The 144,179-nt window shown below is 38.7% G+C and overlaps 5 protein-coding genes, 3 long non-coding RNA genes and 1 pseudogene across 11 annotated transcripts; 4 read left to right on the forward strand and 5 right to left on the reverse strand.

The window, feature by feature from the left end:
• Positions 1-32,261: 32,261 nt before the first annotated feature.
• LOC110895376 lies at positions 32,262-33,164 on the reverse strand. The gene is made up of 2 exons (XR_002567092.1): positions 32,909-33,164; positions 32,262-32,576 (listed from the first exon to the last, which is right to left on the reverse strand). It is a non-coding gene; the product is annotated as an uncharacterized LOC110895376 (long non-coding RNA).
• Positions 33,165-34,705: 1,541 nt separating this feature from the next.
• Positions 34,706-35,200, reverse strand: LOC118485083 (secreted RxLR effector protein 161-like). Its single transcript, XM_035981328.1, has 2 exons — positions 35,067-35,200; positions 34,706-34,976 (listed from the first exon to the last, which is right to left on the reverse strand). Exons 1-2 carry the CDS (start codon positions 35,198-35,200, stop codon positions 34,706-34,708), a joined length of 405 nt encoding a protein of 134 aa, XP_035837221.1.
• A 17,391-nt stretch (positions 35,201-52,591) lies between these two features.
• On the reverse strand, positions 52,592-58,452 carry LOC118485084 (annotated as a pseudogene).
• Positions 58,453-77,983: 19,531 nt separating this feature from the next.
• LOC110895374 (probable cytosolic oligopeptidase A) lies at positions 77,984-82,957 on the forward strand. The gene is made up of 17 exons (XM_022142688.2): positions 77,984-78,374; positions 78,603-78,770; positions 78,958-79,081; positions 79,170-79,246; positions 79,357-79,500; positions 79,595-79,825; positions 79,929-80,019; positions 80,558-80,679; positions 80,757-80,864; positions 80,944-81,189; positions 81,268-81,413; positions 81,517-81,634; positions 81,739-81,898; positions 82,009-82,040; positions 82,124-82,189; positions 82,396-82,467; positions 82,555-82,957. Exons 1-17 carry the CDS (start codon positions 78,072-78,074, stop codon positions 82,633-82,635), a joined length of 2,289 nt encoding a protein of 762 aa, XP_021998380.1. The 5' UTR covers positions 77,984-78,071; the 3' UTR covers positions 82,636-82,957.
• Positions 82,958-83,070: 113 nt separating this feature from the next.
• LOC110895375 (transcription factor GTE7) lies at positions 83,071-85,624 on the reverse strand. Its single transcript, XM_022142690.2, has 2 exons — positions 84,031-85,624; positions 83,071-83,944 (listed from the first exon to the last, which is right to left on the reverse strand). Exons 1-2 carry the CDS (start codon positions 85,394-85,396, stop codon positions 83,880-83,882), a joined length of 1,431 nt encoding a protein of 476 aa, XP_021998382.1. The 5' UTR covers positions 85,397-85,624; the 3' UTR covers positions 83,071-83,879.
• A 42,762-nt stretch (positions 85,625-128,386) lies between these two features.
• On the forward strand, positions 128,387-129,777 carry LOC110893128. Its single transcript, XM_022140247.1, has 5 exons — positions 128,387-128,800; positions 128,872-128,967; positions 129,143-129,300; positions 129,379-129,402; positions 129,510-129,777. The coding sequence occupies exons 1-5, from the start codon at positions 128,387-128,389 to the stop codon at positions 129,775-129,777; spliced, it is 960 nt and encodes a 319-aa protein (XP_021995939.1).
• A 795-nt stretch (positions 129,778-130,572) lies between these two features.
• Positions 130,573-134,031, forward strand: LOC110896871 (DNA replication complex GINS protein psf3). 4 transcript variants are annotated; one of them, XM_022143927.2, is made up of 5 exons: positions 130,573-131,098; positions 131,682-131,905; positions 132,008-132,076; positions 132,152-132,252; positions 132,507-132,685. In XM_022143927.2, exons 2-5 carry the CDS (start codon positions 131,861-131,863, stop codon positions 132,601-132,603), a joined length of 312 nt encoding a protein of 103 aa, XP_021999619.1. In that variant the 5' UTR covers positions 130,573-131,098; positions 131,682-131,860; the 3' UTR covers positions 132,604-132,685. The 4 variants fall into 4 exon arrangements, 2 of the variants coding, with proteins under 2 accessions (XP_021999619.1, XP_035836955.1); XM_035981062.1 differs by lacking the exon at positions 131,682-131,905 and having other exon boundaries at positions 130,584-131,098; positions 132,018-132,076; XR_004875098.1 differs by lacking the exons at positions 131,682-131,905; positions 132,507-132,685 and adding an exon at positions 133,859-134,031 and having other exon boundaries at positions 130,588-131,098.
• A 4,304-nt stretch (positions 134,032-138,335) lies between these two features.
• Positions 138,336-138,980, reverse strand: LOC110895373. Its single transcript, XR_002567091.2, has 3 exons — positions 138,841-138,980; positions 138,678-138,774; positions 138,336-138,546 (listed from the first exon to the last, which is right to left on the reverse strand). It is a non-coding gene; the product is annotated as an uncharacterized LOC110895373 (long non-coding RNA).
• Positions 138,981-141,685: 2,705 nt separating this feature from the next.
• On the forward strand, positions 141,686-142,733 carry LOC110896870. The gene is made up of 2 exons (XR_002568242.2): positions 141,686-142,273; positions 142,403-142,733. It is a non-coding gene; the product is annotated as an uncharacterized LOC110896870 (long non-coding RNA).
• Positions 142,734-144,179: the final 1,446 nt, after the last annotated feature.

The following is a 144,179-nucleotide window of genomic DNA, read 5'->3' on the forward strand; positions in this document are numbered from 1 at the left end:
AACCCAGGGGGCAGGAAATCTATTTGAATGGCGTTTTTCAAAGGGGTTTTAAACAAGATGGCCCATTGTTCTATTATTTTTTATAAACATTTTGGCGTTTGGGTTATCTTGGCGTTTTACAAATGTTGGATTATATTTCAGCCACAGTAAAAAAAAATACAAGCGAAGAAAAATAAATTAAAAATCCTAATCTGATCTCTCTTCACAATATTCACTGTCATCAGTCTCTCTGTTCTTTAATAGTAGAAGAACTGACACCAAAATATGCCATTTTATGTAAAACTTAACAAACCCATCGGTTTGATTATTTTCCCTGCTCGTCTGTTGAAGTGGTTTTTTTGTGGATGTTTGGGGACATAGATCTATGACGTGTGGGTGGGTTTTTCGCTTTTTCTTCATGTTGATCTTTATCTTTATCATCATCCCATTCTTCAGTGTCATTGATCTCTTCTCCTCATCTAAGCCTTCTTCAAGAACAAAAAATACAAAATGCTATATGACTGGCATTAGTATCTTTTTCTTAAATTTTTGTCCATCTCATGCAGCAAAATCTTACTGAGTTACTCGCCTCCCCTAACAATTCATTCAGTGAAACTTGACGAATAACAATACTTAATATCCAAGAAAGCATATTAGCCATCTTTGATTTTTTTGGCGTTTTACAGTGAGTGGTATTTAGTAGTATTGGCATTTGTTTTTTTGGTTTGATTAAATGGAAGTTGCTAAGATGTATCATTTTATAGGATGTCTTTTTGGCGCCTAAATTAGGTGGTGCGTTATTATAATAAAGTATTCGTCTTTTCAGTTACTGTTTGTAATTATTGTTTTTGACAAGCTTTATCTCTGAAGTCTGTAACACGTCCCATCTTTCAAGTTTGGCGTTTAATATTCTAATATAATAAATTTCCCCTATCTTCAGTTTTTCTGATTTGAAGTTACTGTTTCTAGTTACATTTTCATGTTTGTTTTTTTATTTTTTATTCTTTTTTTTTGGGTTTTTTATAATACTTTTTCAAACTAATTTTATTATAGTTTGGGAGTTTTTGGGGGCGTTTAACATGATGATATCGTTTAAACAAGCATTTTGGCTGTTTTGTCGTTTTTATTATATATGGCGTTTTTATTTATACAACAATCAACTGAAAAGGAAAATAAAAAAAAGAATTCATAAAAAAAGTTTTTTAATAATACTTGTCCAAAGTAATTTTATGATGGTTTGATAAACGCCAAAGGTGTAAGACATTTGCCTTTTTGGCGTTTTTATTAGATATGGCGTTGTTTATTAAATAACAATTAACTGAAAAGAAAAATTAAATAAAATAAATATTGATCTTCAAATATTCGCAGTCACCAGTCTCTTTCTTCTTTTGAAGCATCTTCACTGGCTTTTTCGACTTTCGTATGAAATCAGCCTCTTTTTCTATAAGTTTTGTCCATCTCATGCAGCAAAATGTTATTGAGTGTACACCCTTTCAGCCAAAATGTTATCTTTTTTGGCTTTTTACCGAGAAAAAGAACGCCACAAAATAAACCATCTTAAAACTATAAATCTGATCATGCTAAAATCAATAAAGTGTTGCTGTATGGTGTTGGATGTCACACCCCAACCAATGGCGGAAACATCGGGATGAGACGAAGTGTGAAGATTGCTCGAGACATCATAACACTATTAGTGACGATAATTAAATAATTCCCATTTCATTTCATAACTTCCAATTGTCAACATTACATAAACTCAAGTAACAACAATTTCAAAAGAAATATGTGACAACTCGACCTTTTGACTCGTATTTAATGCACGTTGACCTTGACCATTGACTTTGACTGTTTGACTTATAACTGTACATGTTATGTGTTAATAAAACGTACTGTGTTATGCATATATGTGATTACCATTGCAATGTGAGTATTAAGAAACAATTAGACATAGACTACTGATTAAACCACATAGTGCCCGACGAATCAGGGCTAGATTCGCCAACATCATCTCGACGAAACAGGAGGCCTGTCTCGTCAACCCTATCTCAACGAAACATCCTGTTTCGCCGGCCCAGTCTCGCCAAAGCCCACTACGGGCCCAAAACGCTAACTCGTGTATATTAATATGAAACGACTTCTAGTTCACACCTTTGGTAAAAGTTAGAACCCTAGAACGCTCATCTCTTTTGTGTGACGGCAATCTTGTGTCTCCGAAGCCCCGAATCAATCTGATTGTTATCTTGTTCATTGTGGTAAGTGTTTTAACTCTTGCGTGATTGTTAGTTCGTCTATCGATTAACTACTTTGCTAGAAGTATAGGCTGATACTAGATATTGATTATGCCATGATTGGTTGATATTTTGATAATACTAGAATCTATCGTATCTGTTACAAATCTGGGCACCGAAATCGGATTGGTTGTTACTGATAATCTGAATAGGGTATTTGTGATATTGTGATCTCATGATCTAGGGTTCATGCTAGAGGTTGATTGTTGTAATATGATTTTGATTAACGTAGCGATATACACGATAGTGGACGAATGATTACATTATGGTACAAATGATTTTCATGATGATTGTATGATTATGGTTTGATGATTGATGACGGCAGTTAGCATGATTAGGGTTTTCCGTATTTGACTGCATGATTTCCTGTAACTGATGTGTTAACGTAACTGCTGTTTAACGAATCTGAATGTTGGCGAATTAGGATGTTGACGTAACTGGCTTATTGACGAATGTGATTGTTTGACGAATTGGAAGTCTTGGCGAAACAGAATTAGTTTCGCCAAGGATGATTGACGAATTTGAAAATGTGTTTCGCCAATTGATGTGTTTCGCCAACTTGGATAACCTGCACAGTAACTAGTTTAATCCTGTTAAGTGTAACTAAGTTAACTAACTGATGTTAAACACTATGCATGACTTGAATGATTATGATTACGTACAACGTGCTACTTGGTGATCATTGATTATGCTTATACGTGAGCTGTATGAATTCAAACTGATTGTGTATACGTGCATACCATAGAACGTGACTGATTAATTGTGATCGCATACTTAGCATACCGAGCAAACCCAAGGTGAGTTCACACAGCCAAGGCATAGGTTCCCGGGTGGGGAATGGGATTTGATAGATTGTTATGCACACTCAGATGGTAGAACTTAACGAATACGAACCTACTAGACTAGTAACACTCATTGAACTGATCTTCGCACACCTGCCACGGGTTGGCCGCGATACTATGACATCTTCGCACACCTGCCTTTGGAAGGCCGCGAACTAAACTTACTAACCTTCGCACACCTGCCTGGGAGGCCGCGATACAAATAAATCTAGTCTAGAATACTTGGGAAGAACATCCCCTAATATCTTCGCACACCTGCCTGGGAGGCCGCGATGGAAATATGAAACATGTTATAAACGAACGAACTTACTATTACTCATACCATATTATTACTGAACTGTTAACTGTGAACTCGCTCAACTAGTTGTTGACTCTCTGCTGCATGCCTTGCAGGACCTTAGGTACTTATGGAGCTTGCACTGGAGAAGCGGGTCGTTGTGGGCAAGGATCGTGGTTTCTACGTTGAACTATTATGACATTTAAAACTGTTAACTAGTGTTGGATTATTTACTATGCTTCCGCTACACTTTGAAACTATGGTTATGTTTGAAACACCTATCGTATTGGATGTATGGTTTACATTTATTTTACTTGATATTAATTACATGTTCAATATGATTGGTGGCTTGATCCTGGTCAGTCACGCTCCCAAGCGGTGGTACTCCGCGTGTGGATTTTGGGGGTGTGACAGATTGGTATCAGAGCCATTGGTTATAGAGAACTTGGTTTTAATATGGGAAAACGTTTTTATTAAAACCAGACTATAACCAGAACAGTGCTCTCAACGATCCACAACGACGCTTCGCTCCACGTGCAAGACTCGACATCCTAGGTAATAAGGTTTATGTTTATTACCTGCTTGCTAGAACTGCTTAGAACTTTGCTCGTAGTATGCTTACCCTACTATTGCTCGCTATCTGTTACTGCTTGAGAACACATATGTGCTTACACTCTTCTGTCATCGCACTATTCGCGAACCTTTCTCACTTGTGTTGCCTTTGATGTGAAGATCAATGGCCGCACGAATTAACATGACTCAAGCCCAGCTAGAGGCTCTCGTTGCTGCGGCAGTTGCAGCCGCTCAAGCAGGTAGTATACCCTGCAGTATAGACTCATACTAGGGTCTTTAGATCCTACATTAACTCCCGTATTTAACTTCGTCCTATTCGTACAATAGGTCAACACGCGCAGCAGCCTGTCTGCACATTCAAGAACTTCATGGACTGTCGTCCAAATTCTTTCAGTGGCACCGAGGGGGCAGTGGGACTCCTCCATTGGTTTGAAAAGCTAGAGTGAGTATTCGAAATGTGCGAGTGCCCTGAGGCTCGCAAGGTCAAGTATGCAACTGGCACCTTGGAGGGAATAGCGCTAACCTGGTGGAACGCGCAGGTGCAAATTCTGGGGTTGGCAGCTGCTAACGCCACACCCTGGAACGATTTTAAGGAACTTATCAAGAGAGAGTATTGCACGCGTGAAGATATTCACAAACTGGAAGACGAGCTGTATAACCTGAAAATGGTTGGATCAGAGATTGAAGCGTATACTAAACGGTCAAATGAGCTGGCCGTGTTGTGCCCAACTATGGTAGACCCTCCATACAAGCGCATCGAGATGTATCTCAAGGGGTTGGCACCGAAAATCCAGAGCCACGTAACATCGGCTAATCTTGACAACATCCAGGCTGTTCAACGCCTCGCTCATCGCATCACCGACCAGGCAGTGGACCAGAATAAACTGCCTAAGCGTGTCAACGCTACTGCTACAGTTACTACTTCAGCCATTCCAGCTGCTACTACTTCTGCCACAACCAGCGAGAACAAAAGAAAGTGGGATGGGGATTCCAGCAAGGGATCAGTTTCGGTTCAGTCCCAAACTCAGCAGCGTCGCACCAACGACTATCAGAGCCCGAATCAGCAATCATCGGGCAACCAGGGGCAGAGTGGTTATAGGGGAACTCACCCGTGGTGTAACAGGTGCAACAAACACCACAGTGGAAGATGTCGCAGGGAACGTTGTCAAAGATGCCACAAGCCGGGCCATGAGGCTAAAGATTGTAGAAGCTCGCGACCAGCAAACCAAAACCAGCAACTCCCACCGCCAGCTCCACAGAACCAGCAGCAGCAGCCACAGCGTGGAAACCGGGGATGTTTCCAGTGTGGGGCTGAAGGCCACTACAAACGCGATTGCCCTCAGTTGAACCAGAATCGCAACAACAACAACAACCAGGGCAACGGGAATAACAACAACAACAACAACAACAACGGGGGAAACAACAACAATGGTAACGAAGCTCGTGGTCGTATGTTCGTGCTAGGTCGGGGTGACGCAGTGAATGATCCCAATGTGGTTATGGGTAAGTTTCTTCTCGACGATATTTATGTTACTGTCTTATTTGATTCGGGTGCTGATACAAGTTATATGTCATTGAAAATGAGTAAATTGTTAAAACGTACACCAACACCCCTAAACACTAAACACGTCGTAGAACTGGCAAATGGTAAAAGTGTAGAAGCGGCACATGTGATCAAGGGCTGTAACATCGTTCTAGCTGGTCAGACTTTCTCGATTGATCTTATACCCATAGTCTTGGGTAGTTTCGACGTCGTCATCGGTATGGATTGGTTATCCCAACATCGCGCAGAGATTTTATGCAAGGAGAAGGTTATTCGTATTCCTCGCTCTAGTCAGGAACCTCTCGAAGTTCAAGGTGACAAGAGTGGTGTTGTGGTTGGCATCATCTCTTTCTTAAAGGCGCAGAAATGTTTACGAAAGGGACACACTGCCATTCTGGCACTTGTCACTGACGCATCAGCAAAGGAAAAGAAGCTGGAGGATATCCCAGTTGTATGTGACTTTCCTCAGGTGTTTCTTGAAGATTTACCTGGTTTACCTCCTCATCGTCAAGTCGAGTTTCAGATTGAGTTAGCTCCTGGAGCAGCACCAATAGCCCGCGCACCGTATCGTTTAGCTCCAACTGAACTGGAAGAACTTTCAAAGCAACTACAAGAGCTCTTGGATAAGGGCTTCATTCGTCCAAGCTCATCGCCTTGGGGAGCTCCGGTACTTTTCGTGAAAAAGAAAGATGGTACCTTCAGGATGTGCATCGACTACCGTGAACTGAACAAGGTGACGGTGAAGAACCGTTATCCTCTTCCGCGTATAGACGACCTATTCGACCAGTTGCAAGGGTCGAGTTACTACTCCAAGATAGACTTGAGGTCGGGTTACCATCAGCTGAGAGTCCGGGATGAGGACGTCTCCAAAACCGCATTCAGAACTCGCTACGGTCACTACGAGTTTCTCGTCATGCCATTCGGGTTAACGAACGCGCCTGCCGTATTCATGGATCTTATGAACAGGGTGTGTAAACCCTATCTTGACAAGTTCGTCATTGTCTTCATCGACGACATTCTGATCTACTCCAAGAGTCAGGAGGAGCACGAGCAGCACTTACGTCTTATTTTGGAACTCCTTCGAAAGGAGCAATTGTACGCCAAGTTTTCTAAATGTGACTTCTGGCTTCGTGAAGTCCACTTCTTAGGCCATGTGGTGAACAGGGATGGGATCCATGTCGATCCATCCAAGGTGGATTCGATTAGGAACTGGCCTGCACCGCATACACCAACGGAAATACGCCAATTCTTGGGTTTGGCGGGTTACTATCGGCGATTCATCAAAGACTTTTCAAAGATCGCTCAACCGCTTACACTGCTGACACAGAAGGGTGTCACCTATCGCTGGGGAGAGTCCCAGGAAACCGCTTTTCAGTACTTAAAGGATAGGCTTTGCAGCGCGCCTATACTCTCATTGCCAGAGGGCACGGAAGATTTTGTGGTCTATTGTGACGCATCGATACAGGGGCTTGGTTGTGTATTGATGCAGCGGGATAAAGTGATTGCCTACGCCTCTCGTCAACTCAAGGTTCACGAACGGAACTACACGACGCACGATTTAGAGCTGGGAGCTGTTGTTTTCGCGCTTAAGATATGGCGACACTACCTGTACGGTACCAGGTGCACGATTTACACCGATCACAGGAGTCTCGAGCATATCCTTAAGCAGAAGGATTTGAACATGCGTCAACGAAGATGGGTGGAACTACTGAATGATTATGAATGCGCTATCAAGTACCATCCAGGCAAAGCCAATGTTGTGGCTGACGCCCTTAGTCGGAAAGACACACTACCTAGACGCGTACGAGCTTTGCAGCTCACTATTCAGTCTAGTCTTCCTGCACAGATACGAAATGCTCAAGTGGAAGCATTGAAACCAGAAAACGTAAAGGCTGAAGCTTTACGTGGTTCGAGGCAACAAATGGAACAAAAGGAAGACGGCGCCTACTATGTAACGGGGCGTATTTGGGTTCCACTTTATGGCGGTCTACGAGAGCTTGTAATGGATGAAGCTCACAAGTCCCGTTATTCGGTACATCCAGGGTCGGACAAAATGTACCACGACATCAGAACTACTTATTGGTGGCCAAGCATGAAGGCCCACATCGCCACCTACGTCGGCAAGTGTTTGACATGTGCAAGGGTCAAAGTGGAATATCAGAAACCAGCGGGTCTACTTCAGCAACCCAAGATACCGCAATGGAAATGGGAAGAAATTTCCATGGATTTCGTTACAGGCTTACCTAGATCCCAGCGCGGGAATGATACCATATGGGTGATCGTGGATCGACTCACCAAGTCTGCACACTTTCTGGCTATAAAGGAAACAGATAAGTTCTCCACTCTCGCAGACGTTTATCTCAAAGAAGTTGTTTCGAGGCACGGGGTGCCCATCTCCATCATTTCAGATCGCGACGCACGATTCACGTCAGAGCTATGGCAAGCAATGCACAAATCTTTCGGCTCAAAGTTAGACATGAGCACGGCATATCACCCTCAGACGGATGGGCAGTCTGAGCGAACGATCCAAACTCTTGAAGACATGCTCCGGGCATGTGTTATCGATTTCGGCAACGGCTGGGAAAAGCACCTCCCTTTGGTGGAGTTCTCATACAATAACAGTTATCACACCAGCATTCAAGCCGCTCCATTCGAGGCATTGTACGGGCGTAAATGCCGGTCACCTCTCTGTTGGGCAGAGGTGGGGGATAGTCAGATTACGGGTCCAGAGATTGTAGTGGACGCCACAGAAAAGATTGCACAGATACGACAACGTATGGCGGCAGCGCGCGACCGTCAGAAAGCCTACGCGGATAAGCGTAAAAGGCCTTTGGAATTTCAGGTCGGGGACCGAGTATTGTTAAAAGTTTCACCCTGGAAGGGTGTGGTACGTTTTGGCAAACGGGGTAAGTTAAATCCGCGATATGTTGGACCATTCGAGATCATTGAGAAAATCGGCAAGGTAGCCTATAGATTGAACTTACCAGCAGAACTCGGGGCAGTTCACAATGTCTTTCACGTGTCGAATCTGAAGAAGTGTCTGTCAGATGAGACCCTTATCATTCCTTTTAAGGAACTCACTATCGACGAGCGGTTGCAGTTCGTCGAGGAACCTGTTGAAATTACGGACCGGGATGTGAAGGTCCTCAAACACAAGAGAATCCCTCTTGTTCGAGTTCGTTGGAACTCCCGACGTGGCCCAGAGTACACCTGGGAACGCGAAGACCAAATGAAAGAAAAGTATCCCCAGTTATTCGAAATCAATACAACCACTGCTGAGGCTGAAGCTACTACCACGGAATTTCGGGACGAAATTCCAGATCAACGGGGGGAGGATGTGACACCCCAGGAAAACCAGTGAACGATGCAACCTATCTAGCTTCCTCAGTAGGTGCGTACCAAATTTCGGGACGAAATTTCTTTCAAGTTGGGGATAATGTGACAACTCGACCTTTTGACTCGTATTTAATGCACGTTAACCTTGACCATTGACTTTGACTGTTTGACTTGTAACTGTACATGTTATGTGTTAATAAAACGTACTGTGTTATGCATATATGTGATTACCATTGCAATGTGAGTATTAAGAAACAATTAGACATAGACTACTGATTAAACCACATAGTGCCCGACGAATCAGGGCTAGATTCGCCAACATCATCTCGACGAAACGGGAGGCCTGTCTCGTCAACCCTATCTCAACGAAACATCCTGTTTCGCCTGCCCAGTCTCGCCAAAGCCCACTACGGGCCCAAAACGCTAACTCGTGTATATTAACATGAAACGACTTCTAGTTCACACCTTTGGTAAAAGTTAGAACCCTAGAACGCTCATCTCTTTTGTGTGACGGCAATCTTGTGTCTCCGAAGCCCCGAATCAATCTGATTGTTATCTTGTTCATTGTGGTAAGTGTTTTAACTCTTGCGTGATTGTTAGTTCGTCTATCGATTAACTACTTTGCTAGAAGTATAGGCTGATACTAGATATTGATTATGCCATGATTGGTTGATATTTTGATAATACTAGAATCTATCGTATCTGTTACAAATCTGGGCACCGAAATCGGATTGGTTGTTACTAATAATCTGAATAGGGTATTTGTGATATTGTGATCTCATGATCTAGGGTTCATGCTAGAGGTTGATTGTTGTAATATGATTTTGATTAACGTAGCGATATACACGATAGTGGACGAATGATTACATTATGGTACAAATGATTTTCATGATGATTGTATGATTATGGTTTGATGATTGATGACGGCAGTTAGCATGATTAGGGTTTTCCGTATTTGACTGCATGATTTCCTGTAACTGATGTGATAACGTAACTGCTGTTTAACGAATCTGAATGTTGGCGAATTAGGATGTTGACGTAACTGGCTTATTGACGAATGTGATTGTTTGACGAATTGGAAGTCTTGGCGAAACAGAATTAGTTTCGCCAAGGATGATTGACGAATTTGAAAATGTGTTTCGCCAATTGATGTGTTTCGCCAACTTGGATAACCTGCACAGTAACTAGTTTAATCCTGTTAAGTGTAACTAAGTTAACTAACTGATGTTAAACACTATGCATGACTTGAATGATTATGATTACGTACAACATGCTACTTGGTGATCATTGATTATGCTTATACGTGAGCTGTATGAATTCAAACTGATTGTGTATACGTGCATACCATAGGACGTGACTGATTAATTGTGATCGCATACTTAGCATACCGAGCAAACCCAAGGTGAGTTCACACAGCCAAGGCATGGGTTCCCGGGTGGGGAATGGGATTTGATAGATTGTTATGCACACTCAGATGGTAGAACTTAACGAATACGAACCTACTAGACTAGTAACACTCATTGAACTGATCTTCGCACACCTGCCACGGGTTGGCCGCGATACTATGACATCTTCGCACACCTGCCTTTGGAAGGCCGCGAACTAAACTTACTAACCTTCGCACACCTGCCTGGGAGGCCGCGATACAAATAAATCTAGTCTAGAATACTTGGGAAGAACATCCCCTAATATCTTCGCACACCTGCCTGGGAGGCCGCGATGGAAATATGAAACATGTTATAAACAAACGAACTTACTATTACTCATACCATATTATTACTGAACTGTTAACTGTGAACTCGCTCAACTAGTTGTTGACTCTCTGCTGCATGCCTTGCAGGACCTTAGGTACTTATGGAGCTTGCACTGGAGAAGCGGGTCGTTGTGGGCAAGGATCGTGGTTTCTACGTTGAACTATTATGACATTTAAAACTGTTAACTAGTGTTGGATTATTTACTATGCTTCCGCTACACTTTGAAACTATGGTTATGTTTGAAACACCTATCGTATTGGATGTATGGTTTACATTTATTTTACTTGATATTAATTACATGTTCAATATGATTGGTGGCTTGATCCTGGTCAGTCACGCTCCCAAGCGGTGGTACTCCGCGTGTGGATTTTGGGGGTGTGACAAAATACATGATAACATAAGCAAAATTGATACGACATATTAAACCTAAACGTCTATATGTGTATCTAGGCATCAACGCTACTTCTTTTCATAGCATCGTCATAATCAACCTGTAACATGTTTAAAATACAATTCAATGCAAAAGCAAAGGCGAGTATACAAGTTTGGTACGTATATAACAAAAGATAAGTTTTAAACAATTCCTCATAGCAAGCATGTGATTCAAGATAAACATTTAAATATGGCATGTGTCTAACATATCAAACCAAAAGAGACGCAACATGCTCATGACATAACCTCAAATCTACGGGCGGGTCATCAATCCTATAGCGCTACATATGTCACGGTTAGGCTCGTACGAAGTTAATGATAAGTTCAACACATAAGATTCACCCAAGTTTAAAGTATCAAGCCATCACGTATACAAGCATGTTATAGGAATGTTCATGTGTTTAAGCAAAATGTTCATGTGTAAGTTTTTGATAAGTAAACATGTTACACCCCAAAAGTGGTAAAAGTAAAAAGGGGGAAATACGAGTATACTCACAAAGTTTGCATATGCTTTCCAATTATCCACTTATTGACGAGTTGATGAGGTTAGAAGATTGAATGTGTAGGGTTAAAGTTCAAGTATGCTTAGAGTCGAGATTCGGTATTTAAAACAACATAAAAGTAAGATATGAGAATAGCATGTGAAAATAATCATCTTCAACACTTCACACTTGTATGACACTTGGTAACCACAAGGGTTATGATAATGTTTTCATGAGTTGAACACCCATAAGAATCACAACAAGGTTTAGGTCTTAGGTGATGTTCTACTACTTTAACATATAAACACGAGTTCATCATCAAAGGTTCGAATGGGTGTATATATATATCTAGGTTAAGTACTACATATTATTTAGTCCAATAATTCAAGTAGGAGGTAGAAGATTAGGATCTTCATTTAGGTACCTCGTGTTATCATAGATGTCATGTATGGGATAGGAAGAACATGCTTCCATTTAGGAACCCCTTGAATGTTCACCACTTCACTTGATGTAAAAACAACCAAGGAGGGTCACGAACTAGGATTAGCACAATAACATAAACAACCTAACTATAGAGAAATCATCAAATCATGTGAGGATTGTATGTAAGACAACCCAAGTTGTTCCATAATCACTCATTCATCAAGATCTAAGCTTGACATGATTTGTGGGTTAAATACCCTAACAAAACAGAAAGCATTTGAGGATTATCCTCTGATTTTGTATGTCTCAACCTTGTTTTTAAGCCTAACTAACCATGGGAGTGGTTATAAGCATAAGGACATAGGTTTGAGTGAGTTAAACACATGTCTAAACAAAGATGAATGAAAACAAACTTAAACAGTGGACTTTGAAGCCTTTTTGCCGGAGTTCCAAGGACTTGTTTGCTGTGAAACACCCCTAGAATCGAAGCCAAGGTCAAGCCAAGCGTTCTGGAAAAAGAATCGACGAAAACGGACAAGAAATGAAGAAGTTATGCTTGTTTGAAGAACATGGTATGAATCTGCCCGAATTTCAGAATTTTGCAAGAACTTGAGAGTGATTTTGGAGAGATTAGAGAGTTGTGAAAGTGTAAATTGGCTTGGAGAAGGTGTGGTATTTATAGGGAATGATTAGGTTAGGTTGTGGTTGAGTATTTAATGTAAAAACAAGGTTTAAAACTCAAAACAAGTCAAAACTCGCGCCCAAAACGAGCTGAATAAGGTTCTGGTCGCTGATCAGGCCCTTTACTGAGTGTATAAATGAATTAACGGCCGGATTATGTCAGATGTGAAGAGGCAGCCCAGCTGGTTAGTGTGCGCGTGTGTGGAGATACAGACCCGGGTTCGAGTCCCGCAGTCTGCATCCTTTTTGTTTCTCTTTTTTTTTTTTTGTTTTATTATATTTTCAAAAATTTCACAAACAGCCCCTGTAACTTTACACTTTCAGAAATTGCATAACTCACCCCTAAACTATTAAAAAGGCAAGTTATATTAAAAGAAAAACTAACATTTTAGTTTTAAACTAACTAAGTTAGTTTACTAACTTTAATATCTAACGAGATTAACTAGTTTATTAATAAAAATAAACTTTTGAATAACGAAATTAATTAATTTAATTATTCAATAAGATAGGATCGATAAATAACCGTATTTATGAACGAATTTAAATTAGGATAAAAACCTTTAAACGATTATTCATTTTACGAAGCTTCCGAATCTCATTATTTTAAGAGTTTTGACTAGTTTAACGAGCATCGAGTTTCATTGTGTAATAACGAGCCAAGAGTCTTGGATAATATATCGATTGCAACGAAAGACGGCATACGAAGTTTCCAAAAAAGGATTTTAAGCAAGGGTTTCCAAATATAGAAAGTACGAAAACGCAGGGCGTTACATTGGATAACATTGTTAATCCTCAGTTAAGAAAGATAACTGACAATGTTGTCCACACCATACAGCTACACTTTATTGACAGCAATATATTTGATTTTTGGGTTTTCTGGCGTTTATCAGTCGAATGGTATATATTAAATATGGCGTTTGGGGTTTTTGTTTGTGTTTTTCAATTGAAGGTCTGAGTTGTTGTATATAGGATTTTTTTGGCGGTTTTTTTAGGCGGGATTTTACTATAATTAAGTTTGGCGTTTTATATCTAATGGCGTTTTTTAGCAGAATGCTTTGGGATTTTCGTTTTGGCGTTTTATTTTCATGAGATGGCGTTTTGTTTGGAGTAGTCAAAAGACGCTTTTACCCTTAATGAAGCGCGTCCACGTAATAAAATTGATGTTATTTACGAAAATGCCACCGCGCCAATCTAGTCCATAGATTGTTTTGATCGGACGATCGATAAGCGTTCTCACCATTCTCACACTTTCTACCGTTTTCTCTAAATCCCGATCATATATATATATATATATATATATATATATATATATATATATATATATATATATATATATATATATATATATAGGAAGGTTCTATGCAGAACACTAAATATCGCGAGAACACGCAGAACAAAATGAATCACTCATTTTTTCAATCCTAAAAACCTAAAAAGTAAATGAAAATATTATAAATGTAAGATTTATTGTTTCTCATACTAGAATTTAAAACAAAAAATGAAGAATCTTCAGTTTTTAAATAACCTACACACATGTAGGTTATGTGTAGGCTAAATTACCTACATGTATGTAGACTATGTGTAGGGAAAAAGATATAATTTTTTTATGTATATATAATAGACATATGAATGTGAGAAACATAAAATTTAAGAAATATGAACCTTAAATCCTAAAATTTAGTTATTTAGAGTTGTTCTTTTTGTTCTCGCAATAATTAGTGTTCTGTAATGATCCTTATCCTACATATATATATATATATATATATATATATATAGAGAGAGAGAGAGAGAGAGAGGAAGGTTAATGTATATTACGGCTTAATGTACATCACGTACGACAGGTAATTACGCACGTTCATTTTAAAATCACGCACGTTATAACTCAAAAATCCAAAATCACGCATGTTGAAACACAATAATCACGCATATTGAAAATATTAATCACGCATGTTATATAACAAATCACGCACGTTGTTGTACGTGAAGTACGTTAAGCCGTAATGTACGATATACTTTCTCCCTCTCTCTCTCTCTCTCTCTATATATATATATATAGTGGCCGGTTATTGTACAAAATGCCTTAACGTACGCTACGTACGAGATTCAGTATCAACATGCGAAATTTGGTTTATAACATGCGACTTTCATTTTTTTACATGCGATTTCCTTGTTTTTATGTACATGTGATTTTGAGTTTTTTTGGAACATGTGATTTCCTTTTTTTATGTAAATGCGATTTTTAGTTTTTTTAAAACATGCGATTTTCATTTTTTGGTAACATAAGGTGCGATTTTGTCATCGCGTACACAGCGTACGTTAAGGCATATTGTACGATACACTATATATATATGTGGGAAAGTGAATACGATGCTGTTACACATATAGACAAAAGATCAAATACAAATACCCTTATTATACAAAACATACGAATAGGGTGAAATGTAAAAAAACACAGTGACATTTTTGTAATTATTTACTCATAATAATTACTCTGCAAATGGTCTTGTAGGGTATTTTTTGATCTTGTAGAGTAATTTTGTAAATGTTCCTGTATGATAATTTTGATCTTGTAGAATAATTTTATAGAGTATCATAATTACTCTACAAATGATCTTGTATGGTAATTTTGATCTTGTAAGATAATTTTGTAGAGTGTTATATGTCGCAACCCCCGATCCCTAATCCCCGGGAACGGGCGGCCGTGAGCCAGTTTCGGTGGTATCACGTTATTGTCTAATTTGGCAGCGGAAATTTTCATCAGGACCGTAGTTAGGAAATATTTTATCAGAGTAAAATACCACATTTCCATATCATTAAACACATGGGTAAAACCCAAGTTTTCAGTACACACAATTTCATAGGGATACACCCTATTTTATTTAAGAAAAACATCTATTTATTTTAGGTAATTTTTTTGCCACGTTTTCAAGCCTTCGGTGCTGTCCAGCTGGCTTCTATTTGGCTTTCACATTTTGTTACCTGAAATGTGTTTTAAAAACATTTTGTCAGTGGGAAACACTGGTGAGTGAATCCCAGTTTAATCAAGTTTAAGTAAAAAGTCACAGTGTACAGTATTGAGGGCGCATACGCAATTACATTTGTTTCCAACATATAATAATTAACATCAGTGATACTGTCATACTCAACTTGTGGAAATGTGTCACACCCCGATTTCCACACGTTTCACCAGTTGGCCCGGTGGGGGATTACCGTGACGTAGTTGGCAACAATACAGTCAAACAACAAAATATATAAATGCACAGCGGAAGCAAAAGATAGATATATTTCAACCGAATGTTATTGTAATATCATGTATCACAAATAGTTGAAAATAATCCACAGGGGATCAAAAATAAATAGGAATAATGTTCAACAGTTGACATCCAAGCTTGCGAGACTTATAGCGGACGCTAGGAGAAAGCCAGCCTAGTTCGTTTAGTACCTGCACTTAACCTTTTTGGGAAAATACGTCAGTTTACACTGGTAAATACATTCAACCGACACTTTTGAAAAAGATTTAATAAAATTGATTTGAATGCACGTGGCACAAACTTTTATAACTTGGGATAATTATTTTAATATAATACTTATAAACGAATTACATGTTTCTTTGCGTTCAGTAGCCCGATCCGTAGACCGGGTTAAAGACTAATAGACACACCACAGGTATAATACCCACAAGGTTAATCCTTAAGTGAGATACCATTTTTCATATGCAGCTGTCAGGTGTACGCCTACACCCCGTGCTTAGGTCGTGGCCATCTCGTAAGATGATGCCAGGGATATCCGGGACATGTTCATTAACCCCCCCAAAGGCTTTAAGCAAACAAATCAAATTTTTAACGGGTCATCTTGACAATACTTAACCACTAATCGATTAAGGTCAAATGCCCGACCAAGCGGTATTTTATATACCAACCCCAAGCCCGTATAGGGAAATAAGTTAAAAGTATTTACCTTTGCAAGTATAATTCACAAACAGCAAGTGCAAGTAGCTTTTACCGGGTCTCCTATTCTGGAACGAAGGTTTATAATAACCTATTAGAATCCTAACGGGTCTTTAATTAAGCCTAAACTTAGACCGGTTAGTTTTAACGAAAGATACGGTTCGAACGTACGATTAAGCGAAGACCGGAATGGAATGTGATTTAGACCCAACAAGTTTGAAGACTTGTATAATATGGGTAATCCAACCACATTCTGGATTTTGAGATAAAAATGACAAAGTTAGACCCGTTTCGGCTAATTTATGCAAACTAGTTACATAAACCGAACCGAACGCGTAAATGGCGTAACGGGTAACCGTAAGAGTCTTACACAGGTTTCCTAAGTCAATATGCTCTAAAGAGGTTGTGATATCAGTAGGATACCTTCCATTATACCCATAACGAGTTTAATCCCAACATATGCCCCGTAGGGGTATTTTGGTCATTTTAATGATTATAAAAGCGATTTCCGGATTATACAGGAAATCTGAGTTTTCTGATCAGGTTATAAAGTTCAAAATACTTTATTTATTATATGAAATCAATAGCAATTGGATTTGGGTCAAAATACCATGCAGAACTCATTTTATGCCCGAAAATGGTATATTTGGTATTTACCGAATCAAGGTCATAACCGTAGGTTATGAGCAGGTTAAAAATAATTAAAAATCTTTAAAAATCCCAAAATATTATTTTACATCAGTGTGTAAAAGGTTTGGTGTCGAAATTCGGGTTTAGATAGGCTTTATGCTAAATGAGCCATTTAATTACAAAAGTTTCTTTAATTGCGCTATTTAGCATAACTCCTATTCTAGAGCTTGGATTGACATGAAATTTCAGGGACATGTTTAGAAATCAGTAACCAAGGTTATTGTCCTTTCACATATCCAAAATTCTCGTTTTATAGTCAAAAGGGCATTATGGTCAACTTTTAAGCATATAACGGAAATGTGCAAAAGACTCGGACAAACAACGAACCAGCCACAGAGGGTTATACCATCATGTAACCTGGTCCTAAGAGAGTCCTAATGCATATCTAAATCATACCAAACCGGGTCAGAACTGAAGTCAAAGCAAAAGTCAAAGTTTTGCGACTTTCGGTTCCGAACCGGGTCAAAAAGTAGATGGTCGGATCAAACAAGCTTAGACCAGTTCTTATACTTATTATCAAGTTATATGAGTGATAAAATAGGTTACAAGCCATCTACATTGTTAATTATGTGTTAATCGAAAATTAGCATTCTGTTGACTTTTTCTAAGCAACTTTGACCCGACATTTGAACTAGTTAGATTGGAAATCAGAGGGTGCCCTTTTAAGGGTTTAATGCCCACATAATTACCAACATATAACTACCTTTGATTCAGCTAATCACTGGACCATTTGTGATTAATCGTTAAGTCAACCATTAATTACGACGGTTTGAGTTCTAAGCTATAACTAAACAAAAACTTAACTAAGAAGGGTTAAGCACACTTACTGAAGTCCTATTCACGACCAGAGATGCTTAGTGAAGACACTTGAGCTCCAGAAATGATCAGAGGTGTTAAATGAAGGTGTGGTTACAATGGTTGCATCTCATGGCCTTTTATAGTGATCATGGATGCATTAGATCATGACACACAAGTCTACAAGTGTAACCAGATCATCAACAAGTGTCTCTGAGGCTAGGGGTCGTTTATGGGGTGCCCATGTTGTTATATTATTGATCTAAGTCGGTTAAAACACCAAACAGTGCTTCTGTCCATGTTTTCTGCATCTGGGAGTCTGTCGCGGCCCACGTAAGGTTCTTCTAACATTTACGCGGCATGCCTGAATCTTATTGTCAGAAATCAAATCATTCTACTACTGACGCGGCCCGCGTAAGCCCTAGCTAAATCTTACGCGGCCCGCCTGAGACCTGCTGTAAGATTTTTCAAATCTTTTACATTATTGCAGTTGGCTCATGGCGTTTCGAAGGGGTAACTTTGCATTTTGGGCCTTTCTTATTTACGTATAAGGGCCTCGTGACTTTTACCCACTTCGCTAAGTCCTCGGTTACTTTGTTACTACCCGAAAAGGCATTACCTTCAATGTTGACGCTTTCAACCCCTCATGTACGAATTCGATCATAACTTTCTCATTTTACAACGAAACTTTATGAAATTTATATCGTGCATTCTAGTGAGCATAATTTACCGTTACAAAGCCTCGGGTTTGCTAAAGGGTCACTCAGAGGTATAACTTAAACATGTTGACACATTTAACCCCTGTAGTTTGTAATTCCTCACTTTCTTCCACATTTTGTTCCGTATGATCCATGATTCATTCGTTTAAAGGTACGAGCATCATGTAGGGTTACGGTAAAGTATATTTATCCCTTGTTGACATTTTGAACCCTTGAATTCACATACTTTCTATGTTTGTCAACTTTAGTCCCTCTATAGTATTCTTTCTCACGTTCAGGCATATGACACGTGTCAATACATTATAGGACGAAAATTTTCGAGGTGTTACAAAATGTTACTCCTTGACCAGGTGGTAACAAATTTTGTATATAAAACCCCAACATACCCACTATAATTGTATTCTTACAAATACTCAATAACTGTTATTCGCATGGAAAAGTATTTAAGGTTTTGTAAAAACATTTAACAAAAAGAGGATTACTCACATTGCTGTCTTAGGGTTTTCAGTAAGGATTCCCTGGGAATAATCTATAAATTACACAAATGCACGTGTGTTAGTATAATAACCCATTTTAACATTAGTAATACCCTCCCCGAGACGGCATTCCAACGACTACGTCGGGCAGAACCACGACAGCCGTTACGGAACTCTAGATCAATCGGGCAGAGTATCTAATACGTCTCCAGGGGTTATGATACTTACATCGTAGCAGAACCTCGCTATTTAGGGGGGTATAATACCCGAGTATAACTTATACTATCAGAAATTGAGATTGAGAAAGAAATTTTGAACGATTTCGATTGAGATCCGAGGCCATCGATTGATAGTTGCTGAATCTGGTCCTCACGCGGCCCGCGTAACACACAGATAGGGCCTACGCGGCCCGCGTTGACTCCGGTCAACTGCGTAGCTTAGCTGGGTCATCAACTAGCTTGTCCGGGTGTTGGGCCACGTGGCGGCCCAGGGCCGTGCCAGATTTTGGGACCCTCGCGGCCCACGTTAACTTAATGGAGGTCTTACGCGGCCCGCCTAAACTTATAAATCAACGAAATCAGGTCTTGACCTTGATACCGCCCGCGTAAGGTTTGGGGTGGGTTCTACGCGGCCCGCCTCACCTTAATATTTCTTGTTTTTAATTTATTTTTAATGCTATATTGTATTTCGGGCTCGGTTTTCACATACGAGGTGTATTTAAAGACATATTGGGATATTTTAAATATTTTTAGGGTGTCGGAAAATAATCGAGGGTGTCGGTTTAATTGAGGATTGTTACATTCTCCTCACCTTGTTTTAGAGCTCGTCCTCGAGATCTACTGGAACAAGTGTGGATATTTCCTTTGCATTTCTGATACGAGTTCCCATGTGTACTCAGGTCCTCTTTTGGAGTCCCACTTTACTTTGACCAGAACTAATCTCTTATGCTTGAGATTCTTGACTTTTCTAACTTCAATCTGTAGAGGCCTCTCTACAAACTTAAGTTGTTCATTTACTTCTATATCCTTAAGAGGCACTACGAGTGATTCATCAGCTAGGCATTTCTTGAGATTAGATACATGAAATACATCATGTATTCCTGCCATTTCCTCTGGCAGTTGTAGCTGATAAACTACAGGTCCTATTTTTCTAATAATCTTAAAAGGTCCAACATACCTGGGACTTAGCTTTCCTCTTTTGATGAATCTTACCACTCCTTTCCAAGGAGAGACTTTTAACAATACCTTGTCACCTACCTGGAATTCTAAAAGCTTACGTCTGTTATCAGCGTAGCTCTTCTGTCGATCACGTGTTGTTTTCAGTCGTTCATTGACTTGAATGATCTTATCGGTTGTTTCCTGCACTATCTCAGGTCCAGATAGTTGCTTTTCCCCAATTTCTGCCCAACAGACTGGGGTTCTGCACTTTCGTCCATAAAGTGTTTCGAATGGTGCAGCATTGATACTTTTGTGATAACTGTTATTATAAGAAATTCTATTAAAGGTAAGTGATCATCCCGATTGCCTCCGAAATCAATTACACAAGCTCTAAGCATGTCTTCCATTGTCTGAATTGTTCTTTTGCTTTGTCCGTCTGTTTGAGGATGATAAGCTGTGCTTAGATTCAACTTGGTTCCCATTGCTTTTTGGAAACTTGTCCAAAAATAAGAGGTAAAACGGCTATCCCTATCAGAAACAATTGAATAAGGTATTCCATCTAATGAAACAATTTCATTTACATATAATTTGGCTAACTGTTCCATACTGAAAGTTTCCTTCATTGGTAAGAAATGAGCTGACTTGGTTAGCCTATCTACAATCACCCAGATTGTATCATTACCTTTTCTTGTTTTGGGTAATTTGGTAACAAAATCCATTGTTAACAATTCCCATTTCCAAACTGGCATTTCTAGTTGTTGTAACAGACCTGAGGGTTACTGGTGTTCAGCTTTGACTTGTGAACAAGTTAAACATTTAGAAACATAGGCTGCTATATCCTTTTTCATTCCTATCCACCAGAAATTTTTCCTTAAATCCTGGTACATTTTATCACTTCCTGGATGCATTGTATATTTAGACTTATGGGCTTCTTCTAATATACGGTGACGTAAGTTTCCTAATTTAGGTATCCACATTCTCTTTTCATGGAATCTCCAAATTCCATCTGTACCTTGTTCTAATTCTTTAATCATTCCTTTTAATTTTTCAGTATCATCCTTGATTACTGATTCTTGTGCTTTTCTTATTTGATCATTTAAATCTACTTGTAGATTTAATTTAAGAGAACGTACCCTTTTTGGTTTTTCATGATACTTTCGACTTAAAGCATCTGCCACTACATTGGCTTTTCCTTCATAATATTGAATATCACAATCGTAATCACTAAGCAATTCCATCTAACGTCTTTGTCTCATATTCAACTCCTTTTATCCAAAAACATACCTTAAACTTTTATAATCAGTGAATATGGCAAACTTACTACCATAAAGGTAATATCTCCAAATCTTAAGGGCGAAAATTATGACTCCTAATTCCAAATCATGGGTTGAATAATTTTCTTCATGATTCTTAAGCTGTCTAGAGGCGTAAGCTATAACCTTTTGACGTTGCATCAACACACATACATAACCTAATTTAGAAGCGTCACAAAAGACTACAAAGTCTTCAGTTCCTTCTGGTAAAGCTAGGATGGGTGCATGGGTTAATCTTTGCTTAAGGATTCTAAAGGCTTCTTCTTGTTTTGATCCCCATTCAAACTTAATGGATTTACAAGTTAACTTAGTCAAAGGAATGGCTATTCTAGAGAAATCTCGAATAAATCTTCTATAATAACCGGCCAATCCTAAGAAACTTCTAACCTCGGTTGGTGATTCAGGGATTTTCCATTTGGTAGTTGCCTCGATCTTTGTTGGATCCACATGAATTCCTTCATGATCGACTAAGTGTCCAAGAAATTGTACCTGCTCTAACCAAAACTCACACTTGGAAAACTTAGCATATAACTTTTCCTTTCTTAATAGACTTAAAAGTAAATGCAAATGCTTTGCATGATCCTCTTTACTCTTAGAGTAAATTAGAATATCATCTATGAAGACAATTATGAATTTATCCAAATATGACTTACATATTCGGTTCATCATGTCCATAAATGCGGTTGGGGCATTGGTTAGACCAAATGGCATGACAGTAAATTCATAATAACCATACCTTGTTCTGAATGCAGTCTTAGGAATGTCCTCTTCCTGTACCTTTAATTGATGATATCCTGATCTTAAATCGATTTTAGAGAAAAATCGAGCTCCTTGTAGTTGATCGAACAGATCATCGATTCTTGGTAATGGATACCGGTTCTTTATCGTGACCTTGTTCAATTCACGGTAGTCAATGCACATACGCATTGATCCGTCTTTCTTTTTGACAAACAGTATCGGTGCTCCCCATGGCGATGAGCTTGGCTGTATGAATCCCTTCTCCAACAATTCATCTAATTGTTTCTTCAGTTCCTGCATTTCGGCGGGTGCCAAACGGTAAGGTGCTTTAGCAATCAGTGCTGTTCCTGGTAGTAAATGGATTCTGAATTCAACTTCCCTGTCTGGCGGTAATCCTGGCAATTCTTCTGGAAATACATCTGAAAACTGAGATACTACTGAAATGTCTTTTAGTTCTTTTCCTTTGGTGTTAGTGATTATAGAAATCAAATACACTATAGATCCTTTTCTTATATAACTTGCAGTTTTCATCACAGAGATGAATTTAGTGGATCTAGATAGTTTATCTCCGTTAATTGTGATCTTTTCACCCCTTGGTGAATTTCTTGGATTGACTTTTGATCACATAAAATATTGGCTTTATTGGCTATTAACCAATCCATTCCTAACACCACATCAAATCCTACCAGATTCATTGGGTAAAGGTTTGCAATAAATTTTTGATTAAAATTTTCTATTCTTGCTCCCTGCAAGATTTCAGAAATTCTAACGGTTTCTCCATTTGCGGTCTCTACTAGACATTCTTGTGGTAGTTTAGTTAATGATTGATTTAGAAGTTTGCAAAACGAAGTATTAATATAACTTTGGTTTGCACCAGAGTCAAATAATACTTTAGCAAAAATATCATTAACTAAAAATGTACCAGCTATGACATCCGGGATCATCTTGGCTTCATCTGCAGTTATGACAAATGCTCTAGAATTTTTAGGATTCTTGTTGTTTGCAGCTGGAGCCAATTTCGGACAATTTTTCCTGATGTGACCTTTTTCTCCACAATTGAAACACATTCCATTACTGGATTTCTTCTTGCAATCTTCTTCCTTGTGTCCTGGGGCCTTGCAGTAATTGCAGTGAATGGAGCATTTTCCTGAATGCTTCTTTCTGCAGGTTTTGCAGTATGGTGCAGAGGTAGAACCTACATTCCTACGGTTGGAATTCCTGAAACAGAATTCTTGGGTAAGCCTTTGGGTTAGGTTTCTCCTCTGGTCTTCTTCTCTAGTGCGGATCAATTCATCTGTCAAGGTATTAGCTAGTTCTACAGCTTCTTCTATGGTTTGAGGTCTAGCTGCCTTGACTACATGTCTAATCTCTCCAATTAATCCCCATATGTAACGGGAGATTAATACCGGTTCAGGTGATGCAAGGGTTGGTACTATTCTAGCATATTCAAAGAATGTAGTAGTATACCCCTTACTATCTACCCCGATCATTCTAAGGTTCAGAAACTTATTCGCTATCTGCTCCTTTTCATTGGGAGGGCAGAATTTCCTTTCTACCATATTTTTAAACTCCTCCCATTCCATGTTATATATCCTATCACTTCCTCTTGACTGGAGGATAGTGTTCCGCCATTCTAGGGCTGAATTCTTAAAAAAATTAGAAGCAAACATTATGTTATCTTCTTCAGTACACTTGCTTATTTTTAGAACAGTCTCAGTCTTTTCTATCCAGCGTAGAGCTGCAATGGGTCCTTCATTGCCCGAGAATTCTATTGGTTTGCAAGACCAGAATTCTTTGTAAGAACAACCATATGGCGTGGTTCTTCTTCTTTTAGGAATTGGCACTTGAAGTACGGGTCCATTGTTCACGCTGTGTTCTGGTTCAATTGTTCGCTTACTGCGATGCTTACTTTTATTATCTGCTTCCTTAACTGTTTGGATAATAAATGGCATTGCATCTATAATTCCTTGTGCCACTATATGTTGAACGGCACTATTATCCATTTGGTTTCCATTGTTATTGTTGTTCGGATTCTCGTTATTCAGATTATCATTATTCGAGTGGTTGTCGTTCTGAATATTATCATTCTGGTTTTCCTGATTCACTTCGTTGTCCATCTGAATTTTAAACATTTACCACATATTAATATCACCAATAATATTTGAATATAGCTAATCACATGTCACACACTTTTGGTCAAAAGCGTCGATCATTGCGACTTACTCTATTCATATAGTATGTATCTATTACACACTAGTACTGAAATAAAAATTACAATACCGACTGAAAATTAAAACTACACTACTAGTAGTAGGCATCTGTAGTTTTTTTTTCTAAACACATACACACATATATTATTATATTATTATTATTAGTTCTACCGTTTCCACCATCGATTCAGGGATATGGATTCATCCAAAAATCCATATTGCGCTCATCGTATTTCCATACGAGACGCTCTCCCACCTGTCGCATTCTTTCACTACTCTCTAAAATTTCCTCACCGAAAGTCCTAAGTTCTTGTACGTTTTCTGCACTCATTGGGGGTGCAGGTTCTAGGACTGGGTTCGGAATCTGGGGTGCGGGTTCCTGGTATGGAGGTATAGGGGCCTGGTATGGGTAAGTATTTTCTTAAATCTCCCTAACGTATGCATCATTATCAAAATAGGGATCTAGAGGATCTAACCCTGGGTAGGCTCCTAGGTTGGGCATTGGCACATCTTCGTGTATCGGGTAGCGTTGCACATAGTCCCTAACGTCATCCCACCAGGGGTCGTAATTTGGATCTAGGGGATTTGGTGCAGGTACCCTAGGTATCTCCTCCAGGTTGAAATCATGCATTTCTACTTGATTTCCAAGGTTTTCTATTTCCATGGGTTGATCAGGAATTGGTGGTTGGGGTTGGGGTGCTAGCATTTGCTCCAGGTTTGGGTCAGCTGCAGTGGTTGCTAAAATATGGATATTGGTTATACCCCTATTAAGCATATCCTGGGCATATGCATCGATTTCTCTTTTAGCTGCGGTTAGTGCTCTCTGGTCTTGTAACCTTTTTCATACGCTTTCTACGCTCGTGTGCTCCCCTACTAAACCATCCCCTCTTTTTTCTGAGGAAATGGCTCTTCAGATTGAGCCTTAAATACGAATATTCCTTCTTCTGTATCAGCAGAGTACCCTGAGAGGGCAGGCTGAGAAGAGGCACCTTCGCTGCTAGGCGAACCAGACAATTGACGATACGCGTCAGATGGTCCTTGGTCGCTCATACTGTAAACTAACAAATAGTCAGATAACACATAACAAGAAAATACAATTATGCACGTATTTCTGTTATTTATTTCCTAACACTTTGAATTTTGATGTCAGCAGAACACTTTTGTGGTTGAATCAGTGGCATATCTCTGATACCACCTTCTGTCGCAACCCCTGATCCCTAATCCCCGGGAACGGGCGGCCGCGAGCCAGTTTCGGTGGTATCACGTTATTGTCTAATTTGGCAGCGAAAATTTTCATCAGGACCGTAGTTAGGAAATATTTTATCAGAGTAAAATACCACATTTCCATATCATTAAACACATGGGTAAAACCCAAGTTTTCAGTACACACAATTTCATAGGGATACACCCTATTTTATTTAAGAAAAACATCTATTTCTTTTAGGTAATTTTATTGCCACTTTTCCAAGCCTTCAGTGCTGTCCAGCTGGCTTCTATTTGGCTTTCACATTTTGTTACTTGAAACGCGTTTTAAAAACATTGTCAGTGGGAAATACTGGTGAGTGAATCCCAGTTTAATCAAATTTAAGTAAAAAAGTCACAGCGTACAGTATTGAGGGCGCATCCACACTTACATTTGTTTCCAAGATATAACAATTAACATCAGTGGTACTGTTATACTCAACTTGTGGAAATGTTACTCCTTGACCAGGTGGTAACAAATTTTGTATACAAAACCCCAACATACCCACTATAATTGTATTCTTACAAATACTCAATAACTGTTATTCGCATGGAAAAGTGTTTAAGGTTTTGTAAAAACATTTAACAAAAAGAGGATTACTCACTTTGCTGTCTTAGGGTTTTCAGTAAGGATTCCCTGGGAATAATCTATAAATTACACAAATGTACGTGTGTTAGTATAATAACTCATTTTAACATTAGTAATACCCTCCCCGAGACGGCATTCCAACGACTACGTCGGGCAGAACCACGACAGCCGTTATGGAACCCTAGATCAATCGGGCAGAGTATCTAATACGTCTCCGGGGGTTATGATACTTACATCGTAGCATAACCTCGCTATTTAGGGGGGTATAATACCCGAGTATAGCTTATACTATCAGAATTTGAGATTGAGAAAGAAATTTTGAACGATTTCGACTGAGATCCGAGGCCATCTATTTATAGTTGCTGAATCTTGTCCTCACGCGGCCCGCGTAACACACAGATAGGGCCTACGCGGCCCGCGTTGACTCCGGTCAACTGCGTAGCTTAGCTGGGTCATCAACTAGCTTGTCCGGGTGTTGGGCCACGTGGCGGCCTAGGGCCGTGCCAGATTTTGGGACCCTCACGGCACGCGTTAACTTAATGGAGGTCTTACGCGGCCCGCCTAAACTTATAAATCAACGAAATCAGGTCTTGACCTTGATACCGCCCGCGTAAGGTTTGGGGTGGGTTCTACGCGGCCCGCCTCAACTTAATATTTCTTGTTTTTAATTTATTTTTAATGCTATATTGTATTTCGGGCTCGGTTTTCACATACGGGGTGTATTTAAAGACATATTGGGATATTTTAAATATTTTTAGGGTGTCGGAAAATAATCGAGGGTGTCGGTTTAATTGAGGACTGTTACATTATAATTACTCTACAAATGATTTTGTACAGTAATTTTGAATTGTATGTTGTTTGATAAACTTGCAGAATAATTTTTATACACTTGTAGAGTAATTTTGATGCAGAGTAATTTTGATACACTTGTAGAGTAATTTTGATAATTACCATATAAGATCAAAATTACTCTACAAAATACACTTTGACGTGATGCGGAGTGTACGGATTTTAATGTATTTTTAGTACCTTTTTACTCTTAAATCAAGCTTTAAATTTATAAAACATCATATAAAACTATCAATCTCTACAACACGCTAGGGCAAATGCACCCATCGTTGGCGTAGTATAGTGAGTGTAAGATACCGAGGTCGTTCAAAGAAACAAGAGCTTTAATACCGAAATATCGTCGATGCTTAATCTAACCAAATAAGGAGAATTTTTTTAAATGAATAAAGTTAAAGAAATACGATAAATAAAAACTGATAGACAAGATAGGATCACTTGGATCCGACTTGTCATTTATGTATCCTTTGGTGATTTCCTCACTTTGGGTTTTTAAGAGATTATCTTAGTTATTGTAGCATGTCCCTCTTTTGGAGGCAACACTACCCTCAGCCATATTAGTCTGAGTCAGCAGGGATACAGTCCTGCAAGGCCGGATTATTGAAAAATGTTCAATTGCTTAGCTTTTTATATGAGTAAATCTTTAAACATGTACAATTTGATTTGTAGTTGACATAATATAACTTAAGAGCACATTTCACCATCTATGGTTGAATTTTATATTTCTTCCCGTATACAAATAATGAAAACGCCCGTAGTGATATATAAAGATAATAACTATTGCACACCGTAGTGATACAAATAATATCAGATGTAAAGACAAATATGAAATTACATTGTTCTTATAATTATGTAATTGTTCTTGAAATGTGATAGTTTAGAACTTAGTGATGTATAATTTAGTGATATATAAAGATAATAAGTATTATCCACCATTCTTCTAATATGAGATGTATAGACAAATGTGAAATTACATTGTTTTGAGAATTATGTAATTGTTCTCTAAATCTAATAGTTTAGAATCTTAGGGTTCACAAAATTTTAAATATTAAAGTTCGTTTACCATATTATTATTATTTAATAATTGATTTAACGTGAAAATAAATAGCTTTATTTGCTTTTGAAAATGTTTTTTAGCTTTTTTATTATGTAACTAAAACTTAATTAAAAAACAATTTGAAGATATGTATGACTAAATTTTTTAAGGTAACAATGTTGTATCTCATATAGTAATACCAAAGATGTTCATAATCAATATTCTGTTACAACGCACGGGTTGACATCACCTAGTTAACAAACCAAACACCACTTAACTAACAGATCTAATAATTTTTGAATAACAACTATTTAACACCAGATTAAAGACTTCTCTTTCCATAAACCCCTTGGTGACCCATTTGCCATTGGCATCAAACATTTTAAAAGCAGTGTTGTAGGAATCGTTAGGCGCTAGTCAGGCGATGGAGTACCGACTAACAATTAATTGAGATTAATAGGGATTAATCGGAATTAATCGGATTGAGATTTTTATGTGTAATTTTTAGTTATATTATATACACACACATTTTTATATGTAGTTTTTTAAAGTAGAGATGTTTTCACCCCTTATTAACCCATTTTTTTAAGTAATTGGCAGGATTTATAAGGTTTAGTCGAAATTTGGCCGAAATCTGGACAAAATTTACCCAGAATAGGACCGCCATTGACCGCCTAGCGATTAATCGACCATTAATCGGTGAACCTCTAATTAATAATTAATCAGCGACTAATCGGAGAACCATGTTTAAAAGCCTATAAAACTGAGAGGGTACTGTTTTACAAGGCTAGGGCCAGATACCTGGCCCGTCCATTAGGCCTAACATTATCAACAAGTCTTCCAATTCAGCAATCTATTTGGTACTCTTAAAATCTCTCTAAGAGTGGGCCGAGACCAGTTATCAAATGTTAGAACTATGGTTATGAACTTATGGCCAATCGGCCCAATAACAAACTCCTAGCCCAAAGAACGATATTTTTTTTTGTTTTAAGGGAATTATTTATAGGACCCTATAATCTTATATAATATTGGGCTTTAAATTCCAAGGAAGGCCCATTGAGGCCGTTTATATCTCCCAAAAAGTGTGAAAAGGTGAGCCCTACTTGGTGAATGATACAAGGAGCAATTTGCGCAACGATGCTTTATCTGCTTTTGTGCGTGGCTATTTTATATACATTTCATGTAAGTTTAATTTTACGTAAAATACTAGACCGAAGACCGTTTCGGTCCGCCCGTTTCGGGTTATTGCTATGGTTTGACCGGTCTGGACCGGGTTTTACATATATTAGACTATTAAATTACCCGATCTAAATCTCTGGAAATTTTTATCACACCTCCATTTCATTTACAACAAGAATCATATCTAGTAAAATATTTTGTTCATTTTATTTACTAAAACTAATTCTACACATAAATTTCCATTTAAAAAAATAAATTTCCATTTTAAATAAACTCTACACCTAGTTAATGTGTGAATTAGTCTTTATCGCTCATGAGTTACTTATGCTCGAATTGAATCACGCATAAATGAGCTCGAGCTCATTCAATAACCAAACTTCGTATACCAATTTTAACTAGATTCATGAGGCTAAACGAGTCTTTATTTAAATGAATATAATAACTTTAAACTTAGTTAAGAAACATATAATTACATAACAAGTCTAACTATCTACAAATTTCTTATAAAAATAACTAATAATATATACATATAACTCAAAGCAAGTAGAGGCAGGACCGGCTCAAGCCCAAGTATTTTGAGCCTTGGGCTTTAGGCTTCCAAATCAATAGGGCCTCAAACTTTAAAAAACATTATATATGATATTTGGGTTTGGCTGAACTTATCTTTACACATACAAAAAATATATAAAAATACAAAAAAAAAAATTAACTTCGCCAACAATAAATTTTAGTTTGTTTTGCCGGTCCCAAGCCCGGGTAAATGAGGGTTTTTTCTCAAATAGTGTTCTTTTCTTGGAATAATGCCTCGAGTATTTAATTCGCTTTAGACCACCAAAATGATTGAGCTGACCCTGAGTAGAGGTTAAACATGGACGAGCTCATGTTTAACTCAACTCGTTTACCCACCTCACTAACAAAAGTTAAACATGTCACTAAGCTACCAAAAGTTAATAATTATAATCATAACACAACATTCCTTTTCTTTAATTTTAGTCTATTTGTGATGATTTAAATCATCACTCGCCGCTGAAATTGCTAAACTGGAGTCAGACACGATCATTGTGGGCCATACTCATGTGCTATGTTTGATTGTTTTCACTATAAAGTTATATTTCTTGTAAAATGGCCATAACATTATGTGGAACACAGATGCAACCCATACCTACATGAATCCAAATAAATATATATAAATTTTATATATACCTTCTATAAAGTTAATAAAATAAATTGAATAAACTTTGTTTTTGATATAGATTATTCAACCAAATTCTAATAATTATATGTACTCATAATCATATAACTCATAGAAATAACGTGGCACACACTTGAGATGACTCGCGACAGCACAAATCGAACACTTTAGCCAATTAAGAGATGACACATGGTAGCACCAGATAGGGGTTTTTTAGCCCAAAAACGCACCTACATTTATATTTTTATATATTTGATAAGATGACAATCTAGTAAATTTCTAATTGGTTACAAGCCAAAATCTTACATGAAAAAATACAAGTAAATGCAAAACTCCTTAATATTGATGTAGGCTCTAATTTAATAGCACATAAACTCACAGTTAAACTTACCTAAACCACCAAAACATAACATATATACAAAACCATATCTCCATAATCCTTACGTGCATTCCGGCAACACTTGTGCACACCTATGCCCATTCGGATTGTAACACTCGCGTCGATGAGTACCATCGTCGAAATTCTGCGAGTAGCTAACGGCGTCATACCGAAATGTGAGAGGTTTTGGTGATACATAAATGCTCTTCTTGCTTTCTCTAATCACCTTGTTGATTAAATTCCGCCACTTTTGGCTCCACCTGGTGCGTGTGCTCCGGTTCACGCGCGTGTACTGCTCGTGAACCGGAACACATGATGGAGACATACAGCCGGAAAAGTAAGAGGATCTCCGGTGAGGAGTGTTGCCCATATTTTTAGGGGAGAGATAGCTTCTTTCTGTTGTGGGTATGATTCTTTATGAAAGTTTCAAAAATGAGGAAAGTTTTTATGTTTTTATGGAGGGTAGTTTGGTAATTTTGGCAGTTGGAAGAGTTGATACTTTTCTTGCATGTTATTAGTCCTGGGCTGTCAAAAGTATATTGGGCATGCTGGTTTATGGAAATTTACGACTTTTAATTATTGTTTGCTTGTATGTATTTAACTTAAAATTTAAAATCCATATTTTTTCTCATAATTACTTCTTAGGAAATGATTAATATTTTTTGTGTGACTAAAACTGATCATGAATATAATACCCTATAGGCGGTTACTAACACGTTGATTAGTTGTTTTAACTTTAAGGCGTATGACTCAAGTCATGTGACTCATTTTAATTTAGAACCAATGCGGACAGGCCTCAGAAATTTTATTCATATCGGTTTATTCTAGCCAGGCTTGGTAGTAAAAGTAAGGTATTACCACTGGTTATGAAATCACATAATCTACATACATATTTAAGCAAAGGTCGACTACTCGACCGCTGTCAGCCCCTTGCCTCTACCAGATGCGCGAAACCCCGACCTCTACCCGTCCGAAGACACGACAGTGGAATAATCGGTAAAATCTCGACTCTCATCCAAGACGAACCTGAGTCACAAGGAACACCAAGTTTTTTCCCAACCACTCCACCACTACCTCTTTGGAATATTTCTTGCAATGATAATAATAACTTATTAGTAGTTACTAGATTGGCCATTTAAGAAGTTTTTTTTTTTTTTTTTTGAAAGGTGTAGATCGATTGGAAACTCACTACCGACTGCGCTTCAACCCTTTTTATCGGAAGCACAGCCACCCGGGTTCGAATGAGGGGGAGTGCAGTGCAGAGCCCTTCCTCGCACCTCTTGGAAATTTAATCTCGACTGCCATGCTCGAACCCGTGACCCCGGTCAAAAACCCCACCAAGATGGGTAAACCTTACCACCTCACTTGCAGTTAATGGGGATCGAACCAGCCAGTTAAGGAGTTGATTGTAGATTAATGGAATACCTTTGTTGACTCTGATTTGCCTTTGCTGCTCTCCTGTAAAGAAAAATATACATAAGTTATCTTTTAAAAAAAACATTAGTTATCATATATCAACATTTAATAAATAAAAATCGGGGCCCTATTTTTAAGGCCCCAAACCCTAGTTTGGGTGGTTAATATGTTAGGTTTTCGTGGTGATCGGTCAAAATTTTATTTATCAAAAACCCGCTTCAATAAATAATAGTTAATTAATTAAACGAGTTAATTAATAAAACGCAGCAGAAATATAAACTAATGATCAACAAAACGAAACCCGACAGGATCCGGTTACATACAAATACGAGCACGGTGAAAATACATTTAACTACCGATGAGAAATATTATACCTCGGTTAATGACTAACCGGTCGAGACACCGAGGTTCAACGAACGAGTGCTAGTAAACGAACCAACGTAACGCGGCGAACGGCGCCAAGCGGTGGCCGACTGCGGCAAACAGCGGTGGCAGGCCGGCGGCAACAGGCGATGGCGGAGACGGGGCGGCGACGGCGGCAGCGGGGCGGCGACGGCGGCGGCCCGCGGCGGTCTTGGTTGCCGGTTGTGTTTTGGGTGTTGTTGAGAGCATTTTTGGTGTTCTCTACATTTGTTCATCCAACACTTATTCTTCAAAATGCAAGACCCACCATTTAAATAGACATGGACCTCTTTTGCATGAATGCCAAGAGTCAAGACATGCAAAATTGCATGTATTCTGATTGGGCACAAAATAGGTGCAAGACAAGAGGTGGAAGATTCTTTGCATGCAATGCCATTGGCCGAGATTTAGGTGCGCGACAAGTGGCAATGCAAGAGTGTTCTTGTCTCACCCGGTCCACGTACCCGTCTCTCCGTTAATACCCGCTTATGATCATAAATAATTATGATATGTCTCGTATGTTGTTCGTAATTACCAGTTAAACGGGTTAAGTGGATTTTTAGTTCGTTGCCCAAGGTGTAACTCTTACGGGTCAAGACCCGGTCGGCAGCGTTGACTTATCGAACCGGACATAATATCTAACAGCTCCCACTTGGACGGTCTCTGATAAGATATCAACGCAGACAACCAGCGGTGTTCTAGCTACACATAGCTGCCCCCAACAGGTCATGACACTTTAAAGTCATTAACCAAGGTATCTTCTCTTTAGCAACGGCTTGCTACATGAAGATAGTAGACTTATGGCAATTTTTCGTCATCTATCCTTTCTGTAAAAGACATCAATTGAACAATGAGACATGGATCAGATTCAATCTCACATGGCGTTCAATCATTATTGTTCTCGTTCACAGAATCAAAGTGGTCCAATCAAACACACAGTAAGTTTGGGTAAGGCCTTACACTTCACCAGTTTGAATCAACGAGGGCGCCCAGATGTCTAACTGTTACATATAATGTAAGAGTACAGAATCTCATCTTGACTACATACAACTCCCACTGAACTTCAGAGACACTCCCAACCAATGCCTTTATGACTGGCAGTTACGCAACAGCGTTGGATACTGATCAAAGAACAGTCTTTAGTAAACGAAAGTTCTAATATGTATCTCAGGTCAGAGGATACTAAATGAGTATACCTAAATCAAATACATCTTATGACCATGATCCATGAAGATGATTTGATGCGAGTTATATCCAACGTCATTCATAATGAGGTTTGTGAGTTTGGAAGTCAACTCCTTGAGTCCAAAGTCAGAATAGTCTTAATTCAGAGTCGTTCCCACGAGTCTGACCGACTACGGATAATTTAGAATACAAGATTCATGGATTAAACGTACAAAAATCGAACACAGCTGTAAGATTCAAACTTTGTATTTAGCCAGTAAATCAAAGGTGAATTCAAAAGGCACAACTGTTTGAATGTTCGTACATCCAAATACTAAATCAAAACAAATGGTTATCCAATCTAAGACCGATAGCTTGTCCTAAGTCATCGGTTTAGAGAACGGGTCTGCTAGGTTTAGATCTGTGTCTATTTCGCTTATTAAGATGTCTCCTCATTCCAGTATTTCCTTATATAGTGGAACTTTCTTAGAATGTGCTTAACCCTGTGATCTGGGCTCCTTGGTTTGAGCAATGGTTCCTGTGTTATCACAGAACACCTTGATTGGTTTCTGAATACTTCAAACCACATCGAGGTCGTTGATGAACTACTTCATCCAAGCAGATTCTTCTGCAGCATCTGATGCAAATATACATTCGGATTCGGTGGCTGAATCCGCCACCACACTCTGTTTGGAGCTTTTCCAATAGACAGCTCCTCCATTGAGAGTGAATACGAATCCTAATTGTGAGCGAGAATCATCTCGGTCACTTTGGAAGTCAGCATCAGTGTAACACCTTACAGTGAGCTCCTCTTCCACTCCTCCAAACACCAAGAACATATCTTTAGTTCTTCTCAAGTACGTCAGAATGTTCTTACTGCAGTCCAATGGGCAATGCCAGGGCTGTACTGAAAACGACTGGTCATGCTTAAAGCATACGAGACGTTAAGTCTAGTACATAGCATACATGATTGAACCAATCGCTGAAGCATATGGAACTACTTCCATTTGCTTAATTTCTATGTCCGTTGAAGGAGATTGCGATTTGTTCAACACGGTTTCTTTAGTCAAAGGAACACCTCCATTCTTGGAGTTTTCCATCTTGAAGCGTGTCATCATTTTGTGTATGTACGTTCTTTGACTTAGAAGTTGCTTAGATCTATCCCTATAGATCTTCATTCCTAGAATATAAGCAGCTTCTCCAAGATCTTTCATTGCGAAACAAGATCCCAAAAGGTGTTTAACTTCGTTAAGCATAGGGATGTTATTTTCAATGATCAGTATATCATCCACATACAGGATGAGGAATGATATGGTGCTCCCACTAACCTTTTTGTAAACACAAGCTTCATCTTCATTCTTGACAAAACCAAACTCTTTGATCTTCTAGTCAAAATGAAGATTCCAGCTACGAGATGCTTGCTTGAGTCCATAAATGGACTTATTGGGTTTGTACACCTTAGTTGGATATTTAGGATCGACGAAACCTTTAGGCCGAACCATATAGACATCTTCAGAGAAATGTCTATTAAGAAAGGTGGTTTTGACATCCATTTGCCATGTTTCGTAATCACAGTACGCAATTATGGCAAGCAATATCCTGATTGATTTAATCGTAACAACGGGCGAGAAGGTCTCATCATAGTCAATACTTTGAGTTTGAGTGAAACCCTTCGCAACTAGCCGTGCTTTATAGGTGTGTATATTTCCATGCATATCAGTTTTTCTCTTGAAAATCCATTTGCTCCCTACTGCCCGAGATTCGGGGGTAGCTCAACCAAGTCTCATACTTGATTGTCATGCATAGATTGCATCTCGACGTTCATGGTTTCTTACCATTTCTCAGATTCTGAATCTAAGATTGCAGATTCGTAGTTAGCAGGTTCATCATTAGACTCAGCTACTAATAAGACTTCGGGACCTTTCAGACGCCATAGACATCTATCAGATTCTTGCGAGTTCTACTAGATCTGCAAACGCTTGTGTTTTATGTCTAATTCATTGGCAACAACTACTTATTGATCAGACAGTCCGACTATATTAGCGGTTGTTTGTGGTTTTCGAATTTCTTCTAGATTAACCACATTATTTCCAGTTTCTCGATTAAGAAGTTCTTCCTCGAGAAAGTGTCCTTTCCGTTTGATGGAAATCACATTTGCATCAGGATGGTAGAAATAATATCCGCTTCTTTTATAGTATCCTACGAAAACAACCTTTTCGCCTTGAGGATTGAGCTTATCATCAGAATCACTTGTGATGTATGCATCACATCCCCATACTCTAAGGTATTCTAAATCGGGTTTACGCCTATGCCATATCTCATATGGCGGTTTTGTTTACCTTTTAGTCGGAGTCAAGTTGTTGGTGCACTACATCTGTTGATTCCGTCTAGGTGTCTAGGATCAGGTCTTACATTGTATTGTATAGCATAGGGCACGAAATACGAGAAAACAGGAGTCTGTATAGGTGTTAGGAGTTAGGATCGCTCATAGGGTCTTTAGATATGTGGGTCGCTTATTTGTTACTTGTGGATCGCTTATGTGAACTAGCCTGGACCGCACATGTGTCACATGTCCACATGAGCGGACCCAGAACACTATATATAGGTGTGATTAGAGCGATCCTAAGTAATGAAGTCTTTGTATTCCACGCCGAAGCTCTGCCGGTGTGACGTTTGAGCTGTAAAACGTTTCTAATCAATACAACAAGCAATTAGGAGGAAGAACAAGCTATATCTACTTGCATTTCTTATTATTCCGCATCTGAAACGCAAGAGTTAACCTCTGAACGACTCGTTCGGGTCAGCAAATGATCCTACAAGTGGTATCAGAGCTTGGGAGGAGGTTTTCTACAGATTATAGCCGGATTTCACTGTCTCTTCTCACTTCTACACCTTTTTTTCTGATTCGGGGAGATTTCACGGTTGAAATTCATTCAAAATCTCACAGTTTGTTCATTATCATATCTAGACAAACCCTGGAAAGTCTAAAGCAAAAATTCAAAGTTTTTAGGGATCAAATCATGTTCGTAATGTGGACCGCTCAAATGACGTCATCATGAACCGCTCCAAATTGTTATCCTGGATCGCTCGAGCGTACTTGGTTGCTACCGGACCGCTCGAAAGTTGATAGTTCGGATCGCTCATTCGTACAGTTTTGAGTCTGGTTCGCTCCAAACTAGTGTCTGGACCGCTCGTGTGCATATTTCTGGATCGCTCATTTGTTCCTTTCTGGACCGCCCTTAGAACATCCTTGGACCGCTTGAAAGACAGATCTTGGATCGCTCGAAAATTAGTCACCTGGACCGCTCGAGTGTAGTTTTCTGATCTGCTTCAAAGACATTGTACTGGACCGCTCCTAAGAATTTCTCTGAATCGCTTTTCTGTCAGTTGCCTTGAAAATCTTGTTAAGTCATCATGAATTCTGAGTTTTACAACGCCTTTGCTACATCAACTACTCCAGCCGCAATTGCTCAAGCAATGAACTTAGAAAATGAGACGGGAACAACTCAAAAGCCCCCGAAATTGATGAGCATTGAGGAGTATTATGGGTGGAAGGATCGGTTTGAAAACTGGGTTCAGGCAAATCATCTCAGATCGTGGGAATGCATATTGGAAAAGTACACATTGCCTCGAACAGAGTTGCAAGTCATTAAACAGATATCTGAATTCTCAGAACAAGAACGTGCAATGTATAGAGCAGAAAAAATGATGATCAGTTTGTTACAGCAGGCGATTAAAGAAGATATATTCATTTTGCTACAGCATGACAAAACTGCTAAATCTATTTGGGATGCTCTTAAAGTAAAATTCGAGGGTAGTGAAAGTATGCTCAAAAGCAAGAAGGCATTGCTTAAAAAGGAATTTGATTTGTTTAGCAGTTTGCCGGGAGAGGATACTAAAAAGCTAATCGAGAAATACTGCCACTTAGTGCGATCGTTATCAATGTTGGGAGTTGAAAAAGGTCGTGAGGAATGGGTTGATAAGTTGGCTGATGCGTTACCTCAGAAAGAGTGGGGAACGTATTTGATGATATTGAAAAACACGGGTGTTTATGAAAAACTAACAATTGGTCAGTTTATTGAGAAAATAGAGGGACAGGATCTGGAACAACAGAAGATAGCCAGGATGAATAACCCGAGTGGTCAACAGGATGTTAAAATGTACTATAAAGGTAGTATTCCAGTTTCTGAAGTTGAAAAAAGCCCAAAGATTCAAACCGCTTTGAGTACTGGAGATTCATCAGAAAAAGTTGATCAGGGTTCAAACAAGAGCAGCATCGGGTTTTCATCGTTTCCGAGTGTGAATCCGAAAGAGACTAACACAAGTTTTCAGTCTCAGAGTACAAAAACTGGAAACGGATATGTGATTCAGTGCAACATAGCTCTCAACCTTCCAGAAGGTCAAAGCTTCTCTGAAGACACTGCAAAAGACCATATGGCACTTCTGGGTTCTGTTCTGTTATCTTATGAAGGTCTTGTTGCTAGTCGGATCGGAAATCCTATGCTCACCAAAGAGGATTACGATCAAATAGACGCCGAGGAAATGGAACTCATGGATATCAAATGGTGTCTTGCTAGTGTTCTTCGTCGAGCTGAAAAATTCAAAACCATTACCGGGAGAAATGACTTTCTTGATGCACATGTTTCTACTTTAGGTTTTGATAAATCTAAAGTTACTTGTTTTCGATGCAGGGAGAAAGGCCATTTCAAGCGGGAGTGCAAAGGAAGAGAAGCTAGCGGAGCACAGAATCCGTTCGGGAAAGATGATTACTACCGCAAAGCTATCTATCAGCAAGTCGGTCAATCCCAAGAACCTCAGACAGCTCATGGGAGAAAGATTGAAGATCCCAAGAGAGCATGTTTGGTAGATTTCAGCTGGAGTGATTACATATCATCTGAAGCCACAGCAGAACGTGTTATCGATCAAGATGATGAGAAACTACCAGAAGGTTTCAGTTGGGATATGTTCGTGGATGAAAAGGGAGGTTTTAAAGCTTTCATTGCCAAGATCGTCCGAGAGCCAAATTTGTTTGCTACTTGGATGAGATCTATTGGAGAAAATATGTCAAGTGGAGATGAAAAGTCTGTGTCATCTGATGAAAGTTCAGATAGTACTGATAGACTTTCAGAACACTCTGGGGATGTTTCAGATAGTTCAGATGAAATTGTACAAGATGAAACTGTTCAAGAACAGGATGTTGTATTTGACAAAACACCATCTGATTCTAGTGTATCTGATGCTGATTCTGAAAAATCAGTTCAATTTGATCAATCACCAGATCATAGTAGCAGTGATGATGAGGAAGAGAAACATATAAATATTGCAAAATTTCATCTGTCTCCTGAAAGTTTTCATTTTTATTTTGCAGAAAGAATGGAGAAACTGAAAGAGAAACAAGCTGCTAAAGAACAACAATCTGAATCTGAAGGTGATGTTCAGAATGCTGAAAATGTTGTTAAGAAGATTGGTGAGGTTGTGAAAGAAGTAGAAAAGGTGATCGAAGTAGAAAAAGTGGTTGAAGTTATTAAAACAATCGAAGTTGAGAAGATTATTGAAGTTGTCAAGCCATGTGAGAAGTGTCTGGAAGCATGCAAGGATTGTGCAGCCAAAGACGACATCATAGCTGAGTACGAAAAGAAGAAAGAGCAGTTATTGTTCAATCTAAACTACTTAAAAGAATCGTACGATGTCTTGAACAAAACAGTAACTGGTCTCCAAAAGACAAACACAGAAAGAGAACAGGCGTTGACTATGATGAATGCAACTTTAATGTCGAAGCAAAAAGCTATAAATTTCTACATTGAAGAAAGTGCTAAATGGAAGCAAGAGTTGGAAACTGAAAAGATTGAAAATGAGAGGATTAGGAGGTTATTATTGAGTTATTCTACCTCTGATTATCTTATTGATCGTGTTTACCCAACTGTTGCAGGTATGGAAGCTTTTCAAGATGAGAAGCCGAAAGAAAAGAAAGATTGTGGTAAGAAACCGACTGTTAGCTATAACAAGTGTCCACCTCCAATTTGGGATGGGTATTCACCTAGGAAACCAAATGAGGAGCAACTTGCAAAAGCAGTCAATATAAAGCTTAAAACCGACACAACTGAAGTTTTACCAGAAAACATTGATGTGACGTTTACCTCATCCGATACTGATCATGAGTCTGAATTAATCAAAAAGGTGGTCGATCAGGTGTTGGATACTGATGAGGAGACAGAGTCGAAATCTGAGTCTGAAAAGCCAAAGTCGTCAGTCAACAGTCAAAATTCGTCGACTAAACGGTTTAATAGTAAAGAATTTTTGTTATCAAAGGCAGATTTGAATGATGAAACATTCGAAGTTGTATATACTTTGAATAGTTCTGACAAATTATATTACAACAAAGATTTTCCGATAATGAGTATTAAAACAGAATTAATCAACAAAACTTTCAAATTAGTAGAGGTAAATATTCCTGAATTAAAGGTTTTGAAAAGTTTTGATAAACCTAAAAAATATACTTCTAGAGTTCAACAACGTCTAAACAAGAAAAAAAGTTACAATTTTGGTCCTGGTTTTCAAAAGAAACCTAACCAAAATCGTAGCTATAAAAAGAAAGGTCTTGGTTATATTCCACCAGAAAATGATAAAAATATGAAAAATTCTAAAACAAAATCTGAATTTGTGTCAGGTGGAAGCTCTGAAGATGAACAGCAGAAACCATTTTGGAGACAGTCTAACAAAGAGTTTCTTGCTGAGAGGAGAAAGAATGGAACTGGAGTATTTCATCCGAGAAATACTCAAACCTGTTTGAAATGCAATGAAGCTGGTCACATTGCATCGAATTGTCCAAAAGATATCAAAACAAAACAGGGAGTTTCTCAGAAGATGAAAGAAAAAGTTGTTGAAAAATCTAAAATTTTTGAAAATACGAAACATGAGGTTGGGGAATGTTCGAAGACAAAATTTTACAAAAGAAAAGGAAATGACAACCAAGTGTGGGTTGCAAAAAAGGTAGTAGAAAAGGTCGGCAATGAATCTGGTTCCACAAAGCCAGAAGAGCCACAAGTTGTGGAGAAAATTTCAGTGAATGATGATGTTTTTCCATCACAGAAATTTGAAGAAGTTAAAAAGAAAATTGGTAAAATTGAAATTTCAAATCAATTTTATAATGAAGAAAAAGAATTTGATGTCGAGAAAACATTCAACGGAAATGTTAAGAAAATATTTGGGAAAATGTTGAGTGGGAGAGCTAAAGGGGTAAAAGATTTTTACGCAACTAAAAAGGCGACATACAACCCTACGGCTCAAGAGCTGAAAGCCCTCAAGTCTGAGAAGACTTGGAGGGAAGTTTGTTTCCCAGAATAGTCGAAGGACTACGCCAGAGATCCCAAGTTTATATCGTGAATCAGGAATCGGCATCATTCTAGTTTTTGACGTATGAGTTTGAATGTTTGTAATTAATGTTTGAATGTTTTGCAGGTGAAAGGACTACGCCGGAGCTTCCAGGTTGGTAATTGCGAAGCAGGAATCGGCATCTTGTTTGGTAAAATGGTGATGTAGACGTAACATTCCTACAAGTGATAGTTTTTGGGTATCTACAAGTGGTAATCTTGATCCCACAAGTGGTATTTGTGGTTAAATTTTGAGATGTTTGGATACTTTGAAGTAATTACATTTACAAGTGGTACAGAAGGTTATTAAATGCAAATGGTAAATCAGGGACATTAAATTGTGCTTGATTTACTATATTTGGCAAAAGATAGACAAGATGATGAACCACATCCCCGTTTTTAATAGATAGACCTACAAGTGATTGTTATCAACACAAATTCATTTTCCGGAAAAATCATTTTGATTAAAACAAACTTAAGTGTTTTGAAATCTAAATGAGAAAATGGTTTGTGATAGGGGGAGTTCAGATTGTTTATGCCTAGTGAATGGCGATTTGATGTGATTCAGTGTCAGTTGTCAAGTTTCTGTACAGTTGGTTTTATTTTTATGTTCTTAGTGGGTTAAGAGTTTAGAAGTTTTCAAATTTTCTTTAAAATGTGTTTGCATTTTAGGGGGAGTAAGGAAATTTCAGAAAATCCAAAAACATTTGAAAATTTGAAAAAGCCAAAAACATGATAAAATTCGAAAATGAGTTTTGTTGCGAAAAAGAGGAAATGATAGTACATCAGTGGACTATCACGGCACGCTAAAGAAATGTAAAGTCTAAAAAGTGTTAAACAATCTTATTGCGGATGTGTCAGTAGATTTTCGCACATTTAGTAAATTGAAATCGAGATATAAACCTAATTCAAACTTGCTTAATTCGTGGGTAACTATTCTTGAATATATGGGTAACCCCCGAAATCTTGTTTGAAAGGTCCCATATTCTGAGATACTAGGTCTTTATACTCAGTGATATCTGGGGTATTATCCCGGGACTTCTGCTGTATGGAAGTACTGACCTAGTCCCCGGATAATACTTTCTGCTAAAGCTTTGAAACATAAGCTTCGCCCTCAGCATGCTGATGAAACAATAAAATTGATAGTCGCTGCTGTTGAAATGCAAAAAGATCCTCTAAAGGGGACCCACCAAAAGTCGAGCCGTCATCTCTCTGCTGAACGGAAGTTCTGACCTGAGCTCTCACGGTTTCGCATTTAACCCATTTACAGATATCAGCTGTGGTATACTCACCTGTAAGACTGAATATTTGGGATCTGGATACGGGAGTATATTCAAGTGGAGTGATACACAATTAAGTTTAAGTCTCTAAAACATTAATATCGTATCTCGAATCGATTGAAATTTGTGTTGAGAATTTAAGAGGACAAATATACTGACAATCTAGGTAAATTGTTTAAAGCTTAAAATGAAGTCAAGCTTAACGGTGTTGGTGATTTGTCTCATAAACTGATATGATCCTCTTGCACGAACTCACAAAAAATATTACATTTCTATATGTTTGTATTTTCTAGTGATGTCAGATAATTTCTCTCAAAAATCCAAAAAGATTTTAGTGTGTGTTTTAGCATATTTTTTTCTTTGAAAAAGTCAAAAAGATTTTCGACAACTGACGTTGGAAAACTGATTTTCAAAATTCCGAGTGCTAAACATGATGAGCAGAATTTGAGGGGGAGTGTTTGTGAAAATCTAAATGTTTGTATTAATCTAACCTTCTTCAAGTGGTTCATCATAGAGTGTTTTGAGGGGAGTCATATGTTGGTGCATAGGTATTTGATATGTGATAAAATTAGAAAATTTATTTCTAGGTTAAGATTGTACAGGTAATCAGGTTTTGGTTTCTAAAGATTAGAGGAGAGCCAGGTTGATCGATTCTGATTCTGAAGATTTTGGTTATCAATTGATGCTGATGAACTTAAGGAATCAAGAGATCTGATCAAGAGAATTAGAGTGTTTGAAAGCCAGACAAAGATCCTGAAGATGTTACTGAAGAACAAAAGAATGCCAGTAAATCGAGAGGGGGAGTCTGTAGAGTGAAAGAAGAGAAAGCCCAGAGACTGATCCAGCTTGAAGATATGAAGACACAGCATTGAAGTCAAGGTGTGTTGGCGACTCCATCAACATCTGAGGGGGAGTCTGTTGGTGCACTACATCTGTTGATTCCGTCTAGGTGTCTAGGATCAGGTCTTACATTGTATTGTATAGCATAGGGCACGAAATACGAGAAAACAGGAGTCTGTATAGGTGTTAGGAGTTAGGATCGCTCATAGGGTCTTTAGATATGTGGGTCGCTTATTTGTTACTTGTGGATCGCTTATGTGAACTAGCCTGGACCGCACATGTGTCACATGTCCACATGAGCGGACCCAGAACACTATATATAGGTGTGATTAGAGCGATCCTAAGTAATGAAGTCTTTGTATTCCACGCCGAAGCTCTGCCGGTGTGACGTTTGAGCTGTAAAACGTTTCTAATCAATACAACAAGCAATTAGGAGGAAGAACAAGCTATATCTACTTGCATTTTTTATTATTCCGCATCTGAAACGCAAGAGTTAACCTCTGAACGACTCGTTCGGGTCAGCAAATGATCCTACACAAGTTGACAGTGCGGGTAGCGGTCATAAGAGCATGATCCAAAAGGAGTGAGGCAAGTTAGTTCTATACATCATCGATCAAACCATATCAAGTAGAGTTTGATTTCACCTTTCACTCACGCCATTAAGTTAGGGTGTGCCAGGTGGAGAGGTTTGTGAAACTATTCCACACTCTTTTAGATGATTTAGAAATTCAAAGCTGAGGTATTCACCACCTCGATCTGATCGAAGTACTTTTATCTTTCTATCAAGCTGGTTTTTGTTCATGGTTTCTAGACATGGTTCTGAAAGGACCATATACATCATGTGAATGAGTTCTAGAAGACCATTGATCCGTTCACCAACATCGGTGAAGGGGTGCTTTGTGAGTTTTTCCAGCTAAGCAAGATTCGCAATCATCAAAGGAGTCCTGTCTAGTGGATTCAAGAATCCCCTCAGACTGGAGCCATTTTATGCATGCCTTACTTATGTAGCCAAGTCAGCAATGCCTTAAATGCGTTTCATTCATACCGGCTTTGTTACGCTTAGAAAGATGATATATGTTATTACTTGTTTGAACATCAATATCATAAATGCCATTTCGAGGTTTAGCCTCAAAATAAAAGACATCCTTCAAGTAGGCTAAAATAGAAAAACCATTTAAAAACGTACTTGAATTGAATCCTTGTTCAAACAATGAAGAAACTGAAATAATGTTTCTGGTCAAACCAGATGCATATAAACAGTTATTTAAAGTAACTACAAGGCCAGGGGAACATGAAAAAATAAAACGGTTCCAGTTGGAAGAACTGGAACTCTCTTTCTATTACCAACTATGAGTTTACAGGCGGCCTTGTTTCAGTTTCTTTCACTTTTCAGGCTCTTGCAAGACATTAAAGATGTGGTAACCACATCCGGTATCATATACCCATATGTTGCCAGAAACAGTGAAAAGTTCGATAACATAAACGAGAATATCGGAAGAAGTGCCAATGTTATTGGTCTTGTTCATATTCAGCTTGGCTAGATACCGTGGGCAGTTTCCCTTTAAGTGCCCTATTTGGTTGCATTCAAAGCACTGACGCTCCTAGGAGGGTGTGGTTTTGCAACATGCTTGTTGGTGGTGGCATTTCTGGCAGCAACAACAACTTTTCTCTTGCCTTTGCTCTTATGTTTCCTTTTCTTGTTATTGGGCTTCTTAACACCACTAGACTTGACCATTAGAACTTGGTTGGTTTTGTGGAATGACCAAGTTTGTTCATCTGGTCAATGTATCCTTTCATCTTTAGCACATGAATACTGATACATGATCCTTCCAGCATTTCATAGCTTATGAGCTGTTTCATGGTGTCATATCGCTCTTGTCGGGCTTGTTTCTGGAACATGCCTTTCAGTTGCTGGATCATGTCATAAGCATCCTTATCTTCCATGTTCTTCTGAAGTTCAGGAGACATGGTGGCTTTCATAAGGCAGGCTACCTCAACAGCATCCTCGTTATGTTTCTCCAGTGCCTTGCAAGCAGTAGCAGAATTACTTTCAGGCTCGGTAGGGACTGGGCCATCTAAGATATACAGCTTTTCCTCCAACTTGAGAACTATTATCAGATTACGGTGCCATTCGAGAAGGTTGGTGTTATTCAAAGTTTTATTTCTTTTCCTTTTCAAGTATAGACTTAAAAAATGAAGGAGTTGTTTTCATTAGACATATGTTATATAAGCAAGGTGATTTTAATTAGTATTTTCGATGTATATCTCCTTATTTCGTGAGGTGAGACGATAAGGAATGAGAATCCGGTTAGAAGCTCTTTCCAAAGGCGGCTGGGGCACGCAACATTAGCAAGAGGTTCAAGCGGACTGACAACGATTGTTAATTGTGAGAAAAGCACAACTCCCAAGGTTTATGAGGCTGCGAGGATAACCTATTGTCCTTGCATTGATACGTTTGGCCTCATCTATGCCACTTTTGTTCTCAAGACAGCTGGGGCACGTAACACGAGAAGAAAAGTAATAGTCGTCCTAAAACGGTCACATGTGGAAGGGTCGGATGTGTCGACGAAGCCCTTGCACCTTGGAAGGATAAACTAGACACCAAGTGTCGTGCTGTGGCTCCAACACTGATGGTTCGCATTATGCCCCAAGTGTTACTAGTAGTAGGATGGCATAGACTATTGATTTTAATTTTTACCAAATAGGATCGTTATAGTCGGTTTTAATTTAGATATTAAATTTGCGACATAACCAAAAGGACCCTTTCACCTCTCGGGACAAATAGTTTTAGATAACCTATAAAACTAGGTTTGTCGCGACTTGGAATAACCAATTTTAAGTTAATAGAGAACTATTAAGTTAATAGTTTTGGAAAATAAAAACTAATTTAATTTGCAAAACTTAATTGGTTATTATTTGTTTCAAAAAAACCTTTGTTTTATAATAAAAAAAAAATTTAACAAGTTGTAAAAACAATTTAGAACTTGTTTTAATGTGATTGTTTTAATATTTTAAAACTCCTTTTAAAATCATGTTGGTATTTAGGTTGATTACGTTATAACAATTTATAAGATAAAAGCAACCACAATAGCAAGATAAATATGTAAATACATATGGCCAAAATTGTTCGATCTTGCTAGAGCCTAATAGCAAGATCAAACGGGTCACGGGATCACAACACACAAACAACCACAAGGATGGACTTGAGTGCATCTTGTTGTCTTGAACGACTCCCACTAACTCCAAGACTCCTCTTGGCATTCGGTTTTGCTTCGGGTCTTCGTATCAACAATATTTAACAAGTAAATATAACAAAGACAAAAAAAAACTATCTATTACAACTTTGAACCACAAGACGGGCCAAAACCATAAACTAAACTATTACAACTTTGAACCATCTCGGTGGCCAAAAATAATAATTACACAACCGAATAAAATATAAAACCATAAAAAAAAAGGTCGGGCCGGATTTACATATCGCACAACAATCACAAAATAAAACCGGGCAATGTTTTGGTCAAGCAAAACAAATAAAATATTGACCAACAATAAAGTGCCCTTAAAAAAAACTAGATCAGAAACTTTAAATAAATAAAGTTTGTGTTCTAATTCCGGTTAAAAGAACCGTTACCGACTCGTATGTTGTAACCAAGGCTCTGATACCACTGTTGGGTTTCCGTGGTGATCGGTCAAAATTTTATTTATCAAAAACCCGGTTCAATAAATAATAGTTAATTAATTAAACGAGTTAATTAATAAAACGCAGCGGAAATATAAACTAATTATCAACAAAACGAAACCCGACAGGATCCGGTTACATACAAATACGAGCACGGTGAAAATATATTTAACTACCGATGAGAAAGATTATACCTCGATTAATGATTAACCGGTCGAGACACCAAGGTTCAACGAACGAGTGCTAGTAAACGAACCAACGAAACGCGGCGAACGAGGCGGCGCCAAGCGGCGGCCGACCGCGGAAAACAGCGGCGGCAGGCCGGCGGCAGCAGGCGATGGCGGAGACGGGGCGGCGACGGCGGCAGCAGGGCGGCGACGGCGGCGGCCCACGGCGGTCTTGGTGGCCAGTTGTGTTTTGGGTGTTGTTGAGAGCATTTTTGGTGTTCTCTACATTTGTTCATGCAACACTTATTCCTCAAAATGCAAGACCCACCATTTAAATAGACATGGACCTCTTTTGCATGAATGCCAAGTGGTGGAAGATTCTTTGCATGCAATGCCATTGGCCGAGATTTAGGTGCGCGACAAGTGGCAATGCAAGAGTGTTCTTGTCTCACCCGGTCCACGTACCCGTCTCTCCGTTAATACCCGTTTATGATCATAAATAATTATGATCTGTCTTGTATGTTGTTCGTAATTACCAGTTAAACGGGTTAAGTGGATTTTTAGTTCATTGCCCAAGGTGTAACTCTTACGGGTCAAGACCCGGTCGGCAGCGTTGACTTATCAAACCGGACATAATATCTAACATAACAATGTCAAGCCGCCCCTAGTCAATGCATAGCCAGTTCCCTTAATTTTAATTACGAAAAACCTTAACCATAAGAGTGGGTCTTGACCTCAATTACACAATTTGAATTTTACAACTTTCCTATCCAATTTTGATTAAAAGGTACTGGTGTACGTGTTTTTAAAGCTACTAAAATGAGGGTTGATTAATTTAATTAACATGTTATCAATTTGAGAAAGCGGGTCAATGGTATGTGTAGACTCAAATTCTAGCCTGCTATGAGCCGGACAGAACCAAAGAAAAACCATCGTTCTCTCTGTGACCAATCTCCGGTGTAAGGATAAGTGTTTGTAAGAGTACAATGAGAGATAGGGGAAATGGTGATTCGGTGTGTGGTTGGGTTCTCTGAAGCGTGAGAGGGTATTTATACCTTTAGGATTGGACTGTGTGGAAAAGTGGTCCAGGTCGGACCAGTCGCTTTCATGGTGTAGACCCCAGTTAGTTATAGAGAGATGCGGGGGGTTACTTATGAGTGTATGGTCAGACCAAGCAACGGACGGCTAGTCCGATCTTGAGTGTGGAGTGGTCGGGTCGGGAGACGGATAGCTCGTCCTACCTTGTGTGGTGCGGTAGCGAGGACGTTACCTCATCAGTATGCATAATCATCTTTTTAAATAATTTATATGGTGCTCATTACTTATTTTACCATGGTTACCACTAACCACAATTGACTCACTCCCTCTCAAGTTTCTGGAATTTTCTTTTGCAATTGGTTACCCAAGGCAAACACCCACCTCTCCCTTATTTCCACATTTTAATATGTTAGATAACACTTCTAACTTCTCATATTTTGTGTTTTAAGTCAACTAGGTTGTATAACCTGTTGACGCGGTAAACCATGATATGGTAACGTCAGTTGGCCCGACATTCATATTAAAGTCATGATATAGTATTGGCACTCATATTAAAGACGTGAATACTTTTATGTATACTTTTCTAAGTAAAAGATATAAATATAAATGGGGTGGTAGTCGATTGGTTAAGACAAAACCTTTAAATACCTACGTTTGGAAGGAGGATGTCTTGGGTTCAAGTCCCACAGACGACAAGATTAAAAGAATTTTGACGTTGAAAAGAGATATAAGTATATATCTACAATCAAATATTAAGATTTGCACTACAAATATGACCAAGAAAAACGACAAAGGATATCTTTAAGTATCTTAAGATTTGCACACAAAATATTAAGAGTTCTTTAATCGTCCCCATTAAATGTTTATTGTCAACTCATAATTATACTTGATCATCCCACAGTTTTGAGGAGGAACATGCTTGAAAAAGAGGACACTGTATCAGTCCAATATCTAGAACTTTGACCACCGTTTACACATGTATGGTTTTATACGTTGTTAAAATCTGCAAAGACATGTGCATCCGCATGTTACTTATGGTTCATTGTAACATCACCATAGGGTGCACTACATGTGTTTTGGAAAAAAGAAGGCGCTGGGGGGTGTGATCAGATAAATGGTGCCAACTCACCTTCAAAGCAGGAATCACAAGTGAAGAAGAAGAATCGTTTGGAACTGATGTTACACGTTTGTATTCTTGTCTTTTTTATACATTTTTTTTTCTTGATCTAAAATAGTGGGTAATTACGCGCTATCTATGGAGATCTGTTTGTTATTATTATTATTTTTACTTTGTATGATATTCAACCATTCGCATTGTCCCATGTTCTTATATGTGATTTCCCCTATAGAAAGTTATTTGGAAAGTAAATAACAGCTTCATGTGGTTTGTGGTTGACTTTTTTGGTAAAAGTCAAACTGTATTTTTGTCATTTGTATGCATAACCAGAGCTATAACTCAGCTGCATGTGTTTTCAGGTTGACTTTTTCACAAAAGTCAAGATTTTTCTTTTTCTTTTTGCCCAGCTAAAGGAGAACATCATTATATAAAAAACATACAAACTCTATCTTAGCCAGAAGCTAAGACAAAAGATACACCCAAACATAAAAACTCATGTTTAACTCTTGAGTGCTCGTTTATTAACCGTTTTGACTCGTTTTCGATTCCTTTTTCCACCAGGAGGCACCTGTAATAATATAAATAATAAAATACAAACCTATAAAAACTAAAACGACTCAAAAACTATTAAAATAATATACAAAATATAAGAGAAAAGTGGTGTGTTTTGCAACACATCAATGCTTAAGTCAATCAGGTCCACATTGTGAAATCAAATATTTTATATATGCATCTATGATATTTGCAAGATATGTAATATTATGTAAGGGGATAGTTTAAAAAGAAAAACTACATGTCTCACTTGTTAGAGTTACCCTTCTATCTATACTATCTATACAGGGGTTTCATTGGACTTATTTCTAATGGGTCAGCCTATCACTAGTCCTTTTAAAATAAAGCCCACTTAGACCTATCTATGATTGAGCTTTTGATCCAATTACAAAGATAACTCAATAGCTCATCAATCCCTTTCCTCACACTTTCATTTCCTCACAATTTCATCAATTAAGACATTAGCATGAGCCTTATAATATTTTCAATCAATAACATGAAAATCAATGTCATATACTTCACACTAATGTAATAATGTTTTGTAGTCCCTCTTACCGCATCAACAACGCACAATATCAATGTTTTAAAAACCGATTCAAACCAAATCAAAAGAGGCTTGTATTGATCTGTAAGTTGCAATTAGGGTTTACACAATAAGGGTGTTTATATAGAACACCATGTTACACATCTAACCCCTATACCATAATTTATTATCTTTATTATCTTCTTTCTGACACTCCCCCTCAAGTTGAGTAGTGGGGTCACCAATACATAACTTACTTAAGCAACTACTAAACGTGTTTCCATTGATGGCTTTTGTAAGAATATCTGCGAGTTGATCTTTTGACGGAACATATGGGAGCTCTATGATTCTTTCCTCCAGTTTTTCTTTGGTGAAATGTCGATCTACCTCCACGTGTTTTGTTCGATCATGTTGAACTGGGTTTTCTGAGATCTGTATTGCAGCTGTATTGTCACACATAACTTTACTGGGTGCCCTTTGGGAAAAACCAATGTCTTCTAGAAGCTTCCTGATCCAAAGAACTTCGCTTAACCCTCGAGCTATTCCTCTAAATTCCCCTTCTGCACTTGACAGGGCGACCACCTTCTGCTTCTTACTTCTCCAGGTAACAAGGTTTCCACCGACCAATGAGAAGTATCCTGATGTTGACCTTCGGTTTCCCTTATCTCCTGCGCAGTCTTCATCTATGTAGAGCTCAACGTTTAAATGTCCATTTGTTTTGAACAATACTCCATGGCTTGCGGTCCCCTTAAGATACCTTAAAATTCTCTGAGCAACTTCCATGTGGGCAACTTGTGGTTGGTGCATGAACTGACTTACCACTCCAACAGCATAAGCTATATCAGGGCGAGTGTGCGAAAGATAAATTAACTTGCCCATGAGCCGTTGGTACCTTTCTTTGTCTGTAAGCTCTCCATTAAGTTCCCTGTCAAGGTTGTGGTTCACCACCATTGGAGTATCTGCTGGTTTACAATCAATCAACCCGGTTTCCGCCAGGAGATCAAGGACATACTTCTTTTGGCAGATGAAGATCCCCCGTTTATACCTGAGAACTTCTATCCCGAGGAAATACTTGAAATTCCCAAGGTCTTTCATTTCAAACTTTGAGAACATATTCCTTTTTAGCTGTGCTATTTCTTCTACATCATTTCCGGTAATAATCATGTCGTCTACATATATGATCAAACAAGTTATAAGGCCGTTTCTTCTCTTGAGGAACAAAGTATGATCAGCATTACTTTGGTGATACCCATATTCTTTCATGGCCAAATTGAACTTTCCAAACCATGCCCGAGGAGACTGTTTTAGCCCGTATAAAGACTTCTTTAACTGATAGACTTCCCCTTCTTTGAAATTCCCACTACTAGAAAATACACGTTTCTTGACGCACATTGTGTGTCATGAAACAGTAATTATGACACGCAAAAGCGTGTCGTTGATTGAGGGGTCATAAAATTAACATGACAAGCATTTGTATGTCATGTTTTTATGACACACATTCATGACACTCATTTTATGACACACATTCATGACACTCATTTTATGACACATTTTAATGACACACATTCATGACACTCATTTTATGACACTTTTTAATGACACACGTTCATGATAAGCATTGATGACAGATACGTATGACATTCATTTACGCGTGTCATGTTTTTAATTGTTTAAATTTTTTTTATAGAATTGCTAGTTTACCTTGGATACATATATAATAACAAAAACAATAAATATTTTTCATAAAACAAATACACACACATATATATATACCATAACAATCCATTACATAATCATTTGTCAAGGATATTACAAATATTTTAACGTTAACAAAAAAAAAGAATTGTTTGTCAATACATCGTCAACACCAAAATATTTTAACCCTTATGTTGGCACCACTTCGTGAAGCATACACGGCCATTGCCCTATAAAAAAATCAAAACTATATCAGAAGCAGACTCTTTGTCCATTTTTCCTATAGACTGCCAACAAAGTTGAGCAAAAAAGACACCATACATGTGATGAAAGGAAAGAAACAAAACATGAAACTTAACCTTGACATGTGTGCTAGGAAACACAGAAATGCGAAGTGTGTCCTGTGTATCATCTGCAAGTTTTCTTCTCGGATGCTAAGAACAAAAGCAGCTTGGTTTGATGTAGCTGCAGTTAATGTTATCCTATACCCAGCATCCCATCGTTTATGCATACCTTCACTTGGATAGAAGTCAAGTTCCATAACCTAGGATCACATTAATTTTTTTTTGAACGGAAAATTTGGATCACTGACGGACCACTGGAGTATCATCGTGCCATCAGCCGGAACCACCCGATCATATCCATCTCCACTAGGCATAAAGCCTATACACCAATTCAGGAGGAAACCCAATAAATATGGGAAAAACCCCCTTTGTGGGAATCGAACCCAGGACCTATTGGTCCCAAAGTCTTCCCACCCTAGGATCACATTAATACAAAATCAAACAAATTGCTCATGTAAATAACAAAAGAAATGTTTTGACCTGGTCAGAGAATCCAGCGCCACGGGACATAACAATTGCCCATCTGGTTCTCGCAGTTGCCATAGCAGTGATATGGAATCTTTCTCTCCATTTATTGTTTATCCACTAAAAAGAAAATGTTTCACTGACTTTGTAACACTGCTGATGTACTGGGTACCTACATTTTAGACAAAAAAAAACTAGAAGATGAGAGAGTGAGCAGGCAAGCACTCAGCTTTACAAGATATGATTGTCCTTACCCTTAACCAAAGATCTCATGTTGTTCGCACATGCTATCATGCTAATATAGCAGGATTTCTCCAACTGTTGCATAATCTAATCCTTTTATATACAACAAAATGCTTAGTAGTCTGAAATAAATCATTCAACAGACCCTAAAACATGAAGAACCTTGTTGAGAAATGAGGGAGAGAGTTGGTAAACTTGAGAGGTGATACCGTGCCAGAATCCATTATAAGAGCCCATAGGTTTGAGCAAGAAGCCACACTGCCGATGAGCAACCCATCTACATTTCCTTTGTCAATATGTTGAGTAAGTCTCTGATCTATCACATCACAGTGATATCTACAGCAACACATTTACATGTAAGTTTATATAACATATGATAAAAAAACATTTTTTATAAGTGATATCCAAATTTCACACTACGGGTTGGAGCATAACAAAAAAGCATTTTTTATAAGTGATGTCTAAATATGACAACATAAATATATTATTACAATACTAATCTAATTTTTGAAATGAAGCGACTTAGAAGGTCACTCATAAGGGTGGAAGGAGTGCTCAAACACTCCCCATTTTCACTACCCAATAATCTCATGCCATGTCAACTCTCCCTCACTTCCCATTTTACACTCAATCACTAGCAATGCTCAAACACATGGAGAGTGGTAAACAATTTTAAAAAATTTGTGATTGGTTGAAAAAGGATGGGGCCCACCATTAACCCTTTCTTTCCCCTCTATCTCTTCTCTTCTCTTTCGGTGAGTATTCACCGTCTTGGGCAATCACCGAACACCGAATGGGGGGTGGCATCCCCTTGCCGCGCGGTAAAGTGGGGTTACCTAAGGCTTCCCCGAACACACTCCTTCCGCCCTAAGTAGCACTTTGGCAACCTCGGTTAACCCATTCTGTTTTCAGACCGAAGTTTATCTATTTGAGCTGGTTAGACATAAAAGACTGTTTTCAGTTACCTGTTCTTTAAGGGTCTGTTTGGTATGGGGTAATGGAATAGATGAGAGAATGGAATGGAGGAGGTAATGGAATGGACAACGGAATGAAATGGGTCATTCCATTCCATTGTGATGTTTGGTTACTCATATATGAATAGAATGAATCATTACTTTGTACAATTTGATAAACAAAAAAAAGATGAAGTAAACACACCTGTATTAAAGCAACAAAAATATAATTGACTCAATAATAATAATAATAATAATAATAATAATAATAATATATTAATGATAAAAAATTTAATAATAGATTTTTCATATATATTAATATTAGTATGAATATTAATAAGTATAAATATAAATACAAATAAAAGTATAATAATACTAATAATAATAATAACATATTTCTTTCCATTCCTTGAAGGAATGGGAAAAAAACACCTACATACCAAGGAATGAAAATTGTTATATTTGGAAGGAGTTACATTCTCTTGGAATGCTCCATTCCATTACCAATGATAACCAAACATGTTTATTTTCATTCCATCAGAATGATCCATTCCATTCCACCTTCCATTCCTTCATAACATAACAAACGCTACCTAAGAGTTTATCTATTTGAGTTGGTTAAAGATAAAACAAAATTGTCTTACGCGAACGTGCAAAAATTGCCAGATCTGATTCTCATCATCTCCTTTTACTTTTCACACAACAAAAGCAAGTCCTGCACATAAGCAAAATGTTTTGCAATACCTCTGCTTCATTAGGAGGCGAGCATATATATACAGTTATCCACTGAGTTACAGGCATCCCCATGCATATCTTCTTATTTGGCTGTTGATCATCTTCTTGATCCATTGTCAATCTTCCTCGCTTGTGTCCAGTAAGCTGATAGAATGAGTATACATACATGCCAACAAACATATCAGAAACGAAAAAGCTGACTTTGTTATGCATATCAGATCTCATAAAACGCATACACCATGTGTGCCATACTTTGTAAAAACTTATGGCTAGCAACATCTTCATCGTTCACTTATTTTCTCTCTTCTCACCTAAATAAGAAATGTAAAGGTTTTCAGTTAGTTAATAATCATGCATGTTAGTAAAAAACTTATGGCTATCAACAAATGTGAAAAACATTAAGAACTTCAAGTATAACATAAATACATATACAACTGATAAAAAATACATAAGTACTAAAAAAGGAAGTTAAGCTTGCAGATTTGGAAAAGGAATCCTCACAATTAACTAAGATAAAACTGTTCAAGCATTTTCATCCGAGAAGTCAATTCCTTGTGATATATGTACAGCCTTAAACACTATCTTGTAGAATTTCTAAGTTAATATAAAAAAGAAACGTAGGTAACTATATACACTAAAGTACCCTTTGGGCATAAGTTAAGCCACCCATTTGACCCTCTTTAAAATGAGATGAAAACAATAGTATCAATAATTCAAGATGATACATGAAGATACATTTCCTCTGCCAAACTACAAGCAATGTGGCTCCCTTTGAGTTCCCTTTGCTCTTTGTTGCATGACAACAGTTTGTATCCCACTTTTTATTCATTCTCTACCTAGTCATGCTATAGTTGCCTTGACTAATAAATAATTTAATCAAAATAAAATAAAACAAGATAACTATTAGAATGTTCTTGTTTTAATAAAAATTCACGTGTATATTCGATTAAACAATAAGTTATAAACTACATAACACAATTAAGTTCAACAAAACTCTGATGTTAAATTGGGTTCCTAGTAGGGTTTAAACGAGCTGAACTGAGCCCGAGCTCGACCAGGCTCGAGCTCGAGCTCGTTTAACATATGAAAGCTCGAGCTCGGCTCGATTCGAGCTTTATTTCTAAAGCTCGAGCTCGGCTCGGGCTCAACTCGTTTAGTATTTATTAATTAATTTATATTAATTATAATTATTATACATATAATTTAGTTACTTTTTTATATTTATATAGATGGTAACTATTATTATATAAATATATATTTAATATATTAATAAAAAACATATAAACAGAAAGCTCGTTTAGGCTCGCGAACGGCTCGAGCTCAATAAGCGAAGCTCGGGCTCGTTTACTAAACGAGCTTGTTTTTAGGCTCTGGCTCCAGCTTGAGCTCGTTTAAGCTCGGCTCGTTCGAGCTTTTTTTCGAGCCGAGCTCGAGTAGCTCGTGAGTAGCTCGACTCGTTTGCACCCCTAGTTGCTTGTGACTTTGAAATTAGAAGCATTACAATTTCCTACATCAATACAAGAATCCATGATACCATGATTGGCAACCTAGAAAATATTGCCCAGCCAATGAAAGGTTAGGGATTAGATTTCTAATACTTGTTACATCACAAAAAACAAAAGGAAAAGCAGAGACTGATGAATTATAAAATTAAAACTTATAGCATTCCCAGGACATATACATACATACTAGCTAGATTAATAAACAAAATAGATAAACAAATCAAGGGACCACATGTGATACTTATAAATGACTCAAAATTCGGCATAAAGAGACCACGCATAGGATCATATTCAACAGAATCGAACATACATTCAACTTTAGCTACTTTAGGGTTCATAAACCATTCAAAAATATGTACACAAACATATAAATAAGTCATAAGAGGTAGATAACATAACCTGCAAACCTCCTCAAACTTCACCAACATGTTCAAAAGAAGCTCCAACACAGATCCAGAACCTAAATTCATGACACAATAAGAACTTTTATTAAAAAAAAAATTAGCACTGTGTTTAAGTATCCAAGAAAAAAACTAGGGTTTTTACCAACCACGTATGCGGGGACGATTTAGAGAAGAAAATGATTTGAAGAAGTGTTCGCTCTGGGCTCATGATGCGACGATGGGATTTTTGGAGTTTTTGGCTCTGTGAAGGTTAAGGGGATTTTGTTTTGGAGGGTTAAGGGTTCACTGTGGTGGGACGGTTGTTTTTTGGATTTTGGGACTTTAAGCGGATTCCTACTTTTAGTTTTGACGGGCCCGTTTAAATTATTTAGCTTTCTTTAATTCTTTTTTGAGCGAATTTGTTACTAGGTGGAAAAAACCAACGGGCTGTTTGTTTACTTTTTAATGAGTCTCTTAATGGTTGAGAACTCTTGTTGGTTCAGCATTTAATGGTTTAGACTGTTTGTTTCATGAACAGATGTCTGAATGGTTAAGACCTCTAATCTGAATTGGCCAGACACTTGCCTCTGAACGGTTAAGCATTATACAGGCTCTTAATGGTTCATACCTCTTACTGGTTCAGCACTTAATGGTTCAGACCTCTTACTGGTTCAGCACTTAACCATTCAGATGTTGCCAAACAGCCCCCAAGTTTTTTTGGGCGAATTTTTAGATAGCCCAAAAATATATTGATTTTGGCGGTTGCTTTTTCAATTTGTGCGATTCTTTGGTTTTAAGTAGGGCTGGCATATCGTGTATAACCGTACACGATAAGACACGACACGATACACGATACACAAAATCCCATACACGAACACGACACGATAACTTATCGTGTCCTTTTTTTCAAACACGAACACGACAAGATATACACGAAAATTACATGTTAATACCTGTTAACACGACTGTTCGACTGTTATACACGAAAATTACCTGTTAATACCTGTTAACACGAACACGGCATGCTATCTGAGAGTTACAGAGGGAGTTTAGGGTTTTATTTTTTAATTGATTAGGAATGAAATTAGAAAGGAATTAAGGAACCCACACGCACATGACCGATGAGTTTTATTTAATTTAATTTCTTATCGTGTACTAACGGGTATTAACAGGTAAACAGGTATTTAACCTTTTTATACACGAAAATCAACAGGTAATCTCGTGTCTACCTGTTTGGTACACGATACATGTTAAGGCCAAACACGATACCTGTTAACTTCGTGCAGGTTCGTGTCATGTATTCGTGTAAAATTGCCAGCCCTAATTTTAAGATGGGCACAAAAGTATTTTGGGCGGGTTTAGGTTCTAGACCGCTCAAAATTACCTTTTCCAGTCCCCAACTAAATTTCTTTTTCTACCAGTATAATTGTGTGAATAAGTTTACCTTTTCTTTTAAGACCATTCATAACTATCCGTGTAGACTTTGCGATCATCAAAGTCGTAATCCCGAACTCCTTCGAGCTAAATTTCTTCCATTCCTTATGTTTATATAATGTTTTTATGACGCTAAAAGACGACACACAAAAACAGTTTCATAAATTTATTAAATTTTGTATAACCATGACATTTTTTTCTTGACACGTATTTTAAACGTCATAAAATAAGCGTGTGTCATTAATCGAATGTCAAGATAGATCTTGTTTTTTTATGACGCTAAAAGGATGACAAACAAAAAAGTGTGTCATAAACATATTGAATTTTGTAAAACCATGACATTTTTTTCTTGACAGACACTTTCGAATGTCATAAAATGAGTGTGTGTCATTATTTGCGTGTCAAGATTATTCTTGTTTTTTTTATAACACTAAAAACATAAAACACAAAAAAGAATGTCATAGATTTATTAAATTTTGTAAACCATGACATTTTTTCTTGACATACACTTTTGAGTGTCATAGAATATGCGCGTGTCATTGTTCGCGTGTTAAGAGAATTGTATTTTCTAGTAGTGTCCCTGAAAAATCTGGAGGTGCTTCCATGTAGACTTCTTCCGTTAGGTCTCCATAGATAAATGCGTTTGTAACATCAAACTGGTGGAGAGGCCACTCCTTATTGGCTGCCATGGAGAAAAGGACTCTGATGGTGTCCATTTTTGCAACTGGAGAAAATGTCTCAGAGTAATCGATCCCATACGTCTGAGTATAACCCTTGGCTACAAACCGGGTTTTGTATCTTCCAATGGAACCATCTGGTTTATATTTGATTGAATACACCCACCGGCATCCAACTGTTTTCTTACCTTTAGGAAGAGTGCACTTCTCCCACGTGTTGTTTTTCATAAGAGCATGCATCTCCATTTCCATTGCTTCTTTCCAGTTCTTCTTACCTTGGGCTTCCTTTACGGAACTAGGTATTTGTTCGGAGTATAGTAAGGTAACGAATGCTCTTGCACTGTTAGATAAGTTCCTGTCAACCATATTAGTTACAGGATACCTTGAATTTCTGGTGTCCCTTTCTAGAGAGTATCGTTTTGGAAGAACCCCTCTATTGGCTCTGGGAGCTAAAACGTATGTTCCCGATGTTGTTCCAGAGCCTCCATCATGTTGTTTGTTAGATTCGACCTCCCCTTGGGCTGCGTTGTTTTGCTCAGAAATCTCCACCTGTTCCATTGTCTCGGGACTTTCATGATTGTTAGTAGTAACTTGACCAGATTTGGGCACATTTTCAAGGGACACATTTTCAAGGGGCATATTTTCAAGGTTTGGAGAGTCACTTACCTCAAACACCAGTCTGGATGATTCTTGGGCGAGACTTTCGATAGGCTTAGTATGTGTGGATGTATAAGATGGCTCATCTTCGCTTGCGGATGGAGACCACTTCAACCAACCCGGTGAGTTCTCATGCTTTATCTCCCCCTGACCACTGAGATGGGACTAATAGTAATATTCTGTTTCAAGAAAGTCACAGTGGACAGTGGTAATCAGACGACGTCGTAATGGGTTATAACATCGGTATCCTTTCTGCTTCACACCATAACCAACAAAGACACATTTCTCGGCACATGGGTCAAGTTTGGATCGTTCGGCTTTGGGTATATGGGGAAAAGTTGTACACCCAAAGACCCTAGGTGGTAAGGTAAGAGGTGGGGGTAGTTTAGTGAATGTGGATAAGGCGTCTAGGGGAGATACACAACTGTGTTTATAGCTTCGGGCCAAAAAGATTTAGGGACTTTGGATTCAAGCATAAGGGATCGAGCCATTTCTACCAGAATGCCATTTTTCGGCTCAACTACACCATTCTGTTCTAGGTGTTTTAGGCAAGTGGTTTGGTGGATCATTCCCTTCTCTTGAATAAATTGTTTCATGGAGTTATTAACGTATTCCCCTCCATTATCATATCGTAAGATCTGAATGTTGGTTTTGAATTGAGTTCGGACCATGGTGTAAAACAGTCTGAATTTGTCAAAGACTTCAGATTTGTGTTTTAAAAAATACACCCATATCATCCGGGCACAGTCATCCACAAATAATAGGAAGAACCGGAGATTTTGACCTCCATTAGTTTCAGCTGGACCCCAAACATCTGAATGTATTAGTGAAAAAGGTTCACTGACCCTAGTGTTACTTGGATTGAAAGGTTTTTTATGGCTTTTGGCTAAGGCACATGTTTCACAATCTAATGCACTGTTGGACGAGAAGAGTTCAGGGAGTAAAAGATGGAGATATCCAGCGGAAGGATGCCCTAATCTCCTATGCCAAAGCCATGCTTCTTTACTTGTTGTTCCATGAGCAAGCATCGCAGTCCCTGACTGAGTCACCTCATCCACATAGTATAAGCCCTGTCGTTCAGTACCACGCCCAATTATCTTTCCAGTTCTGATGTCCTGTAAGATACAAAAATGAGGATGCATTAGAACTGTGCAATTGAGTTCCTTTGTAACATGACTTATTGATAACAATTTGTGTGTTAATGAAGGAACATATAAACAATTTGACAGTCTCAGATTTGGAGATATTTCAATAGTTCCTCCTCCCTTTACTAAGTCATTTTCGCCATTTGCAGTTTTGATGTGGGTTCTGTTTGGTTTCTTCATAGAGACGAAGTCCGAGGGTTCGTACGTCATCGTATCAGTTGCCCCACAATTAAAGATCCAAGGTTTGATTTGATCACCGCTTTTCTGAGTTATTAAACAGGCTTCCCCACTTGTTGAAGGATAGTCTTTCAACAACTCATAGACCTGGTGATTAGCCATTTCTTTTCCTTTTTTTTTACTGATCAGGTGTATTTATCAAATACGCTAGATACTTGAACTCACGTTCAAGATTTAAAAACTGCCCAAATGCGCCGGAAATAAGTAACGTTATTGAACAAATAACTAACCCGACGTATTTATTAAATACGCTGGACACTTGAACTCGTGTTCAATATTTAAAGTCGCCGGATACACTAAAAACGCCCGCACACGTTATCTTACCGGCGTATTTATCAAATACGCCAGACAACTTGAACTCGCGTTCGAGATTTAAAGGAAAGTGAGTGGCGTATTTATCAAAGGAGTGGCGTATTTATCAACAACCCTAAAAAAATTGAAATCACCCAGCCGTTCATATGCCTTCTTCAATCTTCCCTCTCTAACTTATCTAAGATAACAATGTTTTGGAGCCTTAAAACATACACAAGCCCTAATTTCAACAATCTCAACAATCCTCTGGGACTTCGATGGGTACGACTACTTGGAGAGGATCGTCGCCGCACCTGCAAACGGCATCGTGACGAAAAGGCTTTCAGCGATAGGGTTTACCGTGACGGCGATGACGATTGGGTTTCTACGTTGCCGCACAGTGGAGGTAGATCGAGAAGGCTTTACCGTGATGGCGATGACGATAGGGTTTCTAGGTCGGACCGTGACCGTTGCAGAAGTAGCGGTGGTTGGATTGGGGTTTTTTACAGAGGGGCGAGACTTCCGATGGCAACCAAGATCACAGGGCCGGAGTTTTGCGGCTGGGAATTCTGACAGTGACAAAGAGGTGTCCGGCTGTGAATGGTTGTGAACGATTTTTCTAGTTTTGATTTTGGTTTGAGGTTGAATTTTTCGAAGTTTGATTTTGGTTTTGGTTTTGGTTTTGCGGCTGAGGTTTTTTTTTTTTGGTTTGAGTCTTTCCGAAGTTTTTGGTTTTTTCTGGTTTGAGATTGAATTGGCTGGGATAAATTGTAGATGATGAACAGAGTGTTCAAGGATTAGAAACTCTGCTCTGTGTTAAGCCAAATATTTAATTGTCATAAGTTAGAGGGTTATTATTGTAACTAGTAGAATATATATAAACACCTTTGTATTCGATATTGAATTAATGAAAGAATTATGAGTTGATATGGTATCAGAGCCAATCAACTTGTAAACCCTAAACAACCCCTACTCGCCATCAATCAACCGAACTAACAAATCAACCAACCGGCGATCAACCTCCCCTGTGCTCCTCGCCGTCCAATTATTTGGCCTCCACTGCTTAATATTTCTCGAACAGAACAATTATTTGGCCTCCACATTGGTAACAATTATTTAATGTTTCTCGAATTCAATATTCAATAATAATAAATTGCCTTTTGTTGCTGCCGTCAAATTCTTGTTGCCGCCCCCACTTAGTTTTTTTTTCTTTTTGGAGAAAATCAATTGCCATCAACCAGCCAACCTTCGAAATCAGTGTTTCTCTCATCAGGTATCAAAATCACTGCCTTTCTCATCATGACAACGATTACTGTCTTCAGTATTCAAGAACGTACATCCCATAATTCCCACAAGTTTGCATTCAATCTTACACCAAAGAATTATGGCTACTGGAAAGCCATGATGGAATCGTTTTTAAAGGCCAATGGATTATATTGTTATGTTGACAACACGTTATCTTGCCCAGAAGAGAAAATTACAACCGGTAATGCTACTACTACAAACCCTAATTTTACAAACTGGATTGCCAATGATGAACACGTCCGTATGATTATTATATCTACTGTTTCCGAGTCTTCGTTTCAACACATCCAAGGAGATACGGCTCGGGAAGTGTGGTTAAGTCTAGCACGTGCATATGCTCCTTCGAATTCATCTCATGAGTTCACCTTAAAAACACAGCTTTTAAAGATTTCAATGAGAGCTGGTGAAAAAGGTATCGATTATCTCAGCCGTGCACAAGAATATGCAACGGCTCTTGCAAATATTGGTGAACCCGTCAAAGACAAAGATCTCGTCATGCTTACTATAGCCGGTTTACGTGAGGAATACCATGGTTTGAAAAGCAATCTTCTTGCCCGCTCCCCACCGGTTCAATTTAATGAGCTTCACGGCTTGATTGGTGATCATGAATATATCACTCGGTCCGCTGTTTCTTCATCATCAGCCTCTCCACAAGTCTTCAATGTTACCACTGTCGCAACAACTACTTCCCAGACCCCCGATTTGGCTTTGATTCAGCAGCAGATTACCAACCTTCAACTTTTGGCAAACCAACTTGCTTCCACAACTCAACCGTCGGCATTACCATCGGTTCCTCAGGCAAACTATGCTAATCGGTCTGCTTCTTCAAGACCGACCCGTGGATACGGTCGGGGCCGTGCGTTTTCTCACGGGGGCCGTGGCCGTGGTGGTTCACAAGGCTCTCGCCGATTTGCTTGGGCGTCCACTCAAAATATGGTTTACGGTCATTGCAATAGGTGCGGTATTGGCCATATTCCCTCACAGTTCCCGAATCACACCGGTTCTTCTCGTGGATCACCTCAAGCGAATTATGTTAACTCTGAAGCGGGCTCATATACTACTTGGACATCGGATACAGGCGCTAATTCCCATGGTACTCCTGATCTTGCTAGTATGGACAACTCGGACGTCTATTACGGTAATGACTCCCTCTATGTCGGTAACGGTAACTCTCTTCCAATCCTTCATGTCGGTTCAAAATCCTTTTTTACCTCAAACAAAAACTTACAACTTAATCACATACTTCATGTCCCGGGCCTACAACGTAACCTACTTTCCGTTCACAAATTTTGCAAAGATAATAATGTTTTCTTTGAATTTCACACTTCTTTTTTTGCTGTGAAGGACGAGGCTACCAGGGCTATCCTTCTCACGAGCCCCAGTGACCAGGGTCTCTACACCATTCGCCTACCTTCCTTTCAACCGGTTTCCAAGATGGCGTTCACTGCTTTTCGAGCTCCATCTACTATGTGGCATCAACGACTTGGGCATCCTTACTTTCGAGTTTTTCAACATATTGTTAAAACTTTTTCTTTACCTGTTTCTGACAAACTTTGTTCATCTTTGTGTACTTCTTGTCAATTGGGAAAAATGTCCAAACTTACTTTGCCTATTTCATCTTTTCGTAGTAAAAACATACTTGATTTTGTTTATTGTGATGTTTGGGGCCATACTACCACGTCCTTTGACGGTTATCGTTATTTTTTGTTATGTGTTGACCATCATACACGCTATATGTGGTATTTCCCGCTCATGCAAAAATCCGACGTTTTTACCACCTTTACAAATTTCGTTCGCCTAGTTGAACGCCAATTTAACACCAAACTAAAAAGCGTTCAAACTGATTGGGGTGGCGAGTTTCGGAACCTTACTCAGTTTTTTACATCCCATGGTATTTTACATCGTCGCTCGTGTCCTCATACGAGTGAACAAAATGGTATTGTCGAGCGTCGCCACCGCCACGTCGTGGAAACCGGTCTCACCTTACTAGCCCAATCCAAACTACCTTAAACTTTTTGGTCATTCGCTTTTCAAAACGCCGTCTACCTCATTAATCGTCTACCTTCTCGTATTTTCTCAAACAAATCCCCATATCAACTAGTTTTCCAACGTCCTCCCGATTACTCATTTCTTTGAGTCTTCGGATGTCTCTGTTTTCCTTATTTACGTCCATATAACCAACACAAAATTGATTTTCGTTCTACTCCTTGTATATTCCTCGGTTATAGCCCATCTCATCATGGATATCAATGCCTTGATCAAACTACTCATTGAATCTACATTGCTCGCCATGTCCGATTTAACGAGCATGTTTTTCCCTCCCTTACTGAACCCTCCATCGACCCTCCTTCACCCTCCACAACCGCCACTTCTTTTTCTACAATTCCCGATCCACCATTAACCATTTTTTATAACCCATCCACTCCTACAACCGAACCATCGCTACCCACCCCTCCTATTTCTGAACCTATCCAAACCGCCCCTATTCCACAGACCACCACCACCCAACCTACTTCCTCTCCTTCACAACCATCCACGCCCCGTTACCGACCTCCTCACCTTCGGCCACATCCTAAACCCCGAAAAATTTTTGACCCTTCAGCCAATATCGCCACCACCGCTACCGTTCCTTCTGAACCGACTTCCTTTACTGTTGCCAACGAATCCACGGAGTGGCGTCAAGCCATGGCAGCCGAGTTGCATGCACTACACAGAAACGGAACTTGGTCGTTAGTTCCTCAGGTTCCAAATTCTAATGTTATTGGTTGCAAGTGGGTTTACAGGTTGAAAACTGATCAGCATGGGAACCTGACTAGACACAAGGCTCGATTGGTAGCAAAGGGTTTTTTACAGCAGTCTGGCATTGATTATCATGAGACGTTCAGCCCCGTGGTCAAACTAGCTACCATCCGCACGGTTCTTTCTCTTGCCGTGTCTAACAATTGGTATCTCAAACAACTTGATGTGCAAAATGCGTTTTTACACGGTGAACTACATGAAACGGTTTACATGTGTCAACCACCGGGCTTCGAGGATCCTAAACATCCTCATCATGTTTGCAAATTGCACAAATCCCTTTATGGCTTAAAACAGTCACCCAGGGCATGGTTCACCAAACTCTCAAACGTCTTACAGCATCTTGGTTTTCATGGTTCCAAAACTGATCCATCATTATTTATCCTTAACCACTTGGGTACACAGGTTTATCTACTCGTTTACGTGGACGACATCATGATTACGGGCAACGATCCCAACACAGTTATTCGCATTATTGCCTCACTTGGTCAGCAGGTGTCTCTCACTGACATGGGTCGTCTTACTTACTTTCTTGGTATTGAAGTTCTTCACACCCCTTCGGGTCTTATCCTATCTCAACGGAAGTATATTCAGGAACTTATTGATCGAGCCGGGTTAAAAGATTCGAAACCGCTTGCAACACCTACAAATGCCAAAACAGATACGATAACCAAGGACGACCCACTTATGTCCGATCCTACAAGATATCGTCATTGTGTTGGAGCACTCCAGTATGCTACTTTATCTCGGCCCAACATCGCCTACGCTGTCAACAGGGTCTGTCAGTTCATGCATGAACCTCACGAATCCTATTGGACGGCTGTCAAACGTATAATTCGCTATCTCAAGGGAACGTCTCAACTGGGCCTTCGTTTTACATCGAACACAACGTCTACATTACATGCCTTTGCTGATTCACATTGGGGTGAGCGGTTGGTTCCTATTACAGCATATTCGGACTCCGATTGGGCTGGTTGCCCGGTTGACCGTCGATCCACGGGGGGCTATGCTATCTTCTTGGGTTCAAACTTAGTATCATGGTCACCTCGTAAGCAGAAAACTGTCTCTAGGTCATCTACTGAATCCGAGTACAAGGCTATTGCTGATACGGTTGCTGAACTAATCTGGCTAAAGTCTCTTCTACAAGAACTGGGAGTTAAGTTGAATAAACCCACTCTTTGGTGTGATAATCTTGGAGCCACGTATCTTTCAGCAAACCCGGTGTTTCATGCTAGAACTAAACATGTGGAGGTAGATTTTCATTTTGTTCGTGAGAAAGTCAGTCAAGGAAATCTGAAGGTTCAATTTATTAAAACAGATGATCAAATTGCCGACATCTTCACGAAGCCGTTATCAACTCAAAGATTTGAATTTTTAAGATCCATGTTGCAGGTCGTTACCCGCCCTCAACTTGCGGGGGAATGTTAAGCCAAATATTTAATTGTCATAAGTTAGAAGGTTATTATTGTAACTAGTAGAATATATATATAAACACCTTTGTATTCGATATTGAATTAATGAAAGAATTATGAGTTGATACTCTGATACCATATCAACTGGTATAGAAATCAATAGAGGCTTGTATTGATCTGTAAGTGGCAATTACGGTTTACACAATAAGGGTGTTTATATAGAACACCATGTTACACATCTAGCCCCTATACTATAATTTATTATCTTTATTATCTTCTTTCTGACAGATAGCACCTGTTGAATCGTCCGGTAAAACCAGTTAAATTTCCCGGTACACCCGGTTGAACCATATGGTACACCCGGTTGGACCGTCTAATTCACCCAGTTAAACCATTTCTGAGTCAATTCTGGTACGGTATAAAAACCGGATTTTAAAACATTGCACAATATCCTCGTGTTGGTGGTAGAGGACTTTTAATACAACAGAGGGAAGGCCTATAAATCACAATTCACAACACAACACTTGCTAACTTAAAAATCATAATTTGGGTAACTAGTCTTACAAAACTCGTAACAATAAAAAAACCCAAACTTGCCAATCTGGGGTAATCCATTTGGTAGAGACACATGCCTCTTAAACAAGAGGTCACATGTAAGGGTGTGAATTTCTGAAACAATCTGAAAACACAGCACGAACCTAACATAAAATTCACGGGTTCGGATTTAGTCTAAATAAGTTCAGGCCAGTTTCAGGTTGAACTCGTGAACCCGTATAGCTAAGCTGGTCAGGTTTGGGTCAGCCCGCTCGGGTTGGCGGGTCAACCCATTTATATCATATTATATATATTTGTTACAACATGTTTTATGTCATAAATTATATTGGGTATGTATTTATAATTGTATTATAACATTAATGTATTATAGTAAATTATATTTTTAATATAATGATTTGCAAAAAAAAAATTAAATTTAAAAAATTCGGGTTAAACTAGTCGTGTTCGGGTTCATATGTATGACACAATTTTCAGGTTTAAGTCGTGTTCGGATTCATCTAAAGTTTCCGAGTTCAGGTCGGGTTAAACTCACCAACCTGCAAACACGATTCATTTAACACTCCTAGTCACATGTTCAAACCAAAGAAATAATAAACAATTAGTGATATAATATAAACAAACTTAACGACTATTATTCATTATTGACAAAATTGCAGAAATCAAACTTTATGTTATACTCAAACTGCACTTCGTACCTTTCACTATGAAATCGGCAAAAACCAACCTTTATGTTCATGTTTTGCTACAGGTTCAAGCTTTACCACTAACCTCGTCCAAAAACTCAGTTAACTTACCTCACATACTTTGCATGTGAGGGTATTATGGTCTTTTCCTAAACCTTTTATTTAATATATTATTTTAAATCAAATGCAACCCTACATCATTTATGCCAAACCTCTGTTTGCAAATAAACTTTGTTTCACCTTTCAACAATCTATAAATCGTAGAAACCAAAGTATCAACCAATTGCCAAACCCGAGGATGCTCCGCGCTCCACATTCGACCAACCAAATGCAACCTGACATCATTTTTGATCATACACTCAGCTAAATTATACTCCGACTGCAGCTGCAGCCCTTGGTAAATCAATCGCTGCTCGATCATCGGAATTCCGATAACTTATTGAATTTTCTCTAAAATCACTTCCACTTTCATCAACATTCCGATAACCCAGAATCCCCCTCCCCTATTTTTTCACCCAAATTCCACTTCAACAAACATATAAAAAAGTGAATATTTAAACAAACTGGAAGGAACAGGGGATTGGAATTTCAACTTAATTTCAATAAATTGGAATCTTTTTGAAGAAATTTGTAATTTTAATGCACCTTGCGACACCTCTGTAAATAGAGCTTCTGTTTGTGGTTTCAACATTTTGATGTGAATTCAGAGTGATGGTTTTTTTGTTGTTGGGTCGCAAGGTCGTTTGGATTTTGGGTGGTGGTGGTTCATGTGGTTAATCGCCGGTTATGGGTGTTGGATATTATGTTCAATTGTCGATTATAATTCAACGTTGCCGTCAAGGTACGACCCAAAGAGTTACACTTTGGGCAACGAACAACTAACGGTGTTTTAATAGTTAATCACCGGATCACGAAATAACAAGCGTAATAAAAGAAACGGGTAATTATTTAGAATAATTACGGAGAGCCGGATTTAATAAGATATGTTATAATTAATTTGTTAATTATAATAAATTATATATATATATATGTATATATATAATAAAAAAGACCTCTTATTAAATCTAGATTCCTCAATATACGGAATTATGAAAAAGGGGACTGTGTTTTGAATTAATAGATGATGTTGCATATACATATCTAGATATCTATACCCTGTTGTGACCGTATAAAAACCCAACAAATATTAGAGGGTTTTTCAAAACAATCAGATTCATAATATTCGTGGGGAACGAAAGGAGAAGGTGATTTGTTTGAAGTTTCAAGGTTGGAGATCAAGACTCAAGTAAACCTTCTTTTGTTTTCTTCGTTTACGCAAAAAGGTAAGTAAAGTTTTTGAACTTTATTTTTCTTTAGTTTAAAGGTTTCGTTTGAAATCGTTTCAAATGAACAAACATGATTTCGTGGTCAACGATCATCTAGCGAGATCGTTCGTTGAACCAAGGTGTCTTTCTTGGATGTCACGATTCTTTATTTTATTTTAACCTATTTTGATTGTAACAAGATCACTGGTGGAATCGGTTTAGAACCGAACCTCGTGTACATGTTTTTCCGCTGCGTTCAGTTTGTTTGACAAATTGACTAAAATTATTTTCTATAAGTTACACGAAAATTCCAACAGTGGTATCAGAGCCACCTTACAAATCAAAGTAGGTTATTTTATAGATGTGTTTGTAGATCTATAAAATAGTTATAGGATTGCATGCTTAAAATCGAGTAGATTTGGCATAGGAACCTGTCACGTATAATAGTTATAGGCAAATTTTATTAAGGCCAAACATGAACACTTGTCAAAGTCCTCTTTGACAAAATAAGTTTTGGCCTTAACCTATTTCGTTTAGCTTAATGATCGTTCTATGCAAATCCGGGTCTAGGATTGGTTTTACATAACACGTGTACTAAATTAGTTTTTGGAGCTACGCGCGTTAAAATAAAATTAAAAAAACATAAATATTAAAATAATGATTTTTAATATATACCAAATTAAAATATTAAATCGAAATTTAGTACGAAAGTTTAAAACGAAACAACTTTATTTTGTTTGAGAATAAAGTTCAATTTTTTTTTAATCCTTTCGTTTAAAAGAATGAAACTAAATATATGCTTTCTTTATATTAAAGTTTATTTTTATTGATTGGATTGGATCCAAGATTAAGTGGGAGGACAAAAGGGTTTGTGCTACACTTAATAGCCTCGGTTCATGTTCTTGGGCTCGAACGAACCGAACATATTCTGAACCCGGAATTGCATATTTATTTATTTTATTATGCGTTTTGCCATGAGATGTTTGTTACGTACATAAAATTAATAATTAATACACGATCATTAAAACGACAATTTTAATAAAAGGTTTATTAAGTATTGAATAGGTAATTAAAATAAACAGTTTATTTTAAAATACAAAAATCAAAATTGGTTTTACAAAAATTAAAAGTTAATTTGAAAACCGTAGTTAATAAAAGTTATTAATTAAAATAAATTTGCGACACGACCAACTTAGATTAAATAGGGTATTTAAAATTAATCGGTTGACTGATTGAAAGGTGTTTCAAGTCGTCACAAATTGAAACGTAAAATTGAATTTTACAAAGGAATTGTATAGCCTATGTTCATGCCATAGGCCGTACAAGTATTTTAAAACGACCCGTACTGGTAATTTTAAAATATAACCCAAATAAAATCGATATTCTACGCCACCCTAAATTAAGAACACCTGAACTGATCTATCCGAACCCCTGGTGCTAGTGTTTACCCTGCATCCAGGCCTACGGTTTTGGTTAGGGGTAGTTCCGCGATTTCCATGCTTACATGGGCCGGGCTACAGTTCTGATTTGAGGACAAATATCACTTTTGCGACACGAGAGCGAATGTTAGTGTTTACCCTGCATTCGTCTTCTACGGTTGTGAAAGTGGGCGTAGTTGGGGTTAACGTACCAATGCTTGACAACACTCGTCATGCGACCCCAAACCGAGAATTGTGTAGCTGGCACAATTGGTGATCGTCACCTACCCTTCAATCTATGCCAGTGAAGAGTGCTAAGTCCATTCACTGAGTTATGGGAAGATGGGATCTCATCCTAATTCCTAAAATTTTGTAAATCTTGGGTCAAAACTGAATTAGGTTAATGCATGAAAATTACTAATAAAATTTTCTTCTAAATTATACAGATGTCTACAAACAATTCTGATAACACCAAATTCTCGCTTAAGTCCATCCTTGAAAATGCTAAACTTGATAATTCTAACTTCATGGATTGGTACCGAAACCTGAAAATTGTTCTCAGGGCGAAAAAGGCTTATGTCCTTGAAGGACCAATTCCCGAAGCACCTGCTGCTAATACGGGTGTAGCCCGTAGGACATGGGAAAAACATGTTGATGATTCCCAAGATGTGACATGTCTTATGTTTGCTATGATGATTCCAGAACTTCAGAAGAATCTGGAAAACTTGGGAGCATATGAGATGAGTGAGCAGCTGAAAAACATGTTTCAGCAGCAAGCTCGTCATGAGCGTTTTGAGGTGATGAGATCTCTCATTACATGTCACATGCAGGAAGGTACTTCGGTCAGTTCTCATGTACTGAAAATGAAGTCTTTCATTGATCAACTGGAGCGTCTAAACGCACCCCTTAGTAATGAGTTAGCTACGGATGTGATCCTTAACTCGCTACCCAATTCATATCATCAATTCGTTTTGAACTATAACATGAATGGGTGGGAAAGAACGATCCCAGAGTTGCATCAGATGTTAAAAACTGCTGAGACAAACATCCCAACTAAGGGCAATCCAGTGCTGTCGATCAGGGAAGGAAGAATTACCAAGAAGAAGTCATCCAAGGGAAAAGGCAAGGCGAGTAAGCAAGACAAGGGCAAAGGCAAAAAGGTTGCCACTCCAAAGGCAAAGCCTCATAAAGATGTCAAGTGTTTTCACTGTGATGAGATCGGGCATTGGAAGAGGAATTGTCACAAGTACCTGGCTGAGTTGAAGCTTAAGAAGCTGCAAATAGGAGAATCCTCAGGTATACATGTTATTGATCTATTTTCCTTTTCGAGCAAGTCTTGGGTGTTTGACACTGGATGTGGTTTTCACATTTGTAGTGATTTGTAGGGACTAAAAAGGATTAGGAAGCTGAAGCAGGGTGACTTAGAGCTGCACGTTGGGAACGGGCAGAATGTTGCTGTGAAGGCAGTTGGAGAATTTATTCTTGAATTACCTTCTGGATTGTTTATTACTTTAGACAATGTTTTTTATGTTCCTAGTTTGACTAAGAATATTATTTCTGTTTCTGCTTTAAGAGAACAAGGTTTAATTATGCTTTTGATATTGTTAATGGTAGCATTTCTGCATTTTTAAATGGTGTGTTCTATTTTGAGTCTAAGCCTCACAATGGTGTCTATGAAATAGATACTTCTAACAATAGATCAAATAATATGGTATGCTCTCTTTCCTCTAAACGTGTTAAAACTAGCTTTAATCAAACATATCGTTGGCATTGTCGTCTTGGCCATATTAACATCAATCGTATGAGGAAGCTCCAGACCGCAGGGATTCTAGAATCCACGGGTCAAGAGACTTATGATTTATGCGAATGTTGTCTAAGTGGCAAGATGACTAAGGCCCCTTTTACCGGAACTAGTGAAAGGGCCAAAGACCTGTTAGGACTCATACATACTGATGTATGTGGTCCATTTAGGACTATGTCAAGGAACGGGGAAAGATACTTTGTTACATTTACTGATGATTATAATAGATATGGATATGTTTATCTTATGAAGTTTAAACATGAAACCTTTGAAAAGTTCAAAGAATTCCAAAATGAGGTACAAAATCAACTAGGGAAAACGATTAAGGCACTTCGATCCGATCGAGGTGGTGAATACATTAATCAAGAGTTTGATGAACATCTCAAGAAGTGTGGGATTATATCCCAACTAACTCCACCCGGAACACCACAACTCAATGGTGTGTCTGAGAGGAGAAATCGAACCTTATTAGATATGGTTCGATCAATGATGTGTCGTACAAACTTACCACACTCCTTTTGGAGTTATGCTCTTGAAACTGCTACACGTCTTGTGAATATTGCTCCTACTAAAAAGGTAGAAAAGACACCATATGAGATGTGGCATGGTAAACGACCTAAAGTCTCTTACCTTCGCATATGGGGATCTAACGCTTATGTTACCAGTGAGTCTTCGGACAAACTTGATCCTCGCGGTGAAAAAGTTGTTTTCATTGGATATGCATATCCGGTTGGTTATTATTTCTATAATCCTGCTGAAAATAGAGTTTTCACTAAGCGTCGAGGAACATTCCTAGAGGATGAGCTTATGGCGCAAGGAATTGGAGATAATCTTGTGGATCTTGAGGAAATTCGAGAACCACAAATTGATCAACCAATAGTCGAATCTGCCTCTCAACAAAATATTGTTGAACCTGAACCTGAAAGGATTCAGGAATCCGATGTAACACTAGGCGTCCGCAGAAGTACGAGGGATCGTCATGGACCTGATAGGTATTCACCTGATAGGTACGTCTTGATAATTGATCAAGAAGAGCCCTCAACCTACAAAGCTGCGATTTCAGGTAATGAATCTGAAAAATGGCTCGAAGCCATGGGCGTCGAGATGCAATCCATGTATGACAACCAAGTCTGGGATTTGGTTGAACTTCCTCCCGAATGTCGAACTGTAGGAAGTAAATGGGTTTTCAAGTTGAAAATAGACATGGATGGAAATGTGCAAACCTATAAGGCTCGATTGGTTGCTAAAGGTTTTACTCAGACTCAAGGAGTTGACTATGAGGAAACCTTCTCGCCAGTAGCCATGCTTAAGTCTATTAGGATTCTACTTGCCATAGCCGCGTATTATGACTATGAGATATGGCAAATGGATGTCAAAACCGTGTTTCTAAATGGACACCTTACAGAAGATGTCTATATGGAGCAGCCTGAAGGTTTTGTAGATCCTAAGAATCCAAAGAAAGTTTGCAAGTTGAATAAATCCATTTATGGTCTGAAACAAGCATCTCGAAGCTGGAATCTTCGTTTTGATCAGAAAATCAAACAGTTTGGTTTCATTAAAAACGAAGATGAGCCGTGTGTTTACAAGAAGGCAAGTGGGAGTTCTATTACTTTACTAATCTTGTATGTAGATGACATACTTCTCATTGGAAACAATATCCCAATGCTGCAGGATGTTAAATTCTGGCTTGGTAAATGTTTCTCAATGAAGGATCTTGGAGAAGCTGCTTATATTCTAGGAATAAAGATTTATAGAGATAGATCTAAGCGGCTACTTGGACTTAGTCAAAGTACATATATTGATAAGGTCATTCGGCGTTTTTCAATGCAAGATTCCAAGAGGGGTCTCTTGCCAATGGCAAGTGGAACCGTACTGAATAGTCACCAGTGTCCCAAATTGGACAATGATAAAGAGGATATGAAAAAGGTTCCATATGCCTCTGCTATCGGTTCCATCATGTATGCCATGTTATGTACTAGACCGGACGTATCTTTTGCTCTGAACTTGACTAGCAGATATCAACAGAATCCTGGTAAAAGTCACTGGATTGCTATGAAAAATATCCTAAAGTACTTAAAAAGAACTAAGTATATGTTTCTGATATTTGGCGGTTTGGAAGAAGAGATGAGAGTAAAGTGTTACACTGACGCAAGCTTCCAAACGGATCGTGATGATTCATGATCTCAGACAGGCTATGTTTTTACTTTAAATGGTGGTGCTATAACTTGGAAGAGTTCTAAGCAAAGCGTGGTGGCCCAGTCGACCACTGAATCAGAATATATAGCGGCTTCAGAAGCTGCTAAGGAGGCTGTTTGGATGAAAAAGTTCATTGCTGATCTCGAAGTTATACTAAGCATACAGAAGCCTATCGAGATACTTTGCGACAATACAGGTGCAATTGCTCAGGCAAAGGAACCAAGGTCGCATCACAGCACGAAGCATATTCTCAGAAAATTCCATTACATACGGGAAGTTTTGGAAAGAGGAGACATCGTAGTAGAGAAAATTGATACTGATCAGAATCTAGCGGGGGTTTACTAAGCCTATACCTCAAGTGAGACACGAGAAGCATGCTGATAGTATAGGTCTTAGATATGCTAGACAGTGGGTCTGATTTTGTAATTTAGTAATTTGGTGCATATTGAACTTTAAACAGTATTTTATGTTTATTTGAGTTTAATGGTTGAATGTCTTTTAAACTATTATATTTGTGTTCAAATATTAGTACGTTAAGTATCTATGAATATTGTATTCTAAAATGTCCGTAGTCTATCAGATTCGTGAGAACCAATCTGGTAAAAGACTATTGTGAATTAGATGGTTGATCCATATCATGGATACTCAAAGTGTTGAGAACCATATCCACTGATATGATTAGTTGAATCATATTGGGCGTAACTCGTTTCAAAATGATCTTCATGGATCTTAGTCATAAGACGTTTTGAATAGGTACGATCATTGTATCCTAAGACTTGCGGTACATACTAGAACTAACTTAAATGAATGGTTGCTCTTTGATTCTATCTAACGCTGTACGTAACTGCAGTAATAAGGATAGTTTTGGGAATGATCTGAAGTTTAGTGGGAGTTGTTTGTAGCCAAAGGGATCTGTGCTTCTATACTTAGGAGAGGAACACTCTGGCGCCTTTCGTTGGTTTGAACTGGTGTTAAACACGTGGCCACGCTCGAACTAGTAGTAGTTTGATAAACCACTTCAAATCAGGAACGAAATTAGAAATGGTTGAATAATATATGAGAATGAATTGGATCCATGTCTCATGTTCAACAAGTGTTCAATACAGAGGGATAAATGAGTCGATAACCAGGGCTATAGTATTTGCATAACCAAAGCTTTGATTAGGGCAAAAAATTAGTTGACATAAATTTGTCATACCTTGCCGGGGGCAATATGATGCAGCTAGGCACCCACTATTGTCTACGTTAAAACTTAACCGACCAATCGACCAAGTGGGAGATTGTTGGATATGATGTTCAATTGTCGATTATAATTCAACGTTGCCGTCAAGGTACGACCCAAAGAGTTACACTTTGGGCAACGAACAACTAACGGTGTTTTAATAGTTAATCACCGGATCACGAAATAACAAGCGTAATAAAAGAAACAGGTAATTATTTAGAATAATTACGGAGAGCCGGATTTAATAAGATATGTTATAATTAATTTGTTAATTATAATAAATTATATATATATATATATATATATATATATATATATATATATGTATATATATAATAAAAAAAGACCTCTTATTAAATCTAGATTCCTCAATATACGGAATTATGAAAAAGGGGATTGTGTTTTGAATTAATAGATGATGTTGCATATACATATCTAGATATCTATACCCTGTTGTGACCGTATAAAAACCCAACAAATATTAGAGGGTTTTTCAAAACAATCAGATTCATAATATTCGTGGGGAACGAAAGGAGAAGGTGATTTGTTTGAAGTTTCAAGGTTGGAGATCAAGACTCAAGTAAACCTTCTTTTGTTTTCTTCGTTTACGCAAAAAGGTAAGTAAAGTTTTTGAACTTTATTTTTCTTTAGTTTAAAGGTTTCGTTTGAAATCGTTTCAAACGAACAAACATGATTTCGTGGTCAACGATCATCTAGCGAGATCGTTCGTTGAACCAAGGTGTCTTTCTTGGATGTCACGATTCTTTATTTTATTTTAACCTATTTTGATTGTAACAAGATCACTGGTGGAATCGGTTTAGAACCGAACCTCGTGTACATGTTTTTCCGCTGCGTTCAGTTTGTTTGACAAATTGACTAAAATTATTTTCTAAAAGTTACACGAAAATTCCAACAATGGGGCAGGTGGTGGTGGTCCTTTGGTGGAAGATTATGACAACCGGGTTGTAGAGAGTGGGATGGGTCATGGGCAGTTGAGTTCAGGGATAGGCAAATGGGTGGTCGGCGATGAAGATGAACTGGATAGAGATAAATTTTTTTGTTTGATTTAAAATAATTTATTAAATAAAAGGTTTGGGAAAAGACCATAAGACCGCCCGTACTGGGGCGTTTTTTTTAAAAAAAATTGAAAAATCACGCTCCAAAACGCCCAAACCCCCATTACATGGGGCGTTTTTGGGCGTTATTTTCGATGAATTTTGTTGCCGGCGTGATTATTAAAACGCTTGTGTGTTGTTTGAGTGGCCAATCAATTGAGGACATGTGGGTTTAGAGAGAGAGATGGAATGTGGGGTTTGATTTGGTCAGATTTTTGGCCGGATTTTATGGATTTGCAGGTCGCAGGCATAGGCACGAAGAAGAAGAAGGGTTTGTTTTAAAACTTTGATATTGACAATTAGGCCCCTATAGTTTTAAACTTTATTATTTTCTGTTTTGACACATTAGGCCCTAAAGTAATTTTTCTGTATTTTTTTAATTTTCTGTATTTTTATTTTTTGTTTGTAATTTTTTAGAATTGTATTTTTTTTATGTTTTAAATTAAAAAAAATAATTGGGAAATGATTGCATGGGCGTTATTGGAATAATGCCCCACTACACCACTTTATGCTATAATGCCCCATGCTGACTGGGATGACACGTGTCGCAAAACGCCCCATGATAGGGGCATAATATTGATTTACCACTACACATGATCTAATACCTTTACATGCAAAGCATGTGAGGTAAGTTAACTGAGATTTTAGACGAAGAAGTGCCTTTTTGGTATAAAATAAACGTTGATTTGTACAATTTTGTAAGCGTTATTCTATTTTAATTTAGTTCCACACGGCTTTCAACGTATACCATACCACAATCACAAAAAAAAAAAAAAAAAAGGCAGATAATATTTCTTTTGAAAATCTAATACACACACGACATCCAACTCCGTCGCCATGGCCGTCGCTATGCCCTCTCTGATGTCTGTTATTCGTTCTTCAAACCCTAAACCTCTTCTCACTTCTCATTTCCCTCCCCTGCGCTCTTCTGCCTTCCACTTCCGCCTCCGTCCATCTCCACCGCGCACGCCACTCCTCCGCCGCTCTTCCATCGCCGCTGCCTTTTCCGATCAACCACAATCTCCATCCTCAATAACAATCGAAGATAATCCGCTGCTGCAGGACTTCCAGTTTCCTCCGTTTGATGTTATTGATGCTTCACATGTGCGTCCTGGAATGCGTGCCTTGCTCAACAAGCTAGTAAGTCTAATTGTTTATATACTCGTTTACAAACTGAACCTAGCTGAAATCGAATGAGACTAATTTCGATCGAGCTTTTAAAATGTGTTTTAGATAGTCCAGTGAGAGTGCCTATGCTCTGCTCATGCTCGGCTCGTTTACAAACCGAACCGGACTGAAAACGAGCCGTAATCGTAATCGAACCGAGCATTTTTTTCGTTTTTAATGGAAGTAGAATATTTCTTGCAGGACGATGATTTGGCGGAATTGGAGAAGACGGTTGAGCCATCGTGGTCAAAGCTAGTGGAGCCGTTGGAGAGGATAGTTGATAGGTTGAGTGTTGTTTGGGGAGCTATTAATCATCTGAAAGCGGTTCAAGATACTCCTGAGCTTCGTTCCGCCATTGAAGAGATTCAGGTATTTCTACATTGCTTTCTGCTTGATCGATTTCACAGTTTCGTAACTTAAATGTATTTGTTTATGTGTTTATTGTGTGATTGTAAGAGCATATGGTTGTATGATTGATGGTTCATCATTACCTCGTTTACTAGGACATATTAACTTGAAGTTTTGACCTTGTGATCTTATTCGAATACGTGTGCAGCCTGAGAGAATCACATTTGGCCTAAAGGTTGATCAAAGTAAACCAATTTATAATGCTTTCAAGGCTATGAAGGATTCACCAGACTGGGCAACACTAAGTGATGCTCGTAAACGAATAGTTGAATGTAAGCATCATCAATAGTTTCTGTTTGATAAATAAAACTTGTTATATTCTGATAAATATTGCGTAACTTGTATACACAACACATGCAGCATCGATAAAGGATGCTGTTCTCAGTGGCATTTCACTTGAAAATGATGAAAGAGAAGAGTTCAATAAAATTCAACAGGTATGTTTATTACTTTAAGCATTTGGCTATTGTTGTGTACATCAATTCTATGATGTTTTATCATAAACATTATCGCTAACTGCGTGAAATTTATTATGACTTGATTCCAGGAGTTAGCAAAGCTTTCTAAAACATTCGGGGAAAACGTTCTAGACGCCACAAAGAAATTTGAAAAATTAATAACCGATAAGAACGAAATCGGCGGGTTGCCAGCTACCGCTCTCGGATTGGCCGCACAAATAGCCACATCTAAGGTTCCCGAGCACAACTAATTAGTTGTTACCTTTCGATCCCGATTAGCACAAAAGCATTAATCTTTTACTTAGTTTACTCTTTCTACCGATTTAGGGTCATGAAAATGCCACTGCTGAAAATGGGCCATGGATGATAACACTAGACGGACCAAGTTTCATGTCTGTTATGCAACATGCTAAGAATCGGGCTTTGCGGGAGGAAATTTACCGTGCTTATATAACACGTGCGTCAAGTGGAGATTTAGATAATACTCCGGTTATTGAACAAATTTTGAAGCTTAGGTTAGCAAAGGCTAAGCTTCTTGGATATAATAACTACGCAGAGGTTTAAACTTTAAATATTTGTTTTTAACAGTTTAGTTGCTATCTAAATAAACTTCGGTTCTGTTTATTTATATTGTTACTTATTATGAAGCTTTAATCATTAGTTAAGCATGGCTACTAAGATGGCCACTGTTGATAAAGCGGAAGAGCTGCTCGAAAAGCTAAGGAGTGCTTCTTGGGATGCTGCAGTTCAAGGTGATTGCTTCGGTTTCTTGAAGTTTACCGTTATTGTTACTAGAGTAAAATGCCATTTTTGTCCCTGAGGTTTGGTCAGTTTTGCGACTTTCGTCCAAAGTTTTGTTTTTCCACATCTGGATCCAAAAGGTTTGAAATCTTGCCATTTTCATCCGGCTCGTTAACTCCATCCATTTTTCTCCATTAAATCAGGGGTATTTTTCGTCTTTTTTTTTTGTTAACTTAAAGGGCAATTTGGTCTCTTTCACTTTATGTACAAGCATTTAGCATAATGTACAAATATTAAAAATACCTTTACTAAATAAAAAAAACGAAAATACCTCTGACTTAACGGAGAAAAATGGATAGAGTTAACGAGCCGGATGAAAATGGCAAGATTTCAAACCTTTTGGATTCCGAAGTGGAATAACAAACCTTTGGACGGAAGTCGCAAAACTGCCAAACCTCAGGGACGAAAATGGCATTTTACTCTTGTTGCTATTTTAATCTTTATAAAATAAAATTATCGATCTTCTTTTCTTGCTTTTGCGTATTCTAGATATGGAGGAGCTCAAGCAATTTGCCAGAAGTCAAGGTGCTCCCGAAGCTGATGAGTTGGCACACTGGGATATTACCTTCTGGAGTGAAAGACTAAGAGAATCAAAATATGAGATAAACGAGGTTCTTTTTCTTTAGTATCTGTCGTATGATATCTCACATTTAAATTTTTCTTTAGACATGTATTTTGGATTTTACAGGAAGAATTACGACCTTACTTTTCTTTGCCTAAAGTTATGGATGGTCTTTTTAACCTTGTGAAAATGCTATTTGACATTGACGTCGTACCAGCTGACGGTTTAGCACCCGTAAGATAACAGCTAACTAATTTTTTATTTAACATTTTTTTATCTAACAACTTGCTTCATAGATCCGGTTATTTTGTAGGTTTGGAACAGTGACGTAAAATTTTACTGCATCAAAGATTCAACCGGGTCACCTATTTCATATTTTTACTTCGATCCATATTCTCGACCGTCTGAAAAACGAGGAGGTGCATGGATGGGTGAAGTTTTTGCGCGAACCCGTGTATTTTCAAATGATAAAACCTCTGTTAGGCTACCTGTTGCTCATATGGTCTGCAATCAAATGCCACCGGTTGGTGACAAGCCAAGCCTAATGACTTTCCGCGAGGTATGCATTTCATTAAGAAACAACTATTACATAATGCAACATATGTTACGTTTTTTTAAATCCTTTTCGGTTACTCAGGTGGAGACTGTGTTTCATGAGTTTGGTCATGCACTTCAACATATGCTAACGAAACAAGACGAGGGACTTGTTGCTGGTATTCGCGGCATAGAGTGGGATGCTGTTGAATTGCCTTCACAATTCATGGAAAATTGGTGTTATCATAGGTATTAATAAATAATAATACTGTAATATAGTAAGAATTTGAATACTCTTAATACACTCTAACCTATAAGAGTATTAATGTAAATCCTTAAATAACCGTCACAGGGATACCCTGATGAGTATAGCCCAACACTACGAAACTGGAGAGTGTCTCCCTGAAGATATATATCAGAAGCTTCTTGCCGCTAGAACTTTTCGTGCGGGTTCTATGAGTCTTCGTCAGGTTAGCCTAACAGTCATTACTAACCATTTGGATGCATATCCTAATGACGGGTCAGCATAAAAAATGATGTAGCGTTCCTTTTTCATACGTGTTATATTTTGTAGCTCAAGTTTGCTACCCTTGACTTAGAACTGCATAGCAAGTATGTTCCTGGTGGACCCGAATCTATCTATGATGTTGACCAAAGGGTCGCTAAAAGAACTCAACTGCTTCTTCCACTTCCAGAGGATCGGTTCCTTTGTGGTTTCAGCCATATTTTTGCAGGTTAGTTTTTTTTTTTTTTTACAAAAAATTGCTTTTTTGGTCGAATATCAGTGATATGGTTGTATGCTTATTTTCTCTCCTTAATTCTCTGCCATGATGGTCAATAATAGGTGGATATGCTGCTGGTTACTATAGTTACAAGGTATTATTCCGTGTTCTTTTTAACTCTTTTTTCGTTGATTTTTTTCCGGCTAGTTCCGATGGTCAATATTCAAAATTTTGCAGTGGGCAGAAGTGTTATCTGCCGATGCTTTTTCGGCATTTGAGGATGCTGGGTTAAATGATGATAAGGTATGATCGTGTTGTGAAAATTTTATCAACCGTTTCATTCCTACTCTTCAATTAAGGAAGCCCAACTGGTTTCACCTTAAACTGACCCGAACCCGTTTAAACTAAACCCAAGCTTGCGGATTTTGTGTCATGTTAAAAACTCACCCTTTCAAGCGTTAACCATTCGCGATTCTTATGGTCTTGTAATGAAATATGTTTGTATACAGGCGTTAAGAGACACAGGATACAGGTTCCGAGACACTGTACTTGCTCTTGGAGGTGGAAAAGATCCATTAGAGGTTATGAATGGAACTTAATATAATATTTCTCTAGAAATAATAGTATATTATGTCATTTTACTCATGATTTTGTGACTTGAAATGCAGGTTTTTATCGAATTCCGAGGGCGTGAACCCTCTCCCGAGCCCCTGTTGAGGCACAATGGCTTGTTACAGACAACTGCTTGAACATCCAGTGGTATACTGCACATAGTAGATTTGAAGTTGCTGAAAGGAGCCAAAAGGTTCAGTGTCTTCTTCATTGAGAAACAAAGTAGTGCATTCTGTTTTATCATTTTATGCAAGTTCAACTTTGGTTTTTTTTTTTCCAGCATTATTCATCCATGAGAAAATCATGATGTATTATATCTTTATACAGCCATGTTAGAAACAAATATCTCCTATAACCAAGAGATACGTTACTTCATACTTGCGAATCCAAGCTATAGAAATGGCATAACTCTATGAAATCATGACTTTTCTAGGTGGTGTTACACACCAAATTCGATAATCGCATCCATTATTTCTCTTACCTAGTTATATATATAGTTGGTTATTTGAATTGTGATGTGCAATTAATAAATAAAGTTTCGAAAACAGGGTTGATATTGGTAAAGAACAAAATTAGCCAACAGAGGCTCAAATGGAACTTTCGGCCCCAAATGGAACCCCACGTTATTTGAATTAGTCCACGAGCCAATGTATTGAGGTTGTCTAGGCCAAACAATCACCACAAACCCCTTGAGGCCCTTCTCCGCCTTATACATGGTCCTCGCTTCACATACTTTCCTTTTGTCTTGTCTGTGTGACTATACAAACTATAAATACAGCTATACAAGTTTCTCAATGTACTAGTATCAATGTCTTTGTGCAACCATACACGCTCTATGTAAAATCTTAAACCAACAATTAAACCCAACTGTGAAGCGCAAAAAAAAGCTCCTAAACAGCCATCACTTGCACTCAAATTGGTGCCGCATGTTCGTCGCATTGCTGCGCCTCTCGCGTGGGGAAATACAGCTCCAGCACACAGGCCAAAGGTTCTCTTGATCAATCTCTGGTTCATTTCAGTCCTATCACATCTTACCCTTGAGGCTGCCACTAGCAATCAAACCTTTAATCCAGCTGATACAAATTCTCCAACATTTATGCACAATATGGAACTGGATGCTAAGAAAAACACAAGGGGAAAAGAAATCATGAACCCACAAAATATTTTTCATTTACTGCAAGATACTTCTCCTATTTACACATCTATGCCTACTTCCTGCATCTTTTACCATATTCCTCCTAACTGTCATTACATTAACCTCCCCCCATAAGCTTCCTAATTAACTACAATTTCTTCCTTTCGTCAGTCAATCTTGTTAATTCCTTTACATCTATCCTCTACATCTGCAAAAAACTCATATCTCCTGCCTTCAAAACCTCAATCATGGACCCACCTTTGGTGTTGAGTTCACCTCCTGCTCATTAGAGCTATTCCCAGAACCAGAATCTGCACACAAATCACACCATTAACAAGACATTCAAAGCAACAATTGACATATTCACACAGATAATCATCAATTAATCGTTTACTACCACTTGACGACGAATCACTGTCCGAGCTCGACTCACTGCTACTAACATTCACATCATCCTTCTCGATCTCAACCGAAGGGAAAACCGTCAATTGCATCTCCTCTCCTATATCAACATAATCCTCTCCTATATCAACATCCTCCTCTCCAGATGGTTGATCAGCCTGTACCGAAGAAACCAAATTCGCAACAAGCCCCGCACGCGCCCGGGCAATGAAACCGTGCAGCGCCCAGAGCGTATCGTTATCAAGAACCGCGAGATCAAGCTCGATTTCATCCCCTTGGTGTTCCAAACCCCTAACCCCCTTGTTCATAATAGACATTATCTGATTCATCCCCTCAGGCCCTAACTGCAAGTTACAAAAACTCTCCGCCAGATCCGCTTTCTCCTCATCCGTCATCTCCGGCCTCTTCGATACCCTAACCACCGCACCTTGAGAAACCTTTTCGATTGAAACCGGTACACCAGCAGACTGATTCTGCTTCTTCACTCTATTCACTTGATTAACAAAATGTTTCTGATGCATTGATTCAAACAAACCTTCAAACATCAAAAGCAAACGCTCTGCCATGATATAAACAGCAGAACCTTTACCATTATACACCATGGCATTCTGAAACGTCAATCTAACATCATACGCAAATGCAAGTGCAGATTCATACACATTTCTAGCAAGTTTACACTTAATAGTCCCTAAATCCATCGGATTACTAATAATACTATGATAATCATACAACTTTAACGCAACCGCATCCACCGGAGTATTAAACACCCAACCGTGCTTATGCATCATCAATTTACCTAAAATCTGTTCACATTTCTTCATCATCATCTTCCTCCTCTGCGCTGACGTCATCCTGCCACCACTGCCACCACACTGTTTCTTCATCTTCATCTTCATCACCGGCGGTGCCGGATTCGAACGTTTCCGGCCAACAGAACGGTTAGGTGCTGTAACTGCCGGTATGTTCAGCTCCGGCGGATGATATTTCAACAATTTCTCCGTCGTGGTTAAGCAGATCCATTGCTGGAGGATCCGTACACGTTGTAGATCTGAAACTAACCGTTTTTTGAGGTTTTGAAGCTCTGTTTTAGTGTACGAGCTGATTCGGAACGTAATGTACCTGTAGCCGTTGCCGTACGAGCTCGCCGGAACGGAATTGGCCGGTGGATTGATCGATGAACGGATGAATGCGGTTTGCTGTTGATTAGGTTTACAAATCACGTTACTGCTGGTGTTTCCGACGAAGAAATTGTTACATTTAGGGTTAGGGTTTCGGTTTGGAAAATTTTGTAATCTCGTGAAGTTAGTGATGTAATCACTCGATCGATGATCATTTCTGCTTGTTAAAACTGCAGACGCCATAGAAATCACAATGACAGTGTGTGTATGAACGGAATTAACAAGGTTTAATGGAAGTTTGACGAATCAGAATGTTGATTTAGGTTCCGGCAACTAATCGCCAGCGAAGAAGTCGCCGGAATCCATGTTGATTTGGACGGAAAGTGGCCGCCGGCCAGAGTTTCCACCGGAGAAGATAAAGTTCGGGTTTGGGGTTTGAGAGCGTGTTTCTCACGCTAGAATAAAGCGAGTGGGTAAGTGAGGTTGGAATTGGGTTAAATTTATAGGCAGGGGGTCTGCCTAATTTATTGTTTGGGCAGGTTGTGAGCCGTGGATTTTGGTTTTGACGGATGGATGTGGTTTGTTCAGCTGCCCGCAACTGACTTGTGCAGGAATTGGAAATGAAGGGCTTAGATTGTTTTTGTGATTGACACGTGGACGGTCTGATTTGTTGCATGTAAGGGTTTCTGTTTGTGGAAAATTCCATCCGTGAACGACTTGCTATGAACATTGTTTCGAGTACACTACAAATTTCCTCACAAGATAGTTGTATTTTGTTATTTACCAACTTTTTATATAATTTATTGGGTAAATATCAAATAGGAAGTTAATTTTCTCTAGGAAGGATAGGAAGCCATAGGATTATGACATGTGGCAAATTTTAAAATAAAGAGAAAGGGTATTTTAGTCAATCCAACTCTTTCTTTTTCCTTTTTCAAAACCCAGTAAATTCAAAAACCCATCATTTTCAAAATCCACCATCTTCAACTATTTCTTCACTTTATATCTCAATAATCACTACATTATAGTGCGATTTTCATCACAAATCAATGATTCAGAACCCGATCAACGTGTTCTTCAGCTTTTTTTTTTGAAGAAAACCCAGTTTAATTTCATAAAAAAATCTCGTTTTTTCCGGTGATTTTGGAGATAATCACTCGATTCGTTCGATTCGAGCGTTGATAAGTGTTTCTATCATTCAAATTCCGTCAATTGATGAAGAAATCGGCTTCGATCCATGTAAGAAATTCTTTAATTTCATTTTCATGATCTGGGTTTTTTATTTAGTCATTGCGTTTTACGATCTTTGCGGGGGTCCGGGGGCGGCAGCCCCCGGTAGCGGGGTCCCAGGGGCGGCAGCCCCTGGCGGGGTCCAAGGGGCAGAGCCCCTGGCTGGGGTTGAAGACAGTAATTGCTGTACTAAAAACGCATCAGAAAAATTAAATTTCCATATATTGGCTCATTTCGAAGACAGTAATTCGTAGACAATTCAGACAGTTCACAGTGACAGACAGTTTTATGTGTCCATTGCGTTTTAGAAATAAGACAGTTCACAGTGACAGACAGTTCACAGTGACAGACAGCTATTGCGTTTTAGAAAAAAACACATTTTTAAGTGTTTTTAGTCATTGTGTTTTAGGTAAAACACATTTTTTAGGTGTTTTCAGTCCATTGCGTTTTAGAATGAGTCATTTTTAAGTGTTTTCTGGCCATTGCGTTTTACATATAAGACATTTCTTTGTGTTTTTGGTGCATTGCGTTTTAGGTAAAACACTTTTTTATGTGTTTTCAGTCCATTGCGTTTTAGAAAACAGACATTTTAAGTGTATTCTGGCCATTGCGTTTTACAAATAAGTCATTTTTTTGTGTTTTTGGTGCATTGCGTTTTAGGTAAAACACATTTTTATGTGTTTTCTGGCCATTGCGTTTTACAAAAAAGTCATTTCTTTGTGTTTTTTGTGCATTGCGTTTTAGAAAAATGTCATTTTTTAGGGTTTTTTTTTCATTGCGTTTTACGATACTGGGGTTTTTTCTATTGCGTTTTACGCAACTGGGTTTTAAATTTTTTTTTTCAAAATATAGCAATAGTATACTCGTTTTAAAGATAAAAAAACACTCGTTTTTTTGGTGCAATTTTTATAAAAAAATAATGTCGTATGAAAGAGTTATTAACGTTTAAAAAATGGGGGGAATTGGAGGAGAGAGAAACTATTGGCTTGGATTGACTAGATTGCCCCTGAAAAAAGTCACGCGCCTCTTTTTTTACTTTCAATTTCCCTGATTTAATATTAGCCCTTGATTAAGTAAATGGATGGTCAAGATCACTTCCTAGCCTTCCTAGCCAAATAAACTTCCTATTATATCTCCACCCATAATTTATTTACCTTTTATTTGTATTTCTTTCTTTTTAATATATTTTATTTAGTTTTTATTTGTATTTCTTTCTATCCTTTTTTAAAATAAAATTTATGTACTCTTATAACTTGCTACACTAAGGTGATGTTTAATTATTATTATTAATATTAATAACAAATTATCATGTAGACATGCATTGCTAGACATGAAATGTCTATGTTTTGTGAATTGTGACCTTATCTTGGTCAATTTACAAGATAGAATGACCGTGTTTCTTGCTTATCAAGAGAACAATTTCAAGCATATTGCTTTTTTCGATAGAGACAATGATTCTGACACTAGTAAGAACGATAAAAAAACATCTACTGTCATTCTAGTTTGTGACGAACTCATAAATGTATTAATATAATTAATAAATCAACAACCCGGTTAATATCAAACCCAACAACACATAGTTTACGAGCCATCCATGGTTTAAACTATAATCATTATATTCTTGCATTTTTTTCCCGATTTACATGGATGTTGATCATGTTTTTTTTGTGAGTTCATGCCTTTATGCATGCTCCTAGATGTAAAGTCTCTTTGTTTTTATTCACTATATATTGTACTACACTGTATTATATTATATTATATTATATTATATTATATTATATTATATTATATTATATTATATTATATTATATTATATTATATTATATTATATTATATTATATTATATTATATTATATTATATTATACTATATTATACTATACTATACTATACTATACTATACTATACTATACTATACTATACTATACTATACTATATTATACTATATTTAAGAGGAGTTAAATGCCCGGATAGTCCCTGTGGTTTGCCATTTTTTCACCTTTAGTCCCAAACTTTCTAAAATTACCTCTATAGTCCTCAACTTTTCAACTTTCATTCCCGGATAGTCCCTGACACGGATGGGGGTTAGTTTTTGGTGTTAAAATGATGTGAAATTTCTAAAATGCCCTTATAATTAAAAAAACTAATAAATTAAACATGCCCCTTATATTAACCCACTTTCTCTCTCTAAACAAACCCACTTTCTCTATCTACTGCATCTCTCTCTCTCTGTGTACAACATCCACCACCATAACCTCCTTCCACCACTACCACTCTTCCTCTCTCTACATTACACCAAACCAATCGAACTCTTCTACTCGTTTGTTTAGAACTTAAGATCAAATAGAGAGAGAAAGAGAGTTCTTCCTCCCCAAACAAAACCCCCAGTTTTGCAGCGGCACTGGTGTTTAAACCACCGGTGATGATGGTGGTGTGGAACCCGCTTTGCGGGGTTGAAAAATGTAACACTTGCCGGTTGTGGTGGCTGTCGATGTCGGAAGACGGGTGGATGGGGAAGCCACCATTGGTGAATAGAGGTGAACCATCATGTGAAATGGTAATGAGAAAGAGATAGAGAGATTATGTGGGTAGCATGTGCCGCATCCTGTAAACCAATAAAAACAAAGTAAAATTGAACAGTAAGAGGGAGCACAAAAGTTGCTTAATTAAAGAGGGAAAATATTGTTGCTAAATCATCTCATTTAGGTTTTAGGCATTCACAACTCATTGCTTATATTCCTTATTTGAAGGATTTAGGTTTTCATACTTCAAATATCAGTGTGATCGGCGGAAGAATGTGAACAATGATTGGCGGTGGGGGGTTGTTGTAGTGGTGGTTGTTAGTGGAGATGGTTGGTCGGAATGGTGGGTGTAGCGGTGAAGGAGATGTTGTCTTGGATGTTGTGGTGGTTGACAAAATGAAGTTGAATCGTGGGGTTTTAGCAGTGGTGGTGTGTGGAGGAGACATGGGGTGTCGGCATGGTGGTGGATGGCGGAGGCCGGCAGAGGTTAGGGCTGAACGGCGGGAGTGGGTGGATTGGGGTGGGGAGATATCATGAAGAAGATCAGCGGGGTTAGGGTGGGGCCCACTTGAAATAATAAATATTAAATTCATTTTTGTATTGTGGTTAATCTATTTATGTTTTATATAAAGGGTAATTAGGTCATTTTACATTCACTTAACACAAAAAACTAACCCTCATCCGCGTCAGGGACTATTCGGGAACGAAATTGCAAAAGTTGGGGACTATAGCTGTAATTTTAGAAAGTTGGGGACTAAAGGTGAAAATAAAGCAAACCACAGGGACTATCCGGGCATTTTTCTCATTTAAGAGTATACTGTCGTTTTTGTCCTTATAGTTTGTCTAAAATTGGTACTTTCATCCAAAAAAAAATCATGCCATTTTCATCCCCAAGTTTTCTTAAACATGCCATTTTAGTCCAATAACTTAATAGAACTTTTAACTGGTTGTTTAAATAAGGAGAATAATGTAACAACACATTTTTATTTTATTTATTTATTTTAATCCATCTCCTTTATATTCCAATTTTCCCACCTCTAAACCGTAATCCCCATAATCATGTCGTTTTCATTAGAATCAACCCAAGACCAATCGAACTGATCATAAACCCAAAATCCTCTCAATCTTCGTTCATTCAACGGATGGTGAAAAAGATAATTATACAACGTGGAATGTTCAAGCTCCAGGTGAATGATTTGATTCTAAAATCGTATACGATATGTGGATTTTACATCTTTCATCAATCAATCATATTTTGTTAAAACATGATTATGTACTAATGTGAAATTTACACTTTTCAGCAAATGATCCTGATTTATTCACATTGGAATTTCACCATGGAGGTGAATTCACTACCTTTCCAGAAGTAAGCTACCCTAGTGGAACAATCACATATGTAAACAAGGTTAACGCAAACTACTTCTCTATCGTAATAATTAATGATATGATGATATCACTTGGTTATGAGGAAAACGATTTAGATTATCTCAAATACCATTTTAGGGTTCCGGGAGAAGACATGGTGTGACATCTGTGCTTGTAATCATTGTGAACAATTCAGTTATCAATGAAATAAAGTTATTTGATCCCAATGTTTGTTTGTTTATGTTTGATGTTTTTCATGTTTTGGTTTTTATTGAATTTCAAACTCTATATCGCTTTCTGGAGAATTATACGCAAACTGGTGCGTAAACGTAATCAGTTTAACGCGACAAAAACTCCGGAACATCAATTTATGCTTAACATACCTTAAATAACATTTACATAACTTAGAAATAAGTTTTGAAGGCTTTGGTATGGCAAAATCAAGTTTATTCGCTTACAGGGACTAAAATTGACAAACTGCAAAAGTATGCCAATTTGAACTGTAATGAACATTCCCGGACATGGTCATAAGTTAAACACACCCTAAATATCCTTTACATAGCTTAGAAATAGGCTTTGAGGGGTTCGGTGTGCTAAAATAAACTTTATGCTCATTCAGGGACTAAAAGCGTCAAAAAGTGCATAAGTTTGCATTTTCGTGCATAACTTACGTTCTGAATACATCCGGACATCCAAAAATTTATGTAAGCATTAAAATATTTTATTTTAGTGTTTGGCATAAGAAAAATCCATTCGTCGCGCAATTTGGACCGTTTTTGCGTCCGTTGCGACTTCCGTCGTAATTAACCGAACAACGCAATTGTACGGCCAGACGAACCGACATCCGGCATATTTTTGAGCAGGTTTCATGTTCCCTATGCTTTAACATCCTTGTAGAGCTTAAAAATGGGTTTGACGGGAGTTAGAAGTGCCAAAACACGACCACACGCGCACAGGGACCTAAACTGCCAAAACTGAAACATTGCTAGTCTGCAGGGTCCTTACGGACCGTATGGGTGTGCTTATAGTCCGTAAGCCATGCCCAGATTAGCAGTAAGTGATTTCCAACTTGTTCCAGCTATTACCCACTTGTGCACATGGTTTTTGGTAAACTATGGGCTGGTTTATGTGCCCATCAAGGTGCCCAATCAAGATATGGCAAGTGTACGGCTTAGATCGTGTCCCCTTTTGCAAGAAATGATCCTAACGGTCTTCGATTTCCTATAAATAGCAACACCCATTTTATTCTTCCTCATATTTGAATCTGATTCAAGCTCTCTAAGTGGAAGCATATGCTTCCTACCTGAGAGTGAATCGGGTCAAATCTTGCGGGGACCTTCTGTAAGTATTCTTTCGTGCTTTTCATTCGTTTTATGGTCAACGTGAAGTTCGTTTGAACTTCATAACGTGAGCGTAATCACGACGGTTATAGTCCCTAGCGACTATACCTACTGATTACCACATTATCTAGGCTCAGTGACGAGTTGTAGTTTCGGCCAAAATGCGTCTTCTCGCGTATTTTGTAACCAAACTACTATAGCGTATCAAAACCGTTTGTTTTGATACCAAACCTGTTATCTAACTTAACTAAACATGTTCTAGCATGTTTAGCTCGTCATTTTTTTAGAATTGTGCTTGTCTAGGGTCGTAAAGGTAAGCGATCTAAACCATCGCTTATACTTTCGAACCCAACCCATTTGGTCGATCTTTAGGATCCGACCAAATACTTTAGGTGACCATAGTTGTATAGGGAATAACCTTCCGAGGTTATACCTTATGGTCACATCGTTTAAGTAGTTGTATGATAAGTAGTTCTTATGCCTTAGGTAAATTACCAAAATACCCTTTTTGCGCTAAAATTCATTTTAAGCCTATGTAACATAACTTTTGACATATAAACTGATTTGTCAACAATATTAAACATGTTAAGGCATATCTTGCTTGTCATAGGACTAGTTAGGCATTCCGAACGCGTTTTACGCGAACGACGCGTTAAAGTGGCATAAGCTACCTAAACGGGTCGTAACGAGTCAAAAGCACTTAGGATAGGTTTCGTTTTAGTATGTAGGCTTTGTTAAACCATATTACATGAGTTCTTGCACTCATTTGGTTTACGAACCCTCATACCACCCGATCCTTCGATTAGGTCCGTTTATTAATGTAGATACCTATATTAGGTGTCGTTTGAATCCGTGATCTTCTAGCTTTGCTTGGTGGATATCTAAAGTCTATTGAGCAATCTCAAGTGAGTACATAGTATCCCTCTTTTACTGTTTTCCAAACATTTTGGGGTGAAACACATGTGCCTACTTGTTACTTTCGTGCTTTCCATGTTTTCACATCATATGCTTGTTATGTTCAATAGTACACTTATAGTACATGATTTCATCGTATTTATGCTATGTATGTCCATTGTGTGCATACTTAGTACATCGTTTTACATTACATTTTATGCTATGTATGTCCATTGTGTGCATACTTAGTACATGGTTTTACATTACATTTTCACGCTATGTATGTTCGTTTAATTACATACTTAGTGCATTGTTTTCACATGCTTACATTGTGGTATAACATTTGGTTGTTTAAATGGGACAAAAATACATTCATTAACATTGATCACGCCGTTCGTTAGTAGGTAGTGGTACCATAGGAATTGACAACTCCCATTCCTGACATCCTAGGTATGTTTGGATGAAAGGAATGACCGAATTCGATATACATAACTCAGATAACCCTTTAATTTGTTTAAAGGTTATCGCCACAGTCGCAAGGCTTGAATGTATGCATTTTCACAATACTGCATAGATGTTTGTATCAGTATAGCATGCATTTCCACAAAACATAACTTTGATTTAAACCAAGTTTTACTTCAATACTTTGTTTTGTGCATTTTACCTATGGTTTAGTTGATGCATTCACTAGCCATACATATCATTTTGGTTATACATTACATGATTTACATTTAACACATAAACATTTTTGATATTGGTTATACATTACATGATTTACATTTTGACATAAACATTTTGACATATTATTCAATACATTTGGCAATTGAATTAAAGATAGACATTTTACATTGGTGGTTTGTTTGAGTAAGTGATTTAAGTAACGAGGCGTGTGTAATATGATACAAGCATGGTGGATACGCCGCTGGTACTTCCTATATATAAGTGTTTGTATGATATTACATATCGCAGCGTTGTTTAAATCATTTCAGTTTAGACATATAATATATTTATCACAAGACATTGTTTTACAAACAACTTATTTTATACAAACTCATTTTACTTGGTTATTCATTTAACCATACATTATTCTTTTACTTATACATATCATCTGATTCTATCACTTTTCAAATGATTTACAAAACAATGCAATTAACAAGGTTCATGACTGCATTTCATTAAACATTTTCTAAAACCTAAGTCATGAATCCTATTTTCACAAAACCTATGTATCTCACAGGCATTTTTATGTTGACGTACCTATTTTCACATGTGTTTCAGGAGCTAATGCATAGGATGTTCGTGACACGCTAGGGTGGACTTGGGCCTTAGTGACATAAAACGAAGCTAGACTAGTTAAAACATGTTATGTACTCTTTGTTTCATTTTGTTTTAAGACAATGTAACTCTTTGGTTTGATGAATAAAATATAACTTTGTATGCCATGGTTGTGAAACAATAATTCTGTTACAACACTCCCCGACGTTTCCGCCACGATTTGATGTTTTACGTGGTCGGGGTGTGACAGAAGAGTTGGTATCAGAACCCTTGGTTATAGGGAATTAGGTTATTAGTAATGCTTTGACCTAGACTATAACCTTTCTAGGACCCCAACACAGGTTGTCTTGTGTTTAGATCTTAAAACATGCACTTCACCTATCCTTAGGTGATCACCAAAACAAGAACCCAATTTTCTGAAACGATTTATGAAAAACAATCTTCTGTTTTCAAATGATTTATTATATGGTTTTGAACCCCTTTTGATTTTCCAAATTTATCATTTGTTTTTAAATGATTCTTTTGGGCCTTGTGCCTTCCAAGTTTTCAAAATCTCGTCAAAGTTTTGGGTTCTAAATAGTGTGAACACGTGCAAACTAGAAGGGTGAATACCTGTACCCTGGGTTTTCTGTCTAAGGCTAGAGTGTTCGTACAAATCCACATAATCGGACCAGTCACTCTTACCTGGGAACTCTTAGGGTGAGTGTTCACTTATAGGCGAGCATGTCTTCGCTAAGCATTATTTATGGACCCATTTACTTTGATTAGTCACTGTGTGTCGTTTGTTTGCTTTGTGATACGGACAAATGACCACCATCCTTGCTTTTGTTGATTTTGTTTTATCTCGTTCTTTTCATCTAATCATCTCACTCGTTTCCTCTCATGTTTCCTCTTTTTAGCATGCCTCCTCGACATGAAAACCCGTTAACAAATGCCGAAATGGCAGATATTCTGGCATAACACATGGCTGCCGCACTCCCAAACATTATCGCTCAGGTGAACCAAGCCAATAACAATCAAAATGCTCCTTGTAACTTCAAGAGCTTCAATTCGGCTAGACCGCTCAAGTTCAGTGGTACTGAAGGGGCAACTGGGCTCCTTCAATGGTTCGAGAGAATTGAGAGTACATTCCGTCATGTTCTGTGTCCTGAGAACCGGAAGGTCGAGTTCGCTTCTAGCGTATTTCAGAAGAGGGCTCTGACATGGTGGAACGAGGTTATGAGAGACCGTGGTGCAGAAGTTGCTCTTGCACAAACATGGGCTGAACTAAGAACTCTTATGATGAGGGAGTTTTGTCCTCGTCATGAGCTGCGAGCATTAGAGAGGGAATTTGATGATCTGAAATAGGAAAGTGGTGAGCACAGGGCGTATACTGACAGGTATGAGGAGCTGAGTTTATTATGCCCAACAATGGTTACCCCACTCGAAAAGGCTATCGAGAGGTACGTTGATGGTCTACCTGACTCAGTGCAAGACATAGTTACTGGTAGTAATCCTACCACTGTCCGTCAGGCGATCGAGCTATCTGCGACATTGACTGAGTCGCAGATTCGAAAGGGTAAATTGCATAGGAAGGGTGACAAGAAGGGTAAGAAGCAGGAGTCTGACAAGAAGGATAGCAAGAAAGGTAAAAATAGGCAGGGTAAGGATTCGGGTTCTACAAAGGGTTCTAGGAAGCGTAAGGCTTCCCAAAATTTTGCCCTCACTGCCCAAGCAAACCAGTCAGCTCCCAATCAGCCTGCACAACCGCCAGCTAAGAAACAGTATGCAGGGAATGCACCTTTGTGCAACAGATGCAATAGCCACCATCAGCCACAAGTTCAATGTCGTTTCTGTACCAACTGTGGGAAGTCGGGTCATCTTTCTGTGGTCTGTCATTTTGCTCAGAATCTAGCTGCACGAAACCCAGCTCAGCAGGCTGCTCAACCGCCTGTTCAACAGCAAGCACAAGCTGCACGACCCCACTTTCCTCCTGGTTCGTGCTTTAATTGTGGAGACCTGACCCATTATCGAAACCAGTGTCCAAGGCTGGCTAATGCAAATCAGAATCAGGCTCCAGCTCGAGGTCGAGCTTTTAACATGAACGCACAAGAGGCGCAAGCAGACAACGAAGTAGTGAACGATACGTTCTTTGTTAATAATCAACCTGCATCTGTTCTTTTTGATTCAGGGGCCGATAAGAGTTTTGTGTCGTTGTCTTTTGAGCCCTTGCTTCGCGTGTCTAGAACGAAACTAGGTAAGCCTTTGACAGTAGAAGTTGCTAGTGGTGAACCCGTTGTTCATGATTATGTTCTTCGCAACTGCCAGTTGAACCTTAACAACCATCTTTTCCCCATTGCCCTCACACCTATGCAACGTGGAAGCTTTGACATTATTGTGGGTATGGATTGGTTAGCCAAGCATCGCGCAGAGGTAGCTTGTTTTGAGAAGATCGTTCGTGTGCCGCTTTCGTCAGGTGAGATTCTACAGGTTCGTGGTGAGAAACCTGCTAGTAGCCTCAAGCTTATGTCTTGTTTTCTAGCTCGGAAGTATCTGCGAAAGAATTATGTGGCCTTCTTGGCACATGTTACAGCAGATAAAGGCAAAGGTAAGTCTATTCAAGATATCCCTGTCGTTCGGGATTATCCGGAGCTGTTTTCTGAAGAGTTACCTGGTCTACCCCCATCACGCCAAGTCGAGTTCCGTATTGATCTCGTACCTGGTGCAAAATCCATTGCCAGAGCTCCATATCGTCATGCACCGTCTGAGATGCAAGAGTTGTCTAAGCAACTTCAAGAGCTTTCTGACAAAGGTTTTATCCGTCCGAGTTTTTCACCTTGGGGTGCTCCCGTTCTTTTTGTCAAGAAGAAGGATGGATCTTTCAGAATGTGCATCGATTATCGTGAGCTGAATAAGCTTACCATCAAGAATCGATACCCCCTACCCCGCATTGATGATCTCTTTGACCAGTTACAGGGTGCTACTTGCTTTTCGAAGATCGATCTTCGTTCTGGGTATCATCAACTTCGTGTGCATGAAGAGGATATTCCCAAGACAGCATTCCGCACTCGTTATGGGCATTATGAGTTCATAGTCATGCCGTTCGGTTTGACCAATGCTCCTGCTGTTTTCATGGACTTGATGAATAGGTTCTGCAAGCCTTATTTGGATAAGTTCATCATCGTTTTTATCGATGACATCTTGATTTATTCTAAGACGCGAGCTGATCACGAGCAACATCTTCGTCTTACTCTGGAACTCCTAAAGAAAGAGCAACTTTTTGCCAAATTCTCCAAGTGCGAATTCTGGCTTAAGGAAGTTCAATTTTTGGGACATATTGTCAACGAACAAGGTATTCATGTAGATCCCTCCAAGATCATTGCGATTAAGGATTGGGATACGCCTACTCCTACTGAGGTTCGTTCTTTTCTTGGTCTGGCGGGTTATTACCGCCGCTAGAACTTATCGAAGATTGCAGTTCCTCTAACTGCTCTAACTCAGAAGAATAAATCCTCTGAATGAGGAAGCATTTCAGACCTTGAAGCAGAAGCTTTGTGACGCACCTATTCTGACTTTGCCTGAGGGCAATGATGATTTCGTCATTTATTGTGATGCATCGAAATTGGGTCTTGGCTCTGTTCTAATGCAAAGGAACAAAGTCATAGCCTACGCATCAAGGCAATTAAAGGTGCATGAGAGAAACTACACCACTCATGATCTTGAGTTAGGTGCAGTTGTTTTCGCTCTCAAAATCTGGAGACACTATTTGTATGGCACAAAATTGTGGTTTTCACTGACCACAAAAGTCTTCAGCATATTTTCAATCAGAAAGAACTCAACATGAGGCAAAGACGTTGGGTCGAACTTCTAAATGACTATGATTGCGAAATTCGCTACCATCCTAGTAAAGCGAATGTTGTGGCTGACGCATTGAGTCATAAGGAATGTACTAAGCTACATTGTGTGCGTGTTCAATCTGATATTCAAGCTCAATCCTATATTCGGGCACGCATTTCTCAGGCTCAACATGCTTGTGTTTCACAAGACTTGATGGGTAAGGAATTACCCTATCACATTAAGCCTGATCTTGTGCTGAAAGATGATGGATCATATTATTTCATGGACCGTTTGTGGGTTCCAAGCCAAGATGATCTTCGCGCCTTGCTTATGGATGAAGCCCATAAGTCTCGTTATTCTATTCATCCTGGCTCAGACAAGATGTATAAGGATCTTCGTACTTGGTATTGGTGGCCTAGTACGAAGAAAGACATTGCCTTGTACGTTTCAAAGTGCCTTACTTGTCTTAAGGTTAAGGCTGAACACCAACATCCTTCTGGTCTTTTGGAGCAACCAGAGATTCCAGTTTGGAAATGGGAAAACATCGCTATGGATCTCATTACTAAACTTCCTCGCACAAAGAAGGGCCATGATGCCATCTGGGTAATTGTTGATCGTCTTACAAAGTCAGCGCATTTCTTGCCAATCCGTGAGGATTTTTCTGCTGAAAGACTGGCTAAATCTATGTGGATGAAATCGTATCTCGACATGGTGTTCCCTTGAACATTATTTCTGACAGAGATGCTCGCTTCTCTTCTCGTTTTTGGAGAACCATGCAATCTGCTATGGGGACCCAACTTAATCTGAGCACAGCTTATCATCCACAAACAGATGGCCAAACTGAAAGAACAATCCAGACTTTGGAGGATATGCTTAGAGCTTGTGTGATTGATTTTGGTGGTAGTTGGGATTCGCATCTTCCATTGATTGAATTCTCCTACAATAATAGTTATCACTCCAGCATCAACATGGCTCCTTTCGAGGCTCTCTATGGTCGAAAATGTCGTTCACCAGTCTGCTGGAATGAGATAGGTGAGGCTCAGCTTACTGGACCTGACCTCATTCTAGAGACAACTGACAAGGTTAAGAAAGTTCGTGATAACCTTCAGACAGCTCGAAGCCGTCAAAAGAGTTACGCGGACCGACGACGCAAGCCCTTGGAATTTCAAGTCGGTGATCGTGTATTACTTAAGGTCTCACCTTGGAAAGGTGTGATCAGATTTGGAAAGAAAGGAAAACTTGCACCTAGATATGTTGGACCATTCAAGATCGTCGAAAGAATCGGTAAGGTAGCCTACAGACTTGAATTACCTCCTGAACTTGGTAATGTTCATCCAACCTTCCACGTATCCAATCTCAAGAAGTGCTTAGCTGATGAGAACCTCCACATACCGCTTGACGGAATCCGTGTTGATAAAACACTAAATTTTGTTGAGAAACCTGTGGAAATTATGGATCGTGAAGTCAAATGGCTTAAATTCAAGCGCATTCCTTTGGTTAAAGTTCACTGGGAATCTAAACATGGACCTGAGTTTACTTGGAAACGTGAAGATCAAACGAAAGCGAAGTATCCGCATCTTTTCTCACGAGTTTCCTCTAAACAAATTTCGGGACGAAATTTCCGCAAGTAGGGGAGACTATGACATCTGTGCTTGTAATCATTGTGAACAATTCAGTTATCAATGAATAAAGTTATTTGATCCCAATGTTTGTTTGTTTATGTTTGATGTTTTTCATGTTTTGGTTTTTATTGAATTTCAAACTCTATATCGCTTTCTGGAGAATTATACGCAAACTGTTGCGTAAACGTAATCAGTTTAATGCGACAAATACTCCGGAACATCAATTTATGCTTAACATACCTTAAATAACCTTTACATAACTTAGAAATAAGTTTTGAAGGCTTTGGTATGGCAAAATCAAGTTTATTCGCTTACAGGGACTAAAATTGACAAACTGCAAAAGTATGCCAATTTGAACTGTAACGAACATTCCGGGACATGGCCATAAGTTAAACACACCCTAAATATCCTTTACATAGCTTAGAAATAGGCTTTGAGGGGTTCGGTGTGCTAAAATAAACTTTATGCTCATTCAGGGACTAAAAGCGTCAAAAAGTGCATAAGTTTGCATTTTCGTGCATAACTTACGTTCTGAATACATCCGGACATCCAAAAATTTATGTAAGCATTAAAATATTTTATTTTAGTGTTTGGCATAAGAAAAATCCATTTGTCGCGCAATTTGGACCATTTTTGCGTCCGTTACGACTTCCGTCGTAATTAACCGAACAACGCAATTGTACGGCCAGACGAACCGACATCCGACATATTTTTGAGCATTTTTCATGTTCCCTATGCTTTAACATCCTTGTAGAGCTTAAAAATGGGTTTGACGGGAGTTAGAAGTGCCAAAACACGACCATACGCGCACAGGGACCTAAACTGCCAAAACTGAAATATTGCTGGTCTGCAGGGTCCTTACGGACCGTATGGGTGTGCTTACGGTCCGTAAGCCATGCCCAGATCAGTAGTAAGTGATTTCCAACTTGTTCCAGCTATTACCCACTTGTGCACATGGTTTTTGGTAAACTATGGGCTGGTTTGTGTGCCCATCAAGGTGCCCAATCAAGATATGGCAAGTGTACGGATTAGATCGTGTCCCCTTTTGCAAGAAATGATCCTAACGGTCTTCGATTTCCTATAAATAGCAACACTCATTTCATTCTTCCTCACATTTGAATCTAATTCAAGCTCTCTAAGTGGAAGTATATGCTTCCTACCTGAGAGTGAATCGGGTCAAATAATGCGGGGACCTTCTGTAAGTATTCTTTCGTGCTTTTCATTCGTTTTAGCATTAAAGTCAAACTGTGTTTGACTTTCTGCATTGACCAGTTTATGGTCAACACGAAGTTCGTTTGAACTTCATAACGTGAGCGTAATCACGATGGTTATAGTCCCTAGTGACTATACCTACTGATTACCACGTTATCTAGGCTCAGTGACGAGTCGTAGTTTCGGCCAAAATGCGTCTTCTCGCGTATTTTGTAACCAAACTACTCTAGGGTATCAAAACCGTTTGTTTTGATACCAAACCTGTTTTCTAACTTAACTAAACATGTTCTAGCATGTTTAGCTCGTCATTTTTTTAGAATTGTGCTTGTCTGGGGTCGTAAAGGTAAGCGATCTAAACCATCGCTTATAGTTTCGAACCCAACCCATTTGGTCGATCTTTAGGATCCGACCAAATACTTTAGGTGACCATAGTTGTATAGGGAATAACCTTCCGAGGTTATACCTTATGGTCACGTCGTTTAAGTAGTTGTATGATAAGTAGTTCTTATGCCTTAGGTAAATTACCAAAATAACCTTTTTGCGCTAAAATTCATTTTAAGCCTATGTAACATAACTTTTGACATATAAACTAATTTGGCAACAATATTAAACATGTTAAGGCATATCTTGCTTGTCATAGGACTAGTTAGGCATTCCGAACGCGTTTTACATGAACGACGCGTTAAAGTGGCATAAGCTACCTAAACGGGTCGTAACGGGTCAAAAGCACTTAGGATAGGTTTCGTTTTAGTATGTAGGCTTTGTTAAACCATATTACATGAGATCTTGCACTCATTTGGTTTACGAACCCTCATACTACCCGATCCTCCGATTAGGTCCGTTTATTAATGTAGATACCTATATTAGGTGCCGTTTGAATCCGCGATCTTCTAGCTTTGCTTGGTGGATATCTAAAGTCTATTGAGCAATCTCAAGTGAGTACATAGTACCCCTCTTTTACTGTTTTCCAAACATTTTGGGGTGAAACACATGTGCCTACTTGTTACTTTCGTCCTTTCCATGTTTTCACATCATATGCTTGTTATGTTCAATAGTACACTATAGTACATGATTTCATTGTATTTATGCTATGTATGTCCATTGTGTGCATACTTAGTACATCGTTTTACATTACATTTTCACGCTATGTATGTTCGTTTGATTACATACTTAGTGCATTGTTTTCACATGCTTACATTTTGGTATAACATTTGGTTTTTTAAATGGGACAAAAATACATTCATTAACATTGATCACGCCGTTCGTTAGTAGGTAGTGGTACCATAGGAATTGAAAACTCCCATTCCTGACATCCTAGGTATGTTTGGATGAAAGGAATGACCGCATTCGATATACATAACTCAGATAACCCTTTAATTTGTTTAAAGGTTATCGCCACAGTCGCAAGGCTTGAATGTATGCATTTTCACAATACCGCATAAATGTTTGTATCAGTATAGCATGCATTTCCACAAAACATAACTTTGATTTAAACCAAGTTTTACTTCAATACTTTGTTTTGTGCATTTTACCTATGGTTTAGTTGATGCATTCACTTGCCATACATATCATTTTGGTTATACATTACATGATTTACATTTAACACATAAACATTTTTGACATTGGTTATACATTACATGATTTACATTTTGACATAAACATTTTGACATATTATTCAATACATTTGGCAATTGATTTAAACATAGACATTTTACATTGGTGGTTTGTTTGAGTAAGTGATTTAAGTAACGAGGCGTGTGTAATATGATACAAGCATGGTGGATACGCCGCTGGTACTTCCTATATATAAGTGTTTGTATGATATTACATATCACAGCGTTGTTTAAATCATTTCAGTTTAGACATATAATATATTTATCACAAGACATTGTTTTACAAACAACTTACTTTATACAAACTCATTTTACTTGGTTATTCATTTAACCATACATTATTCTTTTACTTATACATATCATCTGATTTTATCACTTTTCAAATGATTTACAAAACAATGCAATTAACAAGGTTCATGACTGCATTTCATTAAACATTTTCTAAAACCTAAGTCATGAATCCTATTTTCACAAAACCTATGTATCTCACAGGCATTTTTATGTTGACGTACCTATTTTCACATGTGTTTCAGGAGCTGATGCATAGGATGTTCGTGACACGCTAGGGTGGACTTGGGCCTTAGTGACATAAAACGAAGCTAGACTAGTTAAAACATGTTATGTATTCTTTGTTTCATTTTGTTTTAAAACAATGTAACTCTTTGGTTTGATGAATAAAATATAACTTTGTATGCCATGGTTGTGAAACAATAATTCTGTTACAGCACTCCTCGACGTTTCCGCCACGATTTGATGTTTTACGTGGTCGGGGTGTGACAGAAGAGTTGGTATCAGAGCCCTTGGTTATAGGGAATTAGGTTATTAGTAATGCTTTGACCTAGACTATAACCTTTCTAGGACCCCAACACAAGTTGTCTTGTGTTTAGATCTTAAAACATGCACTTCACCTATCCTTAGGTGATCACCAAAACAAGAACCCAATTTTCTGAAACGATTTTTGAAAAACAATCTTCTGTTTTCAAATGATTTATTATATGGTTTTGAACCCCTTTTGATTTTTCAAATTGATTTTGAAAATTTATCATTTGTTTTTGAATGATTCTTTTGGGCCTTGGGCCTTCCAAGTTTTCAAAATCTCGTCAAAGTTTTGGGTTCTAAATAGTGTGAACACGTGCAAACTGGAAGGGTGAATGCCTGTACCCTGGGTTTTCTGTCTAAGGCTAGAGTGTTCGTACAAATCCACATAATCGGACTAGTCACTCTTACCTGGGAACTCTTGGGGTGAGTGTTCACTTATAGGCGAGCATGTCTTCGCTAAGCATTATTTATGGACCCATTTACTTTGATTAGTCACTGTGTGTCGTTTGTTTGCTTTGTGATATGGACATATGACCACCATCCTTGCTTTGGTTATTCATTTAACCATACATTATTCTTTTACTTATACATATCATCTGATTTTATCACTTTTCAAATGATTTACAAAACAATGCAATTAACAAGGTTCATGACTGCATTTCATTAAACATTTTCTAAAACCTAAGTCATGAATCCTATTTTCACAAAACCTATGTATCTCACAGGCATTTTTATGCTGACGTACCTATTTTCACATGTGTTTCAGGAGCTAATGCATAGGATGTTCATGACACGCTAGGGTGGACTTGGGCCTTAGTGACATAAAACGAAGCTAGACTAGTTAAAACATGTTATGTACTCTTTGTTTCATTTTGTTTTAAGACAATGTAACTCTTTGGTTTGATGAATAAAATATAACTTTGTATGCCATGATTGTGAAACAATAATTCTGTTGCAACACTCCCCGACGTTTCCGCCACGATTTGATGTTTTACGTGGTCGGGGTGTGACACATGGATTTTGGGTTAAGACCAGTTGGCACTCATGCTCATGCTCTTAGATTGATAAAGCATGCTCTAGTCACAAAGGTTGTAGAAATATATGTTAAGAAAGTTCAAAAACATCCATACTTGGAACCTGATTCTGATTTAGGAGAGTCGACGCATGACCACAATGCTTTAATTGTCCAGAATGTTGAACATGTACAGAATGCTGATGGTGGAAGTTATGATGGTTCAGATGATGAGGGAAGTAATGAGGGTAGTGAGGGTAGTTATGAAGAAGGTGATAACATGGCTGATCATGGTAGTATTGAGAGAATTGCTAAGAGAGGTAATGATGTTTCTGATCCTGATTTTATAGTTGATGAGGAAAATTTAGTAGAAGACTATAAAGTAGATATGGATGAATTTAGGGTAATGTTCAAGTTGACTAGAACATGCTTTCTAAAAATTGTTGTAAAATACTCCCCCTCAATGCGTCATCTATGAAGTAAGTACCAAAGAGGACGAATTTTCAGACTCGTTTTATATTGACCTTGAAGATGAAGATGAAGATGTATAACCAATTAATGATCCAAACATGAACAGGAAAGAGATGAAACCAATTCTTGGGGAATGCTATGAAAATTCCGCACAACTAAAGTTTGCTATATGTTGTTACGGAGTAGTAAATGGGTATTTACTGAGTTATAAAAAATGAAACAAAAAGGCTCTTAGTTGTATGTGGAAACAAAGATGTAGGTTATTCATGTCCGTTTAGATTATGGGCATCTTGGATGCAAGGTAAGAAATCTTTCCAAATTAAGGCTCTTAATGATAATCACAAATGTAGTAAGAATTACAGTCTAGGCTCCTTAGTGACAACCTCATGGATTGCAAAGATGTACTTTGGACAACTAATTGCAAGGCCTTTTGTTAAAATAAGTGAAATGTAAGTTGGTATGTTACGTGACTACATGGTTAAAGTGAGCAAAGGTCAACGTTATCAAGCAAAGTCTATGGTGTCACACCCCAACTGATGGCGAAATCATCGGGGCGTGGCACTGAGCGAAACAGATTGTTTAAGAGAATCCACAACAACTATTAAATGACGATATCTTTAATGTTAATATCCCATACTACTAACAGATAAAGCAAAAACAGTCATTACAGATATAAGTCTCAAAAACAAGTACTATTCCGACAACTCCGATTTCATTGTGGATTTCTAGACTTCCTATCTTGATTCAGCATAGCGTAGTATCCTATCAACCTCTCACATACGTTAAAATAAAGTCAATACATAAAATGTAAAGGTGAGTACACAAGTTTGCATAGCATATAGTATGAAAAGTGTTTACGCATAACCAACATGTATCACGTAACGGGCGAAGCATGTAACTATCAAACAATGATTACAACTTAACCATGAGACTGCGTTGTAGAGTATGCGCGACACATGTTCAGCGAACGTGAAGTAAAGTGATGTGATCACTAGCAACCCCTGTCCACGACAGGTGCTGAGTCCAAACTATAGTACTATCGTTGCTAGAGGCGGTAGAGTGTATACTGTATAAGCATAGTACAAGCATTCGTAGATGAAAGCATGTGGGAACGGTTAGCGTTTAAAGTGTTTGCGTTGTGTGATGTGGTTTGATATAGAACATGTAACACCCAAAAGTGCGTTAAAAGAAAATGGGTTCTAGTATACTCACAGTGTGTGTTTAACGAGTAAACACAGTCTGAATTGGATTGAAGGGAGCGCGTTTAAGTTAGCCTATGTACAGAAGCATAAGTCTTGAGCAGAGTGTTAAACAGTGCGTAAACAGAGTGTCGGATGGGTAGGTGTTCGAATGGTGATCCGAGCGGATGGCCATTCGAACGGATGGCCATTCGAATGAGATGTGTTTGTTTGTTAAAATTCAAAGTTTCGTTAAATCGTTTAAACATTGAAAATCATAAGGGACAGGTCATCCGATCGGATGGTCATTCGGATAGATGGCTATTCGAGTGGGTTGCTGACTGTAGTTTGAAGTTTTTGTAAAATTTTCTAAGTAAACGTTTTGGAGTTAACGGAGATGGCGTGACGACGTGTCAAACAACGGAAACATACCAGATTCAGTTCATTCAGTCGGATGGGTACCACCTCTTTGGACAAACGAGCTGTTCTTGGTGAAATCTCATGTTCGACCCGTTAATCGGTCCATCTCTCCGGTGGAAATCCGTTTTCTAGCTGGCTCTCGACTAAGGAACAAGTCGAGATTTTGATTGAGTCCAGATTCCATCAGTTTTGCGTAGAAAATTGAAGAAAAGTCAAAAATAGATGAAAAGTGTTGAAATCTTCCATGATTGAACTTGAAAAGTATGGAAATCCTTTAGATCTGGAACCAATCTCGATTGAATGATGTTCCTTAACAGTTTTCCTAAGCAAACCAAGTGGAGTACACCATCAAGAGGTCCAAATCAATGATTTCAGGAGAAAAGTTAGTGTTTGTGTGTGATTTTGATGGAGAAGGTGATGTAGAAGAGATTAGATATGAAGATTGTACAAGATTTGAGATGAAAAGCTTACCAAAAAGCCTTGAATCGTGATTGAGAGCGACTGAGTGCGTGTAAGCGGATGGAAGTGTCAAATCAGAGAAATGAGGGTGTACGACGGTATTTATAGAGTGAGAGAGAGGGTTTAAGTCGGTGAATGAAGGCGAGGTGTCGGATGGCTTGTCCGGTCGAATGGCCATCCGGTCGGATGGTCATCCAAGCGGATGGTCATCCGAACGGAAGTACATTCGATCGGATGTCCATTCGGACATCCGAGTTGCATTTGTTAGTTTCCAACTTTCGTTTCGTTTGTAAAGAGTTGCGTTACGTTTAATCGAGTTGCGAGTGGGCGTTTGAGCGTATAAGCGTTGCGTTGATAACGACATAACATTTAAACAAATAGTCACACAAATAACACACATAACATAAGTAAATCCACTTTTCGAGTTTGCGTTGAGTTTGCATTGTGATAGCGTTTATTCTAAACCAACGATGTAAAATGCGGTGAAAGGCGTTTAAATAGTAAGCGTTACAAATTGCGTTAAATGCGATAACTGCGTTTTGAATTAGTGTTGTAATAAGCGTTTAAAATACGTTAAAGATCATAGTTTAACCTGTAGCATTAATCGAAATCTCGGGAGTACAAGCGATTACGAGAAGAATAACAATGACAAGTAATGATCTGAAAAGTCGGATTGTTACAGCCTCCCCTACTTTAGGAAATTTCGTCCCGAAATCAAGGAGCATGCGTAACAAAGAGTTGTGCGTATTTAGCTTTTATATCACTTTCGAGTTCCCAAGTGAACTCGGTGCCGCGTTTGCCTTCCTAGCGAACTTTCACTATAGGAATGCGAGAGCGTCGAAGTTTCTTGGTCTCTCGATACATGATTTCTACTGGCTTTTCCACAAAGTGTAGAATCTCATTTACTTGCAAATCCTCGAGGGGGACATGCAGGTTTTCTTCCGCTAGACACTTCTTGAGGTTCGAGACGTGGAAAGTCGGATGTACATTGCTGAGTTCCTCCGGTAATTTGAGTCGGTAGGCTACCTTGCCAATTCTTTCTAGAATCTTAAAGGGGCCCACGTATCGTGGTGCTAGCTTTCCTTTCTTGCCGAATCGGATCACCCCCTTCCAAGGTGAGACCTTTAGGAGTACGTGATTACCAACTTCAAACTCAAGGGGCTTGCGGCGTTTATCGGCGTAACTCTTTTGACGACTACGAGCTTTCAAGAGATTGTCTCTTATCTGGAGGATCTTGTTAGTCGTTTCTTGTAATAACTCAGGACCGGTGATCTGAGCGTCTCCAATCTCGTGCCATACAATAGACGATCGACATTTTCTACCATATAACGCCTCAAAGGGTGCCATTTGAATACTAGTGTGATAACTGTTATTGTACGAGAATTCTACTAAAGGTAAATGCGAATCCCAATTACCACCCAAATCTATAACGCACGAACGAAGCATGTCTTCAAGGGTGCGAATTGTGCGCTCAGTCTGGCCGTCAGTCTGGGGATGGAATGCGGTACTGAGATTAAGAGTAGTACCGAGGGCGGATTGGAATGTCTCCCAGAGATGCGAAGTAAATCGACCATCGCGGTCAGATATAATGTCACGAGGTGTCCCATGTCGACAAATGACTTCGTCGGTATAGATTCGTGCTAATCGTTCAACCTTATAGTCTTCTTGTATTGGTAAAAACTGCGCAGATTTCATAAGATGATCAACGATAACCCAAATGCTATCATGACCTGATGGCGTGCGAGGGAGTTTCGTAATGAAATCCATGGCAATACTCTCCTAGTTCCACATCGGGATCTCGGGTTGTTCGAGTAAGCCAAAGGGTCGTTGATGTTCGGCCTTATCTTTCGAGCATGTTAGGCATTTTGAAACGTACAACGCGATATCCTTTTTCATTCCCGGCCACCAATACCTGGAGCGAAGGTCCTGGTACATCTTGTCAGCACCGGGGTGAATTGAATATAGGGATTTGTGGGCTTTAGTCAGCAAAATCTCTCGGAGATTATTGTGACTTGGTATCCAAATACGGTCGAGATAGTGAAAAATACCATTCAGTCTATTCACTACTTGATTTTTGGTTCCAAGTATTCTTTCTTCATTCAAGGTGTTCTCGAGAAAACAAGCATGTAGAGCGTCGCGAATGAGGGCTTCGAGGTCATGTTGGGCTTGAACATTTCAAACATTATGCAAATAAATTCGTCAACTAAGTGCGTCAGCGACGACGTTTGCTTTGCCTGGGTGGTAGCGTATCTCACAGTCGTAGTCGTTGAGAAATTCAACCCATCTGCGTTGGCGCATGTTAGTTCTTTCTGGTTCAAGATGTATTGTAGGCTCTTATGGTCTGTGAAGACCGTACACTTGGTACCGTAAAGGTAGTGTTGCCAAATATTTAATGCAAAAACACCTGCACCGAGTTCGAGATCGTGGGTTGTGTAGTTCTTCTCGTGGACTTTGAGTTGGCGAGACGCGTACGCAATAACCTTGTCTTGTTGCATAAGAATACAACCAAGACCTAGGTTAGAGGCATCGCAGTAAACAACAAAGTCGTCGTTTCCATCGGGTAGCTCGAGTAAGGGAGCGTTGCAAAGCATACGCTTAAGAGTTTGAAAGGCATCCTCTTGTTCAGTTACCCAAACAAAAGGTTTGTCTTTATGCGTTAAGGTGGTGAGAGGAACGACGATTTTAGAAAAATCAGCAATAAATCGACGGTAATAACCCACCAATCCGAGAAAAGAACGAACTTCGGACGGAGTTTTCAGTGTAATCCAACTCTTAACTGTTTCAATCTTCGCGGGTGACGTGAATACCTTGACTGTTGACAATATGACCGAGGACCTGAACCTCCTCGAGCCAAAATTCACACTTGGAGAACTTGGCGTAGAGGCGATTCCATTGGAGAAGCTCGAGAACTGAACGAAGATGTTGCGCGTGTTCGGCTCTCGACTTCGAGTAGATAAGGATATCATCGATGAACACGATAACGAAGCGATCAAGAAAGGGTTTACACACACGGTTCATCAAATCCATGAAGACCGCTGCGTTGGTAAGACTAAAAGGCATGACCAAGAATTCGTAATGGCCATAATGGGTACGAAAAGCGGTTTTCAGGGTGTCTTGCTCCTGGATGCGTAACTGATGATAACCAGAACGTAAATCGATTTTTGGAGAAACACGTAGCGCCTTGCAGTTTATCAAACAAGTCGTCAATTCGAGGTAGAGGGTAGCGGTTCTTGATAGTAAGCTTGTTGAGTTACCTATAATCGATGCACATTCGGAACGATCCATCCTTCTTTTTCATGAAGAGAACATGTGCACCCCATGGAGATGTGCTAGGGCGTATGAAGCCATTATCAAGTAATTCCTGAAGTGGGATAGAAAGTTCACGCATTTCGGAGGGTGCGAGGCAATAAGGAGCTTTAGCGATAGGGTTAGCTCCAGGAATAAGGTCAATACGAAAATCGATATCGCGAGTCGAGGGTAGACCAGGTAACTCGTCAGGAAAGACATTAGGAAAATCACGAACCACAAGTACCTTTTACATCGGCTTCTTTTCCTTCTCCGCTACTATGATGTGAGCCAAGAAAGCCAAGTATTCCTTGCGGAGATACTTGTTTGCTTGAATGTACGACATAAGTTTTAGTTCTTTCGAGGATACTTCGCCATAAACACATAATTGATCGCCGTTAGAAAGAGACAAACGAATCATCTTTTCGAAACAAACAACTTCAGCACGATTTTCACGAAGAAAATCCATGGCTACTATGACATCGAAACTACCAAGTTGCATCGGAATGAGATCAATCGGGAAAACGTGATTGTTGAGTTCGAGAGTACAACCACGGAGAACAGAGCTGACGGTGATGGTTCTTCCGGTGGCAATTTCTACGTCGAACGTCGTTGGGAGGTTAACGCGTTTAGAGTTTAGGAGCTTATCTACTTCAAACAACACAAGACAGTTATCGGCTCCTGTATCAAATAAACACGAAGCATAAATACCATTAACAAGGAATGTACCATTGACAACATTGTTGTCAATTTGAGCCTGGCGGACATTGATATTGAAGGTTCTTCCGCAGGCTGCTTGTTGTGGTTGCTGCTGTTGTTGTTGTGGGTGCTACTGCGGTGGTTGCTGCTGCGGTTCTTGTTTCACCACACGCAGTGGGCAGACATTAGCAAAATGATTTGGATCACCACAAGAGTAGCAAGCTCGTGCATGAACAGCGGGTGCAGGAGCTGCTTGGTTGACCTAAGGAGCAGGGAGTGGAGCTGGTGGTGCTGGAATAGCTTGAACAGCTTACTGACGTGGGCCTGAACGGCAGTGAGCAATAAAGTGCCCGTAGATAGAAACGACAGTTCACCCCAGCTGGGTGATGATAGGTGCAAGTTAGGCATAAAGGATGAACACCAGTGTATGCACGCTTAGCAGGCGGTGCATTGGTAACAGGTGCTTGGCGATTCTGATTGCTGGGTTGTACAAGGACAGCGTTGAGAGGAACGGCGGTAGTAGCATAGTTCTTCTTGTTGTTGTTGTTGTTACCTTTTCGCTTGCGATTCTGACGTGAAGACTTTGAACCTTGAGATGTTGCATTGTCGGTAGCGGGAGTAGCAGTAACCTGATTGAGACTCTTGGTTGAGGTCTTGAAATACCCAGCTAAGACTCACTTATCGTTGATCTCAGCTGCGAGTTGGTAGGTTTCCTCAATAGTAGCAGGTTTAGCTGCTTGAACAAAATTAGCTACACAGTCGGGGAGAGCTCGAATGTACTCCTTGATCGTCATATCAGGCGTTGCCACCTGACTAGGACAAATAATACTCAGCTGCTTGAAGCGAGCGGTGAGACCAGCGTTGTCACCTCCTTCCTGCTTGATATGCCAGAATTCATTCTCCAGTTTCTGGACTTCATGAGGAGGACAAAACTCCTTCATCATAAGCTCCCTGAGTTCCTCCCAAGAAAGGCCATATGCTGAATCATTACCGCGCTTGCTACGCTCAGCAGTCCACCAATCCAGAGCCCTGGACTGAAAGACACCGGTAGCATTCACAGTACGTAGATTTTCTGGGCATCCGCTTTGCCTGAAGGTGACTTCGATAGAGTCAAACCACTTGAACATAGCACTGGGTTCGTCTTCACCAGTGAAGTTAGCAGGACCGCAGGCCTTGAATTGTTTAAAGCTGAAAGGAGTTCGCGGTGCGTCGCTCTTTGACTCGATAGACGATTTGCTGCTGACCTCGTTGATCTCACTGACGATCTGAGGTATGATTTAGCCATTTCCTTAGCTACCAGTGAAGCGATGCGCTTGTCAGCATGGTTTCGTCGAGCAGCACATTGAGTGTGTGAACCAAATGACGACATTGTCAAGTGCAGATTCTGCAGCAGACGTCGTTAATTGAATTAGATGAGATTCGATTATATTGGGTTTTGTTTGAAAAAGTTAGCATTTAACCAACGTACTTATTATTATTATTATTATTAGGTAAAGCTCAGGAACACGTAGGCACATAAACACATAGTCACGTAGGCACATAAACCACATAAGCACGTAAGCACATAGGAGCACATAATCCACGTAAGCACATATTTTGCACGTATTCACCTACATATTTTGCACGTATTCACCTATCTTTCAAGGGCGCGTATCGCGCTCAAGTGTTGTGAGCGGTAACGAGTAGCGTAGCGAGTAGTAGAGCGTGCGAGAGTTCTTAGTTTAATTCGCAATTAGTTAGCGTTTGAGATTGCGAGAGCTGTGCGCGTTTTATAAAGCGGTGAGCGATGGGCGGATAGCGTAAAATCTCCAAAATCGAAACGTATAAACATATAAACACATAAAATCGAATACGCATAAAATCGGTGATTGCAGGCTTCGTATAAAATAGAGTGTGCCCTGGGTGTTAGGCATCGACTACCCAGAGTGATCCAATTATTCGCAGCGACTTCGAGTACACGCTTTGGCCTAACAGACTGTGCTCTCACCGAAACACGGTGAACGACACTCATCCTTCCAGCTACTACGTGAATCGAGCCATTGGAACAGTCGAGAATCTGGTGAGATTTGTAAAATCCAAGTAGAGAGTGGAACGCGTCATTAAGATGCGGGTTTCACCCCTAACTTAACAACTTTGTTCCTAAAAGTGTGGTAAAAACGACGAGACAGAGATGGAGAATTTTCGTTGAGATATGGATGTCACTCCTAACTCATCGAAGATTCTCGTGCTGAGAGTAAAAATACATGTAGAGTGAGTGATCTTATCGAGAGTTCTTAGTTTTCATTCCAAATCTCGACACAATCACTCGTTTGTGCTATGCGAGTGTTTTTGAAAACGTGTGTATTGTGTTAGTGTAACAATCCGACTTTTGAAGTCAAAGTACAAGTCAAAGTCAAAGGAAGAAAAGATTGCTAATCAGATCTGTCATTTCTAACTTAATTATTGCTTGTACTCTCAAACCTCGATAATCGATACTTTAGTTAATGCTATTTGTTTATGATTTATTTAATATGTGAAGTAACAATGCGATAAACATAACTAAACGCTAATCTACTTAAACGCTATCACATCGCTATCACATCATAACTCGAATCGCAGTTATTGGTATTGCCTATGTGTGTGTGTGTGTTATTATGTGTTACTTGTGCATGTTTACATTTTTTTGGGGATGATAATCGCAACTCTATCGCAACGCAATCTCATCGCAAACTCGAAATTTAAGGTTTACTTTTATGATTATTAGTGGTTATGTTATTTGTGTAACTATTGTTTAATACAAACGCATCGCTTACTCGCAACGCAACGCTCAACGCACGAAACAAAAATCGGAAACTAACTCGCACAAGCCCTTCGATCGAAGGACCATTCGACCGAATGGTCATCCGATCGGATGACCATATGATCGGATGGCCATCTGACTGAAAGGCCCTCCGACCCGTTTAACCACCACCACCTTTCTCCTCCTTCCCCTATAAATACCTCACCTGTCACATCACTATTCACTGATGTGATAGCTCCCTTCAAGAACACCACCAAAAGTCTCCACCAAATTACCGCTTCTCCCACCGCATCTGAAACCGCTACACCACAAGGGTCAAAATCATCACGCCGCAAACGCAAGAACAACAACAACAAGAACAACAACAACAAGAACTGTGCTGTCACAACTGCTCCTCTCACTGCTGCTTCTGCCCCACCTTAGAACCAGAACCGCCAGGTAGCTGCACCCGTGACCAATGCACCTCCTGCAAAACGTGCATACACTGGTCCACACCCGCTATGCCCTACTTGTACTTACCATCATCCTGCAGGGATCGCATGTCGATTTTGTGTTCACTGCAACCTTTACGGCCACTTTACTGCGAACTGCCATACTGGTCCCCGTCAAGCTCAAGTTCAGGCTCCTCAGGAACTGCCAGCTCCTCTTCCCGCTCCATAGGGTCAACAAGCAGCTCCTGCTCCCGCTGCTCACGCAAGAGCCTGCTATGTATGTGGTTATCTTAACCCCTTCGTAAATGTCTGCCCAAACTGAGTGGTGAAGCAAGAGCCACAACATCAACAGCAGCAGCCTCAGCAGCAGCAACAACCAGCACAACAAGCACCCCGTGGCCGAACATTCAACATCAACGTCCGCCAGGCTCAAGCTGACAACAATGTTGTCAATGGTATGTTTCTTGTCAATGGTATATATGTTTCGTGTTTATTTGATACTGGAGCAGATAACTGTTTTGTGTCGTTTGAATTCGAGAAACTCCTAAAACGTAAGCGCGCTGATCTCCCAACGACGTTCGATGTGGAAATTGCCACCGGAAGAACTGCCACTGTTAGTTCTGTCCTGCGTGATTGTACTCTTGAGCTCAACAATCACGTCTTCCCAATTGATCTTATTCCGATGCAGCTTGGTAGTTTTGATATCATAGTAGGCATGGATTTTCTTCGCGAAAATCGTGCTGAAGTCGTTTGTTTTGATAAAATGATTCGTTTTTCTCTCGCTAATGGTGATCGACTCTGTGTCTATGGCGAAGTTCCGTCGAAAGATCTTAAACTCATGTCGTGCATTCAAGCGAGCAAGTATCTCCGAAAGGAATACAAGGCTTTCTTAGCGCACATAGTAGTAGCGGAGAAGGAAAAGAAAGAGAAGACAGTGGAAAAGGTGCCTGTAGTTCGTGATTTTCATGCTGTCTTTCCTGATGATTTACCTGGTTTATCGCCATCTCGTGATATCGATTTTCGTATCGACCTCATTCCTAGAGCTAATCCTGTCGCTAAAGCTCCCTATTGACTCGCTCCGTCCGAAATGCGCGAACTCTCGAGTCAGCTCCAGGAATTGCTCGATAAAGGCTTCATTCGCCCTAGCAACTCTCCTTGGGGCGCACCTGTCCTTTTCGTCAAAAAGAATGACGAATAGTTTCGGATGTGCATCGATTATAGGGAACTCGATAAGCTGACTATCAAGAACCGCTATCCCTTACCTCGAATCGATGATTTGTTTGATCAACTACAAGGTGCTACGTGTTTCTCGAAGATCTATTTACGCTCAGGTTATCACCAGTTGCGCATTCAAGTGGAAGATGTACCCAAAACCGCTTTTCGCACTCGCTATGGCCACTATGAATTTGTCGTTATGCCCTTTGGTTTAACCAACGACCCGCGGTCTTCATGGATTTGATGAATCGCGTGTGTAAACCCTTTCTCGACTGCTTCGTCATCGTGTTTATTGATGATATCATGATCTACTCGAAATCGAAAGCCAAACATGCACAACATCTACGTTTGGTTCTCGAATTACTCCAAGGGAATCGACTCTATGTCAAGTTCTCCAAGTGTGAATTTTGGTTGGAGGAGGTTCAATTCCTCGGTCACATTGTCAATAGTCAAGGTATTCACGTCGATCCCGTGAAGATCGAATCAGTTAAGGGTTGGATTACACCGAAAAACCTGACGGAAGTCTGTTCTTTTCTAGGACTAGCGGGCTATTACCACCGATTTATCGAAGGTTTCTCTAAAATCGACGCCCCGCTTACTTCTCTGACGCATAAAGACAAGCCTTTTGTTTGGGGAACTGAACAAAAGGAAGCCTTTCAAATTCTCAAGCATATGCTCTGCAATGCTCCTGGGCTCGCGTTACCCGACAGAAACGACGACTTCGTAGTCTATTGCGACGCCTCTAACCTTGGTCTTGGTTGTGTTCTCATGCACCGGGACAAGGTTATCGCATACGCGTCTCGTCAGCTCAAGATCCACGAGAAGAACTATACAACCCACAATCTCGAGCTTGGTGCAGTTGTTTCTGCGTTAAAGATTTGGAGACACTACCTTTATGGTACCAAGTGTACGGTCTTCACCGACCATAGGAGCCTACAACACATCTTGAACCAAAAGGAACTAAATATGTGTGACAACAGGCAATTAACGCCTCTTAATTACGTGATTAACGAACATTTAAGGCAATAATAAATAGTGTTTAAGGCACGTATTAACTTAATTAGGCTTTTGTAATGCCTAGGAACGCTTATCCGACGTTACAATGCGCGTACGGTGATTTTGGGGAATTCTGCTGAACAATATACGACAACGAACTGAAGCCGTACAAAATACTGACCACGCCAACAAATACGAATTTTATACGAATATTTTATATGATTAAATTTTGAGTAAACTGCCATTTTGGTCCCTGTGGTTTGGGCACTTTTGCCATTTTAGTCCAAATCTCAAACTTTTTACATCCAAGGCCCTGTGGTTTGTATTTTGTTGCCATTTTAGTCCAAATTTCAAATTTGGCCAGATTCCCATAATTAAACCCCATATTTTGTCTTCATCCTCAGGGGTATTTTGGTCATTTAGATTTATTATAACTTAAATTTAATAAATAATAATGCCACTGCCAGAACAACAACAACAAGAAGCACCACCACCGCCACACTTCCTCCCCCTTCTTCTCACCATCACCACTCTCTCTCCTCCTCTCCTCTCTGCCGCCACAAGAACCACCACCACCGCCACCTCCTTCTCCTTCCCCTGAGACCACCACCACCGCCAACACGTCATCACCACACATCCCTTTCTGCTGCCGGACCTCACCCAACCTCAACCACCGCCATCATCTTCAAACAACCCCAGTCACTTTATAAACCTAACCCCATCACCGTCTCTCACTCTGCTCTCTCCCTCTCTTTGATCTACCACCACCACTCCACCACCACCCCCACCACCGCATCATCCCCACCACCACCACCATCCCACTGCCGCCAACACCACCCACAAACTTAAAAAGCAAACCCACAAACAAAATCAAATCTTGATCAAAACCCACCGACACCTGACCACCGCCGCTGCTAGCGGCTTTCTGGGTTGGCTCCTTATCTACACCCATATCTGACGGCGGCGGTGGTTACCGTCATCGGCGGCAAGTTATGGTGTTTCAACCGCTTTGATAGGTGCTGATGTCTTCCGGTGGAACGACAGAGATGATGTTGTGAAGAAGAATAACAGTGATGGGTGGCGATTAGGTCAAAGATTTTGTTTTTGTTAGGGTTTCTTCCATATCTACTGATTAGGTCAGACTTTAGAGATTTGATTTGGGGGGATTTCTTTCATTGGCAGGTACAATTGATTAGTTTAGACTTTAGAGATCCTGAAAGTGATTTTGTTGAACAGGTTGTGTTTTAGGGTTGTTTTGGTGAGATGTAGGAAAGTGAACGTGGGTCGGTAGCTTAGGGTTTAGCGCCACCTCAACCACCGCAGTTGTGTTACGGTGGCGGTGGTGATGATACGGTGGTGGGGGTGGTGTGGTGGTAGTTCAGAGAGAGAGAGAGAGAGAGAGAGCAGAGTGAGAAAGATGAGAGAGAGAGAGCAGAGTGAGAAAGATGAGAGAGAGAGGGAGAGAGTTCTGGCAGTGGCATTATTGTTGTTGTTGTTTTGGCAGTGGCATTATTATTTATTATATTTGTTAAATTTGAGTTATAATAAATCTAAATGACCGAAATACCCCTGAGGATAAAGACAAAATATGGGGTTTAATTATGGGAATCTGGCCAAATTTGAAATTTGGACTAAAATGGCAACAAAATGCAAACCACAGGGCCTTAGATGTAAAAAGTTTGAGATTTGGACTAAAATGGCAAAAGTGCCCAAACCACAGGGACCAAAATGGCAGTTTACTCTTAAATTTCGCTTTACAAGTTTATCGTGCTTTCGTATGCCACAAAGCACAAACGGGAATGAAAAACGCGACTGCAGGAACGCACCAACAACGAAACGGAAGCATCAGATGCGTGTATTGACTTAAAACGGAAATATTATGATACACTTAGCTTCGTTTTAAATTTTGCTATCCGTAGTTGAAAAAGGATCGAAAAAAAACGGGTTAAGAACGACGACCGAGTCAATTTTTACGCATTTTAACGCAAACGATGAACGGACACTTCATATATCGACATCTAATGTAATTTTGAGTGTTTCGACACGAAAATTTTAGTTTACGACGTTACGGAAAGTTCGGATTTTGATAACGGGTCTCGTAGGAATTACGGGCCATTTAAACTCGGGGATTAGGCTTGTGGGCACTAAACCTAGTATAAATAAGTAGAGTAACCCTAGTTCCATCATTTTTGTTCAGCTGACAACCCCTCTCATCTGCCTTCTTCTTTGGAAAACCCTAATATCTCCATCTTTTCTTCACTCCTCTCTCTCGATTATATACAGACAAAACAACACAAAGACCTTATTTTCACAATCTGATGCTCATAAACATCCCTCTGCGCCTTAGAGCATTCCCATCCAGTCCATCATATGTAGTGTGTGGGGTTTTTTAAATGTAAAGAGTATAAAAAGTGGTTGTGAGTGGAGGAGAGAGAAAATATTACTGTTCATCTGTATATTTGGGGGGACACTGTTCACCCACTATAATTTTTTAATATATATTGAAAGTGGTTGTGAGTGAAAGAGAGAGAAAAATGTAATATATATTGAAAAGGAGAGAGAAAAAGTATTTGTTTTTAGTGGAAATATATTGATATAGGAGTTGTTTTTTAGTGAAATGTATGTATATTTTTAGTGGATTGGATGTGAATGCGCTTAAACACACGCACCCAACTCCCTGTCTCCTCTGCATCGCCGATGACCGGAGATTCCGACGCCTCTCCTCCCTCTCGATTGAACGCCGACAGTCACAAGGTGGTGCCGGCACCGGTGACGGTTGTTCACCGGTCACACACAGCCACCGTCTCTTTCTCATCTCCAGTCACTGGAGATCGGCTGACGGCGGTGGCGATGTAGTCAATCTTACGGCGACTGTCTGCTGATGATGACGAGATTATGAAGTTTCTGCTGTTGATGATGATGATGACTGGGTTGGTGGTGGTTAACGACGATGAAGATGGCCGGCGATGAGGATGACGACGTTGACCGGTAAACCGGCGACGACTCCGACAACTGTAACTCAGGTTTAGTTCCGAAGATGATGACTGACAATGACGGTGGTGTTGAACGACAGATGTGGTGGTGTTTCGGGTCTCGGCTCAGCTTGGTTCGGGTCAACAGTGGTTATGTTGTTTCGGTTCAACCCGGTTCAGGTTCAGGTCTGATCAAAGGCAGTCAAAGGTCAGCAACATCAGGGTTGGCTCGGATTATCTTGTGGCTCAGTTTGAGTTATGTTCAAGTTTCGGGTTCGGGTGATGGTTATGCTCTCGGGTCAGATTTGGGTTGCGGATCCGTTACGGTTCCGGTCACTGCTTCGGTTCAGGTTTGGTCAGCCGTAGCTGACATCCGGTTCAGTCAACAAGACAACGGTTCGGGTCAACTATGCGGGTCAGCTTGGTGCACATTGGTCCGGTTCACGCCGGTTATGTTTGGGGTTCACGTTCGGGTTCCGGTTCAGTCTGGAGATGTTTGGTTCAAAATAGTCGCAGTGAACGGTTCGGTCAGGCGGCTCAGCTCCGGTTTCAGTTGACTCGGTCAAACTGAGTCGACTCGGTCAAAAACTGTCAAACTCGGTCAACTGAGGTCAAACTCAGTCAACACGAGACCCGGTAAAGTTTTAACGACGCGTTAAAGCTCTCGTATATATATGTTAGATTAGATTTTAGATTTATAGTTAAATGTGACCGAGCTCGACCCGTTTCGTTTTGGTATTAGTTTACATTTATTTTACTCGACGAAAACTTTATATAGTTTGATTACATGATTGAATTGTTATTGAATTTTGATAAAAAAAAATATATCGACATTTTGATTATCGGGATTGTCCAAAAACAGAGGAAACTCTGCCCGATTTTACGTAAAAATCCGAAATATCAAGTATATTTATATGGTATAAACGACACATCTTGAAGTTCGAGTTTTCTTATAAAATAAGTATGAAAGTATATTTATTTTGGGCACTTCTTACGAATTTTAAAACAAAGTAATAACATCCCGACAAATTTAATTTACTGCTTAACGAAACTCGACGTTTATATAAAATAAACATGATTAATTAGGTTATTTCAAAACGCCGATAACCCGAAATACTTAAGTATTTTCATAAAATAAATATGAAGTTCCCATTTATTTCAAACGTCGAGATTTCCGACCACATTTATAAAAGAAATATAAGGTTTATATTTATTTTAAATGTAGACTTGAAACTTTCTTACAAACTAAATATAGTTTTTATATTTATTTCAAAGGACTGAACTCGACGTAAAACATATGTGTATATATACATACATATATATATATTTATTTCCACCTTACGACAACTACGATGACACAAACAACTATCCACCTACGTATTTCTATTCGCGACAACTAACACGACGCCGTAAGTATATTTTTATTTAAAAATATAAATATATATATATATATATCTTATCACACTCGAAAACTAAGTCGATTTCGTGACATAGTTTTATCCCGATTAAACGGGATCAACTAACAATCGTTTGGTTATTTCAAACCAAAATAGAAACACCTTCGTAGAATCGTTTAGTTAACGATTCGGTAGAGCTCGGACACGTAGTTTAACTACATTGTTTAATTAGAAACTAATAAGTTATTCCATGTTAGGAATACTATAGATGCACGCTAGCTAATTCACGTTCTTGGAACGATACTTCGGAACCACGCTAAGCTAGCTTTGCACAGGAACATCAAGGTGAGTTCATAACCCCCACTTTTTACGGTTTTACATTTTTATAAATGTTTTCGGGGGTGGAAAGACATGCAAGTTTTTTTGCAAATGAAAACACTATTTCGATGAACGAAAACACATATTTATAAACCATGTTGCGAATGAATTTCAACGAACTCGAAAGGTTTACGAACGCTTTATACTAAACATACCGGTTCTACAAAACGTGCATGATTTTCATGACTGGTGACGAGAATGTCCTAGTTACAACAACGGGACTGGGTTGGCCTGCGTACGAAAAACGAGACAACTCAGTGAGATCATGTCCCCCTTTTCTTTCAACGTTTCGGTTTACAACTTTCGGGGGAAATACACGTCAAACTTAGGTATGATTAAGTTATGGAATGAACTCTTAGATCATGTGAGCATAGGCTGTAACTGAGGTGCCATTAATCCTTTTGAGGACCAAGGAACAAAGGTTAGATCTAATGGGTACGGGCGAGCCCCACTCACGGTCCATGGGCGACCACTTAGAGTGCTGTTGTGTCCAGCGTCGAGAGTTCGACACTTAAATTGCCTACGCGGGTTGAGTACCTCCTATGTCGTCGCATATATTAATGTCCTCGCGAAACATTAATGATCAACATGTTCATAGACGCTTTACATACCAACTTACAACACTATAACTTTCAAATGTTTTTAATATTCATTTGACGTAAACTCATAATACATGTATGTACAAACTTTGATCATGTTTTCAACTTATGTACAAGTAAGAGGACGTGTTGGTCCTGCTTACAAATACCTTTTGGGCTCGGCCCATTCTCTCTCGTGCAATGCACGAATACTCTTGTGGGCTAGACCCACAATTTTCATATAACATGCCAAGAAACTGATTTTACTAATTTTTCTCCACAGCTTTTAAACCGGTACACAAAAAGATTTGTTTAAAATCTTCTTAAAACAAACTATGAACTCGCTCAACTTTATGTTGACTTTTTCGCATGTTCTTTCTCAGGTTGCAATTTTTCAAAACTACGGAACGGTTGGAATAGGAGAACCCACGGGATTTCGAGTACTTAGCGGGCGTTCATTGTTTAGAAGTCTTAGCTATTTGCTTCCACTGTGCAATGAAGATACCGGTCCAGTCACGCCAGCTCTGATTTTTCGGGGTGTGACAATATGCGCCAACGCCGATGGGTTGAACTTATCAACGATTACGACTGTGAGATTCGTTACCACCCAGGCAAAGCAAATGTCGTTGCCAATGTACTAAGTCGACGAAGCTATTCGCATAGCGTTCGTAATGTTCAAGCCCAACACGGCCTCGAATCTCTAATCCGTACGCTCAACATGCCTGTTTCACTGAGCGCACCTTGAAGGAAGAACGAATCCTTGGGAACAAACACCAGCTAATGAGTAAATCAAAGGGTATCCTGTACTATCTCGATCGCATCTGGAGTACAAGTCATAATAACCTTCGGGAGATATTGTTGACTGAAGCCCACAAGTCCCGGTATTCTATTCATCCCGATGCCGACAAGATGTACCATGATCTTCATCTGCGGTATTGGTGGCCTGGAATGAAGAAGGATATCGTCGTCAATGTTTCGAACTACCTGACTTGTTCGAAAGTCAAGGCTGAGCAACAAAGGCCCTCTGGCTTACTCGTGCAACCCGAGATCCCTATGTGGAAATGGGAGAGTATAGCCATGGATTTCGTTACGAAACTTCTCCGCACGCCATCAGGTCACGATAACATTTGGGTTATCGTTGATCGTCTTACTAAATCTGCACATTTTCTGCCGATACGAGAAGACTTTAAGGTAGAACGATTAGCACGAATCTATACCGACGAAGTCATTTGTCGACATGGGAAACCTCGTGATATCATCTCTGACCGTGATGGTCGATTTACCTTGCGTCTTTGGGAAACGTTTCAATCCGTTCTCGGGACTACTCTTAATCGAAGTACCACTTTCCATCCTCAGACCGACGGTCAGACTGAACGCACGATTCGCACCCACGAAGACATGCTTCGCTCGTGTGTGATAGATTTCGATGGTAATTGGGATTCGCATTTTCCTTTAGTCGAGTTCTCGTACAAGATCGGAGATGTGCAAATTACCGGTCCTGAGTTATTGCAAGAAACGACTGACAAGATCCTCCAGATACGAGACAATCTGTTGAAAGCTTGGAGTCGTAAAAAGAGTTACGCTGATAAACGCCCTAAGCCCCTTGAATTTGACGTTGGCGATCACGTACTCCTAAAGGTTTCGCCTTGGAAGGGGGTGATCCGATTCGGCAAGAAAAGAAAGCTCGAGCCCCGATATGTTGGACCCTTTAAGATTCTGTAAAGAATTGGAAAAGTGGCCTACAGACTCGAATTAGCGGAAGAACTCAGCAACGTCCACCCGACTTTCCACGTCTCGAACCTCAAAAAGTGTCTTGCCGAGCAGAATTTACATGTACCTCTTGAGGATCTACAAGTGGATGAAACATTACACTTTGTGGAAAAGCCAGTCGAGATCATGGATCGAGAAACCAAGAAACTACGACGCTCATGCATTCCTATAGTGAAGGTTCGCTGGGAAGGCAAACGTAGCGCCGAGTTCACCTAGGAACTCGAAAGTGACATGAAGGCTAAGTATCCACAGCTATTCGTTACGCCTGCGCCTTAATTTCGGGACGAAATTCCCTAAAGTAGGGGAGGCTGTAACAACCCGACTTTTGAAGTCAAAGTACAAGTCAAAGTCAAAGTCAAAGGAAGAAAAGATTTGCTAATCAGATCTGTAATTTCTGACTTAATTATTGCTTGTACTCTCGAACCTCGATAATCGATACTTTAGTTAACGCTATTTGTTTATGATTTATTTAATATGTGAAGTAACAATGCGATAAACATAACTAAACGCTATCACATCGCTATCGCATCGCAACTTGAATCGCAGTTATTGGTATTGCCTATGTGTGTGTGTGTGCTATTATGTGTTACTTGTGCATGTTTACATTTGTTTTGGGGATGATAATCGCAAACGCAATCGCTACTCTATTGCAACGCAATCTCATCACGAAATCGAAATTTAAGGTTTACTTTTATGATTATTAGTGGTTATGTTATTTGTGTAACTATTGTTTATTACTAACGCATCGCTTGCTCGCAACGCAATGCTCAACGCACGAAACAAAAGTCGGAAACTAACTCGCACAAGCCCTCCGATCGAAGGACCATTCGACCGAAAGGCCCTCCGACCCGTTTAACCACCACCGCCTTTCTCCTCCTTCCCCTATAAATACCTCACCTATCACATCACTATTCACTGATGTGACAGCTCCCTTCGACCAGCACGCTCCCAGCCTCTTTTCTCTCGATTCCTCGCGATTTTTGTAAGTTTTCACTCCAAATCTTGTACTTCTACCATCTGCACACACTTTCTCATCAATTTCACCATCAAATCACAACTTTTAACCATGAAATCACCTGATTTCGGGTTGTTTAATGATGACATCATCACGGGTTTGTATGAACTTTGGAGAATGACTTCACTCTAGCAAGAACGCTCCGAATATAACGGATTTCTACATAATTTTACTAAATCTAAGCATAATCAAAGTGTTTCAAACTTTTCTTCAAACATTCTTCACTTTTCACTCAAAACCGTTAGGAATCTAGACTCATTCGGGTGTTCTACTCATTCTCTGGTAGAGAACCGAGTTGAGAATGGATTTCTATCAAAGAGACGACCGATTCACGGGTTGAACATAAAACTCCATCAAGAACAGTTACTGATTGAATGGGGTGATTCCCATCCGATCGGATGGTTTGCACTTGGTGTGGTTTCCGTTGTTTGACGCGTTGCTACACCATCTCGGTCAAACCGCAACTTTCTAACTCAACAGTTTTTGCAAGTTTTCAAAATGAACAGTTACTCGATCGAATAGCCATCCGATCAGACGACCATTCGATCAAACAACCATCCGATCGAACGGCTATTCGACCTAGTAACTTGGAATTTCAATACTTAAACAATTTGCAAAACTTCAAAGAATATCAATTTAAACGAATAGTCATCCGACCGAACGGTCATCCGTCCGGATGACCATCCGACCGGATGACAGGACAAACAGAGATATTTCACATCATTTAAAATGCTACAACGAAAACTTCAAAGTTCAAGCAGTACACAAACACATCCATCCCAAATGAACGACCCTCCGACCGAACCACCATCCGTCACTAATCTCACCGACGTACCGTTTTACGCACTGTTCAACGCTTATACTAACGTACTGTGATCAGGCTAATCTCTTAAGCGCTCCCTTCAATCCAAGACTGTGTTTATTCACTAAACACGATCAGTGAGTATACCCGATCCCTTTTTGCTTTATGCACTTTTGGGTGTTACATACGTTACCTATATCAAATCACATCGATCACACAACGCAAACACATTTTATACGCTACCGCTCTCGCATGTTATACATGTTATTCGATGAATGCTTGTATGTTATGTTTACACAGTGATTGTTGCCTGACACCTTAGCAACGATAGTACTATAGTTTGGACTTAGCACCTGTCATGGACAGGGGTTGTTAAGGGTATTTCTTCACGTGTCACAGTGGTGATATGTGTTGCGCATTCTACAACTCGCAGTCATGTATGTGCATATGTCATTGTCGATAGCTTACATGCTTCACATTTCTACGTGTTACATGCTGGTTATGCGTAAACCGCTTTCGCTACTATTATGTTATTAAACTTGTATGCTCACCTTTATGCTATGTGTATTGACTGTTATTTTAACGTATGTGACATGTGTTTAGGATGCTTGTAATTGCTGGATGTCCTGGAATCAAGCTAGGGGAGTCTAGAAACAAACTAAATAATATTTGAGTTGTCGGAACAATGTTATTGTCTTTGAGAAACTATGTCTGTAATAACTGTTTGCTTGATATGTTATGGTATGGTATGGGACATGACGTTAAAATATTTGGTAATTATAGTTGTTATAGATTCTCCTGGACAATCTGTTTCGCTCAGTGCCTCACCCCGATGTTTCCACCATCGGTTGGGGTGTGACAGTTAGCCTTAGGAAAGGCAAATATGCATTTTTAACCTTAGGAAAGGTTGTTTTCGCGCAAAGCTGTAGTAATGCGAGTTCGCAGGAAGATGTAGTTTTTGCGAGTTTGAAGGAGAGTGTCAAAAGTGGCTTGTGCAACACCCCTACTGGGTTCGCACAAGGCGGACTGTTGGTGCTTAGACTATAGACTAGGTCAATCCTACGACTCGACCTAATTCCCTATAGTTATGGCTCTGATACCAATCTGTCACACCCCAACCGATGGCGGAATCATCGGGGCGTGGCACTGAGCGAAACAGATTGTTCAAGAGAATCCACAACAACTATTAAATGACGATATCTTTAATGTTAATATCCTATACTACTAACAGATAAAGCAAAAACAGTCATTACACATATAAGTCTAAAAAACAAGTACTATCCCAACAACTCAGATTTTATTGTGAATTTCTAGACTTCCTATCTTGATTCAGTATAGCGTAGTATCCTATCAACCTGTCACACTCTACCGCCTCTAGCAACGATAGTACTATAGTTTGGACTAAGCACCTGTCGTGGACAGGGGTTGCTAGGGATCACATCACTTTACTTCACGTGTTCGCTGAACATGTGTCGCGCATACTCTACAACGCAGTCTCGTGGTTAAGTTGTAATCATTGTTTGATAGTTACATACTTCACCCGTTACGTGATACATGCTGGTTATGCGCAAACACTTTTCATACTATATGCTATGCAAACTTGTGTACTGACCTTTACATTTTATGTATTGACTTTATTTTAACGTATGTGACAGGTTGATAGGATACTACGCTATACTGAATCAAGATAGGAAGTCTAGAAATTCACAATAAAATCTGAGTTGTTGGGATAGTACTTGTTTTTTAGACTTATATGTGTAATGACTGTTTTTGCTTTATCTGTTCAACTTAACCACGAGACTGCGTTGTAGAGTATGCGCGACACATGTTCAGCGAACACGTGAAGTAAAGTGATGTGATCCCTAGCAACCCCTGTCCACGACAGGTGCTTAGTCCAAACTATAGTACTATCGTTGCTAGAGGCGGTAGAGTGTAACACTATATAAGCATAGTACAAGCATTCATAGATCACGTAAACGGTTAGCGTTTAAAGTGTTTGCGTTATGTGATGTGTTTTGATATAGAACGTATGTAACACCCAAAAGTGCGTTAAAAGAAAATGGGTTCGAGTATACTCATAGTGTGTGTTTAACGAGTAAACACAGTCTGAATTGGATTGAAGGGAGCGCGCTTGAGTTAGCCTGTGTAAAAAAGCATACGTCGTGAGCAGAGTGTTGAACAGTGCGTAAACAGAGTGTCGGATGGGTAGGTGTTCGAATGGTGATCCAAGCGAATGGGTATAACCCATCCGAGCCGATGGTCAACCAGACGGATGGTCATCCAAGTGGATGGCCATTCGAATCTTATGGCCATTCGAATGAGATGTGTTTATTTGTTAAAATTCGAAGTTTCGTTAAATCGTTTAAACATTGAAAATCATAAGGGACAGGTCATCTGGTCGGATGGTCATTCGGACGGATGGCCATTCGATCGGATGGCTATTCGAGTGGGTTGCTGACTGTAGTTTGAAGTTTTTGTAAAATTTTCTAAGTAAACATTTTTGAGTTAACGGAGACGGCGTGACGACGTGTCAAACAACGGAAACATACCAGATTCAGTTGATTCGGTCGGATGGGTACCACCCCTTCGGATAGACGAGCTGTTCTTGGTGAAATCTCATGTTTGACCCGTTAATCGGTCCATCTCTCCGGTGGAAATCCGTTTTCAAGTCGGCTCTCGACTAAGGAACGAGTCAAGAGTTTGATTGAGTCCAGATTCCATCAGTTTTGTGTAGAAAATTGAAGAAAAGTCGAAAATAGATGACAAGTGTTGAAATCTTCCATGATTGAGTTTGAAAAGTATGGAAATCCTTTAGATCTGGAACCAATCTCGATTGAATGATGTTCCTTAACAGTTTGCCTAAGCAAACCGAGTGGAGTACACCTTCAAGAGGTTCAAATCAGTGATTTCAAGAGAAAAGTTAGTGTTTGTGTTTGATTTTGATGGAGAAGATGATGTAGAAGAGATTAGAGATGAAGATTGTACAAGATTTGAGATGAAAAGCTTACCGAAAAGCCTTGAATCGTGATTGAGAGCGACTGAGTGCGTGTGAGCGGATGGAAGTGTCAAATCAGAGAAATGAGGGCGTACGGCGGTATTTATAGAGTGAGAGAGAGGGTTTAAGTCGGTGTGCGAAGGCGAGGTGTCGGATGGCTTGTCCAATCGAATGGCCATCCGGTCAGATGGTCATCCGAGCGGATGGTCATCTGGACGGAAGTCCATTCGATCGGATGTCCATTCGGACAGCCGAGTTGTGTTTGTTAGTTTCCAACTTTCGTTTCGTTTGTTAAGAGTTGCGTTGCGTTTAATCGAGTTGCGAGTGGGCGTTTGAGCGTTATGTTGATAACCACATAACATTTAAACAAATAGTCACACAAATAACACTCATAACATAAGTAAATTCGCGTTTTGAGTTTGCATTGAGTTTGCGTTGTGATAACGTTTAGTCTAAACCAGCGATGTAAAATGCAGTGAAAGGCGTTTAAATAGTCAGCGTTACAAACTGCATTAAATGCGATAACTGTGTTTTGAATAAATGTTGTAATAAGCATTTAAAATACGTTAAAAATCATAGTTTAACCCGTAGCGTTAATCGAAATCTCGGGAGTACAAGCGATTGCCAGAAGAATAACAATGATAAGTAATGATCCGAAAAGTCGGGTTGTTACATATGGCAATGCTTGAAATAGATGGTGGTTTGAAAGAACACTATGCGAAGATATGGGATTATACATACGAGATTTTGAGATCCAATCTCGGGAGTTCTGTGATAGTGGGAGTGAACGGAATGCCAGATGGAAGTAATGTGTTTAGTAGGAGTTATATATGTTTCAAAGCTTTAAAAGAAGGTTGTGTTTCATGTAGAAAGGTAATGGACTTAGATGGAACATTTTTAAAAGGGTTATGTAAAGGAGAACTTCTAATAGCAACAGGTCGAGATGCAAATAACCAGATTTACTCCATTGCTTGGGCTATTGTGAAAGTAGAGAACAAAGACAATTGGAAGTGGTTCATTGAATGCTTAAAAGATGATATTGGAATATCTGGTGGAAGGGGTCTTACTTTTTTATCTGATCAACATAATGTACACTGTTTAAAGTTCGATAATCCTTTTTCTTTAGCTATATCTTATTTGCTTTTAACTTATGTAATCAGGGGCTTGTAGAAGCTATAAAAGATTTTCTTCCTTATGTTGAACATAGGCAATGTGCAAGACATATACATGCAAATTTCAAGAAGAAATATAACGGGGTAGAGTTTAGGAATTTATTTTGGCCAGCATCCAAAATAATTCTTGAGCAAGAATTTATCTCTATTTTGGATATAATTAAATCTATAAGCGATGCATACAATCACTTAATTGAAAGAGACCCAAATACATGGTTTAGGTCTTTCTTTAAAACTGACAAAGCATGTGAATATGTAGAGGAATGCAAGAAGAAAACCAATTATTACAATGTTGGAAGATATTAGGATGTTTCTTATGGAGAGGAACTACATAATGAGCAAAGATTCACATAAATGGAAAGGTAATGTTTGTCCAAATATAAGAAAGAAGATTACAGAGCGGTCAAAAGATTCAAGGTAATTCAATCCTTTTTTGTTGTTTATGCAGTTTTTAATGTTTTTTATGTTGTTTTCTATTGTTGTTTTTTGCTACAGTTTTCTGTTTTTGGCTGTTTTTATGTTGTTTTTGCAGTTTTTTCTATAGTTTTTTCTATTTTTTTGCTGCAGATTTTTTTCTATTTTTTATGTTTTTTATGTTGCTGTTTTTAGATGTTTTTTTTTTGCAGTTTTTTAATGTTCTTTCATGTTGTTATTTGCTGCAGGAAATATATCCTTATCCCAAGTGGCGGCAATGTGTTTGAAGTACGAGATGCACATGATGCCTACACCGTGGATCTTGATAACATGGCATGTAGTTGTAGATTGTGGCAAATAACAGGATTGCCTTGTTTGCATACGATGTCTTCTATCTATTACATCAACAAGGATCCAGAGGAATATGAAGTGAATGGTTCAAGGTTGAGAAGGTCAAAGAAACCTACAAACATTACATGAAACCGTTAAATGCAAGCAAGACGTGGAAGTCAACACCTTACACTAAACCACTTCCTCCAAAAGAGCAAAGGATGCCAGTTAGGCCATCAATTAAGAGAAAGAGACACGAAACTGAAAAACAGGGGAAATACAAAACAATATCAGCTAGTGGAAGATATATGACTTGTAGCAACTGCTTTGAGAAAGGGCATAATATAAAAACAAGTAAAAATGAGAAAAAAATCGCTCCGCCCAAAGAACCTAAGAAAAAGGGTAGGCTTAGAACAAGGACGACAAGGGAAGATATCTTTGGAAAAGGCAGGAGAGGTGGAAACTAATGTCTTACGTGCATTTTATATTTTTAAGTCGTGTTCAAGAATTGTAATGCTACTTAAATAGCGGAACAAAATTATTTTGATTGCAAATGACTTTTGATGCCTTATACTTAGTCGTAAGAATATGTTTATATTTACAAAGGGAAAAAATATAGAACATAAAAAAAGAAAAATAATATCCAACATAAAAAAGGAAAAAAAAAACAAATATTCTACAACAGATAGGCTGTTAGGTCTTTTCACAATTATGTACCATGATATCCAAGATAAGGGACTTTACCATAGAAAAAAAAGTTAAAGGGACTTTTACAGGGGCGGACTTACCCTATGGCTAGGGGATGCGGGCGCCCCCCTTGAAAAAAAATAAAATAGTGTTATATATCCATAAAAATCTCGAGCGCATCCCATGAAATTTTGTAATCGCACCCCTTGAACTATAAGACCCCAATGAGAAAATAACAAGCATAGATTGAAGTTTTACCATTGATAAGGCTTTTGCAATTTAGAGATGGAGTAGTTAAGTGGAGAAGAAGCTGAAGTAAGATAAATAATTAAAGATATATAAATAGTTAAAATCTATCTACTCACAAGATAGGTAAAAGTGTAAGGCTGGACGGTATGGGCACCGTCCAGCAACGTCGACCCTCCGTCGCCGCCCCCCTCTCCATTTCGAGCCCTCCGTCGCCGTTCCTCCATCGTCGCCGTCGTCGGGTTCTCGACGCCAAGGACGGTCCTCCCCCTCTCTCACACCCCAATAAAACCCCAAATCCAAAATCAACCCCTTCTCCCAAATCCAAAATCAAACCCTTTGAGAGAGAGTCACGAGATAGTGAGGTGGTGATGGCATTCGAAGATGGCGGCGGCAGCGATTGACTGAGTTGTTGATGGTGATGGAGAAGGGTGGTAGTGGTTGAGAAGATGGTGGTGGAGCCGACGGCAGCAGGGGTCGCCGGCGCTCCGGCTCATGACCCGTAGCAGCGGCGGCAAGCATTCAACAGAAACCCTCGGTCAGCATATGTTATCTTTGATAATTTATATTTTGTGATTCTTTGGCCGATTGTTGTTATAAACTCTTTGTGAGTGTGATTAAGAACCAAAATTGGGGTTTCTTGTGATGGTTGATCAGATGCAAAGCATCAGTCTTGTTGTTGATTTGTGGGGTAGGATAAATTAAAAAGTAGATGAATTAGATTAGTGATTCTGCGGTTTCGAATTCGTCTTCTCAGAGGCGTGGTAGATCTGTTTCCAGACGAAACGATGGTAATTTTACTGCTTCTAATGTTGGTAGTGAAGCTAGGGTTGTTTCGAATGGTGATTTGAGGAGGAGGCGTTCAGTTTCGGTTGCTCGGAATCAGAAATGGATGATTGTTTCTCAAGTAGTGGTGTTCATGTTTTCAGTTAGGTTTTTTTCGGTTATGATTTCGGTTCGATTTTCAGTAAATTCTTTATCTAAACAATCTGTGATTAATTGTTCATGAAATCGGTTTTTTGAAACAAAAATGTTGTTTGCTAGTGTTTTTGTAATATATTACGATTTTGAAATTGAGCAACTGCTTTCATTTTATGATGATGAGTTATTGGAACTGTCAGATTTGGACTAAGCATATGAACCTTGACTGAAAATGTCCTGCTACAAATTTAATTGGCATGTATGATTGGGTAATTAACAATTATGCTGTTGATTTGCACCCCAATCTGGTTCTTTACACTTACTCAGTTAGTGAGTTCTGGTGACAAATTGTTATTAACAACAAGCTCTTGCTTTAATCATGGGTCAGTATCATGATATTGATGACATCCTAGCAGATGAAGAGGTTGAAACTTATTTCTTCTTTTCATTTCTTCTGCATTCACATGTTTTTTTTTTTGAAAGAAAGGTTATAAATTATAAGTCTAAAATGGTGCTTTTTTTATAGCTTGTTCCAGCAGTGTTCTTGGAGGCGGTAAATGGAGTTGCTTTGTTTGAAGCTAATGACACAAACAGGGTAAATTTTAATAATCTTCATTTTGATATGTTGAAAAAGATCTTTTTTCTAATGCTGATATCTTTGTTTAAACAGGTAGAACCTAGGTCAAAGGTCGAATTGCCGTTCTGGCTTGCTAGTGAACTTCACCTGAGACATGCAACTTCTGTTACCATTCCTCCGTGTTTCGGTAAAAAGTAATAAGCCCAAAATTTCCTAGCTAACTTTTTGGCTTCGGGTTTTATAATTTATGTTTATGATAGGCCAACGATATTATTAATGTTGTTCTTATTATCTGATCGGGTAACATTAGAATGGGATAGTTGGCTAGACTTTAGCTTCTATATGTAATTTTTTTTGCTTGGTTGTATGGCATGTTGGCCTGGTTCTTGTTAATATAAGACTGCCTTTCAAAAAAAAAAATCTGATCATGTATCTATTTCCATGTTAGAACTCAAGAAGAAATTGGGGCTGATGGTGCTCATGTGGACTTAAGATCTCGATGTTTGTATATTTATGAGTTAGGATGCAAGATATTGCAATTGTGAGTATTAGTTTTTGCTATCGTGTATGGTTAAGAATTTGTTTTTGTAGATTTTGTATTATTGTTGCTGCAAGATTCCGCTTTTATGATTTTGTTTATTTGTTAAATGTTAAAAAAAAGTTGAGGATTAAAAAAATAAAAAAACATAAAAGTGGTGGGGTAGGATCATCTAGGATCATCCTCCATACCCTCTAGTTTTGTGGGATGGACCATCCTTGGAAGGACTATGATGTGGCGCCTACGTGGCGGATCATCCTCCCTTGGAGGACCATCACCATACCCTCTAGCCTAAGATAACAATTAACAATAATTCTCTCTCTTCATAATAACTTTCATTTTCATATTATTTCATAATTTTTTAAGCTTTTGTTAGTTGATTGTTCAATAATTATTAAATCATATAAGTATGCTATATAGTTAATAGTTAAGTAACTGATAAGATATCCAAGTCTTATTTTTAATTCATAAGACTTTTGTATTCAGAATTATTATAATATAACTAAAATACATTTTTCTATCATATTGCGAATTGTAACTTAGAAAAAAAAATCTGGAATCAAAACTTTTAATTTCATCTTCTAGTTAATATAATAATATAACTGCAAAAAAATAGTGTCGGTAGTCAATATGAATATGTAATTATTATTAGAGACTAAGTTTACTAAAAGTTTTTAGTTTCTTGACCCGACCCGACTCGACCTAACCTAACCGCACCAATCTGACTTGAACCGGACATCAAAAGTATTATATAGCGATAACAAAAGAGCCTTATAATTCCGCACCCCATGAAAAAAATTTATGGGTCCGCCACTGAACTTTTACAAGAAAAACAAGAAAGTATTTAGTTTTTTATAGGATTTGTTTTTTATTATACAATATTTATATCGGGAATGTTTGTAAGATAAGTATTTTCTAGTTATAATTTTGTTTTTACGTGATGATTATGCCCGATGGCCCGTGTTGTCATGATGAGCATATGTTATATAGTCTAGATAGATGAATAATGTAGACGAGAATAGACTTTGAACTTATAACTAATATTCACATTACGGTCCCTTAGTAACCTAAGAAAAACGAAGATAAAGATAACTAAAGTAAAACAAAATATAAATGAATATGAATTGTGTGCACAATAAACACTTAAGAAAGATTCGTCAAATTGATTATATAATGTGCTGTAGTGGATGTTCCCATCTTCCCATGTATCATGTATGGTCTGCATGTATGGTCTTCCTAATGCATATGGTTTAACCATGTAGGTTATAACATGAGAAATGAGAACTATCCCCACATGGTTTAGAGATTTGATACAGATTAAAGGAAGGGGGTACATGCACTAATCGGCAGTTGTCTCAATTGCTGAGTGTTATGTGCCTTATGTCCAAGGTTTGAGGCAAAACTACTATCGAGCCGGGGGTCTCACTGGAAGCAGCCTCTCTATTCCTACGAGGTAGAGGTAAGCCTGTCTACATCTTACCCTCCTCAGACCCTACCTTAGCTTTGCTATTGGTGGGATTTACTGGGTATGATGATGATGATGATACAGATTAAAGAAAAATCAAGATAACAAACTAATGAAATGTAAGGATAAAAGTGATTAAGGGCATGTTTGGCTAAGCTATTTGAAACAACTTATTGATTTATTGGCTTTTTGGAAAAGTTAGTATGGAGTGACTTTTTGGAAAAGTCATTTTTCCCCCTCACATACAAGTTCATTGTCAAACATCATCTAGAGCTTATAACTTTTCAAAAAGTCAATAAGTCAATAAGTTGTTTCAAAAACCTTAGCCAAACATGCCCTAAATGTGAAGATAAAGATGATATATGATAAAATATAAAGATGAAAATGTTGCTTTTAGTTTTAAATGCGAATGCAAGCTTGTTGATGTCATGTTAGGGATTGAGATGGTTTGGGTATATACGGAGTAGATAGATAACGACACCGGTAACAATCGTGGGAATTCTCATAGTGCGTGGGGGGAGAAGCAGAGGTGGTTCTGAACTAACACAAAATAAGTATGTTAGGCATGATTTATTAGACTTGTGTTTCTATAGTATATGATCATGGATAGGATTTCTAGTAGAGGGGGTAATCTTGACCCAAACTCTTTCAAGTGGGTCAGTTTGGGTTGCTTTTAAAATTATATGGGTTGGTTTGGGTAAGATATTTTAACTAAATGGGTCACTTGAAATTCCATCTTGTTATTTTCGGGTCAAAGCAGGTCGACAACATTAAAGAAATGGGTCGATGTGGGTTAGTGTTTTAAAGAAACGGGGCATGTTTCGGATCGGAATGGGTTCAGTTCAAATTGAGTTTCGGGCCGAGACGTGTTTTGGCACGACGCATGTTTTGGATCGGAACGGGGTCGGTTCGGGTCGGAGTTCGGGCCGACACGGGTATCTGCATGGGACGGGTTTCGAATCGCAACGAGTTTTGTGCCGACACGAGTTTCCGCACGAGACGAGTTTCGGGTCGGGACGAGTTTCGTACCGTTTCGACGCGAACCGTTCCGACGCGAACCGTTTCGACCCGTACCGTTTCGACGCGAACCGTTTCGACCCGTACCGTTTCGACGCGAACCGTTTCGACCCGTACCGTTTCGACGCGAACCGTTTCGACCTGTACCGTTCCGACCCGTACCGTTTCGATCAGTACCGTTTCGAATCGATCCCTCATGGCTTATTTCACAAAAACAACTTATTAACTTATATAAGTCATAAGTTATAAGTTACAATTCCTAACTTCTCAAAAACAACTTCTCCACACACAAAAATAACTTATATAAGTTAAAACAAACACTCTAAAAACAACTTATTAACTTTTATAAGTCAATAAGTTATAAGTTGCTCCAAAATAAGCTAACCCAAACACCCACTAAAGATTCTTTTAGCTATCAAACAACTTCTCTGTTTCTCATCGCTCACCTTCATTTTCATGAGGTCTCCTTCTGAGAAGTTGTGATTCAACTATATTTATTTAGAGATTAGGCTTAACGTAATATCATCTCCTTAATTTTTAAAACAGGGTCGCACTAATAGAGCGGCGTTACAAAGCCCTCGACAATCGACACTCTATGCATAAAAACATATGTTTTTGTTGAAACTTGTTTTTTTTGGCATTTCACCCTCTTTTGAATTTATGATGTCGATGATAGACAAAATTTCCCCTTGATGTACAATCACTTAAAAAAAAACATTTTTGTAACCAACCCGACCCGACCCGAAACTCGTTCCGACCCGAACCCGTTTCGACCCAAACCCGTTTCGACCCAAACCCGTTTCGACCCGAAACAAAACAACCTATTTTTTGATTGACCTGTTTTGACCCATGACCCTACCCGACCCGACCCGTTTGCCAGGTCTAATTTCTAGGGTTCCGTCAAGTCTTTGCCAACACTTTCCCTTGTCTTAGCCTTTGGCTTTAGTTTTGCCTTGGCATGTAGATTTTTAAGAGAGCTTATAGTTACTTCTTAGGTGCTTAGTACTACTATTTTTTCTATGTTACACTTGTTAGTATTATAACTACTTTTTATCATTGGTAGTCTAATATCATGGGAAAATGTCACAATATAGTAACCAAGTTTCAAAAGTGTTTTAATTAGGTCACTTGTATCGTTAGTAATTATTGTTTTGTTTTTTCTAAGGTACGTTATATCTTATTATACTTTGTATTTAGAGTAAATTGCTAAAATAGTCCCTAACGTTTGTTCACATTTGCTAGATCCATCCAAAAAAAGATTTTTTCTCATATGAACCACTGAGGTTTCAAAAAAGTTGCTAAATCCATCCAAACTTTAGGGACAATTTTAGCAATTTAATAAAACAAACTTTTTTTGGATGGATTTAGCAAATGTGAACAAACGTCAGGGATGATTTTAGCAATTTACTCTATTTTTTTATTTTCATCTTTTTATTATATCTCTTAATTAACATAAAATCTATTATTTTTTTTTATTTTCATCTTTTTATTAAATTTCTTATTTAACATAAAATCTACTAGTTTTTTTTTTTTTTTTTTGAACGGCGAATTTCTACAACAGGCGATAGATTCGCACATGCTTTTGCAGGCCCTCCACCCCACTCTGGCCAAGACTGTGTTGTCTTAACCGGGCTCATGCTTGGCGTCAGAGTTTGATTTGGCGCTCCCCGACAAAATTTTCAGCCTACTGCCATATGCGAGTAGTTGCACCCTCCACAAGAGCCGAAAACCCTCTGGAGTAAATGCACAGTAATAGAAAACTCGGGTGTACTCCGCGGGTTTCGAACCTGTGACCAGGCCTTCACCCAATATTTTTTTTGTTCATTTATAAAATAAAATACACGTTCTTGCTAAATAGGTAACAAATTAAACAGTTGAAAAGATTTTGTCGTATAATTAACTTTATTAAAGGATTAGTAATGAGTAAAATGTTTACATTTTAAAAGACTTGGTTAGATGGTTAGATGATTATAAATATAAAACCGTATTCATAATTGTAAAATATAAATGATTAATCTTCATTATGAAGTGGGTGAAGGCCTGGTCACAGGTTCGAAACCCGCAGAGCACATCCGAGTTTTCTATTACAGTGCATTTACTCCAGAGAGTTTTAGGCTCTAATGGAGGGTGCAACTACTCGCATATGGCAGTAGGCTGGAAATTTTATCGGGGAGCGCCAAACCAAACTCTGATGCCAAGTGTGAGCCCGGTTAAGACAACATAGTCTTGGCCAGAGTGGGGTGGAGGGCCTGCAAAAGCAGGTGCGAATCTATCGCCTGTTGTAGAAATTCGTCGTTCAAAAAAAAAACTAGTAGATTTTATGTTAAATAAGAAATTTAATAAAAAGATGAAAATAAAAAAAAACTAATAGATTTTATGTTAATTAAGAGATATAATAAAAAGATGAAAATAAAAAAAAATAGAGTAAATTGCTAAAATCGTCCCTGACGTTTGTTCACATTTGCTAAATCCATCCAAAAAAAAAATTGTTTTATTAAATTGCTAAAATCGTCCCTGAAGTTTGGATGGATTTAGCAACTTTTCTGAAACCTCGGTGGTTCATATGAGAAAAAATCTTTTTTTGGATGGATCTAGCAGATGTGAACAAACGTTAGGGACTATTTTAGCAATTTACTCTTGTATTTAAATAAAACAACAATTTGCGAGCCGGGACTTGAATAGGAGCAGGTTCTATCTCATATGATAGAGGAAAGTCTTGCTCTCATCCTTTCCTCCCCATATGACACCTTTTTTGTTATAGGATTTATACGGTAGGCTTTTTATCAGGTACGTCTCTTTCTTTGTTTTAAAGCATAACTTCAAATAAAGGCTTTCTACCAGGTACGTCTCTTTCTGCGAGGTATGGTTGAAGCCCCCTAAGGGCTCCATTGTGATACATCATCGACACATAGTCGCCATGTAGGATAAGGGAATTTGTTGCCTTTTACAAATAAAGCCCATGGTATGGGTTAAAGCTCCATAATAGCGTCCCCTATTTACTTTTTTTGGTTTTAAGGTTTAAAATTGAAGTGGCCACAATTCCATCTGTTATTGCTTGCTATTGTAATCGCTGGGCATCAATAGCGTCCCTAGTATGGGGGGACGTTATTGATGTTTTTTTTTTTTGCTGAAGTGGAAGGGGGTTGACGCGAGCCAAATGGCCTTTGCAAACAGGAATGAAGGAACATTAATTGTGAAAAAAGCGCACAAACAAAAACCGGTAGTAGTTAGCTTAGAACATGGATTGGCACTTGGAATTTTAAAATAAATACATGTAATTAAAATCTAAAACAAGAAGAACATACAAGTTTCTATTAATTATAAAATAAATACATGTAATTAAAATTAAAATCTAAAACAAGAAGAACATACAAGTTTCTATTAATATGGATGATACTTTAATAGAAAATTATGGTTGGATCACAACAACATTCGTCAAGAAGGCAGCAGCAACACAGAGCAGCCAGACTGCACCATATTTGCAAAATCAATTTATCATTTAACATTTAAAATTTAGTTTTCTCACAAAAAAAAAAAAACAATTTAATCATCAAGAATAAATTGGAAGAAATGAATACAATTAGCAAAAGAGACAGTACCAGCCTTCAAGGAAGCCAGGTTCTCTTCTGGGTGGAGGCGCGGCGACGTATTGCGGAGGTGCCATCACCGGTGGCCCTTGATAGTATCCTCCTCCGCCTGAATATTACTCAAGTTAAATATATAATATATGAAGTGATCGGAAATAGTAAATATAGTGAATACCTTGAACGGGGTAAGGATAAGCATAAGGATATTTAGGCTCATTCATTACTTTGCAATATGATGAATGGTGTGTTATGGTTGAGTTAAATATATAGAGGGTTATAATAATTGCATTGATGTAAACATGTTGGGTTACTAGTTAAAACGGGTCCTTTACAATTTACACGTATAAGTTTACAATTTTACAAATTATATCTGCAAAAGGTATAAGAAACCAGTGTTTTAAAAACCGGTTTATACCGAGCGGTTGAACCGGTTAAACCGGATGCCAAAAGCTCAGATGGTACGAACTATACCGGTAAACTGAGTCAATGGCGGCTTTGATGGTGTGCAGAGAGGACCTTCGCACAAGGCCCATGATTTCGAGGGGCACGCGATTTATAAAAAATTTCGATATGTATATGTTATTTTTTTTAAATAGTAAACACATATCAATTCTAATATAAGCCTAATTACAAATAATTTTTTGTGGTTTAGAATTTAGCCCACTTGGCATTAGGTTTATTGAGCCCAATACTAATTTGATTATTATTTTTTAAATAATAAGAAAACATTACGGAAGGGCATATTTTTTCAAGCTCGAACATGGTACGTGAATTCTCGGAGATGCCTCTGAACTGAGTAAATGGCAAAGAAGTTGTACCGCCGGTAAATTGGGTTATACCGGCGGTATACCGGTACCAGGTCAAAGGTTAAAATTTGTACTTTCAATCTTTTATGGGCCAAAAAAGGTGACGATTTACCTTCTTAGTAAAACCTTGTGCCAAAAAGGTACCAATAGTGAATTTTTAGATTATTTTTTTTATTTGGATTAACTTTTTTTTTTGTATTAGCATTTTTATTTCATTCCAATCATCAGGGCAAATTACATAAGGATAGCAGGTAGATGAGCAACAAACTGTGCCGCCATCCCTTTCTGAATAGAAAACCCTAATTTACTAAAAACAAATCCCCGCCTCTGAGGGGTCGAAAAGTTGCTATGGACCACACGCTGCACTCTAGACAAGAACCGAACTGCCTCCGGCGCCAAGGAGCCGAACGTGTCAAACGCCAGGGGGACAAAGGCATGCTGATTATCCTCACAAGCTTTCGCGTGCTTTTCCACCTTCTTTGACTCTGCTTTCAGTACCGCTTGCCCCGCCACAAACCCATTTTCCCGGAACCCGGCTAGTGGGGATACACCTGTGAGATCGACACAAGCATGTTTCCCGCCCTCCCAACCAAAAACTAGCACGTCAGCTGGGCGTAGTGTGGATCTCCCCTCCGACGGGTCTGTAAAACTTTTGAAATATTTTTTTTATTATTAAATTATGTAGTTTTGGATTATTTTTTAGTAAAAATTGTATTTTATGGACTTAGAGGGTTAATTAGTCAACCTGGTTCGACTGCCCGGTTCAACCTGTTGTACCATTTCCGAGTTTGATCCAGTACAATTTAAAAACTGATTTTTAAAACATTGTAAGAAATCACCAGTAGATGTTGTTTGTCCAAAGAAATTTTAAGAGAAAATTATACACACGGTCCTACACTATATAATATATATATATATGTATTAACAGTTATAACTTTTTTTACATTATCTCTATATAAATTATAATTATTTCTATATTAGCTCTATATAAATTATAAGAAGATGAATAGTGTTTTCTTTTTGTCTTTAGTCCATTTCTTCATTTGCCGTAAACTTTTTCGTTTCCAACCCATATAGTTTATTTATATTTATTTTTTTTTTACTTTAACCAAATTACCTTTTTACCCCTAAATAGTTTTTCAACGAACACATTAATACCGTTTTAGACATATTTTTTAACTTTTTTTTCTTTGCTATAAAGAGTGTGGCGAAGGGTTTTTTTAGTTTTTTTTAACAAACGCGCTGATACTCTTTTGAGCATATGATACTCTTTTAAATATATTTTTTAACTTTTCCTTTTCTTTGCTTTAACGAGCGCACTGAAATCAGCCGAGTTTCTATCGTTTCTTTTTCGTTTACCTTTTTTTACCTTTGTTATTTTAGTATATTGTTTTGTCTTTTCTTATTATTTTGATGTTTAGAGTCGAGTTACGACGCAAATAGCAAAACACATTTAGATATCATTTTATTTAATTTTACAAATTTATTTATCGGTTGTCATGATGTGGTATACGTTCTGAATTCCAACCACGTCCCTGTGCAACGCGCGGGTAACTACAACCCTAGATTCTGTAATACGAGAACCCTTTTATTAACAGTTAACTTCTTTTTTACATTTGTATATTTTAACATAATATATACTATTAAATTAAGATTATATAATTTTACTTTGAAATACAAGATTGTATATTTTAACATAATTACACTAATTTTTTTTTTTCATATATAGAGTCAATATTGTACGATTATTTTATAAAATGCCAAATGGGATGACATATGCGTGTAAGAAAAAAGCATGAGAATATGGTGGTGATGGAGTGGTTGTAACAAAAATGTCATTTTTGAATGTTGAATATAAAACCAAACCCAATTATACATAAAGTAATATTCCTTTAATATTACACATTTGTATTTAACTAGTGTTTAACCCCGCGTTGTGGTGTGGGGGTCATAAAACCGCGCTTAATATTAAGCAAACGGCGACCAAATCGAAAAAAATTGTAAAACAAAGAACGCGAATTTATACCATCATATAACATTAAACGTAAGCAAACTTGAACTTATAATAAGAAAAAGCTTTAACTTAAATAAAAGTAAGAGTAAATTACGTTTTTGGCCCCTGTGGTTATATTATTTTTACTATATTAGCCCAAAATAAATTTTTTTTACATATATACCCCCATGGTCTCTATAACTAACTATTTTGACACCTATCACTAACCCCATCCATTTACTTAGTTAAATATTGATCATGTGCCCCTCACATGAGGGGCATTTATGTCAACTCACATACCCAGCTATAAATAAACCCTTTAATAAAAAAAAAAAACCATTTTCTTCTATCTCTCTTCATCCTCAACATTTGAGAATATCCCCTGAACCCTTATTTGAACCTTCATGATTGATTCGAACAACCATTACAACCCAATGCCACCACTCAGTCGCCACCACCTCCACCTTCATCACGCTTCCAACATGATCAGTTTGCTGGAACTATCTTTGACTCGCAACCCAACACCAGCAAAAGCCCTAGATCTAGAAGTAGCTGTTGATGGCATGGGGGTGGTTGTGGTCGGGGTGCGGTGGGTTGGTGGCGGCACTATGGTAGTGATGGCGGTTGCTAATTTCTTGTTATATTTTCAAGACTTCTTCAAGAGTTCTTCACCCAACATAATTCAAATCAAACCTCACAAAATGGCATCCGCAGTGATCTTCTCATCCTTTGTCACCGTCAAATTCGAACTTCGCCGACAGAGCCATGGTGGTATAGAACCGCCGGGAATGAAGCGGGAACTCGATTAGGTATAACTAAATTTTATCTTGCTTTTGATAAAACCAGCAAATGGGAGTGTGTAAATTGTTGTCATGTTTTTAACTAGACATTTGACTCCAAAATATAACTGAATTTTATCTTGCTTTTGATGAAACCAGGTTCCTGAATCGGTTGGCTTTCTCCAAGATAATGAAGAAGCTTTGTGTTTTGGGGTTTTCATCTGCTGTGAAATCTTGGTAACAAATGACGAAAATTAGGCCTTTTTACAGCGAATAAGAACAAAATTGTCAAGTGAGTATTGTTGATTTCGAAACAGGGATGTGAAATTGTAAAGGTGTGGGGGGTCTCAATCGTTGGTGGTGTTGATTACGGTGACTGGTGGTGGGTGTTGAGAGAAGGAGGTAAAGGGATAAGGGATGAGAGAGATATTTCTTTTTTGTTATTTATAATAAAATATATAGTTTTTTTAATAGAAGGGTATTTTTGTCATTTTGCAATAAATGCTCCTCATGTAAGGGGCACATGACAAGTTTTTAACCAATTAAATAGATGAGGTTAGTGTTAGGGGCCAAAATAGTTAGTTATAGAGACCATAGGGGCACATATGTTAAAAAAAGTCCTATTTTAGGCTAATATAGTAAAGTGATATAACCACAGGGGCCAAAATCATAATTTACTCTAAAATTAAAAATAAAACTCAAAAGGGCAAAAGTGAAACATACAAAGCTGAAGGACTAAAAATGTAAACAACATTTACAGCAAGACCAAAATGATAAAACGTTAAAAGAACCTCACTATAAGACAAAAAAAAAACAGACAAAATAAAAAAAAAAAAATCAAAGAACTATTCATTAGAACCTACGCTAACTATATATACTAGTTCTTTTACCCGTCGCGCGTTGCGGCGGCGTCATACGTGAAATGATAACATATAGACTAAAATCAGCCAGACTCGTTTCCGAACTAAATTTATGTCAAATCGTATGATAACTCAGAGTTATACCTTCGAATCAAAACATATTACATTTGACCTGATTTGTTTCCAAATAGAATGTACGTCAAGTCATAGTCCAACTCAAAACATACATAAAAAACATTTTATAATTGACCTGGCTCATTTTCAGACAAAATTATGCTAAAGCGTAGACGAACTTGAATTTTATACCAACATGTCCATGAAGATAAAAACTTAAGAAATCAGTTTTAGGGTAAACTTGAAACTTTAGAAACTTGAGAGGTTCAAAATGACATTTTCAAAGTTAAGAGGGTTACCTCTGACATTGTAACAACGTTTGGGGGTAGAATAGGTTACATACCAAAAGTTTGAGGGTTAAAGAGAAGCTAAAATGTATGGGGGCCTTTTTGTCAAGTTGAAAAGTAGGAGAGTCATTTTTATCAAGTTAGAAATTTGAGCAGTGAATTTTGTATATTTGTAAAAGTTAAAGGGTGATTTTTGTCAAATCTGAAAGGTGGTTGGCACCGACCATTCAATTTAAGATTTATTAACCCGTGTCGCGCATTGCGGCGGCAATGTCACAGTTGTAACTTTGTTACAGGCGTTTTTGACTTTGTTAACGTATAGGGCCCACGTGTGATGTGACACGTTAGTAACATTAACGTGGTTATGCATTGACAAAAATAGTATAATTTCTCGCACATTGCGGGGTGAAGACGTAAAAGTAATTTAAACAAAGGAATTGAAGTATTAGTGAAGATGAGGTGTGAAGTTATTTCGTATGGGAGGTCAAAGTTGCTAAATACCAAAAGTTAGGGGTTAATGTGTCGTTTACTAAAAGATTTGGGTTGAATATGTATATCATTTACGTTGAAACGCTAAATTATATTATGCGTACACAAAAATAACTACGTGAGAAAATAGGTTTTTTTTGGTATTTTAAGCTAAAAATGAAAATACATGTGGTAAATTTGAAAAGT

Source organism: Helianthus annuus, chromosome 12, assembly GCF_002127325.2.
Source record: "Helianthus annuus cultivar XRQ/B chromosome 12, HanXRQr2.0-SUNRISE, whole genome shotgun sequence".
In the NCBI taxonomy this organism is placed as follows: Eukaryota; Viridiplantae; Streptophyta; class Magnoliopsida; order Asterales; family Asteraceae; genus Helianthus; species Helianthus annuus.

Coding starts and splice junctions, on each gene's coding strand:
- LOC110893128 (XM_022140247.1), top strand. CDS start 128,387: ATGGCAATGCTTGAAATAGATGGTGGTTTGAAAGAACACTATGCGAAG. Junction 128,968..129,142: donor TCAAGAAGAAATATAACGGG/GTAGAGTTTAGG, acceptor GTGAATATGTAG/AGGAATGCAAGAAGAAAACC. Junction 129,403..129,509: donor CTGTTTTTGGCTGTTTTTAT/GTTGTTTTTGCA, acceptor TTTTTTTTGCAG/TTTTTTAATGTTCTTTCATG.
- LOC118485083 (XM_035981328.1), bottom strand. CDS start 35,200: ATGGAAAACTCCAAGAATGGAGGTGTTCCTTTGACTAAAGAAACCGTG. Junction 34,977..35,066: donor TCAGCGATTGGTTCAATCAT/GTATGCTATGTA, acceptor ATTGGACTGCAG/TAAGAACATTCTGACGTACT.
- LOC110895375 (XM_022142690.2), bottom strand. CDS start 85,396: ATGGCGTCTGCAGTTTTAACAAGCAGAAATGATCATCGATCGAGTGAT. Junction 83,945..84,030: donor CAGTGATTCGTCGTCAAGTG/GTAGTAAACGAT, acceptor ATTTGTGTGCAG/ATTCTGGTTCTGGGAATAGC.
- LOC110896871 (XM_022143927.2), top strand. CDS start 131,861: ATGGGTCAGTATCATGATATTGATGACATCCTAGCAGATGAAGAG. Junction 132,077..132,151: donor AAGCTAATGACACAAACAGG/GTAAATTTTAAT, acceptor TTGTTTAAACAG/GTAGAACCTAGGTCAAAGGT. Junction 132,253..132,506: donor CCTCCGTGTTTCGGTAAAAA/GTAATAAGCCCA, acceptor TTTCCATGTTAG/AACTCAAGAAGAAATTGGGG.
- LOC110895374 (XM_022142688.2), top strand. CDS start 78,072: ATGGCCGTCGCTATGCCCTCTCTGATGTCTGTTATTCGTTCTTCAAAC. Junction 78,771..78,957: donor CCGCCATTGAAGAGATTCAG/GTATTTCTACAT, acceptor ATACGTGTGCAG/CCTGAGAGAATCACATTTGG. Junction 81,635..81,738: donor GTTCTATGAGTCTTCGTCAG/GTTAGCCTAACA, acceptor TATATTTTGTAG/CTCAAGTTTGCTACCCTTGA.